The sequence below is a fragment of the Opisthocomus hoazin genome, chromosome 4, assembly GCF_030867145.1.
Source record: "Opisthocomus hoazin isolate bOpiHoa1 chromosome 4, bOpiHoa1.hap1, whole genome shotgun sequence".
NCBI classification, from domain to species: domain Eukaryota; kingdom Metazoa; phylum Chordata; class Aves; order Opisthocomiformes; family Opisthocomidae; genus Opisthocomus; species Opisthocomus hoazin.
In genome coordinates, this window is record NC_134417.1 from 6,211,917 (window position 1) to 6,337,904 (window position 125,988).

The window sequence follows — 125,988 nt, forward strand, 5'->3', positions numbered from 1 at the left end:
TTTAGTCAAGGACATCAGACTTGTGTAATGACGGCGGGGTCCAGGGAGCTGGACCTACCAACCTGTGTCTCCTTTCTTGTCTACCACAAGGGATGCTAGCACAGATTTTAAGAGCATAGAAGCAAACGGCTTCTCAGGGGAGCATTTTACACCAAAAGAGCAATTAACTTTTTACTCATTAGCATAATATTTCTATTAGTAACACTTGCAGGCTCTGTCTGTGACAGAGGACTTAATAAATTGGAGAAGCCAAAAGATGGGACCATCTTGCTCTGTTTTAGCCCTCCAAAAGTTAAACCTGGGCTGCCTCTATCGTTCCAGAGGGCAGACATCCCCAGAGGCCAATTCCGCCCACTATAGCAGAGGTAGCATGAAGTATCCCATGAACGTGGTAGAGGACACAGATGGTGGCCCAGACAGGGCACCCGCTTGCCTGGTGGCTAGGAGAAATTATTCCCACCTTCCCACCTTCAGCAACTGAAGCTGAGTTAAAGAATTCACTGATTGCAAGTCAAGCTGTCCTGATTTTAAGGAGAGACACAGGCATCTGGAGCAGTCCAGGGTTAAAGCTACTGTACTCACAAATGCCAAAGTACAGGTTGCTCATTTATCCAGCAGCCACAGTGCAATTTCTTCTGGTCACAGGTGACCGCTTAAAAATAAAAGACGTGGGAAAGGCAGGGGAGGGAAACACAGAGGATGTGCCATGGCCAGACTCCTGTGGCAGGGACGTTCCCCCCAGTGGGGCACCTTGATGGAGAGCTCGGGGCTGTGACCAGCTCCTGCCCCAGCACACGCACTGTGAGCACGCAGGGTCTCGGCTTGAGGGGACAAGCCAGGGAGTGTATTCCAATCCAAATCTTGGGCATAATCATCTCCTGAAGGTTTTCAGTAGGGTGTTGAGTCTGCTAAACTCACTTTCCTGCATCTGCGAGCTTCAGCAGAAGGGTGCTGAGCCAAGATGCAAACTCTAGCATCTTGGGCACAAGACACAGCCCTCCTTTCCAGGAACAGCAGCTCTTTCTGCTCATACAGCTTGACCTGGGACTGCTTTTTGAGCTCTAACATGTGGCACCTCAGCCCTTACCCAGTTCATAGTTGTCAGACTCTCACGTTCATGCATCTCTTACTCAGAGACGCTGATTGTGAAAGGAAAAGCAGGGAAGATCTATGAGATCATGATCTCTAAGATTAGCTAAGGTTAAGGAGCAATGTAAAGATGGAGAAAGGCCTTCTGCACTATCTCCTGGTGTTGGTATGTTCAAAGGAAAATAATGCTCCCAGACTGGCTGAGGAACATCTGGAGAGAGACACATCCTGCACCAATAAAAGGACAATGGCCCAAAGGTCTCTGAATGCTAATATCTATTTCTTGGGGCACAAGGACTGTTGTGGAGGGGCATCATGCCAACCTGCCCCCTGGAGCTGCCACGCATGGGAGCACACAGACCACCCTCCAGAGATGGTCTTCAGACTCTCCAAGGCTGGTGGAAACCACTGCAGCTATATAGACACCAGCAGAGCTCTTCCATTCCTTGTGATGTGACCTTATGTCTGTAATTTGTCCTAGGCCACTTTAAGCCATACGTATATCTATGGCTTCCCCCTTCTCTCCTTTCTATGCCTAACAGCCTGAACTGCTCTAGTCTCTCTCTCCTGGGGCTCAGTTCCTCATCTCTTAACTTCTTCCCAACCCGGACCTGCACTCTTCTTATTCAGAAATTGCCTTTTCAAAGATGGGGTCAACAGATGTGAAGAGGGGTAGCTCCTGCCAGGATGTGGTATCCCACTAGACTGTTGGCATCAGTTTCTATTCCATTCTTCCCTGCTTCCCAGGCGGTTGAACTGCTGAGCCTCACTGGCTGAGTGCCTGCCTTGGGCTACCTTCAACATAGACCTCTCCAACAGGGCAAAGATGTCTAAAGCCCGCTCTGCTGCACAGGCAGTGCCAACAGTGGTAATATATGCCTATGCCTGCATGCTTCTTGCTTCAATCGACTCTGCATGGCATCTGCATTTTGCTCATCCTTGTTTCACAGAGAATTAGTTGTTTTCCTAAATATCGGCTCTGGCCTTCTTGCAGCATCCCAGGGAAAGGCACCAAAGAATGTGTTGACTCTACCCAGCTTCATGTCTGGTGGGACAGGAGTCCCTCCAAGGTGTCCTGCCAGCTGCCCTTGGGCAGTGTATTGCAGAAGATACAGAGGATAAACATGAGAAAGAAGGATAAAGCAGCCAAGATAGAAATAAATGGCCCAGAGGAAGGTCATTCCCTTGGCCCATGGCAGAGAAAGGGATCCAAAGCCAAGGCAGCGGAGGTGAGGGGGGACACAAGTTGTAATACGTGATCCCCGGAACAAAGTTCAACCAAACTGTAGCCTAATGAATCCCCTTTGTGCAAACAGCAGCTGCTTGCTCAGCAAACACACCTAACCCAGCCCCAGCTGCCGCAGCCTCAGCCAGGATTTTTGGAGGAGGGCACGTTTTAACATCTGTGAAGAACTGGTATCTGGACCACTTATGCAACTGTTGCGTGTTGGGGGAGCGTACCTTCACATGCAACCACAGTGCACCCCATTCCTCTCACTGAACCACTATCATCAGTCTTCAGAGGTGCAACCAGGAATGCCCTTGCTCTGCTAGATACAGGAGAGTCCAGCAATGGGACTTGGTAAAAAACCCATGTCCAAACCCACAGCACATGAGGGACTCCATTCCCACCTTCTTCAGCTCTTTGGCTTTCTGTAGGACTATGTTTGTGTAGCAATTGTGCACTTTGTCCCTCTGTGACAAACGTACCCTCAGACCCCATGGGGAGATAGAGAGCTCTCCAGGCTGAGAAGCAAGGTGAGAAAGGACATCAGAGACGTCAGGGCAGGAGGAAGGAATGAAGGTAACCAAGGAGATGGTGCAGTGGCAGAGTGCCCGTGCTCAAGTGTGCAGGAGGGAAACAAGCTGATTGTGCTCCTCTTCACCACCACATCCTCAGGGCTGCTGCATCCACCTCAATCTTCTCTTCTTCTCCTGCCCTACAGGTCTACACAGAGCACCCACTCTGGCCCTTGAGACCACTGCACAGTGCTCTCAGTCCCCAGAACCTATCATGTCTCTGGTGAGTCACAGCTCTCCTCACGGATAGACTCTGGACCCAAACCTGTCCCTCTGAACCTCTGACCCGCCGCTTCTAACGAGAAATGGCAACAGCAGCCTTGGCCCGGCACGTAATGCTGTTTGCACAGCCCTTGCTCAAACACAATGGCCGGAGCTGGCTCTGCACAGGACACAGCTCCCCACCAGCAATGCCGTGACCTCCCTCCCACCCTGACCTGCTGCCTTAGCAGGATTACAACGCCGCGTTGTGTGCCTCCATCTCTGCTTCAGCACCTGCGGGAGCTTGCAGGCAGGTGTCCGCGGTTCAGCTGAGTAGGATGAAGGTTCACATTCCCTCCTCAACTCGCCTTGTCGCTGCTTAACTAACCCACAGTGTCTCAGAGGGCACCGACATCTGAATCAGGTTAATTATTGTGGTTATTTATGGTAATCAAGCATAAACCTCAGACAGTATTATACAGTGGGGCTTTGTTGGTCTTGGAGAAGACAACAGTGACTTGGCCAGTGTTCAAGCCCTGGATACCTTCTGTGTCAACACTCTCCTGAAGGCAAGAAGTGATGTGAATGCGGTTTACCTCCAGCCTTGATGCCAGCTGAGCTATGGCAGAACCACGCAGAGAGCTTGGGAGCCCCAGCAGGAGCCTGACCTACAGTTGTTGCTCAAAGAAAATGCTCCCCATTTACACCTTGAGCCATGAAACCCGCCAAAGCAGCACCATTGCATACCAAAGCAGCAAAAATCAATCAATCAATCAATCAATCAATCAATCATTCAGGTCTCCAAAAGGAGCAACTCCCCTTATAGGAAAGCTTCAAGTCCAGAGTCCTTCTGGCCAAAGGGAGAAGCGGCAGACCCCTACCTTTTGTGTACATTATGCATGCAGCGGAGTAGGTTGTAGGAGCAGAGCATCAGCTTTTCATCTGTAGCCGAATGTGGCACACACTCACTCGTGGAAACTCCAAGGACCAGACCAAGAAGCTGATGGGAGCAGCACAACTCATACCTGAATACCTTTCTGTGGGCATTTCACTTCAAAACACCTTCCTTCTTGGGGTGAAGAGGCTGGTGGCAAAGGAGCCAGAGGCCAGAACAGATGAGCACATGCTGGTGGAATAGCAGAGGGGCAAAGTGAGGCTTCCTGTGAACTTCTTCAGCAGCTTTGCAGGCTTCTAAGGCCTGCAAATTATTTTTCTTGCCCTGAAAACATTTTGGATGTGTCAACAGATTCCTCCATTGCAACCGGGGATAGAAAATGCAGATCTCAGGGGCTTTTTTCCCTATAAAAAGTAGCTCTGATCAGGAAATATTGTGCCTGTTCTCCGGGCAGCTACCTGTGATTTCCATGCTGCTTTGATGACCCCTGCAGGGACAAGCAGTAAAAAGTCCTGAGATTTTAATCTCTTCCTCACCTAGAAGAGCTGTGGTTTGGACATGGGCATTGTAGTTTTTGTAGGGGCCAGCTATCATGGGTGGCAAGTCTCTCCTCCTGGGGGAAGCAAAGATTTAACACTCGCAGGAAGCTCCCAGAGTCTGAGGTCCTTGTGCAGGGAAGGATGACTGCTCTCAGTAGCATCCAGCTGTGGTTGGGTATGAATGGAGGAACCAGCTATAGCTTCTGACGCATGGAAATTGCTGAAAGAGCCAAAATATAAGTGCATGCACATTGCTGACTGCATGGAGTGGTGCTGGCCATGTCCAAGGAGATCTCCTGATGTTTTCCATCTTTCCCTTGCCTTTGACATACAGAGGTCCTCCATCCTACCCAGAACTCCCAGATCTCTAGATAGTTCTTTTCAAGCTCATCCTTCTACACAGCCACATAGCCACTACTTTTTCACTTTCCCTGGTGGGCACTCTTTCTTCTCCAGGTCCTTCAAGGACACTAGCGCTAGTCCTCTTATTGTCCTTGTTGGTGGGACTCCCTGATCAAATTCCCAACAGATCCGACACAGCCATTCATGAGGACTAACACCCTTGGTATATGAGGAGGAGGCCACTCTACTGTCATGATCTACAGGAAAATACTCTGCAACTGCAAACAATGCAATACAACTGCATACCCATGACTTCAGCATCCTTCCTCTTACAGAACTGAGGCTCGCTTGTGTGCAGCTGGGACTTGGAGAGAGCAGAGCAAACTCTCACGTCCCACCCCCAGACATGAACAGAAAATGGAAAGATCTGATTTAACTGTGGACACCCCCTTCAATGCTAGCTGACCATGACCCATGCAGTAATTCCATTTAATCATGGCTGCAAGTATCCCTAATATGAACTGAACCAAAGTTTTAGATTATAGAATCATAGAATGGTTTGGGTTGGAAGAGACCTTAAAGATCATCTAATTCCAACCCCCCCTGCCACCAGCAGGGACATCTTCCACTAGGCAAGGTTGCTCAGAGATCCATCCAACCTGGCCTTGAACACTGCCAGGGAGGGGGCAGCCACAACTTCTCTGGTCAACCTGTTCCAGTGTTTCACCACCCTCATGGTGAAGAATTTCTTCCTAATATCTGCCCTCTTTTAATTTAAAGCCATTCCCCCCCTGTCCTATCACTACACGCCCTTGTGAAAAGCCCCTCTCGATCCTTCCTGTAGGCCCCTTCAGTTACTGGAAGGGTGCTATAACATCACCCCAGAGCCTTCTCTTCTCCAGGCTGAACAGCCCCAACTCTCTTAGCCTGTCCTCATAGGAGAGGTACTCCAGCCCTCTGATCATCTTTGTGGCCCTCCTCTGGACCCGCTCCAACACATCAATGTCCTTCCTATTTTGGGGGCCTCAGAGCTGGATGCAGTACTCCAGGTGGGGTCTCACAAAAGCTGAGTAAAGAGGCAGAATCACCTCCCTCGACCTGCTGGCCACGCTTCTCTTGATGCAGCACAGGACACGGTTGGCTTTCTAGGTGATATAGTTGGCTTTCTGGGCTATACGGTTGGCTTTCTGGGCTCAAACAAAAGGCTGTTAAATGCATATCAAAGGGCACACACCCTGCTGTGACACCCTCCTTGCAGGGTGCTCAAGGGCATGCTCTGCAGTGTCTTTCCATGCACCCTCCACTACTGCCAACGCTTTCCTTCTGATTTCATTGTCAGAGGCAGAAGGCAGGACACTGGCTGCAAAGACATGTCAGTCAGCAGGGCAGGCATGCAAGGGATACTGCCCTTGGACACCCAGCAGAGCAGCCCATCTCGGCCATCACCTTCAGATGACGACCCTCAGCTTCCCTCCATGACCCAGGGAATACCCCTCGGTGAGAGGTGAGGCCAGGGTAATTCACACATCTCTTGCAAGAGATGGGACCTTTGGGGCCACTGTTTAGTACTCACATGTCAATGCCGTAGCTTTACCTAGAAACCATAAAATCTCCCCTAGATTTCACTCTGTTTTGTTTGTTGTTTTTTTTTCTTGTCAGATGAGGTATCAACATTTATCTGGGGATCTGTCATGCTTTTCATAAATAGGAGGTGGCATCAGACCATGAGGTCCCCACCCTGTTTGCCTGCTGATTTCTTTCAAAAGGTATTTGCTCTGTAAACGCCTACTGCACCTGGTTTCCCTCAGTCAACATGGCTTTTCTAGACAGGCTTCATCTGAAAACTTTTTTCGCTATTTTTGTTGTGGGCAGCAGGCACTGGCCGGGGCAGAGCAGGGGGCTGGACCCAGCACTTACCCACTCCTCCAGGTCAGATGCAGCTGCACAGGCCTTCCACTGTCCTATAGACATCTTCAGCCATCCCCAGGACAAACACAGCTTCCCAAACTCAGCAGCAGCCTCCTTTCCCACTCTGCTCAGCACTGGTGAGGCCACATCTGCAGTACTAGGTCCAGCTCTGAGCTCCCCAGTGCAGGAAAGAGATGCACTTACTGGAGCAAGTCCAGTGCAAGGCCACAAAGATGATGAAGGGTCTGAAGCATCTTTCATATGAGGAGAGGCTGTGAGAGCCGGGGCTGTTCAGCCCAAAGAAGAGTAGTCTCAGGGGGACCTCACAGATGTGTATAAGCATCTGACAGGAGGGAATGAAGACAAGGGAGCCAGGCTCTTCTCAGTGGTGTCTAGTGACAGGACAAGAGGCAACAGGAGCAAACTAAGATGCATGCAGTTCACCCACAGGAGCTGCCTCTCTCCACCTCTGCTGAGGAGAGTCCATGGCATCTTGCAGTTGGAATTCCCACTTCTTTTTCTGCTTCCAGACACCTACAGGTGGACCAGCAAGTCCTCCCAGTAACAAGTAACCTGGTGTCTTTGGAGAAAAAGACGTGGACAGTCGCCAGGAATTGTTCAGAAGATCCTGGGTCCTACAAGGCCCTGAGAGATCTGGTCTAATATTGCAGCCACCCTAAAATATACAGGTCTTTCAGTTCCCAAGTGCTGCCGGTGCTGCAGGCTTCAGAGGCTTCAAGACAAAGCCCAGGTTTATGAGTGATCACTCTGATCTCTTGGAGGTCTCTGGTAACAAAACAAAACCAACCAAAAAGAAATGGGAAAGCCTGTTCCCAAGGTGAGTGGAGATGTATTTGGTTGTTCAAAGGCTCCTGATAAGGTGACTGAGATTAAGGAACAAATAAGTGTACATCTAGGGCGAAAGTCCCAATGCAAGCTGAAAAGCACACAGCCAGAAGCAACAATCTGCTTCTCACCTAAACCTGAACACATCCAGCTGTTCTTCAGCCTTCACGCCTAAGAGGAGCTCTGCCTGGTGCTGGCACAGGCTCTGCCCCATCCCCTCTGGGACAAGGTCCCCACGCCAGCGGGGGTCCCATGCAGCCCAGCAGCCGCAGCACATCAGCACTAGTCCTACGCTCGGCTCTCTCCACGCATTGCTCCAGACTTCCCAGCCGGATTCATTTACTCCCATTGGCCCTGAGCATCCTTTCAGAGGGAGCTGGTATCAACGGGCACGTCACTGTAGAACGGGCTGACTTCAATGTCCCAGGAGAACTGTTGAAGTTAATTGGAAATGGGCATGCCTCACTTGCTCTGCAAAGTGTAAAATTAAATAAATATCAATTCAGGTAGGCACTAATGGACTGGCAGTTGTCCAGCAGCGGAAGGGGAGGCTCGGTGTGTGATAGATTTCAAAACGACTTGGAAAGCAAACTTGCATGTTGCTGATATTGCAGTACGCTGGATTCCCCAGAGAAAGTAAACTAGAAGTTATTGTGGCTCATTTCATGAATAGGTCCGTCTGGAAACTGGTCTGAAAAGCAAACAGAAAAGCTGCACAAAGAGGTTTCTGGGGGTGGGGGGGAAGCTCATCGCTCTCTGAAGTTTCTCTCCATCAGGGGTTTTGCAGGAAGGACTGCAGACCTAGGAAATAGGGATGTCCCAGACCCTGATTTCACCACGGTAGACACACACAAACCTCTTGTCTTTCCAGTCCCTCTGAGATTCAGCAAGCTCCAGGCTTCCAGGGTACAAATGACATGGCCAAACGTGTAGGCAGCAAACAATGAACGCAAGTCCTTGCTTGAGCAAAGTGAACACACATCAAAAAAAAAGAAGCAGAGAAATAAAGAAGAGGGGGAAAAAAATGATAAAACGATGTGAGCAGGGACAGCCCCACCAGCCTCGGCAGCGTGCAGAACTTGGCCGTGCTGCTCTGTCTTGCCGGGATCAGGACAACAAGTTGTGGCATTGCTCAAAGGTATGGTTTTATGAGCCAGCTCAGGTTGTACTTTTGTGCCTGCAAAAGGCAAATCCCCTCAGCCACAGCTCGGCCACTTCTTGCAGGCTGGGAGGAGGCAGCAGCACCAGGCAATTGGAAATCTTAGGACGAAGGACCCAAACCAAGAGGCAGAGGTGAGTTTAGGGGTTTCCTGATGGGATGCTGTGAGCGTGCAACAAGAGACGGGACAGCGGAGCCTGGGCAGGTGGCATGGGCAGCACAAGCAGAGCGGGGACCCACAGTGGGAAACAGGAACTCGTGATCATCCTGGGTGAGGCACAGGACCCAGTCCAACAATGGACATGACTTACCAGACTTATCCCAGTAGGAACAACCTCCCTCCAGGTCCTCAAAGTCTAGCTGCCTGCATAAGGCAAAGGGATGACAGCCTCCAGCCAGGCAACTCCAGCTTCAGGTACCAGGACTCCCACCGCAGCTGCAGGCAGTGCCACCAGTCCTTCCTCATGGAGGGCTCCTCAGCCCCTCTCACCAGCCGCCTTCTTTGGAGGTCTGCCCCACCATCGCAGCACTGCCAAGAGGTCTTCCAGGCTCCTCTAATATGACATCAGTAGGTTTTTAATTCTTTGCCCTTCCCAGGAGAACTTCAACCCTGGGTATGGCTCCTATAGCACTCTGGTTTTCCCCCTCCAGCTAATGCTTTCTACGGGAATTTAAGGAGCATTGACTACTTCTTTTAGACACAAAAACATTTTCATTTATTTTGCAGATGTTCTATTTTGACTTTAAAGTAAGGAGCCATTTCCAGCAGGAGCTCCATCACTCTCCATTCCCTGCTAAGGAAACTTCTACCGGTCACTCCCACCCTGGGAAATCTCCAGGGGTTGCCCCAACCTCCATTGCAAAAGCCCCAGAAGCAGTTTCCTCATCTGGCCCGGGACCCCAGTCTTCCCTCGCTGCAAAGAAATCTTCCTGGCTGCCTGTAACCTCCAGGCTACAGCTGCCTCCCTTTTGCCAACACACCCAAGGACATCAGTCCCCTCCTTGTAAGCCAAGGAAAATATTGTCCTGGAGAGCAGCGGTGGCCTTTCTCCTGCGCCTCACTTTCGCAGCACTGTCTTGGCATCCCAGCTCTCTCAGGAGAATAAATCTTCGCTGCTCCTGCCTGGAAAGCCCTTGCTGGCTCATCACCTTTGCAAGGAGATCTGTCACGCTGCCCGCCTGAAGGCAGCTGTTCTTGCCTTGGGGCTCAGCAAGGAGCGCTGTTAAGGCAAACATATCTGCCTTTAGCAAGACCAAACAAAAACCCATGTGCAGCTTTCTGCTGTGTTATTTTTATGCTGGAGTAGTCCACACCCAGCAGGAAAAGGAATAAGGCACAGATGAAAGGAGGCAGAAAGCTACTCGGTATTACAGCCAGGCTCAAGCCATTGCAAACCCCAGTGATGGCCCTCACCCCACCCATTGCTCCAGCAATTGGTCTAGCCCCCAGGGTTGGAAATCTGGGTCCTAGGACTCCTCTCCCCCTCACCAGAGAGGTGGGCACCTTCCCACACATTCATCTCAATCCAGGTGCAGGCTTGCAAAGGGACCAGAGATGCCTGCTTTCCATGTGCATCTTGCCCCACAACCCTAAGGAAAACCCACCAGCAGTCCCACCAGGCCATGGACAGGCCAAGCAGGAAAGCCTTTGCATGGGGGTGGCAAGGTCCTGGGTGTCTTGAGGCAAGCCGAGATCTCCTTGCTCATCATATTAAGCAGGGGTGAGAATACAGGGACACAGGATGAGAAGGTACTGGAGGCTTCTGCCATTAGCTGTCTTTGGGGCTCCAGCCTTCCGCTGAGACCAGGCTGAGATCAGCCCACCCCAGGTAGTGAATGAGCACACCATGTGGGAGGGGGCACATACCCTCGTAGTATGACCCTATGAGGGTCATACTCAGCAGCGGGCACCTGGGGCAGTTCTGCACCACCAGGACACTCTTCACATGTACGCAAAAGTTATGAGCCTGTTAGGTCACCCCAGCAGGACCTGGCTGCGTGGTGAGCAGAGACAGAGCCAAATCCCTCCTACAAGAGCACCTTTTCCTTCTCAAGAGATGCAGCTGCAAAAGATGCATTTACCTGCCCATATCCTGAGCCCTGCTCCAGCATGTGCGGGAAGGAAGAGACCACCAGGTGTAATCTCAGAGGACTGCCATCTCCACCAAGGCCCTCAGACACTGGTCCACAAGTAGAGCCACATTCCATGCAGGTCACGCTCAGAAACAGCCTCTCTGGCATGCAGTTGCAAGGTAGCAGAAGCAGCCCAAGAGATCTGCTGAAGTACTGCAGATGTGGCCTCCGACACAAGAAGCAGGCAGGTAGATGACGGCATGTGCTGTGCTTCACGTTACCAGATCCAAGCGAGACAAGACAAGGGCTACAAAGATGATGAGGGGGCTGGAGCATCTCTCCTACGAGGAGAGGCTGAGGGAGCTGGGCTTGTTCAGCCTGAAGAAGAGAAGGCTGAGAGGGGGCCTAATAAATGTTTATAAATATCTCAAGGGTGGGCGTCAAGAGGATGGGGCCAAACTCTGTTCAGTGTTGCCCAGCGACACGACAAGGGGCAATGGGCACAAACTGAAGCACAGGAAGTTCCAGCTGAACATGAGGAAGAACTTCTTCCCTCTGAGGGTGACAGAGCACTGGCACAGGCTGCCCAGGGAGGTTGTGGAGTCTCTTTCTCTGGAGATATTCAAGACCCACCTGGACAAGGTCCTGTGCAGCCTGCTGTAGGTGACCCTGCTTCTGCAGGGGGGTTGGACTAGATGACCCACAGAGGTCCCTTCCAACCCCTACCATTCTGTGATTCTGTGATTCTGTGATTCTGTGAAGACAACTCTGCCTTTTGAGTTTCTCTTCCACAGATGCATCAAGTCATGCCCAAGAAAGAGGCTGCCAGGCAGCAAACCCGAACACACGCAATACTCAGCAGGATTACATACTGAAATGGGACCTCCTGTGAGATCCCCACAGACAGACAGGCTTGACCTTAGGGAAATAATTAGGCAAATCCCACAAGTGACACTCCACCAACAAGCAAAGAGGAGCAGGATCACGCCACTCTGGGCACCCTCATGTTGATGAGCCTCTAGGTGCTCCCAGGCAAGGGTGCCCCATGCCCTGAAGCAACAGGTTGTCTCCCAAGGTCCTGCCTGGGGGGTGCTCGCACACCCCTCAGCCACCTACCCATATCACTGTAGCCCCCCCAAGCAGGCTTATCCATTGCAGATTGCATGAGGCATGGTTGTGCAGAGGGATGGAGAGCAGAGAAGCACCAACCCTCAGTCCCAACAGCAGAAAGCGGTTTGATCCCTGCAAACAGTGAGCTAGCCCGTGGCTCTCACCCAGCCCCAGACTCCCAGATAAGCTGCCAGCCTAGGCAGATAGCCAGAGCACAGGATGGGTGGAGAACACGACAGCCCCACAGTAAACTTGTGGTTTTGATGAGGTGGATGGGGAGAGGCAGCTCCCACCTGTGCCACGGTGAGGGGAATGGCAACCTTCCTGCCTGCGAGGGGGGAGGGAGGAAGCTGCACCCTTTTGTCCCTCTAGAAAGCCAAGGTTTGGGCTGGAAGTGACTTATCTGCCTGGTGTGTGTTTTCTGAGACCCATGGGCATGGGTGAAGGGAAAGCGCACATCACCAGGGTGCTCTTCACCAGTGACAGGAGGCACTTGGGGAGCCTGGTCCTGCAGAATAGGTGTTGCACAGCCTGAGCCACTGGTCCTCGTGGCACACATCGCAGCCACGCGTCCTCCATCTCCACCACCGCCCCAGGTGTCTGGTGCCCAAATATGAGAAGCACGTGGTCCTGCTACCTGGACTTAGGGCCCCTGGTCACACAAAGCCATGGCTATCTTGTTGATGCTGTGCAGGATGCTGGGATGAGCCTCAAAGGGGAAGGATGTAGAGGAAAAGCCACTGAAGAGGGAGGAGACACTGGTCAAAGGACTGGCTGTGGACGTCCGTCATGGAGGAAAGCCTCCCAGTCCTCCTTTGAGCTGTCTGTGTTGTCCGCCAGCCAGCAAGAAGCAGACCCAGTGACTATTTTTCTGCTGCTACTGGAAAGCAGTTGGCTTCCTAGCAGGGCTGTCCTGTTGCTGGTCACCTGGCACAGCTCAGCCCCAGCACGGGGGGTGAGGACTTTGCTGGCTTGGGGGAACATGGGAGGCCAGTCTGAAGATGGCAAGTGCAAGACATCAACATGTGCCAGCGGTGCCTGGAGCTGCAAGTGGTTAAGTGCTGTGCCTGGAGCAGTGAGTACGGTGAAGCGAAGCAAAGGAGGGAGCTGGGGATTGCCGTAACTCCAGCCCAGGGTGGATGGAGTCAGGCCACGTTGGAGAGGATTAGCTCCATGCCATGCAGGTGTGACCCAGCCTGCACAGGGTCTCAGCAGCACACCCCAAAAGGCTGTATCAACACAAGGACTATCAAGAGCTAAGCACTCATGACCAAACCGTCTTTGTCCTCAGCTTTGTCAAGAAGTAAAAGCAGGACACAGGAAAGGAAAAGAAGGGACAGACACAAACTGCAGAGCAGGAGGACATAAGGGCCATGGGTGACACCAAGGAGTAAGGCAGGGGCGCAGGTGAGGGTGGCACGGCCACCCGCCGCAGCGTCCACAAGTAGCCTGGCCACCACTCTAGGTGACGTGGCAATGGTTTGCGGAAGGCAGCTTGCTGCCAGCAGCCCTTGAGGCTGTGGCCGTGCAAACGTGCCACTCACCGGAGCGGAGGCTGGTCACTCCCTGGGTGGGAAGGTCTCCTGGGCTTGTTGTCCAGGGCGCTCCCCCTGGGGAGGGGCCACTGGCCGCAGGCACACAAGCCGGTCTCCAGGTGTTTGCTTTCCATTCTCCCAGTCTGACGATAACCACCCACTCCCCAGCCAAGGCTCCAGCTCACCATGCTGAAATTCAGAAGATATTTGACCACGTAAGTGGATTTTAAATTTATTTCTTTAAGTAAAATACTATTTCCTTAAGGAAAATTCTACTTACATCCTACCCAGAGGTCATGTCCTTGTAGGTCCCTCTGCACTGAGAAATGGTTGGAAATTGAAGTGATGATGGGAATGGGCAGAGGAGTGCTTCTTCTCCTCATAAATGCAGGGAGGTGTGGGTTGACGGAGCTCTCTTCTAGTGAAACTCCAAGGGCAGCACTGCTCCCCTGCATGCTAGGCAGGAAAATAACATCTTTTGTAAGGCCTGATACCGCAAAGGAAAAAGAATGGCAAAGGCCTTGTTGGGGCAAGTAGGATGCTGATCCCTCCTGTCTTGTCCCAGACAAGGGCTCACCACTCTCAGCTCCGCACGCTCACCTATGGAGTAGATATGGAGCAGAAACTTGTCTCTGTGCCACTCTTTCACATGACCAACCCAATGAATGCATCTAGGATGAGGTGCGCTCTTCCACAGCCTCTGTTTTGGAGAGGATGTACGAGGAGCAGAGAAGGGCAAGGCTTGACTTCACGGCAGTGCCCTTTTGCTGGGGAAGAGTGTTTTGGGGCAGAACAGCATTTCCACACACGCCTGCAGCGTTTGGGGCACTGCTAGCTGCAGTGCGAAGGGGCTCGGGGTCTTTCCTAACCCAGCTGGGCACTGATACAGGCAGGCAGTGCTGTTGTGCCCTCACTGCGCTACCTTATCTTCTCCTGGGCGTCCTGCAGATTGTTGTCCTTGTTTTCTCACTTATTGCAATGCAAGTGAAGAAAAATGTCTCCAACTGGTGGTCAGAGGAAGCAGGCTATCGCTGGTGTACACATCGTGTACATTAATTCCCCATGCAACATCGCTTGCTGCCTGGAGCACATCTAGCTACAGCAAATCAATAAAGCCATTTTCTGCCACCTGCCTGCCCGATTAACTCAGCCTCGGCACCTCCCTCAGCACCCAGCCGTTGGCTGCGACCCTGCACGGTCTGCACCTGGCAGTCGACCACAGAACGGTGCATTTAGTTTTGTGTTGAACAGGGAAGGGGCACAGGTCAGAGGGAAGCAGGTCAAAAAATGGAGGGGAAATCTGCAGTACCGCTGCAATCAAGGAGTCCCCAGGCATCCCCTCCCCTGCCAGGAGGAGGCAGTGAGACACGGCCAGGGGCATCATCCCTTGCAAACAGATGACCAACAGATAGGGTTTTGATTAAATCCACTGAGCCCGCACAGGAGGATTCAGCTTCTGTGGCTCTGCTGCTAAGCCCTCGCAACCAACAGTGTCTTTGCGGTGCTGCATCCATCATCACGCCCTGCTTTGTCACTTTTGGAGGTGACAGCACACAGGCTCTGATCCACAGGGGCTCTTCAGCTGTAGCCTGCCCACAGCCGGAGGCATTTCCAAAGACTCTGCAGGTTGCTCTCGCAGCCCAGCCCACCCTACGGGACAGCATTGACTCCCTCAAGCTCCGACTGCATCTTAGACATCTTCCTGGTGCTTCAATCTCAAGTATTTAACCCTGCCCCAAGACACCCATGCCCATGATCTCATCCTGGCATGTTAAACTGAGAGAAGGCTGTGAAGGAGTTACCCAAGGAAAGCACCTGAGCCTTTTGAAGGCTCATTGCCCAGCTACAAACCATCCAGCTATCCCAGCCTCCAAGACAAAGGCTTCTCATGCTACATGTGCCATTTCATCCTGGTTTTGCTACCTTCAGTGCAACTTCTTGGCATCTTCAGCGCAAAGTTCGGTGCTGCCTCAGCTCTCCCTTTCTCAGCACACCCTCCTTGATGCATGTGTTCCCCACCAGAGCCAGCCTGGAGGAAGGGCTCTGGCTTTATGCTAGCCTGATCAGACACAAGGAGCCAGCAATGCGTTGCATGTCCTCAACCAGTTGTTCAACCAACACATCAGCCATCTCAAAAGAGGAAGCAGGCTAGCAGCAAAAGGACTTGCATCTTTCACAAGTCCTCTTCAGGCTGAAAATTTAATATTGACCAGGGACCTCTGTGGAAGCAAGTCCAGAATTATATCTTAACAAAATATAGATACCGGAGTAGCAGAGGGTGCTGCCTACTGCAGCACCACTTGCCAGGGAAGCGTTGCATCATTCTGCCTTCGCTACTGGATGCTCGTGGAGAACTCCCCAAAGAGACAATTTGGGTATATCAATAAATATCACAGTTAGTTAGCTCTTCATTCCGTTCCTGCTGCTTTTCTTAGGCTGGCCAGGCAGACAAACTTATCACCAGTGGTGCCTTGAGTTGGAAAGAGTTGGATCAGGTCTCCAAAAAGATCTGCCCAGCAGCATCACTTCATACTGGAGCAACTTCTCCTTCACTGCTTTCTCCCTCTTTTGTCTCTCTAGCCATTAGTGATCTTCCACATGGATATTTCAACAAGCCTTGCCTTGCAGCAGCTCTGGGGCAGCCCTGAGTCTCCACTTCAGCCTTCTCCCTTTAGTGTGTCTTGGTATTTTAAGTGCTGTTTAAGCATTTGGCATTTTCTTGATCCGTTGTTCATCATACCCATTTATCCTGGGCAGCACGAGGCTCTCCTTGTGCTGCTTGCATGGCCAGGCAGTGAGCCATGCGCATATTCACCAGCTGCCTGTGTCTCATCCGAGCGTGGCAGTCTGCTCCTCAAGTGGAGGTATCTGTGCTCATTTTCCAGGTTGCCAGCAGGTTTTGGGGATGCTGTGCTGCTGATGACTAGTTTGTTCACCGTGCTAGTAACTATGAGCCTTTTGAATCCTCAGTAGCACTGTCATGACCTAAGATCTCCCAGCCTTTACAGTCCCAAGTACTTTAGACATTAAAGATCTCCTGGGAGGAGCTTAGCATTTCAACTCTGTAAGTGACATGATTGAGAGCAAGGCAGAACCGAATCCATGAGTGTCCAAACTGATGTGCAACCACTGGAAGCAGTGCTGTGGAAAGCAAACTACAGTTAGTCACAACAGTTGATGATTTTTCTGGAATAAACCCAGTTTTTCAATAGCAAACCCAAATTTCTGACCAGTACCAATGGGATGCATGTGACCACTTCAGACAGCCCACGTTTGCATCATTGCTAGCTCATCGAGCTAGTACATCTCCCACATCTCACAAGACTGCTCAGAGTGGAAGATAAAGCAACATGGAAATGAAAAAGCTCTGGGACGAGCAGGTCTGTACAGTCCCAGGCCCACTCTCTTGGTCCAAAACTGACCACTGAAGGAAGCAGGCAACATCAGCAAGCACAGATTAGCTGTTGGAACTTGGATTCCAAGCAGACTCTGCCCAGATCTCTGCTTTCATTAAGTCCTCCTAGTTAGATCCCTCCGTTTCATGCTCAGCAAAGCAGTCTCTGCCTGCTCCCTCCCTCTGAGCGGGGGAGGGAGAGCAGACATCTGGGTCTTGCAGGCTGGACTCCCACCCAAGGAGGAGCCCGCAACAGAGGATTTAACCAGATTCTAAGCACAAATCATCTCCTGTTAAGCAACAATATGTTCCCTGGGTAGAAAACAGCAGAAATGAAGTGCAAACTAATCCTTTTTTTCCAGGAAGCTTAGTCCCTCAACTGCTCGACTGAAGTCTAAGATTAAGACTACGATCAAGCTCCACCAGGGTTTGCAGCAAGCCCTACAAACAGTAGAAGCCCTGTGGCGATGTTTTTCATGGCCTGAACATCCCCACATACAAGCTAAAATCCCATAGGATAGTGCTGATCACTTGAAGAATTCATGCTACCATTGTGGACTTGGCTAAAACCAGACTAAAACCGTGCCAGGTCACACACCAGAGAGGCAGAGCTGGGGCCCCCGCAGTAGCATCACGTCTGGAGCTGCGCAGGTGGCAATCAGCTCCAATGGCAGGCATCGAGAGAAGGGGAGAGCGGGGAAAACCAAGTTTTACTGTCTTTGTTTATAGCGACAGGGTCCCGATATTTCTAGGCCAGGCAGGGCAGGGCAAACGCAAGCAGTGCCTGCTCCTGCTGCCAAAACGGGGGCTCAGGCTGTGCGGGTGAGGCATTCCTGAGCAGCCAAGGGACTTTGTGGTTATCACTATTTACCTTTCGGTGCGATATTTGTGTCGCGGCTGGAAATTTCCACTAGGCTACACTGCTTGTGCACAGCCTCTGAAGTTCATTGGTTATCGCTGGCTCTGCACCTCTTCTACCTGTGAAAATGTGACCTTACCCTAAAAAAAAAAAAAAAAAAATACATATATGTAAAATTTAAAGAAGTCCCAAGGCTCTTTCCCCTCTGGCTCATACACACATTTCTTCTACCTACTAATGGTCTGAAATATCTGTTTCCTTGCAGGAAATTGAAAGCGATATACAGGTGCCAGCCAGGTCGGCTCTGGGTCTTCTTCAGCCTCCTCGTCCTCCTGTTGGTCACGCTTCAAGTCGTGGAGAAGCTGCAGCCTTCCAGGTAGGTCTCAAGCAGGACTGCAGACCTGCACCTCATGCTCCAGCCTTTCACTGACCACTGAGGTGGGCTCAAAACCGCACTCGTGAAAACCACCCAGCAGTGTCTTCTTTAGATATGTAGGAAAGTCCAGGTGAGAGAGGACCTCTGTGGGGGTCTCGCATCCAACCCCTATGCCCTGACCAAAGCTGACCCCACTCTGGGTTCAGACCAGGCTGCTCCGGGCTTTGTTCTGGCTGGCCTCAAAACCCTACAGCCCCTGACCATCCTCCCAGGCCTCCCAATCTGGGGTCATTTGCAAAGTTTCCTCCAGCTTCTCCAGGTCACCTGCTCTTCTTTCTCCTTGCCTTCTCTTGCTTTGCCCCTTTTGACCAGCCCACGGTGCTCCAGGGGGACAGGGGCATTAGCACGCCCCTGCTGACACATCCTTCTCCTCTCGCACGCACCCTGACCTCCCAGGTCCTACAACCACTAGCAATGCCACCCACCCCAACAAAGACAGGGGAACGTGCTTTGGGGAGTCTGCAGGGGGGGTTCATTAAGCTGGAGAGGAGTTGCCCTCTTTGCATGCTCCTTCCATCCTCTGCATGTTTGCCGCTGAGCTTCACGTCCCCCGTGTTACAGAAACTGCCAATGTGAGCTGGAGCGTGCCCTGCAGCAGACCACAGGCCATGGCCAGAAGAGGCTGAGCTATGCCCTTCAGACCCCCGACCCGCTGTTGGAGGACAATCCCCTGCAGTGGCAGAGGAAAGCCATGCCGGACTCCACTTCGACAGAGAGCATGCAGGACGTTTTTCAGACGCACCTGTACTTCAGTCAGGAGACCCCGCTGGAAAGCAGCCCAGGCAGCCAAGAGGAGCACCGGGTGTGGCAGCCTGTGGAGGAGAGCAGCAAGCAGATGAAAGCCCATCCTTCATCCACAAGGCTGAAATCCCAGCTTCCTGGCCCGAGTAAAGCAACCAGAGAGGGTCCTTACCTAAGTCTTCCTAAGAGGATCTCTGCAGTTTTGGGAGATGCTAATGCTGTCACCACCAAGTTCATAATCTTTGCAAACAGGATGACTGCAGAGGAGCACAGGAGAACATCACCACCAGGAACAAGGCAGGTGGTGGCACAGAGCCAGTCTCAGCCTCAAGACACGGGTCCTCCCCACCATCAGTGGGGCAGCTTGCTTAGACATTCCTTGCCAAATTCAGCTCCACCTCCACAAGCAGAGGGCTTTTACAAGGCAAACTTAGAGAGAAGATTTTTCCCGAGCTGGACAGAAGTCTCTAAGAGTGACAAGGTGACTCTTGGAGAAGGCCAGCAGGCCAGAGGGGTCTCCTCTCAAAGGGAGACGTGTGAGCCCAAGACTGACATTGTTTTCCTCAAAGTCCACAAGAGCGCCAGCAGCACCGTCATGAACATCCTCTTCCGCTTTGGTGAGACGCACAACCTCACCTTTGCCTTCCCCATCGGGGGTGGCAACCAGCTCTTCTACCCGCACCCCTTCTTGGCGAGGTTCGTGCAGGGCTTCTCCCCCAGGAGCCCTCAGCGGTTCAACATCCTCTGCCACCACATGCGATTCCTGCAGCCGGAGGTACAGGCAAAGCCGCGATGCCTTGGGAGGGATGAACATGGGAGGGAGAGGGGGTCTCGTGGGGAACAAGGTGGGGCACCCATAGAGCACATAAACTTTTCAGGGATGAAGCTAAAGAGAGACGGGATTGTCCCCAGGTACCTTGCATGTCATGGGCATCTCCTGAGAGCTTCTGTAACAGGTTTGATGAATCACTGTGCTGTGACCTGAGACAAGTCAGGGGACAGAGTCTGTAGCAGTCAGTAACTATCATCTTGTTCTTCTCTGGTTGGCTCTTGGAGATGCTTTGCTCCTTGGACAGGCCCAGAGGGTACTAGCTGCAAGAGCAGAATGCCTTAAGCACATCAGCTCAGGTCAGCCAGGCCCAGAATCCACCCTTCTGGATGTCACTTGAGGACATGCACAGCTGGGGAACAGCAAGGAGATAGGACATCTCTCAAGCCCGGACAGGCCACCCAGCTGTGGCAGCATGTAGCAGGGAGCTTTGGTCACTGCTCTCCCATGTACCTCTTCTGGAGCTCCCTACAACTGACACAAATGCTCCTCTGATGACCTGCACCCTCAAACCCTCTCCAGCACCCACCACCTCCAACACCAGCAAGCGTTTCTGCTTTCCAGCTGAGCACAGCATTACTAGTGAGCAGGTCTCATCTCCCTACCCCACTTTTGAAACCTCCTTATTCTCCTCCGCAGGTAGAGAAAGTGGTGTCCACCTCAGCTGTCTACTTCTCCATCCTGAGGAACCCCGTGCAGCTCATGGAGTCCTCCTTCGCATACTACAAGGGCGCGTCAGCTTTCTCCCGTGCCCGCAGCCTGGAGGAGTTCCTCAGCCAGCCCTACCACTACTACAACTCCACACACCACGACAGCCACTATGCCAGGAACCTCATGGCCTTTGACTTTGGCTTCAACCCCAACGGACAGGTCTCAGCCAAGCGGGTGCAACTCATGCTGAAGGCCATCGAGGCATCCTTCGATTTGCTCCTCATCTCCGAGTACTTCGATGAGTCCATGGTGCTGCTGAAGGAGATGCTGTGCTGGGACCTGGACAGTATCGTCTCCTTCCCACTCAACATCAGGGACAGCAGCACCAAGTACCCCCTCTCAGACACCATCATGGAGAAGATAAAGGACTGGAACAGGTTGGACTGGGAAATTTACATCTACTTCAACAGGACCTTCTGGCAAAGGATCGACCGCGACATCGGCAGGGAGCGCATGCAGCGGGAAGTAAAGGCACTTCGGGAGAGGCGGGCAGAGCTGGCGAGGACCTGCCTGCAAGGCATGGGCAGCGTGGCCCCGAAGGACATCAAGGACTCTTCCCTGAAGCCACTGCAGCACGGCAGTGCAAAGATCTTGGGCTACAACCTCAAGCAGGGCTTGGATAAGGAGACGGAGCACATGTGCCGGCGGCTGGTGACCCCGGAGCTGCAGTACAGCAGCGCTCTCTACAAGAAGCAGTTTCCTCAGAAGCCCCCCCAGCCCACTCACCCTCGACAGGGCAATGCCCTGCGGCACAGGCTGGAAGGCACCCAAAACTGAGCCTCGTGGTACCCTCCAGGCACCGTTCTCCAGCTGCCTTTGCTGAGGACAGCGAGGGGCTCGCCTCCCGGGCTCGGGGGCTGCTTCTGCCCCGGGTGGGCAGGCAGGCTTGGGAACCTGCCGCCCTCAAGAGCCCCCGGCTGCCCCTCTCTCTGTGCAGGACTGGGCACAAGCTCTTAGGTGCTACACGCTGCGTTACTGCGGAGCAGGACGGGCTGCAACGGGAGGTCCCAGGGGCTCGACACAACACGACTCTTCAAGTGCAGGTCCTCAGCAAATGGGGCAAAACTCCTGACTGGAAGCTGAAGCCTTGGAGGAGGCGATCCGAGGCTTTGGGCTGCATAGCACCAACTCCAGCAGCGAGGAGCAGAACCAGGAGGGCAGCCCAAGCCCTCAGCCCCGTGCCAGAGACCGCAACAGTGCAGGGCCAAGCTGTAAATCAGAGCTGCAGAGCTTGATTTACAGTTTGGGAACAAGTCTGTCCGTCTAGCTGTGGCTCTCCTCCACTATGCCTGAATGCTACTGTGCTGGAAAAGCAGCCCCTTAATTAAAAATAACAATATTCCCTGTTGCTCCTATTAAGTTCCCCTTAATTACATCAGTCTGCCCAGAAGATGATCACCCCAGCAGCCCAAGAAACAGACCTCAAACATTCGAAAATGTCTGGGGGGGGAGGAGGGGGAAGAGTAAAAGAAAAAAAGAAATCAGTATTTTTTTGCCCTGACTGTGTGGTTACAGACTGCCTTCAGATGCCGCACTCATACACTGCATTTACAGGATCAGCATCCTACCCTGGAGCTGATGCTGACACCGTGGTGTCAGACTGCAAGTTAAATACCCATGAGTCCGGGAGATGTCTCATGAGCAGCCAGACATCCTGACCCACCACTTGGAGCGGCTGTAGGAATCTTCTGCGCTCTGCCTGGGGAAAAATACCGCAAGAATGGGTTGCAGTGGGCTAGCCAACCTTACTTTTCACATCCTACACTTAAACTCAAATCAAAAGCAGAGCCAGCAAATCAGTTTAGATAAACAGATGCCCAGCTCAGGATTTTCAGCACAATTTCCAAACCAAAAGAGGTTCGGAAAAAATTGTTGGGGGGATCTGAGCATCCTAGGCTCTCCCTCGGCCAGCCGTGAGAAGCCTCAAAGGTTTTGGTTCCCATCTGAAGGTGCCCCATCTCCTGCTCACAGTCTAGCCGGGATAAAAACCAGACTGCATTCCCATCACCCTTCCCCACGAGGGACCGGGCAGCACCAAGCATCCAGCCAGGCATGATATGGGGCCATCGTTTTTGAATTGTTTGCTGCACGGTTTTGGGGGCGTTGTTTATTCCATAAAGTTTCATCTCTGAGGCCTGTTCACGTATCGCTGCGTTGGTTCCTTCCCTCTTTATTTTCCTGTTGGGACGTGGCATGGTCTCGTGGTTTGCAGAGGTCCAGCTCCCCTCTGGGCTCCTGGGCAGTCTCCAGTTCACCCCTGAGGGCAATCCCACAGGCGACGAAGGCAGATGGGCAGCCGACGGGCAGCGTAGCCAGGGCGGGCCCCCCAAACCCACAGGGGACATAGCAGGGGTGCAGGGAGGAGCAGGGCTGGGGGCACCGTGTGCCTGGGTACCAAACCTTGCATCTGACGCCTTCCTGGGCTCTCGGTTCACTCTGGATTTTAATCAGGTGCCGCTTCCTTATTCACCGTTTGGAACTCGGTAAGCAGATCACCCCTGCTCCAGCTCCTGCCAAGGTGACCCAGGGCAGAGGCACTCGTACAACCAGAGCATTGCCTGAGAAGCACAGCCTGCCCCGGAGCATGCGCCCTGTGATTGCTCTGAAAAGCTGTAGTGCAACAAGAATACATTCAGTTCCGGAATTTTCTGTCCAGAGAGTTCCTGCAAAGTTGACTATTTTCTGCAAAACTCAGGAACTAGCTGTTTTTGGCAGGGACAGGTGAGACCTCTGGGCAGCAGCTCAGCATCCAGCCATGCCCTGCAGCCCTGCTCCAGGGATGCTGCACGTGGGATTGCCCCAGCCCCTGCTCTTCCCTGTGGAGAGACCCCCAGGGTGCAGCACCCATGGGGTGCCCTGGCTTTACCTGGGGGGAGCCCCATTTACTTAAGCAGGTGCTTCCACCAAATTACTCCCGTTCCAGAGCAAGCAGCAGAAGGGGCAGAGTCGGTTTGGATAAGTCCATGGCATCTCCCATTTTCAGGGATCAGACAGGCTGATCTCCCCCCACAGAGCTCACAGGAATGACATCACTCACCTAAATGCCAGTCACAACATTTATTTTTATTATTATTTCCACAAACCCTAACTTTATCTTTAGGAATATTTCACAGAGACACGGCGAAGAGCCCGGGGATGCACGTGCTCACCCACACCGGCTGCGTATCAGCTGCCTGAGTCTCATTTTTTAACCAGAGAACACTTCGTGCACCATCTCTTGATGCCTTACGGCACCCGAAACCCAGGCTAAGCACCACGTCTGCAGAAGAGCAGGGTTTCCTGTGGCCAGTGAACTCCCTTGCCCTGCAGCATTTTTAACTCCTCTACAACAGCCAGGTTCAGCCTGTGCAATTCAAGGACCTCAATTTAACTCAAACACCACCAATTTTTAACCAATATCCATTTAGTAACTTGAAAGATCAAAGCCTTCTTCCTCCTTGTCCCAAGGCGGTTACTGGTTTATGCTTTGGTTTTATGGCTGCAAGAGATCCAGTCAGATTAGTTCAAGTGTTGCACGATGCAATAACCTGGGAGCTGCTCAAGCCTACCCACGTAATGGTCCTGACTTTCTGTAAGCTTTCTGGCAATACAAGATAACCAGCAATTTATGCAAAAGTATTAGGTTTTTTTTTCCCCACTGAGCTAGCGATGCAGGCTTGAAACATTTCAGGCTCTCCAGGGAGACTTTCAAAGCTATTCCCAAAGGAGCTCAGGGATTCAGACATCCTGCAAGGCCAGCTTGGCCGATTCTTTGCGAGGCTTTAAAAAAAAAAAAATCTCACCCTGCCGTAGGGACCAAATGGGCAGGACGGATGCTGGACAGGACGAGCAGCAAAATCCTCTGCGCTGGGAAAGCCGCTCCTAGGAGAGGGGCTGCAGGAACCTCCTCAGCCCCTGTCTGCGGCTCAGACACGAGGCTTGGAGTTGCTCGTCTCCCCTTTCCTCTTCCGCTGTGGTTCGTCACCCTCCACGTGTGCCGCCGCCCTTGCCTTAGGTATCTTGTATTTGTTCTTCTGTCTGTAAAGGAGGTTTTTCTGGAAGAGTCGTGGGATGTTGCCTTGGTACAGCAGGAGGGCAGCGAGCATCCCTGAAACGAGAGCACGGAGCCCTTCCGTGTGCTGTATCGAGCATCTCCACGGCTGAGCAGTGATTTTCATGCCCTTGGCACAACCTTCATGATAACCAAAATGTAGCTCAGCACCACTGAAGTCACCTCTGACAGTATCTAAAAGACCCTTACTATGTTACTGTAAGCAGAATTTAACCATTGTGTCCTTAATATAATAACGAGGCTTGTTTTGACCCAATAGGGCCATAAACCACACCAGCGGTCTTCTGTCGCTGCTCCCTGCATCCTAGGCAGCATGTATCCAGCTCCCCATGGTCATCCTGAAGCTGTGGACAACCTCAACAGCCTAGTTCAGCCCTCATTGCCCTAAAACATCTTTTCTTCATCTCCCCGAAACTCTGGCCTCAGGCAGAGTTTTTGCCTGTGTCCCATCTAGAAATTGGATTTTAAAAATTGGATAGCAAAGGGACGACTCGAGTGACAGGGAAAGGGGACAGAAAAGGACGCTTGCCGCTGGCAAGACCCAAGTTCAGCCCTTTGCCAGGAACGGTTTGTGTTACACCCAGCATTTCTGCCTTGCCCACTGCCCCCCCTGCCAGCCCCTGTCCCCTGGTACCTCCCAGGCAGATCTCACCTGCAAGGGGCCCCAGCCAGTAAACCTGGACGTAGTCCCAAAGGCTGCTCCCCGAGCAGTGGAAGGTGATGGCTGTGGCCAGGGCAGGGTTGAAGAAGGCCCCTGTGAACGGTCCGGCTGTGTGGGGAGAGAAGCACGGCCTTCAGTCTCGCTTGTCGGCCTTTCAAAGGATGTGAAGATCTGGGCCAGGAGACCCATGACCCCTCCTGCCTGCCAGGAACATCCCTGCTGCTGCCCGGCTCTGGCAGCCGCATCTCTCTGACTGTGCAATAGCAGCACACGGGGAAATCCCACCCTTGTCGCCCTGAGCTTTGTGAGAAGCAGAAGAACTCAGACCGAGGGGTTGTGTTAGGGGATGCTCAAGCAAAGTGCTCCCAGTCTTGGGGCAAGCTGTGGCTTCTCATGTGCTGACATTTCACCTACTGCAGTCTTCTTCCCCCAGGGAGCATCCCCCCCCCCAGGGAGCAGAAAACAAGCATCTTAGTAATTGTTACCTCTCAAGTCCTGAAAGATGAAAAAGAGACCATTCTTCCCCCACGAGTTAGGTAGTTTTCTGAATGACTTAGAAAAAGAAAAGCAAGTATTGCTCACCTGTGTAGGTCAGGAAGGTGACAGTCGCTGCCAGCGCAGGGACCCGGTACATAGGGTGACTCTGTTGCAACTTGAGAAGGACGAGGTGGAAAAGGAAAGAGCAGGTGCCTTCCACAAAGGCAGCGTGGTGCAGAGAGGTGTGGATGGAGGAGCTGCACTCCGACGCTATCAGGTTCTGGATGAGGTGGAAATGCGTCAGCTCCCAGGACCAGTAGAGCTTGGTGACAGCCCAGCCTGTCCCCATGCCTGCACCCTGGGCCAGGAGCTTGGCAGCAGTTGCAGCAAGGTTGCAGTCGAGGAGCAGGAACTCCTGGAGAGAGACTGTTGGGTTGGCAGATGCTCCATCAAAAGAGGCACCATGAACAGCAAAGAGGAGGAAGAGCAGAGTGAGGACCACGTCTGGGCCAAAGCCACCACCCCACAGGCCGATCTCCAATAGCATCCTCAGCTCAAGGCAGCTCATGCACAACTGTAACGAGCCAGCAAATTCTCTGGAAAGGCAGCCATATGCTCCAGAAGACAGAAGCTTCTTGGAAAGCCACCTGAGCACCTGGCACACCCCGAAAACCAGGAAAAAAAAGGCAATGGAGACATTCAGGCCAGCCATAGCAAAGGTTAGGGGGAGAGGCTGGACCAAACCCCAGGAAGGAGCAGAGAGCTGCTGCACCTCTGCTTTATAAAGCCGCATGTAAGCAAACGTGGCACAGCCCGACAGGCTTGGGAAATGCCGCACATGCCACCCTCTCCTTTGCAGGGCAACGCCTGCTGCCACGGGGAGCTGATGGACTCGGCCGCAGCTGGATCAGCCGACAAGCTGCAGGTCCTGGTGTTATCTCCACCGCACGGTCACTGAGCCTCCAACCCCCAGCACTCATATCTGAGAGCCTGCAGCAGCTCCTCGGAGCTGCTCCGGCCTTCCAGAAGGAGCAAGTACCTTCATTTTGTTTCTGCTTGACCCCGTAAAACTTCACTTACTCTCCCAGTCCCAAAGCCTGGGATGCGAGAAGACTCTTAGAAAGCCAATAACCCATGCGAGGAGTTCACATTTTTCCAGGGCAGAGCCACTCTAAGCCACAGCAAAGCCCAACTTTGGCCAGTTTGAAAGCCTGGCTTGCTTACTGCTTCCTAACCTTATCTGAGTAAGACCTCACTTCATTTGTTGGTGGCACTAATTGCACGTGCCATTGGTCTGCAGGTGGCACTTCAGCGACAGCGACATTTCAACTCCTCCTGCTGGTAACACATGTACTGGGGACAAGATCTTCTGCAGCTCCACCAAAACCAACCCATGGTGTCGTCATTACCTGACTCCTGAAACCCACACCATCTAGGTGTCTAAACACATTTGGGTTTGACCTTTGACTACACGATGGAGTCAACAGCAATCATAGGTGACAGAATACACTGTGTTTGCTCCAGTGGTTGCATCCTCTGCCCCAGTTCCCACCAGGCCACTGGGGACCCCTGGCCTCCCACCATTGGGGTCCGTGGGAAGAGAGGGGACCGTGAGCGATGGAAAGCGCAGGAATGGCACAAGCCACAGCAGGAAGGGTGAGATGGGCTTCAGAATGCCATATTATCAGGGACTTCTGATTAACAGAGCATAAACAACGCATTGTGTGTCTTCTGGGTCATTTCCCTGCTCTGCAGCAGAAATTACACCACCCTGAGCTTGCGCTTCCCATCCCTACAGCGGGAACAGCACCTCCTTCATCGCCAGCACGCTGCAGGGATAAACATGCCCAGGGCGCGCTCTGCTATCACGGGAACAAGTGGTGGGATGTACTGTAAAACAGCTGCTGGGCATCAGGGCTGCTGTGCTTGATACCCCATGCCCAGGGCAAAGCCCAGCGGTCCTGCACCCTCACACAGGCAGCACCAGTGGGCAACGCAGGCTCCTCTCACCACCCCACCAGCAGCTGAACGCACGCAGGGAGCCAACAGCTTGTGCTAATGCCATTTTACTTCCCCTCCCTCCAGTCAATTATAACAGAAATTGCCAGGAGACACAGGTTTGGAGCATGCTTGAGCTGGGGATGAGGCACTAACAGCGTTCAAGCCGGCTACAGCAACAGACCAACCCATGAAAACCAGGAGCATGCCCTTCAAAGGGGTCAGAGCTGCTCGGCCTCCCTCCCTTGCAGCCCTTGCCGCAGCAGGAGAGACATCTTGGTAGGGCATTTTAGAGATGTTTGTGAAGGTCACGGCCAGCCTCAGCATCTCCTCCAGCAGCACTCTCCCTCCTTTCATTCCCGCAGTCAGTGCTATCACCAAGTGCCCACCCAAGGCCGGTTTTGGGAAGCTACCTGGTCCCAGGTGATCATGGCACGCAGCATTTGCTTTCGAAGCCTTGGCAAGCCTGAGGGGAGGCTGCAAAGGGGATCACGCTGCAAACAGGCCATCGTCCAAGCCCTGCCCTCCTCCCCACCAGAACTGGCCTCTTTTGGTTGGCCTGCCTCAAAACTTACCACAATTTTACCATTTTTAACCCATTCCTCTCTCCAGAAGAGGAGTGTTTCCCCCTTCTCCTTTTCAAGCATTTTAAGAGTTGGGCCTTAGGAAGTAAATGTTCAGAGGTCTTTAAAAACTATTTCCCATCCATCACCTGTAATTATGGCCACAGCATATCCTGCAATGGTGGGACACTTAACCCAGGCTGGAGAGAGGAGCTGGAAGCTGCTGCTTAGGAGGGTAACTACGGGACTAAGTAACAGCAGTGACAGACAGGCAAGCGGCTCGTTGTTTCCTGTCTCGCTTTGGTGCCGACAGCAGAAGGGGACACGTTGCAAGCTCTGTACTGGAGCACGTCTTCAGGCGACCGCAAAGGCAAAAACCCCTTCAAAAGCCCAAGCGGCTTTGCACAGCTGCTCATCTAGAAACAAGACAGTCTAAAAATCCAGATACTCCCACTGAATATTTCTCTGTGGCTTGAACATCAGTGTCTTTTCTAAACCAAATTTGCTTTCAGGGCTGCCGAGAACCACAACAGCTTCAAATGCATGTATTTGAAACAGTGTTTTTTTAGCCATGGGATAGGAACAAGGTGACATTTCCACCGTTAAGTAAACTAAATACTCTCCAAAAGCACTGAAGGGTAACGAGCTGAACAGAACCACGCTGGCTCCCCTCCACCACACTATTTGCACCCACAAAGAGGTAACAGCTACAGCTGAATACAGCTGTAAGGTTATTTAAGGAGAGTTTTACTGGGCAGGGGAGCGGATAAGAGCTTTCCAAGAGCAGCCACCTGTTATCAGCTGCTGTGACAAGGCATCAGAAGCACGGCAGCAGGTTTCCTCCCACAGGCAGCCAGATGAAAACGGCTCAGGGAGAGCCACAAGTTAATTGGGCTGCATGAAAAGACCCAAATCCTTAGAACAGGCATTCACTGGGAGGAAAAAATAACAAAGATGGATCGTCCTTGGCTCTAGAAACCTTGAATTCAAGGGAGACGTCTGTCCTGATGAACGTCACCCCTGTTCCCCCTCCAGGACATCCCACAGAGGTGCCCTGAGTCACATCAGCATCCTCTCCGTTGATCTGCAGTTACAGCAAGCCAGATTCATTATTCACAAGCCCTCCAAAAAACACCAGAAACTTGAGTCTGTGCATTGAGACATATCTGTGCATTGAGAAATACTGTCTGCTGTTCCAGTCTCATCCTCCTCTCTACTGACTCAATACATCTCCAAAGCAGAAGTCTGGTGGTCTTTTAGTGTTCCTAAAGAGAATTAGCAATCATTAACTTCTCCGTAGGCAAATCCCATAAAACATAAAATGAAAAAAGAAATAATCATCAGGCCCTACAGGCTGTTCCAGTAACCAGGTCAACAGGCAAATGGGTTTTGAAATGCAGTTACGATGTGCCGAAGATATTCCCCCTGCAGACACCAGCTGGCGGACAGGAACGGGAACAAGAAGTACCACCACCGCAATAACGGAAGGACGGCATGAGAAGCTGCATCAGCACCGGCCCTCCTCCCTTGTTACAGACGGCAGATGGAGAAATAACAGTCAGAAATTCACTGTGCTCACTTGTTCGTATTTTGTTCCCCTCAAGAAATAAACCAATCCTTCCTTAGGCTGGAGTTCAAAGTAGGGAAAAAAGCTCTTGGAAAAACCTGCTTCCTCCACAACTCTGGAGAGCAACCTCAAGAATTCAGCTGAGCTCAGCAGTTTCACATACCTTTCTTATATGACGGAGGATGGCTATTTTGATTAAAAACAATCTTCAGAGCAAAAGGCAAGTTATAAAAATAGGAAAAAATCCCCGGGAGCAGGCATTTGCAGACAACTGCTGTGCTCATACGAGCCACGTGAATTGCACTGAAGCCCAACACTTTGCTTCAGGCACCACTGCGAAAACGCTTATTAGAAATTAAGATCCTCAGTTTGTAGCCATGCTGTTTTTAACCAGTGTGTTGCTGGCGCAGTTTGAATAATGTGCTCAGCTTTGCAGTAAACTCCCTGCAACCAAAGAGCAGCCCTGAAAGGGAGAAATCGTTGCCCCCAATTTTACCATCTCGAACAACAGTATTTTAAATACCCCATCTTCAGTAAAGGGAACCAAAAAAATGCGGCTGCTCTTGGTTTTAGTCTAGACCAGGTATATGCAAGGGATAAGCAAGTTCACACAAGACTTAATAGCATCTATCAAGCAAGGACTACCAACTTTCAACTTGCGCAAACCACACTCAGCCAAAACCCTGCTCTCCTTCAAGCAGCACAAGTACCAACACCCAGATAATTAGCCAGTTCCCCTAAGCACCTTCTCCCTCCTCTGGTCAGCTTTCCCCCCCATAAATTAAATGCAAAATCACTTAGATGCAGAGTTAGAGAACATCAGTTTAAATGCATAAATGGTCAATTATATATATAAAGACAAAGATGCTACAACAAATTAATTAACCTGAAGAGACAGTGCTTTGTGCAAAACAACATTCTCACGTCTGGTTGAAAAGGCTTCTGAAGATGAGCGGTTTCTTCATTTCCCTTTGTCAGTGGTATGAGCAAAGCTTGTACAACATGCAAGAAAGGGGAAGAGATGATTTCCCAATAACACATGGGAAACACAGGACACGATGAGTCCTTGACATTCACAACCAAGACAGAAACTTCAGCTGGATTTCAACCGAACTGGTCTCAGCCCCAAAGTAAATTCGCTTAGATGTCCTTTTCTTTAGCTAGACTGCCACGCCAACACACCACGTAATTTTTTGTAGTTTCGATGAAAAACATGAGCAAGTCTCTGCAGCCTACCAACAGGCACCATCAATGCCATCCCAAGTCCCAGGCCAGCTGTTGACACCCAGCGTCCTGGCCCCGTTTGGCTCTGCCGGTCAAACGCTGATCAGCAGGGACGGTGCAGCAGCATCTTCCAAGCAGGCACCGGGACAGCTCGTTCCCCGCGTCTCCTGTGCCATAATGTTTATACGCAGGATACTGGATGATATCCACGGTGCAAAACAAAGCAGTCTTGTTCAGAATAGTCACTGCAACATCACTGATATCGCCACGATTGCAGTTTAGTGGCCCATCAGTCCCAACCCAGACACTACCAAAAGGCTACCTTACAGCAAACGAATGGCGGAAGACACAACTGTGACAAACTAGGCTGGTCCCTGCTTCGCTCCCTTCGCAAGAAGAGCAAGGGATCTCTCTTCCACGGTGGGTGAAAAGGGCGTTTCAGAGCTGTTCTCCTCCTGTCCGTGACCTGGAGCAGTCTGCGGGAGGCATAACCATCTGCCAGCAGCGCGTGGTGGCAACGACAGCCTGCGGTTATCACGAGGTTGGTACCGACGCTGATGAAGCTTAATCACAAACAAATACATTCTGTTAATCTCATTAAGACATCTAAACATGTACTCTTTCCAGCTACTCTTGTCTTAGAAAGTATAAACTCATGACGGGGAAGGGGGAAAAACCAAATGTTTTTTAAAAGTTTATTTCTAGCCCTGAAAGAACAGTTATTAAACAAAGTCAACAAATACAGTAGTTAATATTGCAGTAACAATTAAATAACATAATGGGATTAAATTACACAAAAGGCAACATTAAAATCTGAAGATAGTTAAAAAAATAAAAAGAAAGCTTGCACCTACTTCCATTTCCATTGACAGCGTGAGGAACACAGGGAAAAACAGACCAGAGACATTTATCTATTCAGCTCCAGCTGGAGAGACCCTTACAGCCTCCTTGCTCCCTCCCCAACCCACCCACCATCCCCTCTGAGAAAGGGACCCAGCCTCTCCCATCTGCTCTAGCCACACCTTTTACACCTCCCTGCCCTGGAGAGCCAGGGGGAAGCCTACAATTCGTCTCATTAACACCTAAGGCAGATCAAAGTGCACGTTCCCAGTGCCATGGAAGGAAAAGTCTGGTTTATTCTACGATAACAAGAAAATCTCAGGAGTCATACATTCCCTGCACACTTGCATCTCAGCCTTAAGCTGCCCAGCTCCATACATCCAACTAACTACACCACTGTACGTTACACTTCGTATGCATCATGCACATACTTGACCCTGACTCAGGATCTCATGCTGGCACCCAAAAGAGTGAGACGTACAGGAATTCCAGCACTTTCAGATGCAATCCTTCCCTCATCATCCATCTACTCGACCTCTGGCTGGTCTCCGTCTGCCACAGCGGTACAGCAGAGCTGAACAGCCCTGCAGCAAGTCTTAGGGATGCTAATCTGCTCCCTTCAGGGGGAAAAAACCCACAGCTTGCATTTTTCAATCTTGCAGACACATCCAGCTGGCATCATTAGAAAAGCGATGCCTGACCCACTAAAACACAAAAGGACAGTACAGCAACCTTCTGGCTCTCCTCTTCTGCCAGCTCCATCTCTGGCCCAGATTCCTGGAAGCAGGGGGTGAGAAGCCTCACCCCCTAACAACGAAACTGCTGCCTGGGGAAGGGGAGATGCGGACACTTTCCGACTGCAGAGCTAAACACCTTCCCAGGTCACACAGCAAGCACCGAGATGTGTTTTGATAACTTCTGGATTGGGCCAAAGTTTGTGTGCTAGGATGGCTGAAAGTTTGGAAATCGTCTCTCAAGTAGACTAAACTGGACAATTTTTGTAATACATGTTTTAAACAATTCTCATTCATCAATAAAAGTGAAATAATAAGTTAAAATTACTTATGATTTCTTGGTTTTCTATTTTAAAAAAACTAAATCTATCGCAAGTTATCTTAATGTCTAGATTGTGCCATCAAAAAAAAAAAGAAAAAAAAAAAGAAAGCAGAAAGAAAGAAAAGCTCCCAGTTTAACTCTGGCACAAGGAGTTTCACAAAGTCCATTGCCAGCAATGGACAAAGAGGGAATCATCGGTACGACAGGTTTTTTTTTTTCCAGCCAAGCCTCCTCACTACTTCGTTTGATCAGGGAGCCAGATGCACTCAAACTGGGGGCATCGCCATTACAGTGCTTCCAGTGTCCATGGCTTGCAACACATTTTGCCTGGGAAATGCATCTAGATTTACTTGCCTGGAATGAGACACTTCCTTGAATTTAAAACCATAACTATTCTTACACTTAGAGCTAGAGGGATTTATTCCTTTGATGGAGGAGTTAACATAATTTATCCAATGTAAATTTTGACTACCACACAACAGCAGAATGCAAGCTGAACCACAGTACTGCAGCGCCCTGCACAAGGCATCTCTTGTTGGTACTGCACCATTCTCTAGATGCTGGTGAGTCACAGCAGATGCTACAAGACCCTGGCCCCACCTCCCTCCATCATCAACACAAATAGCCTCCACTGTTCTGGCCGGCCACTCGCAGATGGAAGTTGGTTTTGTCATACCTTGGCGATCAGTCCCCAAAATATACTTATCTCTATCGCTATACAAATACCGAAATTATCTGAAAATTACTTCTACCTTCTGCCAACAATGTTTGTAAAAGTGTGCAAAAAATCTTTATTCAGGGTCCTCTGTCCATACCCAGCCATAAGCCTATCCGTCCCAGGTCCTGCCCCACTGGGAATGCAATAAAATCCCACTAAAGTCATGGTTATTGTTTCACAGAATCGTTTGGCACATTGTAACTACAGTTCACTCTTCGTTAAACTGTTGGGGAAGTTGAAATGCATAGACTGTAGAGCTAGAAGAAGCCGGGGCACAGGCTCTTCTACGCTTGCCCCTGGTAATACCCCAAGAACTCAACCGCTCAAGTTGCTCTGTCCTTCAGAGGGAGGCACTTTTCTTGCATTGAATGTTTGACTTCAGCCATTCTAGCTGGTACAACGTCTTTAGTGAGAAAGGATCAGTGTGACACATCACGTCTCCTCAGCCCCGAACCAGCCGGTCAAACGGGCCCCATAGATGTCTGATGGCACTGTTCTTCCCTCTCAGATTTTGTCTTCTCAGAACAGCGCTTTGGCATTTCCAGGTGTTCATAATCTTCTGTTTGAGTCCTATTATAAAAATCCTGTATCTTCAGTGTCCTCAGATCTGATTATTTGTTCTTCTGATTTCATTAGTACAAATGGAGCACGTACAAAATTGGACAAAATAGCTCTAATACTTAAACTCTGACAACTCCATAGGTTGATGCATTATTTGCTTGGGGAAAAAAAATTACAACATATACAAAAATGTATTTGATACAAAGAAAGGAAATGTAAAATAAAAAAGTCAAAGGCACCAGCAAAACTTCCAAAGCCCAAGTCAGAGCACAGATACAATACATGTTTTTGAACCATCCACCACACCAAGCACGTTATCCCTTATGCTTCTGGCCAGTAAGGCTAATGGGAAAAAAAGAGCAGACAGGAAGACAGCTGGCATTTTTTTCTTGCCCTGACTACAGCTGATCATTTGATCATAAATAAAGTATCTGACCCCTACCTACATATCCATAAACCGACATCCAAAGACTTGACCACAATCATTAAGTTTCTACAAAGAGGCCACATCTTTGATTAAAAGTCCAAAGAGCACAGGCATATGAGAAACAGCTGAATACTTCTCTTCCCCCTCTCTCCATATTCATCTTAAAAAGCAAACCACATCTCAATACATTACAACTTCTTAAGTAGCCAAGTTGTCAATTCTACAGTACAGTAACAGCTAATCCATAAAAGAAATGAGAGGCAAGATGTACCTTCACATTTGCCACACTTGCCGTGGATCTAGTCATACGAGAGTTTACTAGAGCGATTTAAAAGTAAACGGGTAGAGGGGAGGAAGAGGAGAGTGAAAGAGATCAGCAGGTAAAATTAGTACTGCTCTCTGAAAGCTTGAATCCGTCATTCAAGTATTGCAAGTACCCAGAAGGGCACAATGAATAGAAGCTGTTACAGCGAAAGTCGTTAAAAACCCTTAAAACCCCGGGCACAGTAAGTGGCATTTCTGGGCTGTCTGAAACACAAACGAACGAAAAAAAGGCCAGTAATTCAGTCCTCAATTCCTTCTGGACCCCAGACAGGGATCACTAGAGTCACCACAATTTATTTTGGGTGTCTTCTGGATGAGAGTTTTTTCCCTTTTGCAGACGTTTTTCCCCTAACAAAATCCCTTCCCTCCCCCCGGAAGTGTAACAATTTCATATATTATAAAGATTTGTAAAATACAAACAAACTAAAAAAGTATGAAGGCTGTGGCAGTAATGTTAGCGGTTACTCTTCATTGCTTCTTTGGCTGCCAAGATCAGTGGCGTCAAGCTAGACAGAGGTTTGGCCAGTTTCAAGAAGGGATGCTGCCAGGAAGAGAGAAACACAGTAAATTAGTGAAAGACAGTTTAAAAAGCCAGTAAAAGCCTTACATCTACACAGCCCTTTTCATCCTGAGGTATGAAAAGCAATGCAAATACTATCAATGCCCAGCTCCAGAAGGGACAGATCCAGGCACCTCAAGCCTGATAATTGTTCCTCCTCACCCCAAAAGAGCCTAGGCCCTTCCTTTTCCAATAATTCAGTACAAAGTGGTTTGCTGCTCAAACATCTCCTCTCAGTCCCATTCTGCTCATTTCAATAGCTTTGTTACAGTAAGTTTGTAAATTATTGGATGTTTTAGCAGTGGCAGAATGAAGGCACAGATTACTGATGGAAAGACTTCAGACTATGTATTACAACCTTTGATACTGTAGTTCCGACCACCTGCTCTCCACTAGTCCTCAGAAGAAAACACAAAAAAGCGAGTGCCAGTCTACAGTGCAGTTTATCACAGGCTGATCTTACTCATGGCTTTGGTATCTCAAGACTGTGAGCAGCAGCTGAGTCTCACCTGTAGCAGTTCTTTGGCTGATCCTCTTTTCTCTACATCCATCTCCAAACATCGGTTCAAGAAATCCCGGAATATTGGGGACAGTTTCTCGGGGTTCTGCAGCTCTGGTGTGCCATTAGTTGCTATCAAATATAAAGCCTGTAAAATGAGGAATATTGTATAGCCAAGCCAAAGCTTGACAAGATGCCAAACTGACCTGCCCAGCGGCAATCCCCATCTAGATGAGAAAGGGCTCTGCAGCCTACTTCTCTCCCTGATGAGATGAAAAACTAAGAACACCACGATTCTACGCAGTCGTGACCTATTCTTGCTAGCAGCAAAATAACATTCAAAATCTTTTGGCAACAGATACTTACCTTGGCAACGAAACAGCAGATTCTGACACAAGCAGCATTTTTCATAATCTAATGGATTTACTTTCCCTAAACTAGCACAGAAGACCGAGTTCGAAGTTCAGTGTTTTAGTTAAAAGCAGGTACTCATCTTCTAAACAGAAAAATTCAGGGTAGGGCTGACTGCAAATTCAAGACAGCTGTCTTCCTTTTGAAGGAATTTTCTTGCACTGCTGAAGCTTGTTGCCTTTTTTTTTTTTTTTTTAAATGTAAATACTATTAATGAACAATTACTGAAAAACGTTCATATGGTAAACACCCGCAAACAGTTCTAGCCACCTGGGCTTCTTACCCTCAGGGGGTTTTCATTGAGGTACGGGGGCTCTCCTTCCACCATCTCAATAGCCATGATGCCCAGAGACCAGATATCCACTTTAGGGCCGTATGCTTTCCGTGTGACCACTTCGGGGGCCATCCAGTAAGGAGTTCCAACCATAGTGCTGCGCTTGCTCTGCTCTGGGGTGATCTGAGCACAGAAACCAAAGTCGGCTGTAGGATAACAGAATTTTAAAAAGTTAAATTGGTGCATCCCAAGTAAACGGGCTTCCTAGAAGACTTCTCTATTACTACACATACATTCTACTCATCTGCACTTGAGGGGCTTGGGGAGTGTCTCCTTTTTTCTTCCCCCCCACTATATTCACCAAACTACAAAATACAACGTACAAGATAGATACAAAACCTGAAGGTGTTTAAGCAGGGCAGACTTCCATGGAATGAAGATCAGGCTTTTTGTCCTCTTGAAAAGCGACACAAGTATCACCCTGTAGAAGAATGGTATTTTGCCCAGTCTTCAAGCTTCCTAGACTGGTAACAGTCAAAAAAAGTAACCAAGCAGAACACAGAAGGCAAGTGTTCTCTGCATGGTATGTTATACAGCCCAATCTAGAAAACACGAATCTACAAACCACAAAATCTGCCCTGCTAAACAGATTTAATTTGTGCAGCTATTGAGTTCAACATTTCACAGCCGTTTGGCCATGAAATACAGGTACTATAGTTGACAGACATGGAAACAAGGCTTCAGATAACTGAAGTGCTGCTCCACTCAGCAGAAGGAACCTGGACAAACAAACCTTTCCACAAGGTAACTACCAAAGAGAACAACCACACTCAAGAAAACGAGAAAAGTCACCTATTCCTATAGCCTTCAGGTGCAGCAGCAATGCATGTTCCATCATGTTACTTTATCCAGCTGCAGCACTCCCACTTCCCAGGCATGTAAAGCATCAATAAGAACACAGTTAAGGCAGGAGACAGATTTTTACCTTATCATTGACACTAAGTTTGAGAGAGAAAGAGAGAGAGAGAAAGAGAGAGAATTTAAAATTTCGAGTCAATTTTGAAAGTGTTAGCCACGCAGTGCTGACAAGAGAGCCACAGTCGTAACAGTGCTAACTTGTACCAAGAGGACAATTTAACAAAGAACTGCCCCCACACCAATTGTCAAGATGCTGCCTTGGGGGACAAAAGAAGAAATTTAAAAAAAAAACAAAACCAAACCTACAGCTGCCACTGAGTTTCTTGCCAGCACTTCTTGGCCTTTATCAAGGTGTCACAATCAAGTCAAAGCATAGCTTATTTCAATGAACACACCAGAAAAGCAGAAGCAGTGTATGTCTCCTGACCTATCAATGCAGCCTTCAGCACTAGGCCACCAGCAAGGAGAGAAAAGACAGGCAAGACGTAGAACCCAGTTTCACCAACCAGTAGCGTGTGTAGGTATCTCTTACTCCTCCTGTCACCCGTCTCCCAGAAGCCAGACTCCCCCAGAGAAAGGGAAGAGCTTGAAAAGAAGGTGCAGCTTCTTCCACTCTCCACTCTAAACAGCTGCTAGAAGCTCCATAATCACACAGCTAAAGAAGGGCTAGTCTCAACACTGATGAAAATATCTCCCCTTCATATAGCACATTTTTACCGCCGACTCCTGTTTTCTCCTGTCTCTCCTTCTCCCAACCTTCTGGGGCCAATGCTACTTTACATAGGACGCTAACCCTGCTCTTTCGCCACTCTGCTTTGCTTTGACAGCTCTTGTATTTTTGAGCCTTCTCCAGCTAACTCTTCTCAGTCACATCCTCTGCTGTAACTAGTCACTAATCTTCAGCTTCTGAACCCAAACAGGCTGTGCACAAACACATCACACCCTTGGAAAAAAAAACAACAAACCAAAACCTCCTACACAAGCAAGCAGTGCATCCAATAATGCTGGTAAGAAAAATCAGGTTGCTTGCAATCTTTCTTCACACTCCAGTTCATAATCAACACGAGACTGCAAACCATCCAGAGTAAGGGATATGGCTAAGACACATTTTTATGACATTTCAAATTCCTACTAAACAGCAAAACTGCCATCCCTTAACTCTTTGGTCGCTTTATGCTTTGCACATTCCTACATACCAAGAAGTCAGATAATGCACCTCTCTCTCAACAGCTTCTTCACATGGTTTCGCACTTCTTTATTGCCACACACATTTACACACACCAGAAATTGACTTACTGTACACAAGTCCATGCATGTATAACAATTACCTGAAAAGCAAGTTTCTTTTGTCATTTCATGATTATAATAATGAAAGTGTGTTACACTTTCAGTCCAAGAAAAGGAGACCCAGCACAGGCGCAGCATAAGACTAGACTGCAATATAAATGGTAAATACTGTACAATTTTCTTGTGAGTGAACTTCTGATGAAAAGGGCGAAACATTAAAAGCAAGTCATAAACTGAAGAGACTAACAAAGCAACTGCAGTTAGCTGCAACTTCTCTCTTGCAATCATTCGTATCTTTGCTTCACTGTATGGTGCCAGTTACTTCATATTTACCAACGTATTCATGTGGCAACAGGTTTGCTTCAACATCCTTCCTGTCTAACATCCTTCCTGTCTAACAAGTTCACAGCCTTAGTCTCGGGGCCCTCAGAGCTTCAATACCTGCTACCTGCGAGTTCTACATTTTATAACATGGAATGAAATTCTACTACTCTTATCCAATAAAAATTAACCTCAAATTCCCCTGCCAACTCTCATTCTACAAATACACACTCTCCGAGTCAAAGTTTACTGGGAAAGAGAAACCAGAACATGGAAACAAATGTCTTGTACTCACTTAGTTTAACTGATCCATCCATTCCTAACAGCACGTTGTCACTCTTAATGTCTCTGTGGATGACCTGGTTGGCATGTAAGAACTCAAGCGCTTGCAAGCACTGGATGGGAGGAAAAAAAATATTCAGCATATGGAGACACAATTTGTGTGTGAACATGAATTCAAAAGCAATGCTTACACCCTCAGCCAAGGGTGACTGCAAAAAATACAATAGGTATTATTTAAAATAACCAGTAGAGGAAGCTCTTGTGCTAAAAAATGCTCTCCAGATCTCATGAGGTCAAAAATCATTTAACCGTGCAGTTTCTCTGCTGTCTCAACAAATCCATGAATTAAAGTTCTCATTGCTCAGTTGTCACCCCAGATGCTCTCAGAGATCCCAGATGTTAATTTTGCTACATCCCACAGATTCTACAGAGGAACCACAAAGGATTAAGTGAGAGCTTTTTAGCCTGAGGTCTCACCAAGAGTAATTGGTGAGACTTCATTCTCCGCATGCATGCAACTTCTCCTACAGTGAAGGCTGTAACACATCTTCGTCATTAAAGTCACTAACACTGGTTTTGCACTTTTTTAGGTTAAAACCTTCCACACTAAGTTTCTGCCTAAAAACATAATGAAATTTCATGTCGCCATTTGAGAATAAAAGGCCAAGAAAAATTGTAATATTTTTCCCTTAACACAAGCAGGACATTTACCATTTGCAGCTTGGCATGGATGTAGTCCCCAGTGAGTTTTTCGTCTTTATTTCCCCTAGCAAAGTGGCACTGATTTGCAGAATGAAGTGTATCTAACGTACTGGGCAGCAGAGTTTTGATGAAGTACAATAGTTCCATATTAGACTTTTTCCTCAGAAAAGTTAATTACTGTTACAGTAAATAGTTACTTTCTGTTCTCTGTTTCCAGCTCTGGTTTCTCCAGAAACCATTACCTGTCCATACACGTTGATGTGCAAGTTTGCTTTCCATCCCCTCCCCTCTGGGTGAGTCATCAAAAGCAGATGTCATGTTGATGTAGTCAAATGGGGTTTTTAAAAGCCTAAGTTTCTCCTGCACAGCAGATAATAGAATTACTTCTTCTGCCATAATAAATCATGCCCAGGCTGGATGCCAGCACTCTGACTCAGGGCAGAAACCACTGATAAGTTGTGACATCAGCTATTCCATTTGAAATCTTACTGCAATTTTAAAATTATTCCAACTACAATGTTCTGGAGAATTATTTTTCTGAGAAATGCATGAAGAAAGCTTAAATGTCACAGAACTACAGATCGTTCATATTATTAAAACAACTGAAATGAGAAAGAGATAGTCTGCATCAAGTTCATCTTCATTTTAGTACATGTTTCTTAAAGTTTTTCTGTTTCATCAGATCCATTTTCACACTCAAAGCAAACACAGTTCCCTTTCTTCCTTCTGGAAAATACTACGAAGCTTTTAGGCTTTATTTTTTTTTCTTTCAAATATGTTCACATCTCTACTTTCTGCATTACCTATATATACTCAGTTTTCTTTTTGGTGCCTTGGAATATTCTTCATTAGTCAAATGTTAAAAAAAGCATTTTTTCCAGCTGCTAAACTTCTTCATTGCTCTTCCTTGAACTTCAGTCCACACTGTCCGCACCTTTCTGTTAGCACTGTCACCAGCACTAGGTAACTCAGGTAACACAAACGGAATCTTTATTTGCTCCATCACCTAACATTCCCAAACACACAGCTCAAAACTGCCATAGCTCTTGCGTTACAACTTGCAAACCCCCAGTTTTCTCAGTTAAACTCATTTTGTTCTTTTCTGTAATTTTAATACTGATTTCTGCTCTCCTATCATTCATTCTTCCTAACTCAATGGCTCCAACAGCAATTGTTGCAATTGGTCCTAAGTGTACGATAAAACTTAGGGGAATAGAATGCATCTTCATTCCTCTACCCATCAACTATAAGACTCACCTCTCTGCAAACAGCAGCAATCTGCGCTTCATCCATACATGTTTCCGTGACCACATCTGTTAGTGACCCTCCAGCTAGATACTCCATCACGACAAACAATTCATCTCCTACGAGGTAACTACAAACAGAAAATGAAAAGCATGCCCGTTTGCCATCAAGAGATGGAGAACTGAAAAATGACTGGTAAAAGCTGGTCAACGAAATGCACTTCAAGACATACAGCAAAGAAAGTTAATCTCTGGAAGGTGGCCTGAAACGTAAATGCTGACAATAAAAGCTGCATGGGGAGGATAACACGCTACATATCTCCTGCTCAACACAAGCATTTCTCCAACTGTGCTCTTGTCCACCACTGATGCCCAGCTACATGCAGCAGTGCATTCATGATGGAAGAAGGCTTCTTACTGAATTATCAAGATCATTCCCTATAACAGATGATGGTTTGTTGTTGTTGTGTTTTTGTTGTTTTTTTTTTTTAAAATAACACTCTAAATACAATCTCATTTGTTTATAAGACCCTTCGGTACAGACAGTCCAAGTCTGTGGAAGTCTATCAAGTTAAAACCTCTTAAAACCCTTGGGGATGAAGGAATCAGCCAGCTGTCTGCATTTACCTGTCCAGGAAGTTGACTATGTTGGGGTTCTTTAGTTCCTTCATTACCAAGATCTCATTAATAATCAACTCCTTCTTGGGCTGTTTCTGCAGGTTTATCTGTTTAATAGCAACCTGAATAGGACAAAATAGAACAGCAATCACTCAAACTTGAGTATCAAAACCTTTTGGTCATTCTTAGAGTGAAAAGTTAGAAGAAATTCTCTAACAGGACTAAATGAGTTCAGCACAGCTTGCAGCTGGCAAATTACTTATTTATTAGCATACAACTTAAAAGAACGCAACTTCATGAGCATGCAAGTTGCACCCATAGCCAACATCATCTTCTTGCAGCTAAAACAATCCAGAAACAATAACAAAGGCCAGAACAGACAGCAAAGGGAACATTCAGGAGATAAAAAGACACTTACTTGCCTAATTTCGTATCAGCAGGCCTAAAGCAGAAGAGAACTGTGTAGCAACTAAGACAGACAGTATAAGCCTTCCAATGCAAAGCAAAGCAATTTGTTTCTTTACATTCTGATCAAATTAGCGTTTGGGTATAAGGAATGCTGGGAGGCAGAACGAATTGCTCTCAAAGCAATTAAGCCAATGAACTATCCCAGAGAGAGATGGGAAGATAAAGACCTATCTTGCCCAGGAAATAAGCTAACCAGGACTAGTATTCCAGACTTTAAAATGGAGAAGAATTGCCCCAGTTATGTTAGCTACAACACTTTGCGGAGGCAGTTCAGCGTTATACAAGATAACCTACCCATGAGTCCAAAACCAAACACAATGACCAGTATAAACCTGTAGAAACGATCAGTATCGTATTACCAAGGGCATTAAAAGAAGAGAACTTCTGGCACAGAATCACAAAATAACTAAGACTGGAGGTGACCTCTGGAGGTCATCCCATCCAATCCCTTGCACAAAGTACAGCCAACATGGAGCTGGTTGCTCAGGGTCTTGTGAAACTGAGTTTTGAACAGAGGTCTCAATGAGCTGATACTTCACAACCTCTCTGGGTTCCTGTCCCACGTTTGATCATCCTGACCGGGGGGGGGGGGGGGAATTCTAATATCTAACCAGAATTTCACTTATGGCAATTTTTGTCTGTTACCTCTTATCCTGTCGTGTAGCTCTAAGAGGAGTCTAGCTCCATATTCTCTACACCTTCCCATTAGGGAGTTGAAAATAGCAATAAAACCCTCCTTTGGCCTTCTGCTCTCACCGCCGCACAGACCCAATTCGATCTTAAGACATTAAGCACTGAAGAAGCCAGAGTACTGCATCCATTTAATGCACAAAGACTGCAAGCAATCAACTGTTAGTATGCCTGCCTGACAAGACACAGAGAAGGTCTAAGGAAGGAACTGGACTACAAAATTTACCCTGCAGTCACCAGAGAAGACATGAAGTACTGCAGTGTGTAGAAAGCAAATTAAGAGATGATTGAAAGGCTTGCATTTTATCAAGGTGTGGTGCTCCACTACAGTACTGATAAATGAAGTTACTGCTGAAAGGGCAATTGCTTATCAGTGACCTAAGGAGTGGTTACTTGCGGACATATACAGGAAAATTAAGGAAATCTGAATTCAAAGAGAAGCAAATAATTCCTAAAATTCTAGTCCCAGGAACCAGAGATGACAAGTATGCAGAGTACTGCTGATGTTATCAACCTCACCAGGTGGGTCTGGAGGCACCAAGGTGTAAAAGCAAAGAGCAGGATGTGGAGAAGGCGTTGTAACTACAACAAAGAATCATATGGGGAAAGCTGTTTCCATACAGATAGGCACATCCATCACCTCCAGTGACACAAGACTAGAGAACAAGTCTGTAAAGACTAAAAAAAGTTTTATTTCTGAAAATACAGGACACCACTGCCCACAATTCCTGAAGGATAAACTGTTTTCAAAACCCGTTTCTGGAACACCTCACTCCCTCTGCTTCTCACTAGGAAGACAAAACTCTATTTTTAGCTTTCATCATCTGATCACTACAGAACAAGGCAGCCACTGTTACAAACGACTATGACAAACATTCCTCTGGGAGGTAATAGCACAGATGGGAGCCACAGAAAGAAATCTAGTCAAATCATTTCAGCCACCTAGAGAAGAACATTTATACAGAAAAAGTATTTGCATTGCAATGAACACAGAAATCTTACCTCCTGCCCTGTTGCCACATCAATAGCTGTGAAAACTGTACCTGAAGCCCTGTGAAGAAAAAGAAGTGTTACAAGCCAGTTGCACTTCCCTGTGTAACAAACATGCACATGAACAGACAAATCACAAACACAAAATCGTGTCAGCTTTTGATATTGTAAGAGCTGTATCAAAAAGGCAGCTATTAAAAGTAAGCAGTATCATAGAAATGCCAGTCAGTTCACACAAAACAAACTATTCTCAAGTACGGTCTCTTCTGACACCAGCTATGCCTCCTGCATTCAGGATGGCTAAGCCCCCAGAGCTCGTGCTGCTTCCTATGATCAGAGAAGCTGGGCAGCCCATTCTGTAGTAGGTATTACTTTTCATTTTCCCCCCAGGGAAGCCCACCCACAAATGCACACAGACCTCTTTGGAAAGTATACAGTAGAAGTTAGGCATTTATATAATCAAAGCTGGAAAAGCTAGAACTTGCATTTATTTTTTTCTCAGAAGGATTCAGAGGACCACTAGTAGAATAACTTAGTCAAGGCAGTATTGTTACCTTAACACACAGAAAACCTTCCGATGTGCCCTCACGCTATTCAACAGTCATATTACAAAATGGATGAACACATCTTACCGGGAGAGGAGAGGACTAGATACACCCACAGAGAAGTTACAGAGCTATGCTTTTGCATTAAAAGACAGAATTCAAAATTTCCACCACTGTATAAAGCCTTCACGGTCTGTTTATCACTGCTTAATACAGCCAACATTTCTGCCTGTTTCAGTACGTGGTGGGTACATGACAGCATCAGAGAATAGTACATGGCGTGTAACACTGGCTCACTGGGAAGAGAAGTTGAGATGAACACTTACCCCTGCCCGATTTTTTCATATCTGGTGTATTTTTTCTTGGGATCTCCTATGCTCACAATAGTGCCTAAATAAAAAAAAAAAATAAAATAAAAAAAAATTCAATCCCGCTGTCTTCCTTTAGTACGGCTGACCTGGTCAAGACACCTCCAAGAGTGGGAGAGCTCAAGCAGTAAAGGCTGATGCATGAACAGCCAAAGCAGATAAATCAGCAAAACTGAATGCAGTTCCCTCAGCTACTGTCTGACACAAAACCAATCAAGCACAGTATTCACACAACCCTTACACAAAAATAAGGATGAGGGCAAAAGCTTAATATCCCTCCTCCAGTCCTAAAGCCCTTGTTTATCTGAAATAAAAAACACCTACGTAGTTTTTCCATGATCTCTTCATCCGACATTTTGGTCTTCTTTTTCTGCTTATCACCTGATTTCGTCGCACTGTCAACAGAAGTGTCACTGGCTGGTGCAGGGATGGGGTCAATCACAGACCGTGTATAAATCTGTTAGGACAGATCATTACCTGAGCATTTTCTCTGCAATCATTGACCTTCAGTTGAAAACAATTGCAGTTCTTCAAAGATCCCTAAGCACCATTTTACATAACAGGTTGGAGGCAGAAATTAGACCTGAGAAACATTCAAGCCCAGTAAGTCAAGATGCTGGCAACCTTACTGACCTCTGAAACAAAGACCCAGGCACTTCCTGAACAAAGCGGATGCTAGGAGATTAACTTTCACTGACTTTTTGTGGGGTTTCTACCTGCTTATTCTTTAGAACCCCTGCTAGCTAATGGGAGGGGCCCTTTCTTCTATTTACTTCATTTCTGCAATTTCTAAGTTTCACAGAACAGAAATCACTATTTAATTGCAAGATCAACTAAGATCTGAAGGCAAAAGATTCATGCTTCACCACGAAAGGAAGCATGACACTCCTGGAATTTCCCAGCTGCACCCAGCTTTGCGGATTTTCTTGGAGCTTTATTTAATTTCCCCCTGAGCTGTTCACAAACACAGCTACCCTAGAAATATAAAATGTGACAAGTCTACAGTTTGATACGTTTACATGCCCAGAGTGGACAATTATAAAGCAGTATCACTTGACAAACACACACAATTCACATTTGGGCTCCTGAAACAAAACTAAGTGGGCAGAGTGGCAAAATGTACACCTACCACGGCCAGAAGAATGAGCACAGGTAAGTGCGATCCCTGGGACATTATTAACAAGGTGTGTAGTTCAGGATGACTACACTAAAACTTAACAAACAACTTCTTAAGCATTTAACTATTCATGTAACACTGATGGCTTTGTGAATGAAATAAGCTTTCAAATTTTAAATTTTAACTGCTTGGGAGTTAGGTAGTTTAGTGAGACTATCACACCACAATCAAATAAAATAAAGAAAATCAAATGCACTACATTTGTACCATTACTTGCACTGTAAAGTTTATAGCTGCTCACCGATTTTGTGTGATCTGGCCGTGGAGCAATAACAGGAGGAGGAGCTTCTTCATCATCCTCATCATCATCTACCACAGCTGTTGATGGCTCTGAACCTTTGGCATTGGTCTACATTTTTTTGCAATAACAAAAAAGGAAATATGGAATAAACAAAATTTTCACCCCCGCAGTATTGAAGACTTACTTTTTTTCCTTTTTTTTTTCCCCACATTAAGATAAAAGAATTCTGATGTCACAAGAAAAGGATAGGCTGAGTGGTTTAAGTGCCCTATTACATTTTATTGCAAGACTAAAATACTATTGCTCCAGTGAAATATGCTCTGTTGACCCACCAATTCATCTTTTTATTCCACAAAAAAAAATTCTCATTTTGTTTTATACTGCAAGATTCAGTATATAACAAATACAGAAGGCCCGAAATTGTATGCGTCTAAGAAGATACAAAGAATAGTAAACACACTCACCGTTGGTGTTCCTGAAGGGAAACCATCTTTTTCTAAACAGGACAAATAGCAGAATACATAAAATCATCAGAAAAATAATAAAAAGCGAACTTTACAGAGTAAAGAACACAGACCGCTCTGGAGATTTTTTTTTTGCCTCTCCGAAAGCAAAATTTCATGGTCAAAAATGAGAGAAATCAGTATTGCGCTGTACGACCATGCAGAAGGAAGCTCTAGGCTTCTAAAATTCTCCTCTAAGGGTAGACAAACCCACTCATTTCCCAATTTGCTCTTCATGTCACTTCAGTACCCACACAGAGTTTTCCAAATTGAGCACTGCTTGTCACACGTATGTGCTTTGCATTACTGGGATGTGAAATCAGGATGAAATGGATATTTCTGTTCCCTTAGCGGTATCTTGAATCAAGGATGAGTATATCACAAAGCCTTACTACTAAGCTAATTTCAGAAATAATTTGGAAGAAACCCAGGTAAAACTGCATCTGTAGGACAGCCATTCTCTCAGCCCTCCCACATAGCTCCCAATCTAGAAGCCACAACTTATTTTCCATCTCTGATGTCATCACATGGTGACACGAAGTTCACAGATAGCTGTTTCAGCCACAGACAGGAGGAGCAAGGTCTCCAGCACGAAACCAATTAATCACAGTCTCGGAGCCCCAGCTTCATAAAAACAGCCCGCTAATTTTGGCTGCTATTTTGAATTACCCAGTTCCATTTCTTCCCTTCTCCACTTAAAACAGGAAATTAACTGGACAATGCAGTTTCCAGTAAGTTTTAAATCCATCTTCAAATATCTGTTCCTCATTGAAAAGTAGCCTGCTCTTTCAGCATTTGAATCTGATTTATTATTCTGAAAGAGAGGAAGACTGTGTTCCAAATACCCAACTTCTCTTCAGTGTGTCCTGCACAAACCTGGAGCACTCACCTGGAGCAGAAAAACTCAGATACTTCTGTTTTGCTGTGTCTTTGGAGTCGTAGAATTTCAGCACATCTAGTACCGCCTGGGGGTTTTTCTTCTGTTCTAGCTTTGTGATATTTGAGGTCTGAAGCAACCGAGCCCATTGCTCTGGCATTCCCTAAAAAAATAGGCTATTTTAAGCATCCTTCTAGTATTTTAAAATTTTTTTTTTTAAAGCACAACAAATTTCTTTCCTCTATAAAAAGAAGAACACATACAGCCCTAAACACATGAACAAGTAGAATGGGGTTTTAATATGGAGCCATATGTCCATAGGTGACAACACAAATCACTGTGCCAACATGACACCACCTCTTTCAAGTGTATTAAGCCAGATGTGAGTAATGGGAATACAAAAGCGCTCAGCAGAACCAGAACCATTACTGAAAGTAAACTGAAGCAGGTTTCTCAGGAAAGGCTCTCCCACCTGACACAAAGGATCAGATCTGACCTTTACAGCTCAGAAGTACTAACAGGTCACAGTCTCATTACTCTGCATGCTGTACAAATACACAGTAAAGTTATTTCTTTGATAAAAGCAGACTAAGTCGCCTGTTATTCTAAAACACCACCAGTGGCTTCACTACAGCACTGACCCACGGCTGTTTTCTGAGAAACTTCAAGGCAAGTATACTTACAGTGAACTCTCCAGTAACAGCATCAAAGCCAACATGGATGGTATGCTCAAAATCTGATGGTGGGGAGATTTCTGGCCTTTCCTTTTCCTTCTTCTTGCTTCCTGAAAGAGACATTCAAAGATCTGCTGAGCAAACATTTAAAGTCCTATTGTCTCCATTTAATATAATCAATCCAAGCATTACAATGGTTAGGATGAATGTAACCATTATTCTGTTTATTGGATGGAGGTGTTTGCATATGCAGCACAGTGACTTGATATTTGCAAGCTGGTATAGACTTCATGCAAGAATCAACAACTCGTTCCATTCAAATCATTCATACTATGGTAGCAACCAAAGAAGAGATTAAGAGCACCAGAGTGCAAGGAGCTCTGTCGAGTGTATGAAATCTAAACATATGAAATGTTTACAGTGCAAAAAAGGATATTTTAATATGGATTAAGAACAACCCCGAGGAAAACTTCAGCTCAACCTCAAGTTCACCCTAAAGACAGCTAAAACTCCGTTGCCTCACTGCTTCAATTCAAGGTAATTAATGCAAACTAGGACTTCCTGTGATGAAGATAAAAGTTTATAGCCTCAGAGCAATTACCTAATTTAAATTAAAAGGGGGGGGGGGGGGGGGGGGGGAGCAAGCATAATAAGTACCAGAAGCAGAAACAGATAATGAGAAGGACCATGTGCACAATCCAACTTAGATTCAGTTGGATTTATAAGACATTTTATAATACCTGGGGCTTGGGTTTTTTGGTTTATTTTTTTCTGACAAAGAGAAAATAAATAAAAGTGGAAGACAACTTGTAGTTAACTAAATGTAAAATACACCATTCTGTTCCCTTTACTCAGAAAAGGTTTGGAGTTAAGTTGGAAGGTTTCAGGAACCTCTTTTCTTGTTCTTGCAAAAAAGCCTGAGCCTTGCTGTCTTTCCTTGCCGAAGCAGAGGAGTGTACCTGCTGTTTGTTCTCCAGGTAGAAAGATGATGCTCAAGGCCTCATCTCATGGCCCTCTGCTGAAAGGCAGAGGCCTGGCAGTGAGCTGTAGAGCGTGTCTAACCTCGTACCAAGAAAATTGCATGTGTAATCCTGGGAACGCCTGTGGGCTCGCAGAGCATACAGCTGCATCAGCTGCAATTATTATGGCGTGCATGAAGCCAGCAAGAACGCCATAGTGTTCATAACCACAAAGGAAAGCAGCACACCGTGTTGCAGTCTAACTCAATTACTCTTTTATACTTGTATGTAAAAAAAAAGTTTTTTGCGTTGCTTTTAAATTCACCTTAAAAATAAAAGTCGTGTAGTTTCAGTACAAAAAAAGAGCAGCTAAAACAGCACCCTCTTCATTACTACATGGTAAAAAGTTGCTGAACACGGGGCGAGCATAGATCGTGCCAGCCAGAGCCAGAGAATCCGTCTGAAATCCCCTCACGTTGGTGGGAGAGGAAGGACGGGGAGCCGAGGACAATACTTACAAATGAAAAGCCATGTGGGCTGCCTCCAGCTGAACAATGAAGTGGAAAGACACAGCTATTATAAACAGGATATCTTTAATATGGCTGCGCAGGTCAGAGCCAAAAAGCAAACGGACTGTCAAATGTTCTCATTAACATTGTTCAGTCACAGGACAGGAGAAACGTCCTTATGTGAAAACCTTTAATGAAAGTACTGTTTCTTCCCAATCTTTTGCAGTTGTTTCCGTGAAACCAAGGGCAGGAGTGGAATTATATTCCTCGGGAAGGTTTCTGTTCAGGAGCAAGTGACTTCTAGGGAACAGGAGCTGGTGCTCAAACCCTCCAGCATGTGCTCCACAAATAAACTCACTCATTCTAAAAATACACACGTCTTATTAGCAGGCTAGGCAAGAAGACTAAAAATCACTCCTCTGCCCACAGGAACAGCAGATCAGAGCAGCACTTCAAACAAACACAAGCAGCAAGCTTCAGTCAAGAGGCGAGTGCCATGAGTCATGTGTTGGCAGGACACACTCAGGGCTCAGAGGCCACTGTGAGGCCACGCTGCTTTTCAACCTCTGATGATGTTTGCAGTACAGTTCTGTATTGAAATGGGAATCCCTTTAGTAAAGGGCAATGCTTGTTTCAAGCCGTGAGCGAATCTAAGATGTGCTCCCTTGGCCCTGCACAGACAGCAGCATACAGTCCCCCGGCTCCCAGGAGGAGGAAGATGCAGGTCCTTGAGAAGGATTCAGAGAACTGGAGAACTGCTCTGTCTGATTAAAACACTGCCTTAAACAGCTGGGCTCTCCTCTTCCCCAAATGAAGCCACAGACACTCAGCAAGGCGTCGCCCAAGGTACCTCACATACCCTCCTGTATTGCAAACCCAGCCTCGAGCATCCCTCGCTCCCCACCAGTGTGCGAGTCTACGGTGCGCTCTGGCCAACCTCTGTACACGAAGCAAGAAACACAGATGTTTCTCAACAGCCCGGTCATAGTAGGTAGCTGACTCCAGATGGTATGCTTTGAGTTACTGAGCCGCAGCTGAAACCACACTGAAATCTGCCCCGAGCCAGCAGTCTTGAGCATGTCACATGCATGATATCCTGAGCGATGCCCCACAGCACCTCCTTTAATAAGTTCTGCTCAAAGACAAACATCTCTTGTTTTAAAGGAGTATTTTAAAGCTTTCCAAAACCACACACAGGTTCATTTGATTTCAGAAGTCTAGCCAAGGAAATTCATGGCAATTAAGTACTCTAGTAAAAAGATGACTATCACTTCATTTATCCTAAACAATGGAACTAAGGGGGTAAAAAAAATCTCCATGACTAGGTCATTAAATAACCCTTCCAAACTATGATTATTTTAGTGCAGAACTAGCTCAGACTTGGGGCAGAAACTCTGCATTGACTAAACCTCACCATCTGCAGCGAGTCCCCCAGAGCACAGCACCTCCCCAGTGCCATCTCCTAAGCTAGAGAAACCTCCCATGAGAGGACCCGGCAGGCAGAGCTGTGGCAATAGATATGGTGAAGCTGGCCAGGCTTCCCAGCAGCAGAAATTAAAACAAACAAAAAAAAAATTAAATTCACATTTCTGGTGAGGGTGCGTCTCAGTCACACTAATGAATAAAACAATTAACATCTGACTATTCTTTAGTGCCAGAAAGTCACTGTGTCCATTTATATTCTGCTTATATTTGACAGCCAGTTTTGCCGTCTCGAGGGCCAAAAACATTTCATTGGATGTTTACATTATACTTGTTGTAGGTTAACCAATCAGCAAATTTTTTTCCAAATTAAAAAAGACAACTTGCAGATAGTTTCTTTAAGCTAGACAACTGAATTATCATTTTTCCTAATCGTGTTATCTTGCCATGCAGTAAAACCTTCTGCTGTTTTTCAGATGGACATTACTTTAAATATTTTTTAACGCCTAGAAAAGATCAACTGACACCATTTTCTCCAAAACGTACTTTTCTCAGCCGGAAATTATTTCTTTCATTTTACTTTGTATGACCAAGTATCAGTAGGGATACAGACACATGCTAAATAAGTATGCAGATTGATTTCCATAAATTTGGTATACATCAGTATTTACAGAGTGGTGTGAATAAGCTTAAGTAACGGGACTCAAAAGCAATTTCAGACGAGCCAATAAAACTTTGGACAAGTCTTCAACCACCTCCCCAGCCGTTTCAGCAATGAACAAACCCACCATCAAGACAGAAAGAGGAAACATCCAAGGAAAATTAAAGGCACTATAAAATGTCACAAAGCTCTCCAGCTGCACTGCACCCACTTGCATTCATAAATTGTTTCACCACACAAGCAAGTCTTATACAGTATTACTAATTCAGAGCAAGGAAAACCTGCTTTCATGTGGGGTTTACGCTTGACTTCATTATACCCCTGGCCTGCAAAAAAAGGGTCACAAATGCTCTGATGAAGGATCAATGCAACAGCATAATGACAAGTGCCATCCCAGCTCCTTAAGTGTTCTCCTAGTCTGAACATGGACAGATTTGATCCTTCCACCAGATTTTCTTGCAGCACTACCAAGACAATTTCTAGGTATTTCCGCCCATGACCAGCGACATAATGGTAAAACAGCAGTTTCTGCAGTATTGAAGGGCTAAGCTAGAACCTGCTCCAGACACATGGCACTACACCTAGCTGACAGTACCCAGATTCATCGCCTCCACCAACCTCAGAGGCCTGGAGTCTCTCTCTTGGGGTGCTGCCACCAACCTATAGTAGCTTCTCACACTCTCCTTACCTCTTTAAGGCTCTTACCCACGCCAGAAAAAAAGCCCACCACTACTACTGCTGTAATCCAGCCACAGACAGTTATTTCACAATAAGTGACCTTGTGAAATAACTATTCTGCTTCCAAAAGCTACACTGGCCAAATCTTTCTAACCTCCAAAAAGGAAAACACGCCCACTGTTGAGAGCAGGAACTCTGCCAGACCATAGAAAGTCAGATCTTCCAAGCACAGGGAAGCCTGCCTCTAGCGTTCATCTCCAGGGTGAGGCATGGCTGCAGAAGCACTGCTCACGCAGCTGAGTGAGAGTAAAAACCAGCCCTGGGGAAAACACTTAGCCAAGAGAATACATAACCAGAGGAGCAAAGTCTCCTGAAACAGTCAAATCTGTGTCAGCATGACTGAACCAGTCATGCCCAGCACATCAGCAATGAGGTGCAGAAAGCCAAGAGCAGAACTAGAAGACATTAAGAGCAGCAGGGTCTTCCCCTTGTGCATCTTAACAGTAATCACAGAAATGCTAACGGGTAGATATTAATGAAAGGCATAGCAGTTTCAGGTCAGGCTTGTAAGTCCCTGTGCAGTTTTACCATACCAGACGTTAGAAGATATTTCATCTATGCACTATTTTGTTATAAATGGATACAGACATCCTGGAGAACCAGGATCAGGGTTCCAGTGCTGTACATACATTCATCATACAGAAGAGGACAGAAACAAAGCACAAACACAGTCTAGTTTCATTACAGCAATTTTTTCACAGAAATAATCCTTGTTTGCAGTAATGCAGATTTTTTCCCCCACTAGTAATTAATCCTAACAGTGCAGTTACACAGACAGAAGGACTTAATTTTTCTCATTTCTCCTTCATGCCCGCTGCACACTCTCACTATATCTTTACTACCTTTTTTCCTCCTCAGGGTATCACATAAATGGCCATCAGTATGAACTTCCAAAACAGCTGGATGCTCAGTTTAAACTAGAAATCTGGATTTAGAGTAGCAAAATGCTAAGTAATATAATACCTAGGAATCACAAACTTTTATTAGGGTTGTTTGGAAATGCATTACTTTAAACTTGGCAGGAAACATGAGAAGCAGTAGGTGGTCGTTTTCCTCAGGGAGTTGTTTAATTTTTCTTACTCAGCATTTCATCTTCAGACACCCCAGTGCAAACAGAAAGAACATCTCGGCTCATTGACCACACATATCCAATTTTCAATGCTTCCTCCAATCCCCTACACTGGGCAGGCTGGATTCAAATGTCTGAAGTGCTACCAAAACTTAGAAGAAGAGTAAAGGAATACAAGTAGTAACCTTGGAAAACAGAGGCATCTTACCTTTTTCAGTGCTAGAGAATATGGAGATGATTTTATTCCTAGGTTTTCTCTCTTCTGGTACAGAGGGCAGGGGTTTCAAGCTGTGGTTGGCAGACAACTGGTCTTTGCCCCCTGAACTGAAGATAGTACTGCTCATCCGGACGGGAGGAGCTGGTGGCTTGTCTTCCAGTTCTCCGTTGTCAGACATGGTTATCAACAGCTAGGGAAAGCACTGAAATAGAAATATTTGTTTTAACATAGGAAGAGAGCATAGAATACATAAATGTAGCATTTCTTCTGTTGGCCAAAAGGGAACAGAGGTGTGAATTCAACTGAGGGACTCGGCAAACACCACACCGGCAGACTGACGTCTCCGCCAAAGGAAGCCGATCCCTTCCTCACGCCCGCTTCTGGGCCACCCGTTCATCTGTGCCAGCAGCAGCATTTGTGGGACGGAGTGACAAACTTTTCCAGTGGTAAAACTAACCCAGTCAAAAAGAACAGTCAGTTATAATATGGACCAATTCCCAGGTCTGGTTTGCTCTCTGTTCACACACAGGTTGCATGCCTGAAAAGGACAGAACATGTAAGGGCCCAAGTACATCTTTTAGGGGTAGCTTTAGCCCAAACAGATTAATGCTCTGGAGTCAAACGCCTTTAAAAGCCTTAGATTCTTTCCTTCTTGTCATCTATGAGACAAGATCTTGGGAAGAAAATAATAGCTTGTGCTCATAAGTCACAATTCAGCACACTGTCCACATTGTCATATCAAGAATATCTCTATCCAAATTATGCAGCCTACATTAAAGAGCATAGGACTAAGATCCACTGGATGCATTCTACTTCTGAACAAGAACTTGCATTGCTTCCCCACTTTGTGCCACACTTTCTCCATTTGTAAAAACAACATATACTATCACCACAATCCTCTGAGTCCTTAACAAAAACATGAGCAAGATCACAAACAAATCGCTGCTAAAGCTAAAAACACAGCACAATAAAGCATCTACATGGCACACTCCACATTCAAGAAAATCTGCATTGGCCTGTTCTCACTCCCCACAATATCCTGGAGACTTTTCTCTGATCACCAAGAAACAGGCAGCCCTCTCTGCTACAGAGTAAACAGCACAAAGATTTACAGGAATTACCTCTTGATGACAGCTGAATAACAAATATGCTCCTCATTGCTTCATACACTGAAATGATGAGCTACCTCTTTGGAACAGGAGCCAAGGCATCTCCTCTGTGTTGACCTCCTCTTCTCACAACAGTTTGGGAAATGAATGGCATACTGGTGTCCACCAGCAGCCCATCATAGTCCCAAAGCATGATTCAGTCCCAGCCACACTACTGTTGCAACCGTTACCGGTGCCATTCTAAAGAGTCAGGATAAGACAGTGCAATCCACTCTCAATTATCACAAAGTACAGATATTATGCTATACAACATCTCTGTACAACACATGCATCTTACACAACATGGTCTTAGCAGCAGAATTAAGAACACATGGACTGCCATTCCCTGTAGTTTCACTGGGTGAATACTGGCAGATCCCAATGAAGAAAAACAAATCAGCCTAGCAGCCGGAATTCAAGCAGCAAAAGAGCACGCCGGTTTATGGTGTGAAGCTCAAAAGAGATTAAAATTAATTATCACCATAAATGCCCAAGAAAGCAATATGATTTCTGTACAAATACCTTCAGAGGCACAAGCAGCACAAAGTAAAGTTCTGGCGGTGCAAGTAGAAAACCAGACGTGCTGGTTGCCCCATCTACTTAAAGACTGATGGGGAACAGCAGTCAAAGCTGTGCAGCACCCTCCTAGACAAACCTGCCTTTAAGCCCTTTGCCTGATGATGGACCGACAGACCTGCAACACTCAAACATGTCTGCCAGGATGCAGTTGTGAATCAGACAGCAATGCGCATCCTCCAGCAGCCTCCCAGACTCACTCACTGAATGCTCTTTCAGATGTTGCAAGTTACCTACAGGATCTTCAGTATTTTCCAGTCCCTACACTGCAATATGGGGAAACAATTAAGAACCCTGCAATCTCACAGCAGGTCTGAACAGCCTATCCACAGGGATTTTCATTTCAAACGTTTCCCTAGCAACACATGTTGTTTGCACAAAGTGCGTGCCACCAATTTAAGATGTACAAATTTCTGGTCTCAACCACCAAATCAGCTGTATGGTCTTCAACAGTCCTACAGAAGTTTGGCTTGGAATGATGGCAGTACAGGGGCCCATATTCCATTTCCCTTATGCTAATCAAATCTCAGGAAATAGTAGGATATAGGGTCCTTAGCTATCCAAATGGGAAGACACATTTAAAAAGCAAGCACTCCTTCTTTTGAATAAATACAATCAGACAACTAAATAATAGTAGCTAAATAAGCATCTCACAAAACCTTAACACCAAAATGATATACTATGTGAAGAAAGCAACACCATGAGTAGCTTTCTGTATTTTTTTAATATAAACTCTATTAATTCCTCCATCTGTGCAGTTTTTTGAGCAGTCTGATATTAGCAAGAACAGGATGTAAGGATAAACAGCTAACCTGCATCTGAAACTGGACAAGAACAGACCTGGCCCTACAAACCCACACTAATTCCCCAGTCCCCTGGAGAGCCCAGTCACCAAATTAACAATGTTGTAATGTGGTATTCAGGCTACAAATTTAAAAAAAAAAAAAAAAAAAAAAAAAAACACCCACATTTGCTGCACTTTTGTTTACATATTTTTAAAATTCTCACTGTAGTAAAAATTCTTACTTTTCAGTAACACAAGCAGCACAAGCCTGCTCACTGCATACTCAGTATTACAGCTTCTTCATCTGAAGTGAATTATTCCTTGGCACCTTGTATGCTAAAGAGAAGACACTGTTCAGTAAGAAGTTGGAAGCAATAACATGGAAACCCCAAATTTATCTATTCCACAAGAAAATGAGGCACTTCAAGAAACTGGCATAACAACATCCATGCAGAACCCTCACGGATGCGGCTCCCATCAGCTGTTCTGTGTTCTAAGTGTTCAGAAAGATCCTTGACCTCACTCAAAGTAGAGCCCAGAAGCTCTACAGGAGGAAAGCAAGCTGCAGGGCTAGCAGAGCAGACTGAGGTGGCAGAAAGAGCTCGTGCATCGGCTTCCCACCTGAGGGACTGGCTTCGTCCATCATTTGCAGTTAAACAAAATCCTTCCAGCTTGTTTACTAAAACCTCAGCTTTTAGGAAAAACTTGAGATGCAATTTATTAATAATGCAAACTAGCACAATTTCTGAGCAGTTTTTTCAAAGACCATTGTTAAAATACAACGCTAGATCCAAAACTATTTTGCACAAAGGACCATTTCAATGCGCAGCAGCTTTGAATTCATAGTTTAAAATAAATTACAACAGTTCCACTCGCAACAGATCATTTCAGGAAACAGAAGTCTGATTCTTCAGTCACCATCAGAAGTTAAAAATCAATCATTTTGTTCAGGTTCAAATCCAAACAGCTATAGTCTCTTTCTGACAGCTGAGTGCAGAAGAAAAGAGCAGTTCCCCTCTCCTTTATCCTTACCCTGTCTTCATTATGCAGGGCAAGTTTCCACAGCGTCAGGAAGTACTTTTGAAATTGCCGTAGAGGTTTGGCATTATAGGCAATGACTGGAGAATGGATTAAAAAAAAAAAAAAAAAAGGAGCACAAATACACCCTGAAGCTCCTTTTCTGCTCTCTCACTCCCCCAAAGAGGAAAAGAAGTCTGTTCATTTCACAGCAGCTAGGCGTAATCACTCTTGCACCATCACCCACGTGGCTGCCTTGCTGAATCACGGCTTGCACAAGGAACTGCAAGGACCAGGGGAATATTAATTTTTTCCAGTGCCTGCCAGGAGTCTGTACACTGGCAAAAGGGATGTCAGGTTCGTGTTTCTCTGACAGAATCAGACAACTAATGGTGGGGATTTTTTAGCTTAGTTGAAAGACATTTACTAAAAAGGTTAACCTAAGTTTGAGCAACCTCAGAAAAGTATGCTAAATCTGGAAGATGACAGAAGAAGCAAAGGTAATAAATGGAAGAGGATGTAATCAGGGGAAAAGGATTCACTTTCATCTTTGCCAGTTAAGGTAACATGAGTAATAATAATGTATTCAAGTACGTTGGCAACTCCCCCACAATCGCTAGTCGCACTACATTTAATTACAAGAACTAGGAAGCAAGGGAATGAACCACAGAGACAAGCTGTGAAGCTGCAAACAATACTTAACTACAGACTCCAGATAGATTCATTCCCACCACAGGACAGTGCTGCAACCCACTACACTCATTTAAAAAAAAAAAAAAAAAAAAAAAAAAAGGCACAGAGCTAAAAGCTTTTCTCCCAACAGTTCTGCTGCTTACTCCAACAAACATACTCACCGGGACCACCGCTGGTGACCATAAGGCTCTGATTCTCAGTCCTTATCTCCAGTGCAATGACACTACTCCCAATAGCTGTCCCCTCCTTTTGACAAAGGTTTCTTGTCCTGCACTGGGGCAGCAAAAACAGCAGTACTCTCTTCATCCTCGGCAGCCTTAGACACCATTGTAACACGAACTGCAGCAGCTGAAGAGAAAATGCGCTCTCTCCTCTGCCGCAGAGGCAGCAGGGTCTGTGCTGTCCTAAATCACTCACCACCAACAGTGGGAGACCTGAAGCCAAGTTCCTCAGAAGTGCAACTCTTCTCTTTCCACCTTTGCCCGGTGAGGCAAGGCAAGCACGTAGCTTAACCCACCTTCTTCCAGTCCCTGAAGAGACCTGCAGTGACCTACTTGCACGTGCGTTCAGTTTCATTTTTACAGTGATGTTCCAGGAGTCAGTTCTGCTGCTCGGTAGCTTTCTTCCTTTTGGGGAAGAAAAGGGCCCAATAACCTGAGGCATACCCAGGTCACAGACGAAAGACAGCAGTTCCTGTGGCTGCCACTGGTGGGAAAACGCCCAGAAACATAACCCTGACAGTGAGTAAAAGCTGGAAAGTAAAGTGAGAATTGAGCAGAGTTTTCAGAAAGCTGATGAACACACACTGCTGCAGCCCATTAGTCTGAATGCTCTGGCTTGGACTTGGTTTTTTGTTGGTTTTTCTTCTCCCCCTCCTCAAATCCCCCTCATGTGAGAATAAAGCAGGGCTGCTTCCTGAAAAACTTCCTAAGCACAGCTCTTGTGCTGGTCCTGGCTCCGCCGGCCTCCCTCGTGATCGCATCAAGGCTGACACGCACTCCCGTCCCAGCTGCAGCAGTGTGCTTGTGCAGCGGCAGGCTCTACCAGAGGCCCCTCTCCACCGCGGGGCTGCTCTTTAGCCCCTCTGACTTCTAGAAAAGGACAAACATTTTTCCTCTCAAACTTGTTTGCAGAATGACTAAAGGGAAATAAAATGAAATTGAAGATAATCATTTTCCTATCTGCTATACTGCACAGTCACATTTTTGTTGAAGCACTTGTACGTGAGCAGATTAAGTTTTAAATACGCGTTATGCGTGCACACATGTCAGTCTTACAGTATAGTACTGCAAGGCTCCACGCAGGGCTAGGAAGATGGTACCATGTGTCGGATAAAATAGCTGGCGTAGAAAGTTCTCATGTCATAATGAGCTGAATTTGTCCTCTTAAGATGTTCAAAATAGTGTACTTGAATAGTCTAGGCTGCATCTGTATTTCACTGCCTGGGATCTGACGCCAAAGAAAATTGGACTACTCCTTGGAAAAAAAAACAACCTAAACACATCAACCTCAGAGCTATTTGATAACACACACATAAATTCCTAGTGCTGGCACGCAGTATCCTGGCTTTACACTGCCACTTAAGCAACAGATCTCTGAGCAGCCAGAACTAAATCCACGAAATAAATCAAATCCTCTGTATATACGCTCCCTGAACAAAGGCTCACAGAGCTGTAAACTGAACTCAGTTCCGTTTCTTGCAGGTAAAAATTACTCCTTTACTATCGGCAATGTAACACAGAAGGAGCAACACAAACAGCAAATTCAAGTCTATTTTGCAGGGAAAAGCAGAAGTAAAGGATTTCAGGCTAACAATGCATTAAGAAACATAACCACTTTGCTGTTGAAATCATAATCCTCGATGTGCCACTAGAGCTGCAGGACTTTATTGGGACACCACCTGAACTGCTGGAAGGAGAACTGCAGAAAATTTGAGCTACAGACAGCAGGCACGGTGCTTGCAATGAACACAGCAAAACTATTTGTTGTCTGACAGAACGAATGCAAGAAGAAAAGAGAACCGATCAAAAGTGAAAAAAGCCCTGATGGTAAGCGCGTTTCCCTGTCCCTGCTCTAGCAGAAGGCAGGAAGGTTGAGAAAAGAAAGTTATCCTTACAGCGATCTGCATGGCGGCGGCTGTCATTTGCTGTCTTCCTGTAGAGCCTTATAGGGTGCTACTGGCAACATTTGTCATGCACAAAGAGTGGCATCCGGGACAGCCAGGTCCAGAGCAGAGGACAACAGCAAAACAGATGTCTCGCAAACATATCTCCAAGACAGAAGATGTCAAGTGAAAACAAGCAAAGAGTAATTAAAAAAACAATGCAATAAAAGAGCTAGTGTGTGATGCTCCAAGAAAAGACTGATGTAACAGGACAGATTTAAGACAGTCATGTCCCACTCCTGGTTTACATTATAAAAATCCTTGCTGAAAATGTCTGGAGACTCATTCCCGGTACGTTGACCCCAAGACTCCAGTGGTTTTGGCAGCTAGGCTTATCATCAGCCTCCCCACACCACCACCCTTTGACACCTGAAAAAACACCTTACTGGAGGAGATGAGACTTGATGCTTCATTATTCTGTAAAAGAGGACAAACATACACATTGTGCAGTTTCTAAGTGGAGATCGGAGGGCTGCTCATTTCATCAAATATTCCACTTTCTTGGACCAAATAGATTTTGGAGCACAAAAGCAGAACGAAATGTCTGAATAGGTATTTTTCTTTCCCTCTTTCTCCCCCTGCCTTTTTTTCTTTTAAAGGCTCCCGTTGAGCAATAGATTTCCTGTGATTAGCTCACTTAGTACTGATTATAGCTCACTTCCTCCCAGGGAGTAGCTGAAAGCAGCTTTCTGACAAGTTTTTATTCAGATGGTGCTACCTAGCCACAGCTCACTTCCTGCCCCATCTCTAACAGCATGTTAGTTCAGCAGCTCATCAATTTTAAAATATTTCAATGCCGCAGAAAAAAAATCACAGAACCAGCAAATCTCAGACCATCTTCTCCACAAAAAGCAAAACAAATGGTTTGGATGTTTTGCCTTCCAACTTGAAGCATTTGGATCCATAAGATTTATTTAATCAGATCCGAAAAGGACTTTTCTGGGACAGTATGAGACTAACTTCAGAGACTGAAAATACTTAATCTCTTCATTTCAAGTCAGAAAAGTTGCACAAAAATAACTAGCAGCAACAGACAAAGAATTACTTTCTCACAGACTTGGCAAATGCAGTCACAGATCTGTCTGCCAAAAGGGGACTTGTGCAAAAGCAAGAATAAGAGTAACCTTCATAATGGTCAGTAAGAGCCAGCAGAATAATCTGTCCCACCTTTGGTTATTAAAAACACGTGCAGATGCTCCAATGCAACACACAGCTCTCAAAGCCTTCCCACCTCTAAAAAGGCAAGCACCAGTCTCCACGGGACTTGCTCAAACATCTCTTTCCAGCTTTACAGGGTCTCAGACAAAAGTGTTTAGTCAATGCCAAACCACAAACCTGTGAAAACTAACAGTTATTTTTATTTAACTTTCCTTTACAGAGAGGGGAGAGGAAACTAGACTAACCTAAGACAGTCCCAACAAGCACAGATCTCCCTAATTTACACACACAAACAAGCAAGATATCCCCTTCAAATGCTGCACTGAGAAAAGAGCTAAAAAACAGAAATAAAAAATATCTGAGCCCGTTAAACATAAATCTTTCCTTAAGATTTACAAAGGGACACACATTAACCAAACTGACTGCTCAGCGAGGCTGATCCTCTAATGGAGCTGATAAATTGCCAGTGTCTTTTATTTTCCCCAAAATTAACAGCCACAAGCATGAATTCGCCTCCTTCAACCAGCAAGGCTACAACCATGAAGTTTATAAACAGGTTGTTTCTTGCTGTCTTTCCTTTACTGCTACTCATGACAGAGGCAACACATAATACTCCCACTCTAAAGACAGTATAGGAGAACCTTAGTCTTTTGCAAAATCAGGCTGGATGACACATATAACATACCCAGCTAAATTCTTTCCATTTGGTCTTTTTCCAACCCCTCCATTTCCTTATGATTTTTGCCGAGTCACACAAATAGAAGGGAAAACAGAAAACATAGCACAGAGAAAAATAACTGCTGCTTAATTGCCAAGTGAAGAAGAGAGTTGGAGAAAAAAGAAGGGAAAAAAAATAACATAGTCAAACAGAAAAAAAAAAACAAACACACAGAAAGGAAAAGGAAGCTATCTTTCGTTCAGAAGAAGGAACTCCAAAACTGTAATGAGATGTGCTTACCGTGAACCAAGCTACAGAAGACAAATATCTGATTCATATATCTGAATGGGTTACCAAAGCTTCTTAAAAAAAAAAATATTCTTCAAACCCACCGCCAAAGTACATTACAACCTAAAGCAATTCAGCTACTTACTCCTTAAGGCACTTAGCAGATGTGTGAAGTCTTGAACTGAAAACGAGCAACCAGTTGGTGAAAGTGTGATTTTATAAATAAAAATAGATCCCAGTCTTCTAAGGAGTGACCAGCAGTAGCCATCACCTTCTCATCCCCCAGACAGTCGACACACAAGAAGATGTTTTTCAGTTAGTACTTCTTCACTACTTAGTGCTTAGGGCTAAGCCATCCTCACCCGTCGGTGCAGGCACAATAAAGTACAACTTTCATATAATCATTCATAAAGATAAATCAAGCAGATTACACTTCTAAGATACTGGCATCCTTCCAAACTGCCAAATCAGGTTCAGAAAGTCTGTATATATAGCAAAAAACCTTACACAGCAATAGGAGAAATCTTGGTAAGGACAATTTTTTTCCCAAACTTTAATTTTTTGACCCTTTGAATTTGGAGGGTTAGGAGGTGTGTGTATAATTTCTTAATTATCAGCTATATTTTGTGATTGAAAAAGATATCAACAGGGAAAAATCAGAAGAGGCACAGACTAGAGACAAGATGTGCACGAGTCCTGGCAAAAGCCTGTTAGTGCATAGAAAATCTAAGCAAATTAATGATACTTGACTTCATCGCATACTGCAGCCACCTGTGACACTTGTGACACTTCTCCACTTTCTCCCTTTAAACCATGCCCAGCAATCAACTCCCACCTGAATCACCATTTCTGCTTCACAAAATTAATTTGGCACTATTGAACTGTGGTGGCATGTTTTACCGCCAGTGAGCTAGAAACCTCTTCTCTGGTTTATCGCCTCTGCAACAGCTCAAACACCACAGGCAACAGTACCAGACGAACCTCAGAAGTGACTTCCCAACTGCCTTTATTTCCCATTTTCCCTCAGTGCAGCAGGAAAACTCACTCGGCGAGGCTACGACACCGTTATTGCCAGCTGACAACAGCAGCGCAGAGAAACGAGGCAGACGTCTGACCCGACAGCTGGGGATGCCCATCCCCAAACTTGCTCCAAGCGCATTGGAGGAGGAATTCATTCAAGAGGGATCCATTTCCACCCTCTGCTGCAGGGCTGGGTAGTTACCGCCTACCAGCTGAATATAGGCCACACTTCATTTTATACAGCCCACAGCCACAGTTTGCCTTCAATGAACCATTGTGCAATGCTGCATAATGATAACATGTACTCAAAGGTGTTTGAAAAACCCTATTCAACCCTCAGCAAGGAAATTACTTACCCCTGCTCTACCTACTTAAAAACCTGAGTCAACTAAAGACAGACAAGACAGCCTGCAGCGTGCACATCGCATGCAAATCCATGATTCAAGGTGTTTGTGCTTACTCATTAACACTAACTAGACAACACTTTTCAGCCTTTATTTTCATGAGCTGAGGTTTTCTAAAGATCAAAGGAGAATGGGGAAAAGGGCAAGCAGGGAAAGTTTACAAGAAGAAAAAAAGAAAAATGAAGTCTGCATCTCATCATTGAGATTCACTCTTAATTAAACCTGGCATTTACAGGCAGGGAGGGATCACACATTCCACAGCAAAAGTTGTTTGAATCAAGGCTACCCCGCATGAGGTACCTATACAGCTCAGTGCACGTTTATATTTCTAACAGCATTCACAGCTGTTTAACCTAGACAATCACCACTCAACAGAGCAATGATATCGCTCTAAAAATGCCAGGCTATTGGTGTTGTGTGGAGAGATCATCAGTAGCTCTAACGGAAAGTAAAGGCTTTTTTTAACCTCTGGAAATATTATTGCGCAACAGTAAGACAAGGCTGTGGCTTACCCATCCAGATTAGAGGTCCAGGGCTAACTGGAAAGGGAAGAGGAAACACGCAGCGTGTACCACAATGGCAAAAAAAAAGAAAGAATCCAAGATTAAGGGATCTGCCACTCCCTCATCACACTGCTAGAGCTGTCAAATGTCAGCTATAGAAAAAAGGAATAATGAGGGAAAAGATAAAGGGAAAGAAGAGAGAAATAGCTCCCTGCAGAAAAGCTATCTTTTGCACTCACGCTCAGGTTAGAGCTCTTTGTTTCTCTCTAGTGGCTGGCCAAGCCTTGCTTCAACTGTGGTTACTGCTAGTGGATAGCGGGAACTTCAGCTCAGCTCACCAACCCTGGGGGCCAAACCCCCGGCTCTTCTTACAGCACTGTAAAACAGCCTGGCACAAAATGCCACAGTAGGAAATTCTGCCTCTCCCGAGTCGGTTTTCCCAGCCACAGTAGGCACCAGTGGACACCAGTACAGCCCTGCCGTCCAGATGATCACAACCACTTGGAATGGCTCACCAGTTTGCCAAAACCCCTACATGCACAGACCCAAGCTCAAGACGCTTACTTCTTCATACCCACACTGAACATAAATTCGGCCAGAAAGAGTAAAGTCTAGAGGAAATCAAGTGCAGGATCTGTAAAAACAAAAAGCATTTGAAAATGGCAACAGGTCTTAAAAAAAAACCCCAACCCAAAAAACAAAAACCAAAACAAACAGAGATGGCTTGGGTGGACATAACTCATTTCCTAAGCATATTCTAGCAGCACCGCTAGAGTTCATTTCTCCTGGGGGAATTATATTCCATTTGTGCCACGACAGACAAGTACAATGACTTCTTCAAACACTCAAGCTCCCACATGAGAAGAGTTCCACACAGCATCCCACTTCTGCACCAGGCAAATTCACTTGCCACTAGCTGGGAAAGCTATTTTTGGCTACTGTGCACCAATTGTCCAAGCCTTAAGCCCTCTTAGAAACAGACACAGCCTCTGGACTTCACTGTTGCCAGAATGACCTACAAACCTCCACCAGTGCAGTCGTGTCCAAGGCTGCAGATAGCACTGCTCCCACTAATGGTTTTGCTAAAGCCTGGCTCTCTCGTCCCTAACCAAGGTCCTTGCCCACATCAGCAAAACTGATAATGCCCCCACCACAGCCAGACTGCTGCTGGTAACAGGAAAAGTACAAAGCAGCGTTTATCGCTGCAGTTACTGAGAGGAAAACTGGGAACAGGGGACAACAGCAAAACAGTTGCAAAGAGTTAGCAATAGCCAGCCATAGATCTTGATGGGGAAGCAGGGTGTCCTATGAGTCTGGAAGTGAGGCTGTCAATTTAGCAAAACGAAACAAAAGAAAAAAAAAATCAACGTGAAAACAACACAAGGAAGTTTGTGACTGTCACAAGAAATGACCTAATATTTCTCTACCAACAGAAGCTCAGGACTGTAGGATGGCATCAGATCTTAGTAAAATACTCCCCAGACCTCACTGACAAAACCTCACTAACACTACTTCTGCCCGCAGCTAGCTCTTGTACAAATGTTTCAAGGCTGTCACATTTGGAGAGAACTTCATTACACCACTGAAGTTTAAAGTTTTACAAATTTTATACAAAGAGACAAGTGATTAGCCTATTTTTTCCCTGGCATATTTAACTCTGCTAGGAGAGGCAAAGATATCTAGGTGGGGCATACAACCAAATTCTGCAGTCATTGCACAACATCACAGGCAATCCTTCCCCATTATTTCAAGCAGCAATAAACAGTACAACATACACAAACTGTAGCTGTCACAACTCAAATCAACATGAATTTCTATGCTCTCTATGCACGCAGAATTTTGGACATTAAGATCTGCGTTCATCAACGGAAAAACAGCGAACTGTAATACCTAGAACACCATGGGGAAAAGTGAGCAAGGCAAATGGCTGTAAGTCATTCACCCGTGTCCACACTCCAGCACTCTTTGTGACACTGCCCTGGTTTGCCTTGCGTGCTGCTAGAGGTTTTCTACTTGAAAATTACTTGCAGACACACACGCAACATAATAACCTATGGTTTGAAGTAGCAAATCCCTGAAATTTGGGCAAATGTTCTTCTATGTCTTTCAGGGAGTCAAAGAACTCCTTTAGAACCCGGAAAGAATAATTTACATTCAAAAAACTGGGTGCCAGAATGAGGTTTTTTAATTATTTTTTTCTTTCTTATGTCATTCCTAGTAAAATTACTTCTCTCTTTTTTCTTACTCATAAACAGGTTTTTATCTAAAACACTGAAGAAACAAATCCAAACCAACTAGCACTGGGTGCACAAACTACAAATCAAAATATATTTTAAAAAATCAGCCAAAAAAGCTTAAAACTGTATCATAATACAAAAACAATGCATCTTTATTCCTCATATGCTGATGTGGAAACTAATTTTTGCCAAGCCTACAAGACCACTATCGGAGTCAGTAAGCAGAAAGAACTCCAACCTCTTCTGTGTATTATTACTACTACATATGCTTCTTACAGTTCACAAATCAAATGTATGATAAAAATATCATAAACACATCTATGTAAATAAGTGTACAATGGTTTAAACACCAGTTGTGAGTGGTCAAACAAATTTATGCAATTTTCAAAGCGATGTAATACATCCTACCGTTTTATGTTAGCATGCTTCACAGAAGTTACTATTTTATCCCTGGTTTACCAATAGAGAACTAGACACAAATTATCTCTAACAGATTGTTTACATAGGATGCTGCAGCACCAGGACCACAAAAATTGGTTTTACAGCTGAAGAACAAAATATCTTTTAAAAAAACAAAAATTGAAATGAAGAACACAGTTACGAACTAAACAGACAAAAGGACTGTGAAAATTACAACAACACAGGATAACCAGCATCCTGTGAAGCAGAAGAGCTTCCAAAGGAAGCAGCCAAGTTTAAATAATATCTAAACAGTTGACAAAACATAATATTGAACTAAGAAAGCTGCAAAATATTTTAAGAACCTACTTATATCCTCATACAAATTATGACAGGAGTTTAACACAGAAGCATATATAGCAGAGCAAACGTGTGAAAGGTCTCTGTCACTGGTGACAGGCTGTCTTTGGGCATCTATGCATCACGTTGCTCAACAATTTATACAAGATGTTTGGCAACTGTAAATGTGATCCTATTGAACTTCTTACTCAAAGTGTTTCCTTAGGGTGTTCTATACTATCAGTATTCCAGCTAGCACAGGTCTGGGCTGTCCAGGCAAGGATGCTGCAGTACTGCAGCACTTGGAGAAGTTTAAAATTAAGTAGCCCTTCCAGCACCACATATTATAATGATGCACCTGTTCAATGAATGGAATTTTTATGGGCAGAATGACAAGGTTTCAGTGAAATATTACAGAGTAAGAGTAAAGATTCAGGAAACACATTTTTGTGAGGCTCAGGCATTTACAAACAAAAAGGACGCAGTTCTCAAACCTAGCTCTACCTTATTATCTTGCCCCCGGTAACAGTTGTGCAATTATGAAGCAGCTGAAGATGTTTGTGAGGATGCGACTGAACTCACACAAAACAGACCTCAAAGGCTAATGTCTACCATCTACAAAACACAAAAACTGATCCACGAAATGGAGGCTTCCATCCACAAGGTCCTCAAATACATGCATACCACCCCAATAAAAAAAATAAAGCTACTTACTCTAATAGAAATAAGAGACACCCCACTTGTCTGAGGGGCTCTAATTCCATTGCAAGGGACGCATGATAATAATCTATGAAAAAGCAGAAGAAAGACATCGCTCACACTGTGGGATCGGGACAAGAATCAAAGATCTGCATCATAGCATTACCTTAATCTTCAGCACTACCTGAGCCCTAAATCACAGGAAGATGAAGGTTGTATCAGGGAGGCATCACCTGGAGGTACTGCGGACAGCAGCGGAAGCAAGTCCTGGGCCACATCCCAGCTCCAAAAAGCCATTTAAGAGTCCTTACACTGAAGCCGATACCCGTGAAGAGACTGCAGTCAGTACCTTGGGCGAGACAAATCGATGGCCTGACCCAGCACAACAATTTTATGCCTTCCAAGTCTTCCTCTTTTTAATTTACAATACTATTAGCTGCTACCAGTGAGTCTGAACACGTGAACGAGGGCATAAAACCTTTTCATTGCAACCAGTGAGCATGAAGACTTACAAATTCTGTGATTATGAAAATTCAAACACACATTTTTTTTAATACCAAATAAAAAAATTCTCCTCATAAAATTTATTGTAATTATGGAAAAAATTAACCCTAATATAATACCTTTAGAAGCTGTCAACTTTCCAAGAGCTTGTCATCTAAGGCAAAATTTTCTCAGGTCCTTTCAATTCTGTTAAGAAAACAGGAAGCAAATTTCAGTAAGCCATTTCAAAAGAATAAAATAAAGATCTCCATTAAACTTCGCAACAAAGAGACCCCAAAAAATACCAGTTTGCGCAGTCACTTGCCACCGGTCTGAGCAGGTATGTATAAGCACATAGGCAGTATGTATGAAGCAAAAAAGAAAGCGATGATGATACCCGTACCTTGCTTAGGAAGTTAAAAACACAAACAGGAGAAAGGGACAATTAAGACCCCAAATGTTCAGGATTACTGACAAGTTATTTGACCAAATGGAAAAACTGTTAAGGGTTAGTAAGAGAAAGCTGTTTCAGCAGCGCAGGAAACACAATCACTCTCACTAATCAGAGTGTCATGGAACAAGAGTTACATCTATTTTCAGTCTTGACCAAGATCCTTGAAACAAAGAGATTTCTCCAGTTTTAAATTTAGAAAGCTGGCATCTCCCTTTGGCCCGTGGTCTTTGGAAGGGCTAAGGAAGTAAAGTACAACCATCACCAGTCGCTTAGCCAAATAAGACCCAGTAGAAAAGTACTGCCAAAGACTAACTTCCAAAGATCTTCAATACTAGGGCAAGGAGGATCCCCAACGAGTCACGTTTGAAGTGTTACAGGATAAAAGTCAGTGCCAGCCATGCGTCTGACAAGTATCTCCTAGCAGCAATGAAGGAATGGGGGGGGGGGGGGGGGGGGAATCATTTAAATCCTGTTTGTGTAAATACACATTTTCTTTTGCTGGAGTAACAAAATCATCACTACCCTGAATTAAACCAAATTAAAAATAATTTCATCTTGGTATCTTCACTTGTCCTTCATTCTTTCAGTTTTATTCCCCAACCCTTCTTCCTAATTTATTTTTTTTAAGACACTAAACTTCATTACTTTCGATGTTCCAACCTCTAGGAATATTGCTGTGGATGTGCTATCATATAAGTTTACCAGGTGTCTTGACTTCTTCCACAAGTAATACTCAATCCAGTTTTACCAAGCATCACTACATTTGCTTGTGATGCAAAAAGACTGTTAGACTTTCTAGCGGACACACAACAAGCTAAGGAGAATGAGAATTATGCCTCTCAGAAGTAAAATGTTTTACAATGGCATAATTATTAATAAATAAGAAAATAAAAGACATCACAACCGCACACTAAAACACACAGCCCGGCTTGTGAAGAAAACATCCAAACCAGCTGTACAGAACTATTCTGAATTTTTATTTTCCATTTCCAACAGCTACCTGGAAAAATAATCTCCATCTAAAAATGACAACACCAATGCCCTCTAAAAAACAAACAACAACAAACCAAAACCAGTACTACACCACATATAGAAAATCCTTGCAAATAGGTCTAGAAGGGCTGGAAAGAAAAAGTAGCATTCACAAAAGCAATAGCCAGCAGGACTGCCAACACATACTTTGGTTACTGCAAAACAGCCCTCATCCCACTGCTCTGCCTATACTTTGCAGCATGCCTGTAACAAAAACCAGGAGGAGGTACTTGCATGAATTTCCTGGCTGGGGCAGTCAAGGCTTTCTTTACCACAAAGAATTGCTTCTTAAGCTTGGACATCAGTATCAAAGAGCCTTAGCATGTTAGCAGCAGATTAGTTGTTAAGTATCTTTGAAAATCCTGAACTTCACTGGCACCCCTGAGTGGAAAAACCAAGGAGACAAGTATTTCACACTTGGTGATACTGTCCCAACTCTGAAAAATCAAACATTTCACATAATTTATTTTTGCAACAGAGACAGCTAGCATTTCATCCACTGAAAGAGGCCTCTTTCAAAGTAATAAATCATTCAACATTAGAAACTTATTTTTTCTGTGCCATGGAAAAAGATGCTGATATTTTGTGACGAGCTCTACGAATAAACACCCATTTATTCATTGAAGGTTTGATCCATTGACTGAAGTAACATTCCCAAAAGCTCAGAAACACACGTGGAAAAAGGCAGGAAGAGCAGAAAGCCAGACACACAACACTCCAGCTATTACAAACTGAGCCATCAGTTTCAGATCACTGAGAAAAACTTTCAAGCCAAGCTGAACATCAGTGATTCCTTTTCCATAGATTTAGTTCCCTGATGCAGATCATGGCAGACTCGGGGATGCCACAGCGCTAGCTCATCGGAGTGGATAGAAACAACTGGTTTGAGGCCAGGGGACAGCAAGACCCTGTCCATTCCCCTTCCAACCCAAACGGCTGGTTCTCGTATTTACCTAGGTGTAAAATCTAGCAGCACACTTACAGTGGCATATTTCTGTTTTAAAACAGTCGCAGCAGGTGGACCTAACGGCCTGGTAAAAACCTCAAGCACTCAGCATATTTAACACTAGCATAAAACATCAAGTATTTCATAAACCGCAACCAACCTGTTGGCCCAAAGCAAGCAAACACGGTTAACAGCCATAGGAGACCATGTAGGAAGTCAGCCACGTTCAGAAAAAGATTCAACGAAGACCCAAATGCTTTGAAGCCGCCCAAGCTGACCACTAACCCCATCACTATGTTCTGTACTCCCAAACTAAATGAGCTGCAAAACTAAAATCACCCTTTTGATGCCACCAAGCAGCCGCTGTTGAACTAGGAAGCGTCTCTCTGCACGCTCGCAGCATGGCACCACAGCGATGGGAAAACTGCCTTGGCGTGTGTATGTAGAGCAACATTTCCCTCTGAATCAGCTAAAAGAGCTTAGGGACACGCAGCTGGGACTGTACGGATGACTGTTCTCACCCTTCAGTCCCTTCTCCTCCAGCACCTTCAGGGAGTGCTTGCTGCTGGCACCTGAGGCAGCCTCTGGGCTGTCGGACTGATGTAACCTGCCCATAGTAGGAGAGGGAGATCCTTTCCATGACCTCCCAAATTCCAAAAAGGCCTTTGGCAGCAGCACCTGGAATTGGGCCAGAAACTGGTTTTCCTCAATTCTGATATCCTGAATCCCGGCAAAAGGGTCAAAAATGTTTAACTCCTTGTCTTACGAATTCCTGACTGGTCAAACAGTTTAAAACATAAGAAGTTTAAAGACTCTCACAGCTTCTGTCTGACCTTCGGATAAGTGAAGCCCAAATCCCCAAAGACCCCTTTAAAAGAAGGTGACCTTTTGCAGCAGACAGGCTTAGGTGAAAGATATTTTTTTCTCTCCAGATTCTCACTTTATCGGAGACCTGTTCAGGAGAAAAGGGCTTAAACATTCAAAGGTGATTTTAAAAGGCATCTTCCAGAAACAGCCTTTTCTCTCTCTTGTCCAAGACATACCTCTGTTAGTTAAAACAGTTCTAGAAAGACTGTAAATGAAGAACAAATACAACTTAGAGTAGAAAGTATTGCATTTGTTTCCAAATAAACTCCACCTTATTGGACAAAATTCTAATTTCACTCATCAAAGAAGCTATGGGAAAGCCCACGCATGCTGACAGTTACAAACTCCTGTGGGTATGCACCGAGTCAAACATCCAGCACCTCAACAGGAAGTAGAAAACTTCAGAAAAAAAAAGTAGAAGTTGAATTGTAAAGGCTTTTTAGCGTATTTCCATCCCTTAATACATCTGCCAGCTGCCCTCATTCTGGTTCACATTATGTTAAATCCCCTTCTTCGCACAGTACACCACTTAAATCACACTCACCATTGCCCTAACATGTTGGTTCCTTCCCACAACTGCTTTTCTTTGAAATGAAACTACAGAATTAGAATGAATTAAACCTGTCTTATCAAAATAACTCCTTTAAAGATAGGAAACCATTTTTGCTAATTGGCGGAGAGAACAGCCCTGACCAAAGATTCAAATACAGTACAGTTGCTGGCAACAGGTATCTTCCAGGACAACACCCAGTATTTCAGTAACCAACACTTTCTGTTTAAGCATTCAACTTCGGGCAAACTTGTCATTGCCAGAGTTACATCAATGCTGGTCTTAGAACTTTTGGGAAACGATGACCTATCTGTTACACAAAGCACACAGCATTTTTAAGACTTCTGGAAAGTACTGTATCTCCTTAGTAAGGTGTGTTCATTAAAGCAATTCTAAACACCAGTACATCACTAGCAGCTGAAGCGAAGATTTTTAAAAGCATTTTGAAATTCATTAATAGAAGTTAGATATCTCAGTTTGAGAATTTCAAAATCCACTTGTCTTGCCTGAAGAAAAAAAAGAAGCCTCACCAATTTCTGAAGCGTTTCAATATGCCGTAACCTCAGCCTTTCGAAAGCATAAGGAATTCCTTTTGTGAATTCACAGGTAGTGCGTCTAATCACCCCAAATTTATCTGAACAGCAAAAATGAAACTCCTGTCAATTTTAAGGCAGGTTCCTAAAATTTACATGCCTGCTAGGTGAGACATTTTCAAAGCCTGATTAATCCCCATTCTCAGCTGGGAAAACAGAAAGAAGCTGAGAACATAGAAAGAATGATTGACTTAAACTGGCAAGTCAGATACACAATTGGGACCAAAATCAGTGCTTCCAGCTCTCGGTGACAGACACAGTTCACTACATCAGTCAAAATACAAGCACTAAAATATGTATTTTCCAATTGAAGTAAGGCACAGCTTCCAGTAAAATCATGCCCTCTCAAACCTTGAGTGGTGTAGCAAGGCTTGAATATAAACAGCGAGCTCAATCTACACCTTGCAATCCAGGCCCCAGTTAGGTAGGTTACTAGGAGATCTCTTATTCTGAAAACATCTACTACCTCTTACCACCTGCACTTCAATGCAAATAAGAGCTGTCTAAAATCTTACAAGACAGCAGCCTCAAGACACCCTAATTCCAAAGAGCAAAGCACAATAAGAATCCTTAGGCCTTCAGGGAACGCTGCAGTGTTTCCTTGCTAAAAGGAAACTGCTTTCAAAACCGGTCCTGCCTTCAAAACCATGCCTTGCCCAAGGGTTATTTGTCCTTTGCCACAAGGCGAGTACCCTGGACTCCTTTTCTCCACCTACTGCCTCCGGTCCCCACTGCACAAGCACGGCTGCCCTCACACTACGTCAAGAGTCCAGAGCTTCCCCTCTTGCCCACACACGCGTGTGCACCCCTTGCTCTATGGCCTCGCTATGCCAGAAGGCTGGAGAAAACGCTGATTTTTGTCTAACGTAGTCCTGCAAATACTGAAAGCTTGCAGGACATACAGTCTCCTCCACGGTACTTCCCCGGTCAAGCTGACCTTGCCGAGAGGCAGAATCAATACAACACCAGCCAAGCACTGCATTAAGAGGACTTTATTGTTTCTGAGAGTCAACCTGCTAGCTCCACCTGGCACCCAAGCGCTTGGAGCGATTAATTCTCTTCAGCAGCGCTGCACTTCACAGGGCAAGCGGTAACCTCAGCGTTTGCAATGTTAAACTTCACTGAAAAGGTACATACAGCTACTCTTATTGCCACAGCAGGTACAGAAACCTCTCCAAGATGACACTGCGCAATTACAAAGCGTTCTCAAAGTCTTGGGCCAGACAGTCAAATTTGATTTAGATTTAAGAAGGAGGTGACTCCTTGGAAAACTAAAAATTGAGCTTGCTGCAGCCTTTCTGACTCTCTCTCCTAGCCCAAGAAAGTGCCTTCAACAAAAACAGAGCAGAACTGATCGCAGGAAAAGCTCCAACAACCACCTTCTTTTGGCGACTCAGTTGTGCCTCTTCCCAGCTGCCAGCAGAAGTACAATTCGCTAGGATGCGCGCTAAATGCATGGTACCTGGCTGCTGAAGACCTCTCCTTCCCCTTGCTCTCCCTCATCACCACGCCTGCGCTACCTTTTTCTCCTGGATGCTTTGGAGAGTCAACTCGCCTTCAAAGCTTTCTTTCTGTGTCCCAGTTTCTGATCACAGCACTTGCATCTTTGCCTGTGTTATCACTGGGCCCAGCCGTCTAGAACAGTGTCTCTAACTAGGGGTTGTTTTCAGAACAAACAGCTTTTTCTTTGTTGTGGCTGCTGCACAGACATGTCAATAAATGTGTGTGTTGTAAGAAACCAGAATATACTGGCACAAAACTCGCAGGGAAGCTCTCAGTACCTCAGAAACCTCCTAATGCAGATCACAAACAGAAGGTAGAAGGAAAAAAAAAACCACCAAGACTGATGCAAGAACTCTGAAGCAGAAGTATCTTTTATCAGTATAACACACACAGACCTATATTCGGATCCCTATGGCTTTTTGTACCATCACAAAAACAAAATCTGCAGCATCAATACCCTTAATAGTTATCCTAAAGTTACTTAGAAACCAAAGGTGCTTGAATATCTTTTTTTTTTAAACACAACTGAAAGGCTGACTTCAACAACACAAGCACACATGAGTTTTTAAAAGGATACATTTTAAAATAAGCACAAGATTAGACCTGCCATACATGGTCAAAGCATTCTCCACTCCAGCATCCACCCCGGAGAGGAAACACGAGCAGGTGCCTCCGGAAAGACACTCCCCCAGTTGGCCAAACGCCCCAGTTGTAACTGGGTATGAATTTCATCCCAGTAAATCAGCCTCTGACAAGCTGCCGCACAGCAGCTCAGCGAGCACACACCTCGGATGCACTGAAACACGCTGCACCGTGTTTAAAAGTGCAATATATATAGGCAGAGGCACTATTCCCCACTTAATAGCCCAACGCTTTTGTTTTAACAATTATATCTGCACAAAGCCAAGTCAAATTCCACACACAACTTCAGAGTAACTTGGATCTTCTGTGTTGCCCTTCTCAAGCATTTTTGTTCTGGCCTCAAGAACTGAAATATCCAACCAGCGAACTTTAGGGTAAGGCTCTTCCTTCCTCTGAAACATTATTCAGTTAATTTTTTTTAAAGTGTTCCTATTATCTTAAAGATTGTACTCCAAAACTTGTAACACAAAGGCTTTGCATTTTTACGTTTCTACGCTGCATCTATTTCAGTCTATCAGTCTGCAATAATGAAATGACTAATTCATCAGTTCTCTGGTAACACAGAAGTGGAACAGCTCATTTAGTTACAAATGGGTATTTCTTAACCTGCCTCTACAGTATCTCTGTGTGTTGTTCCCTCCCTCTCCTCAGTGAAGAAACGGAATCACAAAGTAGCTAGTCCCTGTATTTTTAGAGGTGCCACTCCAGGGCTCACACTGTGAGGACACCCCATACTGCAAAGCAGATCCCGGACTTCCGCAAGAGCGGGCCTGCTTTTTCAAGTATAAAAAATACGAAAAAAAACCCCTCACCAAAACCAGAGAAAGACAGAAATAAGCAGATTAAAAAACCCACAATATGCCATGTTTGAATTGCACCTAAAATTGCTATTACTGCAAGCCCTCCAAAAGAATGATTATTAAAATGCTGGAATATCTGGACTGTCTTTGCTGACCATAGGGTAGTACGTGAACCGGCTTATTTTGGCGACAGGCAAAGTGCAACACTGCTCCTCGCTAGCCAGCTGATGAACCCTCTGCTCCCAAACAAACTTTTGTGCAGCTGCTCGCACGTACCACGCTAAAGCCAACTTTATTCTCCCTGCTCCCCGAACAGCTTACCATCAAACAACTAAGCCGTCCTCCGTGCCTTTGGCAGAATAAAAAGCAGTAAGAAAAATAAAGCAGAAAACACAGGGAGAAGCAAACACCAGCAGGTGAGGTACATAAAGAGCAACAGTTTTCAACCGGCGCCAAAAGCCGCGGGCTGATGGTAACCCAGGCATGGCAGGGGCCGCGGAGACAACCGATGCGCTGCACAGCCCGCCGCTGCACACATTTCTGTATTTAAACAGATTGTTTTTCTGTCAGAATTTCTAACATCAATATCCACACCCTTATTTCCTCCCCCCCCCGAGATTAATGAGGTTTTAACCAATTTCCCAAGGATTAAGATACGTCCAGGGCGGTGATGTCCCCTCGGGGGCGGGGGGGCCACGGCGGGGCCCACCGAGGCCCGCAGTAAAAGACCCACAGGGCGGCGATGTCCCCTCCGGGGGGGGTCCCGCGGACAGGGGGCCGAGGCGGGGCCCACCGAGGCCCGCAGGAAGCCGGGGCCGAGCCGCGGCCCCGCACCGCCGCCCTCCCGAGGCCGGAGCAGGCGAGGCGCCCGCGGCCCGTCAGCCCTCGGTACCTGACGCCGCGGGGACAGCGGGCCCGCGCTGCCGGAAGCTGCGTGCGGGGAGCCGCCGCCCGCCGCAGGCCCGGCCCGGCCCGGCGGGCTCCACAAAGGACGGCAGGCAGGTGGGAGCGGACTCACCGGGCCGGGGCGGCGCCTGCCGCCTCGGGGGACGGGCGGGCGGAGCGGGGCGCGGCCGCCACACGGCGCCTCTGCAATGGCGGCGGCGGGACCCACCGAGGCGGCGGCGGCGGCAGGAGCCGGAGGGGGAAGCGGAACCGCCGCGCGTGGCCACAGCCCGCGAGGGCGGGGCGCCGCCCACACGACTACAGCTCCCGGCGGGCAGCGCGCCTGCGCAGGAAGCGGCGGCGGCGCGCGCGGGGCGGCGGGAGGCGAGGCGCTCGCCTCGCTCTGGCTGAGGGGAGCGCAGGGCTGGCCGCGCCGAACCGTGCTGTCAGGCACCCGAGGCGTGACTCGGTGTCACGTACTCTGCGCTTGATCCTCCCAGGAGCGAGCTTTTGCCAGTTCATCTCTGCGTGTACCTCTCAGGAAACCGCAGCGGATTTCTGAGCTTCACGCGCCCCTCAGCTCTGCTTTCCTTCCTCACAAGGTGACCCTACTTCTTGCTGCTCCAGCCTTGAACCCCTACACCCACTCAGGTTCCGTTCCAAACCGCTTTCACAGTCCTTACTCTCCTCCCATTCTTCCGTCTCCCTCCCCAGGCACATCTTTTTAAACAAACTAGGAGGAGGTTTTCCGTTTGGGGTTTTTTTTTTTGTTATACCCATTCGCTTGTGATTCAGAAAGTCTTAACTCTGAACATGACGAAGAACTTCTTCCCTCTGAGGGTGACGGAGCACTGGAACAGGCTGCCCAGGGAGGTTGTGGAGTCTCCTTCTCTGGAGATATTCAAGACCCGCCTGGACAAGGTCCTGTGCAGCCTGCTGTAGGTGACCCTGCTTCGGCAGGGGGTTGGACTAGATGACCCACAGAGGTCTCTTCCAACCCCTACCATTCTGTGATTCTGTAACTCCTAACAAGGCCTTTAACACCCCTGTCCCTCCCTCTTTCATTTAATTCCTTGAATTCAGTCATTGCACACATTAACGATGGATATGTTTGTGTCAGACCCTGGTATCTAACCCTTATTATCTATGTAGAAGAGCAATGAGGCTGGTGAGGGGTCTGGAGAACAAGTGCTATGAGGAGTGGCTGAAGGAACTGGAGCTGTTTAGTCTGGAGAAGAGCAGGCTGAGGGGGGGACCTTATCGCTCTCTACAGCTACCTGAAAGGAGGTTGTAGTGAGGCAGGTGTTTGTCTCCTCTCTCAAGGTACTACCGATAGGATGAGACACAATGGCCTCAAGTTGGGTCAGGGAAGGTTTAGATTAGATATTAGAAAAAATTACTGAAAGAGTGGTCAGGCACTGGAACAGGCTGCCCAGGGAAGTGCTGGAGTCACCATCCCTGGAGGTGTTCAAAAAACATGTAGATGTGGCACTTCAGGACATAGTTTAGTAGGCATGGTGGTGTTGGGCGGATGGTTGGACTTGATGATCTTAGAGGTCTTTTCCAACCTTAATGATTCCATGATTCTATGATTCTCTTGCTAAGAACTTGTAGCCACCTCATTCCTGCCTCCAAAGCTGCCAGAATTTTTCCACAGGGGAACAACTGCCTTACAGCTCATCCTCCGTTATCTGCCAGTGATCCTGGCAGGGCTGGTGCCTGCATCCTCCTGCACCTGGCACACCATCAGCACATGCCTGCTAAACGCAGTGCTTCCTTAACGACAGGAGCCTCTGGTATGGGAGAGAAAGTTTTCACTGGCAAATTCCTTCATACATAACACTACAATAGTTATTAGACTAATTTACAGCTTTTAAAGAAAAAACTTGTCTACTATATTTATAATACAAACGCTGTGGATTTAAAAACTGCAAATGTTTGCTATTTGCCATAATAAAAAACATCCATTGAGAAGCTCTGCAATTTCTCTCATATTTTACATGAATCAGAATCAGCATTACTCAAACTGAAAAGCTTATCATGGGATCTTGAGGAATTCTAGATAAACTTAGTGAGCCACATGCCAACCAAACTGACTAGTGCACATTTAAACTGTTTTGAAGTCAACTGTTTAGTACTGACAGTGCTAAGCCCCCTGTAATTCAAGCCCCTCCTGCCTCAGTTTCTCCTACGGCATCTTACCACTGATGTGGGGTTCCATTGTCACGTCCTCACTCAGACACGTTTCCAAATCATCCACTTACATATTTTAGCCACTTGCAATATTTTTTCTTGTTTGTCTAAAGCACATTACCATTTCCTTTCACTAGGCTGTGATATCAGGCAGCTTGTTTTAGCTAACGAATTCAACACGTGAATTTCAACTGCTGTTAAAATAAACGTGGGCTTTCAGGTGATGAAGATCTGCCAGAGCCGAGTGTCAGTCTGGGATGTTGGATACCAAATGTCAGACTGCAACACAGAATTACTTACTGGCATAAGAGAGTGAGCACAAGAACAAACTCAACTCTGGGAATTAAAAATCACAGAGACAAGCATTACAATACTGGTCCACAGCCCTGCTGCGCTGATGTGGTTGAACAGGCTGCCAAATGTCCCTGCAATCATTCTCTTTGATTTCTCCCTTCCCCCAACCAGATGCAGTGCATGACTCCTCTGAGGCAGTGGATGAAGTACTGGCGCAGCCATCATCATTCAGTGCAGTCAAGGGAAAACAAGAGGCCAGTGTCAGAACACTTGCCAACCTGTCGTGGGCGAAGTCACAAGATGAGCTCTCTATTGAATTCCAGCAGAAGCAGGAAGATGCCCAAGGGATCCTGAAGCTACAGCTGGGAAGTGATGAAAGGACGATTCAGCTCATGAGAAGTCTCGGTTGCACACAGAGAGCACTCAAAAGCAGGACAGAATTTGAAAACTAGAATTTTCATTCATCCCCCTCACATACGCACTCCCCCAAATCACCTGCTTTTACTAACTTAGCCTCAGACATAGGGAATAAAATCTAGTTGCCCCACCAACAGTCCCCAGGAGTTACCATAAGCTCACAATGCCACCTACTGACAATTAGAAACAGCAGCCGAGCTCTCCTGTCATTCCAGAGCAACTCAGGTTTTCCATTAAGTAATTCCTCTCCATTTCTTTCTGTTTATCAACTGTTCTGATGGCTGAATGCAAGTCTTCTAAATATTTGCTTCATTTCACCAGCTTTTGTCTTCAAAAGGCTATTCTTTCAGCTTCTGGTATGGCAGAAATTTCCTTCGAATCTTCCAAACTCTTTCAACTCTGACCTAATTTGACCAAGAGCAGCTAATCCCTCCCAGTTACTAGAAGGGGAGAGATTATTTAAGCCTTCTCCTGTCCCAGGTAAGCACAGAATGTCTCTTCACAAATTCATACATAACCCATCTGGACAACAAGCTTAAAATTCAGAAACTTTAATGACTAGATAATGTTTTTCATACCCTTAATAACCAATCCCCAAGTCCATTGGCTTAAATTCAAGAAATACAAACACCTCTGCAAGAGGCAGCACTGTAGTCGAAGCAGGCTCTGGGCCAGGGGGAGGGAATGGGAGACCGAGACTGTGGCAGTCCTTCCAGCTTTTTGCAGCGCTATTCCTGCCCTCCATCTGCTTTGTCTATTCATAGCGCACCAAAACAGTCTTCTGGTGTGTGAAAGGTTTTGGTCAGACTTAGGCCAAGGGAACTCTAACACATTATGGGACACCCGCGCATCACCAAGATATAAAGAACAGCAGAGTAGGATTCATTTAGGAAGCTGATGGATTATTCAATGAGTTTTGCTGGATGGAGGTCTGTCGTTCCGTATGTCTTTACTCCGAGCCGGTCACCGGGGAGAAGTGTCCGTATTTGCATACAGCTGCAAGAATCAGGCTGGAACAGAGCACGGTGACAAGAAGAGTCACGACACACACTAAGGAACTATGTTGCCTGAGCCCCACTGGAATCTGCAGAATCAATTCCTCAGATGCCTACAAAGACAAATAAATGGATTACACGCATTTAAGAAGCTATTCCTTTTTGACTGCAATTTAGAAGATTAGTAACCAGACCACTATTTAACTGACCCTTTGCTAAGGCTTCTTCTGGGATTCAAAATCAAAGCCGAGATGGGACACCACCTTTCAATTTACGACAAACAGAGCACCAGCCGCTCTTGCAGTACAAAGCTCAATAAATGTATCTGCTACCATTTTGAATGGTAGCCATTTATATCCTCTGTGTCTTGTTCTTACAATAGGCTTGCCATTGAGGATATGTACGTAATACAGCATTGAAGGGAGAAGCTCTCAGAATGAGTGTTTCACAGAGCACCAAAAAGCCAGTTTTCTCCAAGGTGAACAACTATTTGGTTTCTCTGTGACGCAGAAGGCTCCAAAACGTTTTTGGACAAGAGCTGCAAACATGCCAGACGTCTGCAGGTATCTTAAATATAGGAAGGCATGCGTGTTACAAAAAACAACAGATTTGCTATGAGACAAATTAGCCTTATTTCTGAATCTCCACACTACCACAACACTTTCGACTATCAAAGGCAGTTGTTGACCACACTAAAGATCCATCTTTCCTAGGTTCTGAACACAGAATAAAGAAACTTCACCTTTTCCTAGATACTTAGCTACTCAGGTAGCAACGCAACAAACAGAACTGGCCTTTTATTAAGGTGTTATCTCTTCAATCTTTGGGCTTTTACCCCTCCTTTAGTTAGATCATTCAGCAGTTTTCCACTTTGCTGCTCCTCTGAAGCACCTATTTTGCAAAGACCTTTCTTAATTTGGCCACTGCAAATTATATCCTAGAATTCCAAGTAAACTGTTAAAAAAAGGTGAGGAGAGCAGGCACCATAAAGGACTACAAGAGCGCAGAGTGACTACAAGCATGTCAGAAGGGCAGGAGGACACCCATTAAAAGCCGCTCAGAAAGGAAGAAGGGAGCCTCCCTTAGGGGGAATCACACAACCAATCTTTTACTGAGTTCCTGTGCTATGGAAGTTGCTAATCACAGAAAAAAAGGCAGCAATTGTTAAACGAGAACCAAGAATTCCCACCAGAAATAAGGACTCACAGGTTTGTGCGTTACGCTGTACCACTGGCAAGGGACATTGTCTTTGCCTAAACAAGGAGCTTCCACTTCAACAGGCTTCCAACACTCTGCTGACAGGCGATCTACGGAAGATGTTAATGCATCAGCAGGATCCACACGAGATGAAGCAATACAGCCCGCCACACTTTTCCAAATGAGGTCTTTTTCCTCCACAAAAGCTAGACAGAATCTACTCCCGGAAAGCCAACAGGTGAAACACCGCTGACAGAAATGTGCCAGCTAACTCGCACGGTCAAAGCAGTGCTGGGCAGTCTTTTTCATGAACTTTGCAACTCTTCCCTTCCTGATCCAGCAGGAACCCAAGGAAGATTCTCACCTGTGTGGTATCTCGGCCCTTCTGTCCTTAAAAGGGCAAAGAATTCATTGTTGGCCTGTAGACCCCTCAACTTTAGCCATACAGTTACGATTTCTCTTCCCCCAAAACACAGAAGTCATTCTGCCATTTCTCCTTGTTGGCCTCCTGTTGGCACATGCAAGAACTCCCCTCCAATACTTTAAATGCTTTCATATTAATAATAAATATGTTTTCCTGCTCATAAGTAGTAAATGCGGCAGCAAAATAGGAAGATTTCACACCTCTTTTTTAATTGACCAGGCAGTCCTCCCTGCCCCTAAGTTTATCCCAGAAAATCATTGCTCAAATAATGCACAAGTGAAGATAAAGGAGCTGAGAATCGTTAGCACATTTGACTTGGCAGCTAGCAAGAATGATTTTGTGAAATGAAATACAATTGGTAGCAAAAATGGAGGATTTAATTGTTCATATAACTTAAAATATTCATTGTCAGTGGTTATCAGGTTCTCATTTCACAGGAGTCTGAGACTTCTGGAGTTCTGGCCTTCAGGCACACAGTTTTCTATGTTCCTCCCTTATATGTAAGGAATGCAGGAAGAAGGTGTTAGAAACCACTCGAATACTTTGATTACTCTAAATACCTGATAGTGAATATTAAATATGCCATGCGTGGCTTCAGCTGCCAAGAGAAACACTGTGAAAACACGGTCTGAGCAGCTGACCTTTAGTAAACCAGGGCCTGCAGGGACTGTGACAAACAGACCAACTGCCAAGGCTTTCGGTACAAGGCTACAACAGCGGCAGTGCAACACCAAGAAGCCTGTTGACAATTAATCTGCCTTGGTCAGGCAGCAGCAGCACTCAAAGAGGAAGACAACGTGGTCTTTATCAGGGCCACTATCATCCCCTCATGCTCACATGACTACTGAGAGCTCCATCTCTGGAAGACAAATACAGAACTGGATTCCAAGCTCTGGATTGCCCAGTTGTTCCTCTGTCCCCAAAAGAACACGTAATGAGAATCTCACTGTCACAGCAGCAGACCAGTACTTCTGGGCTCTTCAGAACAACCAACGCTTCCTCACGGTCTTCTGCCGGCCGGTGGTACCGCCCGTGCACAGGCAAGGCAGCTCTAAAACAGCGAGAACAGCGAGGGTCGGGTTCCAGGTACAGGAGAACAAGAAGATCCGTGGCTAAGTACTCGGGAGCCTCCACATCAATGACATCAGGAATTAATACCGCCTGCAAGTGGAGAAAGATACAGATGTGGCTGCGATCAGAATTGACACAAGGAAGGGATGCGGGAGGAAAAAATGTTTGAACATTTTGTGCATGATTCTGGGATTTAAGAGGGCGCTGTCTGCTGTGGTAACCTACTGCAGCATCAGAAGAGAAAACATTTTTCCTTGTTCTAACGCTGGGCCTGATTTCATGGTCAGGAAGATCAAGTTAGAGTTCTGTCCTTAAGCTGTTCCGAAATAACTTTCCAAGTCCCTCTCCAAGAAGTGATTCTTATGTGTGAAAAGTTTACCGTGCAACCATGCCTACAGCCAAACCTCAGAGGAATTAGCTTAATGATGCGTATGAGCAAGGCCATACCAAGCATCCCAACAGCAGAAGCTGCCCAGAGTCTTTCCATCCCGTGTTCTAAATGAATTAGGCACCTAAGGAGATCACCTTAAAGCCACAGCCCTAGCACATCCCTCTACCCAGAATGCGAAGCAAAGGCTGGAAAGCAACATGGAAAGCTGTGGTGAAAACAAAGCTGCGAAGCTACTCAGTCCAAACGCCCAGCATGTTACTCAGGGCTCACCACCACCTCTTTTGTGGGGATTAACCTTCTGTCTTTCCAACCTGAATAGCTTCTGCCATAGCTGCTCATCTGAGGCTGAGCAGAGTTGCAGTGGCTCCCCACTACGCATGCCTCTGTGTAGAAATATCAGCAGCACACGACAAAAAACACCGTGCACCAGCTGATGCTTATCAGGCTGAGAGATACAATGAGATGTCACAAAGATGATACCGTGCAGCATCTCCTTCCAGGAAAAGGAATTAATCACCTTGATTCAACGAGCCAGGTAATGACCAGAGATTACAACTTCCTGAGCACACTCATCCTTATCTGAGTAACTGCCAGATGTCTTAGCTTTGGGGTTGTCACCTTTGTCAAATTGTGCCGCTGCAGCGATGCCAGCTCGTAGGGATCCACGTAGATTCCTGGTGGAAGACGAGTTCTAGCTGCCACTGCACATCCTCCTGCATCCGCCTCCACTACACCGAGTTCTACCTTCACCAGCAGGTCCCTTCCAACAGGCAAGAGAAGCCAAATGTTTATACCTGCACTTCAAAAGATGGCGCAAGCCCCGCTGAGAGACACTCTCAAACACGCAGAGGTGAGACGCAGCCCTCACGTACCATGTGGAACAAACTCAGAAAACTGTTCCCCGCCGAGCCATGCTGTCCTTCTCCACTGAGGAAAATGTAGTTCACCCTGACTCCGCACCCATGACCAAAATGAAGTTTCACTTCTCTGTTAACTTCTCAGAACTACCAACGGCTTCCTAGATCTTTATCTTAGAAAAGGGCCTCCTGTTCTTCCTCTGCTAGAGCCAGTAACTGTTAAATACTTGATTGTGCTAATAAATTCCTGGTGCTTCCCATGCCAATGGATCACAGCTCAGTGAGCTGATACAACTGCGCACGAATTAGAGAGAAGCTTCTAATCCCGTAAAATTGTTGTTCTGCTGCAGCGCCAGTGTTGACAACTCACCTGTGAAACCCCTCTTTCAGAAGCTCCTGCGTGACAGTGGTGTCCTGACAAGCGGCCTGCACATCTAAGATAACACAGGACAAACGAGTGACGGTGTTTACGGAACAGTGCACGTGATCACCACACAGGCAGACAACCTCAGCAAGCGAAGTTGTGCAATCTACGAACGCATCATCTGCAAACGCACAGCAGAAGGGAAACGGTATTTCGATAATAATATAATCGAAATAAAATTTTGATAAGCTGTTTTGTCAGCAGAACACGAAGCTGCACCTAGCACGAAGGCTGAAATCTCTCTTTTTCCAGCAGAGCAATCTTCAAAAGCGTGTTTTTGTCTTTACTGAGCAGTCTGTAATAATCCCCCCCTTTTTCCCACTGCAACCCCCATTCCAGGTGTGATTCCTTATCTCCTCTTTCTGTAGCAATCCCTGTAAGACCCAGATTTTCACAGTGAACTTTTGTGTCGCAGCCACTGTTTTCTTCACTTTTCCTCTAAGTTTCCACACGATTTGAGATCTGGAACTCCAGTCACCTTCTGCACAACATGGCGACCTGCTGGAGCGGAGACCTGAGGCGCGGCCACGGCTTAACGTGACAGACGCTACCGCAGCTGCTTTTCGGTTACCGGATCTGGAGAACTGCTTGCTTCCGTTACAGATTTCGGTAACGGAACGGATTATTCCAGTCGGAAGGGGCCCGCAATGACCGCCGAGTCCAGCCGCCTGCCCGCCTCGGGGCTGACCAGAAGTTAAACCCTGCTGTTACGGGCACCGTCCAGGCGATCCCAGACGCTGCCGGGCTTGGGGCACCGACCGCCCCTCCAGGGAGCCCGCTCCGGCGGCTGCCCACCCCCCGGGCAGGGGAACGCCCCCTCCCGTCCAGCCCGGCCCGACCCTCCTCTGAGGGAGGCCCCGGATCCCGGCCCTGGATCCCCGCGAGGAGAGACCGCCACCGGGACGCCGCCACCGGCAGCTCACCGGCCGTGCTTCCCGGGCCCTACGAACCGTCGGACCGGCACTTACGGAGGGCGCAGAGCAGCGCGGCCAGCCCGCCGCCGAGCACCGCCATAGCGGGCCCGCTCCGCACGGCCTCGCTCCGGCGCCGGGCGACCTGGGCGACCGCCTGACCCCGCGGGGCTTCTCCGCCCGTCGCTCCGCGGCGCCGGCGGGATCCGCCGCTAAGCGCTGCCCCGACGCTGCAGCCGCGCCGCTGCCCCCGCTCGGTGCGCTCCGCGGCGCCAGGGGCCGGCCAGCCTCCGCCGCGTCCCGCAGGCGCCTGGCGCGGGCAGCCCGGAGGGGGCCTGAGGCGGGAGGACCCGGCGGCGCCGCCGTAGCCATGGCGACTGCGGAGGGGAGGCCTCGATGGAGCGGTTCGGGCCGCTTCTTGTCCTCGATGCTGGGAGGAGGCTGCTGCCGCTACCTGAGGTGAGGGGAAGGGGCGAGAGGCGGGGAGGACGAACCCAATTCTCCCGCTTCTCTCCCGCTTCTCTCGACCCCGGGGATTTGCTCGTCTGGCGGAAACAAGCGGTAGAAAAGCGGCTTTTTACCGGCAAAAGCAGTTCTGCTGCGGTACGGAAGTCGGCGGGGCAAAAACCCCGCTTGTTTGTGTTTCAGAGCTACTGAGACCACCGGTTTGGGCCTGGTGGCGAAGGTCTCCGCTTGAGTTACCTGTAGATACGAAACCTCTTCCCTGCAGCTCCGAATGGCTTCTTCTCGTGTTTGCTTTTCTCGTGGAAGGATTTCTTTGCCGTTTCAGCAGCTTTCGTGATTGTCAGTGACCCTTCAACAAGCTGTTTCAGTTCAGTTGGAAGCATCATTTCTCACTTGAAGACAGTGAAAGTGGCTCTTGAGAGACCTGCTTTACTCCCCGACTTGTAGAACTGTGTAAAAGCAACTGGTTTAGCAGCTGTAATTAATTTTCAGTGTTGAAAACATTACTGCAAATTTGAACTCATTCCTACGTGTTTTTTAACAAAGGAGGAAGTCTTTTCAACTCTGCTTCAGTGTAGCTTTTGAAGATTAATGCACTTTTTCTTGATGTGGAGGCCTGCATCATTTTTTGGTGAATAATTTCTTACTTTGCCTTGCTGCAGTCTGTAGGGTAGTGGGACAAGGAGTCAACCTTCACGTTTGGCATGTTTTCATTTGTTTAAAACCAAAAGAAAAGTAATACATGCATTCAGTGTTGTACACAGAGCTGGGATAGAGGATCTGCAGCAGATTTAGATCTTTAAGTCTCCTCTCATATTTCATCTGACTCGGAAAGGGGATGGGGCCAAGGGCAGGGCTGACACTGAGGAGCTCTCGGGCATTTTGGGTACGGACAAATACAATAAGGGAGGAAAAGAGAACTTGGTGCTGCCACTCAGACTGATGTTCCCCCTTCTCCTGTTCCAAGACAAAGTGCTTCAGAGAAGACTGAAAAGGATGATTATGGATTAACTTCCTAGCCTCATTTGTGTAGCAGCTGACCAACACAGCAATACATGAGAGTTTAGTAGTCCTTAGTTTAAAATGAAATTCTATTTTATACAGTATTTTTGTGCTATCTGTATAAATAAAGCCATATGTTTAGTGGGTCAGTCAGCGCTTCCCCCTCACTCACCACCTTTCTCCACCTTTTAAGTAAGGCAAAAGTTCCTGCTTCCTCCACGCATGCACGCAGCAGCTCAGCATTTTCAAATCTTACGACGTTCTTGACCTTCGTGAACGTTCTATAGCTTCAGCTGTACCAGTAGTAATGTGCTGTGTAAGAAATGTCACTTGTAAATTCTCAGCTTTTCAGTGTGTTTTAGTTTGAGGAGTAAACAGTTGAACATACCTCCTTTCTTTAAACTTAATTTGTATTTTCATTGTTGCTTAATAAGGAGTTTAGTTACTTTTGTCCTTCATTTCTGACTCTCTTCTCTGTCCTTATCCCATTGGTCATCAGTTACAGATCTGCTGCCATATTGAGGTCGCCTTGAGACTGCAAGAAAGCTTTACAAAAACTGACTAGGAATCCCTTCTCTTAAAATCTTTAAAAAAATAAAGGGGGGGAATGCCAGTGTTACATATGCCAACATAGTGGATGTGAGGTTCTCCCTTAGCATGTGAAATAAGGAGTACGATATCCCCAGGCTTGTGACAGAAACAGACAAATAAAGGAAATTTGGACATTTTGCATCTTTTCAAAGCAAATGTCTATAATAGACAAATATGTATAATAGAATTCTGTCTTTTCCTCATTGCATCTCTTGCAACATTCAGATTTAATTTTGTAGAAACTCTTTCAGTGGGATTCCAAGATGTTTCTAATTTTTGTTTTAGCTGCATTTTTCTGAAAAGTTTACAGCAGAAATACGTCATTATATCTTTACTGAAAAATTGTGTTCTCCCTGAAGTCACACCTTGAGCTTCCATATGAACTGTCAGGCGATACAAAGTGAAAAGCCCAGTGGTTAGAGCCAAAAAGGGTTTGGTAGGTAAGCAATTTCTGGCTTTCCAGAGTAATGGGCATGATATGTAGTAAGTGTTGTTTGTGAAGAAGCATTGATTTACAATTTCATGATATTTTTCACTTTAAACAAGGAATAAATGTTAACACCCCCCCATCTTTTAGGTATTATTTGACTGTGCAGTACTTAGCTTGTAGACCAAAACGTTAACTTGTGTGTGATACCTAATCCCAATTCAAAGTCCGAGCAGTGACCAAGGTGTAAACCAGGAGCCACTCTGCGCCCTGGCACCTGGGTCACCAGGCATGCGGGGACGTGTTCAGCTTCCACTGAAACTGGGGAGACTTACGCCACAGCTGTGTGGTTTTGCTGAACTTAGGGCACTCTAACCCCGATAAAAAGAACAGTACCAAGAGACACTCACACTTTCTTTCTCTTTTTTCTTTTCCTGTTTTTCAGTGAGCTTGGCCGTTGCTGAGGACACCTCTGATAAAGCTGACCACACTTGAGCCAGCTGCAAGAACCATAATGACTTACATTGCAAAGAAGTGTGGCGTCTGCTTTCAGCCTCCATCCATTATCCTGATCTACAAAGAAGACAGCCAGGATAAGACTCGCCAGCGCGTCATGCCTGTCAGGAACTTCTCCAAGTTCTCAGGTGTGGTGCATTACGTGTAGCATTCCCAAGTCCTCTCCAGACACAGCGAGAGGAATGGGTAGTTGGTAACCGTGCTTTTGGTAACCGCTGGGTAGCTTCTCACCAGCATGCAGTGAGTGCAAAGAGGGGTTGTTTTGGGGTAACTCTGTCTGCCCTGAGGAGCCCAAGGCTGCATCTTAACGTGAGTAGTGGCTCTGCTAAGTCTGGAAGTCTTGCTTGTGAGGGTTTGGGAGAAGAGGATCTGCTTATGGGAAGAGATTTGCTTGCAGCTGAAAGTCTTCACTGTGGCTTTCTCTTTAGACTGCAGCATGGCTGCTGAGCAGCTGAAGAATAACCCTCGGCACAAGGCTTACCTAGAAGGAGTCTCACTGCATCAGCTACGGAAGCTGTACAGTTTGCTGAAAGGTCATCTGGGAGGAGAGAGCCTGGCTGAGAGCTTGGAAAAGTTTCGGCAGGAGGAGACCATTGACCCAGAAGAGGATATGAACAAACTAGATGACAAGGAACTAGCCAAAAGGAAAAGCATCATGGATGAGCTGTTCGAAAAAAACCGGAAGACGAAGGACGACCCAGATTTCATCTATGACATTGAGGTTGAGTTTCCACAGGATGAGCAGCTGGAGTCCTGTGGCTGGGACATGGAGTCAGGTGAGGAAATCTGATTCTGGACAGGTGTCTTGGACAGGCAGCTGAGAGACAAGTCTCGCAGTCCTAACAGAGAGAACGATGTCAGCGTACGTATGCTACCGCGTCGTTTTCAGTTCACGCCGCTGACGCACGTTACATTGGCTACGGAGAACCCAAGGCCTAAGGTGCTACAGCAGTTCCAGGTTTAGCTGAACTTCGTTTAAGAAGCCAGACTTAATGAAATGGCAATGGGGCAGCTGAACTTATTTGGTGTTTTTAGTCTTTTTCTTTGTATGAGTGCCTAAAATAATGTTAAATTATTTAATCTTTTGTTTGTTTACATTTCAGCCAGCTTTGGCTGAAAACCTCACCAGCTTGCCTTGCTGTGATTTCTATTCAGCTTCATCGGAAAATGAAGTGTTAAATATTTACATCTTGAAAGCAGTGTTAAAGTTTTGTTATATACATATGATATTTATTATTACTTACTGGAATGTTAAATATCTATTAGTCTTTCTGGATGAATCAACATTGCATTGAGAATACTACTCTTGTGTTTCCTGAGCGGTGCTTAAATCTCCAGCTTCAGCTTACACAAATAGAAGTCCTTGTATTTGAGAAACAGAATATCTAGAAAGTAAATTAGTCTTGAAAGTACTTTTGAAAATAGTGATTTCAAACTGCCAAAGTGAGGCGTTTTGCTTCCCAGCACTACTAGACAATGCTTTCTGAGTAAGTAAGTGCTCAGTTCTGGGAACCTGTGCTTAGACTATCCAAAAAAAAAAGTAGTGTGGTAGAAACTCAAAAAAGCTGGGGGTGTGAAAGCAAACCCAGACGACGGTTCTCGGCTCACTCTAAGCAGTGCTAGGGGAGAACCTGATGTGACAAGTAAAGCTACAGCAAAAGGTCCTCCACCCAGTGTTTTGATGGTCCCCGAGAACTTCCTCCAAGACCAATTTATTTCCTGCCTTCCTTCTTGTAACCACAAATGAATTAAAACCTTCCAGTTTTATCAATAAGACATCGTATCATAGCGTGGAAGCTGGGGTTTGGAAGAGCTCTCCTCCTACACACTGGAGATAGAGCCAGTTCTGTGAAAAATCTGAAACGAGTGTCAGTTAAACCACTGCACTTTGTCATCACTGGAGAAGATGAGTGAGCTTACGTTTGTCCAAGGGAGTCTTCAATTCAAAAGAGAAATGGAAGCCAATGCCTCATTTGCCAAAATATTTTAAAAATAAAGCCTGACTCAGCTCTTCTACCCACAAAGGGGTGTGTAGATCTCCGGCACAGGCCCTTCTCTGTTTCCAGCTAAAAATTGCAACATAACAGCATATAAAGATCTCCCACTTGGGTGAGGGGACCCGTGGGGACCTCCTCCACACCTGCCCTGCCCTGGGGTCAGGCCAGCCTGCACCCGGCTTCATCCTGGCGGGGCTCGGGAGACGGAGCCTGCACCCCCTCCCCGGGCACGGCCATCCTTGCTGGATGAGGTGTATATGAGGTCTAATGAGTGCTGAATTGAGGGGGGTAATCACCTCCCTGGAGTGTGAGGTTCCTGCTGGCCTATTCCTCCCGCCCACCCCGGTCCTTCAGGATGGCAGTCCTACCCAGTGTCAACTGGTCCTCCCAATTTGGACTCATCTGTGTGCCCATGGCACTCCATGGCCTTCTCCAGATCATGGACAAAGACATCAAAGGGGACAGATCCTGATCAGACCCCTGGAGTTTTCTCACTAGCCTCCAGGTAGAGCGCAACCTACTGACTGCTACCCTTCTGTGCTTCATCATCCAACTGATTTTTACCTACTTAGTTGCCCACCCATCCAGACCATGACCTCCTCACTTGGATGTAAGAACGTGGGACACAGTATTGAAAGCCTTGCTGAAGTTGGGGTAACTGGTACCCACTGCTCTGCCCTTGCCTACAAATCCAGCCATTTCACTGTGAGAGGCAAGCAGGTTGGTCAGGCATGACTTACCCTTGGTTAATCCACGCTGACTGCTCCCAGCCACCTGCTTCTAGAAATGTGCTCCAAGAAAGCACACTCCATGGTTTTCCCGACATGAGGGTGACCGTCCCGTTGCTCCTCAGAATGTCCTTTTGGCCCTTGCTGAAGATGGGTGGGACATCTGCCTTTCCCCAGTCACTGAGGACCTCTCCTGATCTCCGTGATCTTGCAAGGATGATGAACAGCAGCTTTGTAAGGATGTCAGCCACTCTAACAGTGGAAGCTCGTCTTCTTGCCCTGGCATCCCTTGCAGGTCCCCGAGCCTCGGCTTCCCCGGCATTGTGCCCTGTGCCCAGCTAAAGCTGCTAACACCTGCGGTGATGGAGGAGCGCTGAGTGTCCCCCACACCGGCTCAATACGAGCAACAATGCCTACGATTTATCCATGTGCCAGGCACCGGGGTTCCTACCTGCGTGCGCGCCCACGGCTGCGCCCCACGTTCCCCTGCCAAAAGGAGAAGCGGCGGTGGAGGAAGCGCACACATCCACCCTCCGAGGCCGGCCCCGGCCCCCACTGCGGGGGGCACAGCCCCAGGGAGCGGGGTGCTCACAGGGGCACCCTGCCAGCGGGGAGACGCTGAAACGCGGCTGCCATTTCCACTGCTGGCACAGGCCCGCCGGAGGACAGCACAGGGACATATTTATAGGTCACTGTTGTCCCTCGGGCGTGCGGCTTACGGGCAAAGTAACGGCTGAAACAGGCTGAGGGATTCCCCAGCTGGGGCCTGATTTGGTTTTGGCTATTTTGGTCTGAAATAGGGCCAGAAAGCAGCCGTTTTCTGAGACAGATTGACAGCTGGGTTTCCAGAGCCTTGCCAGTGCTCGGTGCCCGCAGCACCACCAGCTGATCCAGCATGGTTTTTCCAGCCTGGCCCAGCAATCGGCCACGCAAGGCTCACGCATGACCCCGGTCCTCGTCCCCACGCCTGTGCCGGGGAGGATGCCGCCGCGCTGGCCCTGCTGCCAGCCTCGGCTCCCGCTGCCTGCACCTGCCTGCGCTGCCCCGCCGGCATCACTCCCAGCCCCACGCCATCCTCGGGCGTCTCCCTCCACCACCTCCCAGGACAACCCCGGTGTAAAGTGGAGTGACATGGGGCTGGCGGGGTGGGTCAAGCCCCCAGCGCACCCCACTCCACCCCACCAAGATCATCTGAGTCCAGCCCCCGTCACCCCCACACTGGCACTGCCGCTCGCTTCCCCGCACCCTGTGTTCCCGTTAAACTCAGACACGCGTTTCACTGGAGACATCCCGACAGCACCGCAGGAATAACACTGCTCCAGATCTCAGCAGGGCTTCTGAGGTAGCACAAACCACCACCACTTCTCGTTTCCACCCAACAGTCACCCTCTGAGGAACGCAGCCGCGCTTGCCCGGGTAGCGCGCTGCGGTGCGGGAGAGCCGGTACGTGCTGCGATCGGGGCTGGGTGGAGGAACCCCCCACGCTGCCAGAGCCAGCAGCCCACGAGAGCGGGGCTTGCGCAATGAGGAGGAAGGCTTTCTCTTATCTCCTTTGCATCTGTTTAAGCCAGCAGTTGCTGGAGAAAAAGAAAACAACGATGAAATATTACCAGTGGTATAATTTATTCTCCTGTCTTTCAGTCAGTATTTTACATTGTTGCAGCTTGGGCTATTTTTAATTGGCTCATCTAGCTGGGATCACGACTTAACCAAGCAGCGACACCCCAAAATGTGTTTTTCAGCCCTGCTGACCACGCCTGTCTCATCAGCACACGCACACGGGTGCCCGCCCAGGGCTGCCTGCCAGTTTGCCAGCACGGGAAGCTGTGGCCACAGAGACCCTTCTGAGCAGCACCCATGGGATGCTTGCTCCAGCCTGGGGCACTCTGTGGTGGTTGGTTGCAGACCCGGAAAATGTTTTGCATTGGAGAGTTGGCTATGTGGGTGAATAAATAAAAGGAACTGCCTGAAAGGGAGGAAAAAACAGTGCCAGGGGGCAACTGTCCATGCCCTTTGGCCAAGAGGTGTTTGGTTTCATGTCCGCTTGGCTCTCACCAACATCAGCTGAAGGTTTCTGTTGAAGACGTGTCCCTTGAGGATGGCCAGCGCGGCCCCAGGCTCCACCACCAGCCACAGCCCCACACTCTTCGGGTACCCTTAGGGCATCCAAAGCAGGAACAGCAGCTCTCCCAGCACGCCCTGGTCCTCCATCCATCAAGTCTCCATCTCGCCCACCTCGGAGGGGTTATCACCTGTAATCCTGACAACCCACTCGCATTCACCGTTCCCGAGCCCTTCCTCCTCCTTCTCCTCCTCAGCCATCAGTAAGGACTGGACAGCCCGCACCGGCTCTTCACCATTTTCAGCAGCTTTTGCTTGAGTGTGAGGAAGACGACAGCGAAGGCCACCAGGAGCGTGAGGCAGGTGGGCAGAGCCAGCACCAGGTAGAGGAGCGCGAGGTTGGCCGTCTGCCAGCGGCAGCTCTGCAGGACAGGCTCCGGCAGCGCCCTGGGGCTCAGCGTGCGGGCAGCATAGCTGCAGGTCACCTCCTGCGCATCGGGGACGAGTAGCCCCTCGGCCCGCTGCAGGGCGTCCCACCAGCCCAGCGTGCAGCAGTTGTAGGGGTTTCGGCTGAGGTAGACCTCCCGCAGGGTCTTCCCCAGTGGTGTCTGCGCAACGTCTGGCGGCAGAGCCGGGAGGCAGTTGTCCCGCACGTCCAGGCTGTGCAGTTTCAGGACTCCCAGCGAGGTGGGGAAGGCGGTCAAGGAGTTGCCTGACACATCCAAGCGCACGAGACTGTTGAAGGCAGAGAAGTCCACAGCAGTGGAGGAGAGGCTGGTGTTCCTCAGAGACAACACCTGCAGCGTCAGAGCAAGGTCCTGCAGCCATTCCAGGTCCCCAGACAGCGCCTGATGGTTGTCGGAGAGGTCCAAATGCATCAGTGACGTCCCCTGGAAAGGGTGGCCACCCAGTCCCCGCAGACCACAGCCGGCTAAGGAGAGATGAGTCAAGGTCTCGACACCCCTGATGTCCACGCAGGGGGGACTCTCCGCCTCGCCTGCAACAGCTGGCTGGGGACAGAGGTCGACCCGGTTGTGGCTGAGGTCCACGGTAGCGATCTTCCTGGTGTAGGTGAAAACCCCAGGAGGAAGTGCCCGCAGCCTGTTGGTGCTGAGGTTGAAGAGCTGCAGGTTGGGCAGGATATCCCCGGTGCCCACCTCCGCCCCCAGCTCTGCCAGCCGGTTCTGGCTGAGGTCCAGCTCCGTCAGCATGGCTAAGGGATCCCCCTCCGACAGGTCAAACGTCTCCAGGCAGTTCTGGTTGAGCTTCAGGTGGGTCAGGGAGGGCATCTGGGCCAGGAAGCCCTCTGGCAGGTACCAGACCTGGTTCTGGCTCATGTCCAGGAGGCGCAGGGAGGAGAGGTTGCTGTGGCAGATCTCATCCCAGAGGCTGACCGTTGTGATGTTGGTGGAATTGCCATCAATGAGCAGGAACTGCACCGTGACATCTGCCAGGGATGTGCCGTTGGGGAGGCGCTGGTAGAAGCTCATCTCGTTGTCCTTCAGCAGCAAGGAGTGCAGCTTGCTCTGCCGGGGCAACACGGGGAAGAAGAGGAGGCGGTTATGGGACAGGTCCAGCACCTCCAGCTCAAAGAGGTCATCAGTTTCCAGGGCCAGAAACCACTCGATGATGTTGTTGCTGACATTGAGCACCCTGAGCTGGGTCAGGCCAAATTCCACTACGCACGGGAGGTAGTTGTAAGCTATGTTGAGCCTCTGCAGCCTCTGCAGCCCTTCAAAAGCTTGGTCAATCTCAAAGATGTAGTTCCTCTCCAGGTTCAGCTCCAACAGCTGTGTCAGGTTTGTGAAGACAGACGAGTCCAGCCTCATGATGATGTTCCTGGCCACGGACAAGGACTCCAAGGAAGACAGGTTCCAGACCAAAACTGATACCATGTCCTCAGTGAGGCGGTTTCCAGCTAGATCCAGGGTCCTCAAGGCTGGCAGAGCAGAAAGAGCAGCTGCTGTCAGCGAGTAGTTAGTGCAGAGGACGTTGTCTGCCAAGGAGAGCACATGGAGGCCTTGGCTGCTGAGGAAGGTGCCGGGCTCGATGAGCTCCAGCCGGTTCTTGGTCAAGCTGAGACACCGCAGCTGGTGGTAGGAGAGCAGAGAGGCACTGCCCAGAACCTGGATAGTGTTGCCATCAAGCAAAAGCTCCTCGGTATCACCTCGAAGATTTCCTGGGATGGAGCTCAGCCATCTCCCAGTGCAGTCCGTGGTGCTCTGCACCTAAAGCAAGGACATGTAACGCCGCTCTGAGAGGCGGAAGATGGGGGGAGATGAGGAGGGACAAGTTTGGGGAGCAGAGCGAGGATGGAGGAGGTAGCTTTGTGGTTAGAGCCTCGGCACCCCAGTCCACTCCTTAGCTAAGCCAGTGGCTGGGAGGAGGAAGGTCTGGAGATGCTGAGGCACCTGGACATTGCAGGGCAGGACAAGCAGTCAGCAGGGTGAGGGTTTGCAAAAGAAGACTTACGAGCTCGCAGCCACCGGCAGACGTTGCCCAGGCCGCAAACGCCCCGATTCCCCACCGCACTGCCAGGAGGACCAGAAGCAGGGAGAGACCAGGGAGCGGGGCCTCCATCTCAGCGGTGGCACTCCTGCGGAGATGAAGACAGAGGTGAGAAAGTCAAAACCTGCAGACCACTCATCCCGAAAGCCCTAGGTTTTCCTGGGGAGCCGATCATGGCAGCAGTGATCCTGGTGCACGGCTGGCCTCCTGCCCACGGCTGCTGCCTGCACAGCTCCCATCGTTGCCTCCGGGAGCACTCAGAGGCCTTGGGCTCCCAACATGCCATACTGGTAGCCACCGTGCCCTATGAGACCTGAGCCACGGTGAGCTGCCCATGGAGAAACGACAAAGAGCCCCAGCACCGAGCCCGCCCACCCCAGCCGGAGCCCTCATGGGGTTCTACCAAGCAGAGCCTGGAGGGCAGGAGAAGAGAAGGGACGAGGAGGTGGCAGCCCAGTCCCCGCACAGGGCAGTGCGCATGGGAAAGGCACCATCGTCGCTGCACAGCTGCTCGCAGACGCCACTGAACTGCAACCCTCAAGCAGAGACTTCCCCCCCACTGCCAGGGCTCGCATCCCCCCTCTCTGGCACCAGATGCTCCCCTGGGGGACACCGACCCAGCCACCACCGAGTCCCCTCCAGCACCCCTCCTTGCCAGAGGTCCTCCCGAGGAATGGGAGGCTCTCCAGCACGAGGAGCCCCGTTACTAACTTGGTGGAACTAGAGCTGACAGCATTTGCATCGGGGGAAAAGCTCAACCTCAGGCAAATGAGCAGTGAGGGCTCGGCGAGGGCTCAGCAAGCAGCGTTCTCATAACTGCCAGCGCTTGAAGAAGAAACAGGGGGTTATTTCTGGCAGCCTGGGTGGCCAGAGCCTTGCAGCACAGAGGGAGCAGGGATGTCCCAGGTTGTCTCCTTCCTTGGGACAGCCAAAAGCGTTAAGCTGCTGCCTTACCAAAGCGGCATTTATTAATCTCGTGGGGATGGGAAGGAAGCCCTCCCAAGCCCTCGGTCTCCAGCAGTGCCTTGCACCCAGGCACGGTGGCAGGAGAGGGACCCTGCTGTGTCCTCGCTGCACTCCGGCTCGCCTTCAGCCCCTGAACCCCTCCGCAGAAGCTCACGCTTTCCTTCGCCCAGTTCAGCCTTTCTTTGCCGCCCAACGCTGCCCTTCCCCAACACCAGAAGAGCCTCCATCCTCCCCAGCTCCTCCCTGGGGCCGCGGGGACGGCGCATGCCCAGCCAGGAGAGCGGGCGGCAGCACTGGCAGCAAACCCCTGCCCGCAGCGGAGCACACATGCAAGAGTCTGGGAGCGCCCGGGGTGCTCCCCACGGTGCCCGCCAGCCCACGCAGCCGCAGCTCTTGTGAGCATGGGCATGAACGACGCACGGCCACCACGGATCTTCAAGCTGGCGAAGGGGGCTCCCCAAAACCCCCCCGGCGGAGTTTTCCCCCCGGCAAAGGTATCGGGGGGCCGTTACTCACCGCGTGGGGCGGCGCGCAGGGTTTGCCGCAACTCATCCTGCAGCCGGCGGCCCCTCCGGCTGCGCTCGGGGGGCTCCTGGGGCCAAGGGTAGGTGCGACCCGCTGGGTCTCTCTCCCACCCGCTTTCTCACTTAGCATTAATATAGCCTTTGCGGAAGGAGCTAACGGAAACTGCAGTCACATGGAGGCAGAGAGCGCGGCCAGGCACTTCGCTTACTGATCTCAGCACTTAGAACCCGGGTCATGCACTCGCAAACAGCTCCCCAGCAAGGAGGAACCGTGGGGGCCAGGCAGGCAAGGAGGGGGACGCAGGGGGAACTGGCCCCTGCCAAGGGTCACGCAGCTTCTGGCTCTCCCACTGCTCCTGGAGACAAGCCAGCTCTGGGGACAACCCTTGCACCGTGACTGCTCTGCGTAGCTCCTGCAGCAAAACCCCTGCAAGGTTTCAGGCAGCAGAGTCAGTGACCCGGGGGGTTTCTTGCCTGCGGAGCCGTGCCGCTGACCCTGATGGGGATGGAGAACAGCCACTGGCACTGCCCTGCATGGCACCCATTCCCATTGCGTGCCTCTAGGCCGCTGCTTGCCTCCAGCACCCAGCACAGGGGCTTCGACAGGAGCCAAGGGATGCACTTCCCGCGGGGGAAGGAGAAGGTGCCGTCATTTCCCGTTGTATCCCAAGCCAAAGTTGCACGGGTCCCCCCATGTTGAGTCACCCCGCTGTGGGACACCAGTGGCCAGCCCCTCGCGTTGTCTTGGTGAGATTCAGGATGCTCAGATCCCACCGCCCACAGAGCTTTGGGTCTCCTGGGGCTGCTCGGGATTCTGCCAAACACAGCACCCAGGGTGCAAGTCAGACCCATCTGGACACAGGGACCTCCCAAGTGCCAATCCCTGTGTGAAAGTCAGCATAAATGGCTTTTCCCACAACTGCCAAGGCAGAGAGAGAGAAAAATCCACATTTACAAGGCAATATAAACAGGGAGGCCCTCTGCCTCCTCACCCCCATCTACCCCTGCTCTCCATCTCCCCACCCCACGTCTCCCCTCTCCCAGGTTCTTCACACACCCCCAGATCAATCCAGCTGCTGAGGGGGAAAACAGTTTGCCTGGATTTACCTAGCTGGGAGAGGGTTCGAAACGACCAGGAAAGGATTCAGCCCTGCAACAGGGGCCTGTGCAGTGGCATCAGCAGGGACCACCCTGCGAGGTCCATGCACCACATCCCAGGCATCGGCGCCAACAGGACCTTCTGCAGCAGTCAAGAGATGAAACGTGTCACTGCAGCACACCAAGCCCCCACCGTGGGACTTCACGGCCTGGGTCACCCTCACCTGCCAGACCAAGCAGCCCCCAAACTCCTGCAGCCAGCACAAATGACTGGGGAGGTGTTTTTTCTGCCTTCACCCTAAATTTCATTTCTTCTCTGGAAGAAGACTCAACTCTCCCATGTCACTCACGAAAAAGCCCTGTGGTTTCATTTCCTCCATTTTCAAGGAAGTCTGAAGCATAAAAATCAAGAAGGAAAAGAGAGAAGCACTCTTCATCCAAGTGAACCAGAGCAGATGGCAGAAGCTCTGCAGTGGGGCAAAATTCTCATGGTGTTGCTCAAGGTCACATGAAGGGCTGAGACTGGTTGACAGTTACAAACCCACTCCTCAGAACCTTGCCATGAGCCCGACCCACCCCAAAACCTCTCATCTGATGCCTGGAGAGGCAGGAGCCGGCAGAGATTCACCCCAGACCTGGGAAGTCCTGAAGCCATAAAACTGGAGCATCCTCACCTGTGATGATTCCCAGCTCTTGGGTGATCCGGAAGCTCCTGGGAGACTTCCGATGAGGTTCCTTCATGTGGTGCCACCAAAGAAGGTGATGAGCAACGGGCCAAACCAGCTTCTTCCCTGTAGCCCAGGAGGAACTGGGAGAAAAACCAACGTGCTTCATCCCCATGCTTCATCCCCAGCCCACCACTTCAGCTGACCGAAGCCAAGCCAGCATAACCCCCTTTTCCCAGCAGCGAAGGTGCCTGCTGATGGGGCACCGGGGGATGGGAGAGCACCCACGCTGCCAGGCTGTGTTTCGCCCACCCTGTCGTCCCTGGAAAGCAGCCACAGCCCGGGGCTGCTCCCCACAGAGTGCCCGCTGGCTCTGCACTGGGGCAGCCGGCCGCAGCCTTGCGTTTCACGCTTTCCCCACATCCTGCAGCCAGATTGTTTTGAAAACATCTTGAAGCTGCTGCTTGCTCTCCTCTTCCTCTCAAGCAGCATCATGCCCACACCCAGCCCTCCCAGTAAGGACTGGATATGTGTTTTGAGGGTGTTTTGTTTTTTAATATCAGCACAGTAAAGGCATAGGGACTGAGCTGCCAGGAGCTGCTGGTCTGAACAGCTCTTCATGAAGCTCCAGTCCAGCTCAATAGCACAGGTGGATTAAACTGAAGGAGATTCAGCCACTTGGAGCGATGTCCACAGATGCAGCTGCAATTCCTGCAGCTGTAGGAGAGGACTGGGAATCCCCACATGGTTTCACACCCAGTAAGCCAGTGAGCTTCCTCCATTCCTCCCACCTCTTCTTCCCTCCAAGCCATCTTTTTTCCATAACAACCCTCAAATTGTCAAGTGCAAAGAGAAAAGTTGCAACGAGAGGACAACCTCCCGGTCACCCCTGGACTGCTGCACCCAGCACAGGACCCCATGGGAGAGGAGAAACTGCAACAGAAAATGGCAACCCCATCGCTGCGCCTCAGCGTGCCCCTTGTTTTCCTGCAGGAAATGTGATATTTTTCCAGAGTGGAAACACCAAGGAAAAGGTCACTCACGGTTCACACACCAGCAGGACCACAGCCTGGGATGAGTCGGGACAAAGTGAAACAGAAATGCTTCTCCATGGGCTTCCTCTACTCCCACTGCGATGGAGAAGTGGAGACAACTAAACAAGTCGCTCCACAAGGGATGAAGGCACAAAGCATTCCCGGAAAGCCTCTGGCTCTGCTTGGTCTCCAGCATTTTGCCTGACAAGGAGAGGATGCAGGAGCACCCCTGCAAAGGGAAAAAGAGACAGGGAGAAGACCCAGCTGCTCTGGGAAACGAGCCTGGGAAGGCTTCCATAAGTACCTACAGAAACATTATGATCTCCAGGCTCACAGGAAACTGCAAACAGCATTACAGAAAATACTAGGTAGACTCGAGCGACTGATTCTTTCGCAGCAGTTCCTCCCTCGTTGGACCTCACCAGAAAGGGAGGAGCGGCCACAGGTGAAGACCTCCAGCCGCTCATTCCCAGGCACCGTGGTCAGTGAAGACTCTGAAAATTAAAGAAAATGCAAATTTTATCTTTAAAACCCACATCAAATTCGCATTTGCTACTTGGCTCAAGCATGCACAGGAAGCGCAAACATATCAAGCAGACACAAGCGAAGAAGTTATTTAACATAATCACCTGCTCTGGATAAAACAAGGGAAGCTGAAGCTCTACCATATCTCAGAAGCTGCCAGTAGCAGTAGTTGCCTCTAATTTAAGATAACTATGAACGTAAAAAAAGGAGACAGATCATACATTACCTAGCTAAAATGTCTAGCTGGATGGCTTAACTTTAAACTGCAGCTCTGGAAGTTCACCTGGCTGAATTTCTCGACGGGAACCCACCCGGTTTATCCCCAGGGAATAATGAAGGACGTGCCCCGTCCCAGGGTGGTGCGGATGGATCGATGTACACAAGCACCTCTGCAGCCCCAGAGCTGCAGCCAAACTGGAGATCTGCAAGAAGCACAGCTTCCCTGCAGCGTATTTCTTGCAGGGGAAACCGAAAGACAAAAATTGGCAATTTATAATCAGCTTCAAAATCTTCTCCCCCACCACCCCCCCAAGCTGTAGCCAAACAACCTGCTTGCTTGTTTACCTAGCCACGCTCAGTCTTCTTCGAAGGAAAGAATTGCTAGCACTGACATTAGTCACTAAATTAAAGCTTCAGGCTCTGGTTTCGCAGCGGCTCGTGTACCTGGGAATCCCCCGTAGTGAGAGCATCCTCCTCCAGGCCGACTCCACCGCCCCGCTCCTGCTCCCTGCCCAGCAGCAGCCCACGCTCCTGCCTGGCTCTTGCTCTACAAGTCCCTGTTTATCCACAATCAGGCTCAACTTTGCTCCCCATTTTCAGCCGTCAGGAGTCTCCTAGCTCTTGCCAGGTTTTCTGATGGAAAGAGGGAAGAGAGAAGGCTTCTTTGAACCCAGAATTACTTCTGAGTTGCTCTGAGCAGAGAGTGGGGCTTGCTCGCTTGCCTTTGCAGCAACGTGCTGGTTGCTGACACCTGCAGACATTGGGGCTGCGTGAGTTTGAGGAGGAGGGGGAAGGAAATAACCCCACCAGACTGACAATGTGCAACATGCCTGCAGGGACCCCAGTGAGCATCCAGCACGAGGAGCTCGGAAAGTGACGCCTTTGGGCTTGGAGGACATTTGATCAGGGACCTAGATGCCTACCAGGAGACCCACAGCAGCAATTTTGAGCGAGGATCTCTCCTTTGACCATTTAGTCTCCAAAAAGTGCAAGTATCCTCTACAGGGCTCAGAAGAAAGGCAGAAATAGGCATTAGTAGAAAGCAAACCCCATGTTTCTGAGCGTGCGGCGCCATGCGGGAAGGGAAGGGGGGAGCTGGTCAGTGGCCTGGCCACAGCCCCTTCCCAGACCCCCATGCCGGGGGACGAGGCTGCGCCCCAGTTTCCCTCCCGCAGGCAGGTCCAGCCCAGGCAGCTCCGTCCCTGCAGCCACCGCTCTTCCTTCTCCCACATCTGACAGCGTGCGAGATGTAAATGAGGAGGAAGCGGGCCGCAGAAGGGAGAGCCGCAGAAGTGATCTCATTTCCTCCTCTGCTTGCCCGCACGAGCAGCCGAGCCCACCCTGCGGCCAGGCTCCTGCCGCCTCTCGTAGCCTTCACCCACCCGCCTTTCCCAGGCTGGGGGTTTGAGGTCTGCGCAAGGGATCCACCACTACGCTGAGGAGAACCTCCTCCTCAGAGAGCGGCAGAGCGTCCGGACCACAAGGTCTTCGGAGCAGAGCACACAGCAGGACGCATCGGATGTTGAAGCAGTAGAGCCTTGGATTTCTGTAGCAAGTGGAAACCAAGTGCATCCACTCCCCTACGACTCAAGATCCGAGACAGGCGCTACTGGAAGTCCACATGCTCTAGAGAACTGCTTGCAATGTGTCTGCAAGAGAAGCAAGTGCCCGGAGCCAGAGGAGACAACTGACCTTTCCTCCCAGATTTCCTCAAGAGCTGGAAAGCCCCACGATCATGTGACTTACATCTACAGTTTGGTCTTTGGTTGCACCTAGACCTGAAAGTGTTGTCCAAGTTTTTCCCACAGGGTTGCCAGATTGATCTCAGTTTTGTACTATACAATAAAATAAACCAATAAAAACAATAAAAACACCAAACCCGTCTACTCCAAGCGGATTTACCAAAGTTTTTAGCATAAAACTGTCAGGACTGGAGGCTCTAAGTCACCAGAAGGAGAAGGTATGGACAAATCACTGCCATGACACCATTCAGCAATGCAAATTGTGGCAAGAAAAACTACTCCCATCTGTAGTCACACACACTCCCTTCCTGCTGCCGTTCTGCTTAAGAGAAGTGAGAAATTGTGTCATTAATGCGACGGGAAGTGAAACTATCTCAGCTTCTCACAGGGTTCAGCATATCCCACCCAGCTTTCCCCTCTGGCCAGGAGAGCCAACATCCCTGCTACATGGCGTTACTTCACAAGCAGCCCTTCTCAAGGTGGATTTCAGTCAGGGCTGGAAGCAAGCTGGAGCGGTCACACTCCAAAGTCTCCCTTTCCCTGGTCTTCAGCCTTGGGGCTCAGCATCCCTCCTTTCTAGTGTGATACTTGGGGGACAAGCGGCAGAGAAAAGCCAGTCTCTGCAGGGTTTCACAACTGGAGCACCCTCTTGCACATAGGACATATTCCTTGCTCTTGCTTAAGAAAATAGCAAAAAACCTGCCAGGATATAAGTTTCTTTGTTTTTTTTAAACAAACTCTAACACAAAGGTGGCATCGTTGTTGTATCTGAAACCTCATGCATGCAGCTGTACCTGTGAGAAACTCAAGGCAGGCTTTTACCTTTCAATTTGAGATCTGAATTAACACAGGAATGCAAGAGGTGGGAAAGTTCAACCAGATGCATCAAATAATAAAGTAGATCTTCCCCTCCTGTACTCCATTCTCCTTCCGAGAAGAGCAGCTAACAGTCTGCCAGTAAAGACAAGCCGCCTCCCAGAGATGCACAGCACAGTAGGGTGAGAGCACCGGGCCACAGGTTGACACTTAAAACCAACTTATTTCCACATTGCACACCCTCCCGAGTCCTACTACTGTTTGGTCCAACTCTGCTCTAGTTCTGCGTGCGTCAATTATTTTTCCAGGAATAAGACAACATTGTACGCTAAAGCCGAGATAAAATCTCTTGGCTGTTTACAAAGCCTGAGATCCTACCCTTGAGCTCTGCTCCTACGCAAGCCTCTGCAGAAGGGCTCAGGTGCCCAATGTCAGATGGGAGCCGGAGTGAGGAAAGCATTCTCTGTCATGTGAACACAAAGAAACCAACCAACAGAAAAAAAAAAAAAAAAAAGCCAAGACAAAACCCAGGTGGTGATTCAGAAGTGGCAGACATAGAGGCTGAAAAGCTTTTAACTACTGCAGTATCCAGACTATCTCACAAAAAAGCGTTTTGGTCAACATCCACCTCCTTACTGGCAGGTTTGTCCAGCGCTTGGTAATTATTAAGTCACCTACTGAAGCTGCCCGAGTGTACTCTCTGAAATTACTTTTTAACAGCAGTTGGATGCGGCTTACTTCTCCTAAACATAGGCTGCCAAAGAAACAAAAGAATTTCATAACCTTGGTTTAATAACTCGCAGGCTTTTGGTCTCCAGTCACTGAAGTCTTTCTTGCAGCCGAAGCTGCGACCAGCAGTTTGTCACCTGTAAGCAGGTACCGTGGAGGTACTGTGGATGGAGCACAGCCCACATCCCGCTCGCTCGCAGATTTAACACATTATGGAGCTACGGAGAGTCTAGGGAGAGGTCACACACAGAGCACACCCACTTGGGTTGAAAATAGGTCTGTGCTTCCTGTTATTGATCAGGTTTTGGCTTGCTTCGATTTTCAACTCACCTGCTGCAAACCGAAGCTGACGCCCTGCTTTAAACCAAGGCACCAGGAGAGAAGGATGCCAGCATGCCTTGCTGCAGGTAGGTAACCAAGCTTGAATGTTTGTAAAAGAATGGCATTTTGTAGCTGCAGCACACACACTGTTGTAAACCAGCTGTTTTCACATCCGTCCCTGGCTTTGGAGCGTGCCTCTAAAGATGCGGAGACTGCGCTGTGCAAATGAGAGCAGGTTTGTAGCCTGAAATCAGAAGTTCAAGAAAGGACAATAAAATTAGAAAAAAAAAAACAAAAACACTTTGCAAAACGCACAGTAAAACACTTGGAGACACAGCACCCATCCTGAGCAGCACAACAGCGTAGAGATGTAAAGGTGATGTGTCCCAGGACGGTCACTCATTTACACGCCCAGCAACACGCCCGCTGTTTCTGGGTAAAATTCCTGAAGGTTCAAGCTCCAGAAACTGGGAGCTCAGAAGATCAGACACTACATAAAGGGCAAGAACAGGCAAGGTTATACCTCCCTACGCTTCCCCATTCAAACACTGCCTGCAGGTAAATATATAGCTTTTAACACAGGTAGAACAATATGAAATCAAGCAAACACAAAACAACCCCAGCTAGTTCACAACACATCTGCAAGCGCAAGCATGGAAGGAAAAATCCAATGCCCTTGTTTGTTGAGCTGGCAAAACTGCAGCAGAATAAACAACTTTTGCTATGCAACGAGTTTTATTTTAAAATCTCTTTTCAATGATTTTGGGGTGGGTTTTTTTTAACTGCACTGGAACTTTTTTTTTTAAATAATCTTTTGATGACATCGCTATTTCCTGATCACAAATGTCTGAGAGGAGGAAAAGCAAGTCCAGGTAAAAGCAGACTGGTAAGTGCCCAACTACAGGGACATCCTCCCGGTCAACAGCAGCGGTGACATTTTGTTTGAGCCTCTCAAATCCCTTTCTGTCTTTTAAGATGATCTCAGAGTCTCCGCTCAGTTCGCTGTCGCTGGAAACAATTTTCTGAACTGCAGAGATTCGCTCAGCCCAATTTCAGGATCGAGGGTTCAAATGAAGAAGTACACTTTAAAAATTCTATGTCCGTTATCCACTTCTCCATGATCACCTGCTGAGTTTTCCTAGTTTGCTGTGTTTCTCCGAAGAGGACAGGAAGCAAACGCTAACGGAGAAGTTTCCACATCAAACATTTATTTTGCACCCCGCTTAGGAAATTCGAAGTCGGGGCTCCCACTGCGCCGTTAACTTTGCCCTCTTGTGGGGAGGTGGGAGAATTCATTGGGAAGTCGCACAACATGTACAGCATCATACAGCGGTACGAAAAAAGCTGCTTGAAGTATAAATTAGCAGGTTCAGCATCACTGCAGGAAAAGCTTTCTGTATTCATTTACTGATTTATTAATTTTCCTTTCAACTAAGTTATACCTTGGGGCAAGGTGGACTCCTATCACTTACAGAAATCAAACACATCACACTCTGAACCATTTAAAAACCTGTTTTTTAAAATGCAAAAAGGATCCTAGAACAGATTTCAATAATGCCATTTTCTGGCTGCAGATTTCGCTGAATGATTTGTATTATGCAAGAACTGGCGCTGTTCTGAAGAACTGCAGCACATATAGCACTTATAGCTGCATTTCTGCCAGCGTCCAGAGCTATTTATAACGTGTAAAGATTTAGCTAGAACTGAAATCTCAGTCTTGAAATACCCAGGTTCAGGAATCACAGAGGGCTGGTTACCTCTCAAATATTTAGAGAAAGTAAGTTTTGTGCAATCAAACTATTATCAGGCCGAGCGTTCTTTTAATTCATCACTGCTGTCATCATCCCAGTGAAAATGGAAGAGGAAAAAAATAGAGGCAGCCGTCTGGAAAACACACCCGTGCGATAAGGAAATTTAAAAATGTAGATCGTCGGTAAGTGGAGAGAAAAGCTGTTCTCTTCCAGCTCGCTGTCGGGTTCAGCGGCAGGCAGAGAAGAACCCAGCCCCATCGGAGGCAGCAGAAGCTCTGCCCACAGGATCAAGGCCATCTGCTCCTGGCTAGTTTTGTCACCAGAAACGTGGCCAAGAAGAACAAAACCAAATGGTGTTGGTTAGTGGAAGGCACACACAGGACTCCCAAAAATGCATGCTCACCACTGCATTTTAAGTGGGAAGAAAACATTTTCAAGACAATATCCCTACCAGGGTGAGTTTCCCATGCCATTGTGATTTCTCAGTTCATTCCAGCAACGCCTCTGTCCTCTTACGGGAAAAGAAGTCACACGACGGCCTCCAGGCCAACACGGCAAGCCACCACCAAAGCTACCAACAGGCTCTGCTCCGAAACAAACGGCCCCATCAGGCTCAGATGTAGAAGTGTGACCAGAGCAGATGACCAACCGTTGAGCTCCCAACAGATTTCACAGCACACTTACAACCACGTGAAATTCTGAGTTTTATTCAAACAATAGCCAAAATGCTCACTTACCAAAAAATAACAGACATCCTGCAGGATTCTGAAGCCGAGACCCATGAATCTGACCAATTTCTGTTACGGGAGCTGTGAACAGTTGATGTTCCTCCTGACCAAAGCAGTTAAATCACTGGTCAGGGTAGGGAAAATACTACAGAGAACAGTTTAGCCGACTCTGACGTACCTCAGGCTACAAAAAGCGATTCTGTATTTTTGGCGAGCCAGCATCAAACCTCTTCGCTCCTGAGGAAGCTCACAGAGATGTCAGCCAAAAGCTCACCGCCTGAAAGCAAATCCTTGATGCAGAGAGTTTGGCAAGCGCGTCAGAGCCCCAACACGGTCTCCTAAAATCATCTAATTCTTCCTAAAAGCACCGAGAAATACTGAACTTCCACGCGGAAAGCTAAAGAAACAGAGAGGAGCCGAGAAGCTGACCAGGGAAGGAGGCCTCGCGGCGCAGCAGCAGGGCAGGGCAGCCGCAGCGGTGAGCACACCACCTCGACCGGAATCGAGAGACCCGCAGCGACCAGGAAGCCTTTCCCCCCGCTGTCACGCGCCAGCAGCCCTGCTGCGGAGGATGACGTTTCCCAGGCGCGGCTGTCAGACCACTGAGGAGTTTTCAAGTCCGCGTTAACCACTCCTCAGATTCTCTTTCCAAGCAGTCAAATCGCACGGTCCCAACACCTCCGTCTTCTTGGTGCACCGAACTGCTACGCCCTGTTTCCTCTGGCCACTCCACGGATGTCTTTACAACAATCCACACCAATATGTCCTTCTGAATTACAGCAGAGTTTATTGTAATATTTTGTACAGCCAGCATTGGTCTCCAGGAATAAGTTATAATCTTACATAAGTGAGTCCCCCCAAACCCACCCCTAAGGAACGCTCAACTTTCAGCATTTCTAATTTAGACGGAAATTATTTATAGGGTAAGACACGGTCTGAAGAATGGAAATCAATTTTAATTTGTGAATAAAACTCCTCGGAAGTTCTCAGGGTTTACTTGCATCTAATTGGATTCATGCACAGAACGCGCAGAGGCTGCATCTCTCAGGACTGCCCCGAGAATACATTCATCTCCGGGACAAGTTTATTTTCTGAAATCGGACGGGGTTTTGCTTCCTTGTCCCCATGGTTCTGCTATGCAGATACACACTTTGCACTCTAGTACAATCAATGCCTGTAACAGATTTTTCCAAAAGGTACTCGTATGCCCATCCCCCTTCATTTATTTGGTTGTTCTCAGCACCACTTCAAACACCTTAATTTCTCACTGTGTATTTTGTTTCTTTAACGCAGCCAAGAGGAACAGACCTCGATATTGCCTTTAAGCAATAAACAACACATAAATAAATACTTTAAAATCCTTTTAAATGGCAGTAACGTCCATACTCTGCTCCAGTGCAGTACTTGGTTATCGACCAGGTAACAATCACTCCAAGGACAGCTTGTCAGCAGCAGACCAGGAGCCTCACTCACCTGCTCTCACCGCTCTCTTCGCATTACTCGAGTGATGGCGGGGGGAAACAAGCAACTGCCCAAGAGGAATCCCCCTCTCTTCCGTGCTCAGAGAATTGCCCGTGTCCAGTATGAAGCAATTCACATCCTCTAGCGCAAATAAAGCAAAAAGAGGTTGTACAAACATTTCCTTCTCCCTCTCTGGAAAGCACGCCCAACTCCGAAACAGTTCAGACAGCTCTGGGAAACACCACCCAGCAAGAAAGGAGAGCCAAGAGCTAGCCACAGGCTCACAGATTTCAGTGCCCTGTTAAAAGGAGCCCTTCTGGGGCTCCCTGCAGACCGTTCGACCTCAGAGAAAGCCCCCCCTCACTACACCCCTCAGCTTCACAGCCGCCCCGGCCTGCGAATGCCGGCACGCCGACACACCAGGGGGATCTGCACATGGCTTTTAGAAAACCGGTGCAAATGAAAAGCCCAGGGACTGAACCTGATCCAGAATCCCCATCAAAGCGTTGGTGAGAGCTTTACTCATCCCAACTGAAAACGGGGCAGTGAGCACTTGGGTACCGGGGCATTTTATTTAACTAAAGAAAGGTTCAGCCAAGTCTGAAAGCCTCACTAAGCTGAAAACAAAGTCTGGGTTCAGAAACCGAATGCTCCTTCCTCACTATTTTGAAACATTTTGCAACGGTGATTAGAAAGTGTAAGAATGCTTTAAAAGTTACTGGTTTTGAGGTTGGAAGGAAGACAAGCTCACTGCTGTGTTGCACCCTCCTCTCCTAAGGGGGCCTGCAAATTTTGGCGAAAGGAAACGTGTGGGGAAAACGTTCTGCGTTTCCTACTGAGAACAAAACTGTTGCTAAAGCTATGGAAACTTTCACAGAAAATGACCCAATGTAGCACCGTACTCCACAAGAGCATCCCAAAATGCTTTACAATACAACAGAAGTACACTTACATGAATGTTATATACCTGTCCAAGGTATATTTTCTGATGCCACGTAGTGGGGGTTTTTTTCCCTTTAAGAAATTATGTCCCAGTTAGAATAAAGCAAACCCTTTCTTTTAACTGTTCTTTTCAATGTGTTCTGTATATACAACCCTTAAAATACACTTAAAAATAGCTGCACACATTTTGTATCGTTATACTAGAGAAGGGCAGTCCAGACAGACCATGCTTCTCAGTATGTTAAAAATTGTAAATAAAACCCAACCAGACTCGCTCTCCTCTGGGACCCGCGTCGGCCCAAAGGAGGGAAGGGAAGGAACAAGCAGTTTTAAAATGGGAGTCTTTCACAAAACACGCTACTTGCAAATCTCGGGTTAATTTCCTCAAGCAGTTTTATGTCAAATCCTTTCTTAAATATCTGAGGTCACGCACTGCCATCTCAGCAATGAAATCTGTTGCAACATGCATGTGTCAGCTTCCCACTCAACCAACTGCAACCCTGAGGATTTTTCTGGCCTGGTAGAAAGAGGAAATGTAACACAATTCCTGAAGTATGGCTGGTCCTCCGTTTCAACACTCCGTGTGATTCCCTCGATGGTTCTTGGACACACACCCACACTTTTTTTGCTTTTCCTGTAATACAAGTTTCCCTCTAACCAACATGCAGACTTCTCCTCCCAGTCATCCGCATCTCGACGTCCCAATGAAACAATCCACGTCATCCATCCAGAGGTTTTCCCAGGTAGACCAAAGTCACTTCCGTGTTACCATACACAGCAGACACTGCTGGATACAGGCAAACTTTTGGCAGTCCTCTGAAGGCAACTCCCAAGAACTCATAGCCCCTCTCAAACGCTAATGTTTTGTCTTCCATGTCCAGGATAACTCGAATCCTTTCACCTATCTGGAAACAGAGATGGGGTGGGGGGATAAAAAAAAATACATAGAAGGAATCAGCATATTCAAATGGAGACAGGAAAATAAAACATAGCCCATGTATAACACAGCAGGTAATCGTAAAGCAAGGCTTTCCTGTTTCTCATGACTGCATTACCTTCCCAACGGGAATTTCTCAATTTTGCTCAAATGCAGTCAGATCCCGAGTACCTCTGCTCCCGTTTCCAGTGGGCAGCCTGTACCTAACCACCTACACCATAATAAACGTAACCCTTCTCCTATGAACCTTGCGAGAGCACCAAGAGTGAGCGCACTACGTGCCACGTGCTTCAGAATACTGCAGAGTTTTGGAAACTTTGCAAGGGCCTCCAAGCTACCTGAATCTGTATTTAGCTGTTGCTATTGCTGAGCAGTAATCGATCTGGAAAGAGCAATTTTAAAGACAATGAATTTGTTTTAGAAAAGCAAGTGCCACGTACAAAATATACCAGAGCAGGCTACTGATTACGCAGGTGCTGTTGCTGACAGAGGTATTCCTTCACCAAGGCAGAAGGAAATTCTAGTGCAAAGCTTAGGAAAATAAGCATGCAAAACCTCATATATATATATACATATGTACATATACACACACATACATACACAGACATACATGAGTGAGACCAACACTAAACACAGCGAGAGACTGGGATCTGGGCACGCACAGTGCTCCCTGCATTTATCTAGTGCGCGTTATTTCAGACATAAATACAAGTCCCAGGCAGCAGCAGCAAGCACAGCAGGACACCGCACAAACTTCTGATTGTTCACCAGCCAGCCCAAACGCTGGGGATTTCTCCCAGCCAGCGCGTTTTTCTTCTCACCAACACGAACACACACGTGTGTTTCCTTGAAGCGTATTTTCTATGAGCAGATCAGTGTACGCACCTCACCAAACACAAAACACTCCATAGGATCACTGATTTCAGCTCTCACCAGTTTTTACAGAGAAAGCAGAGACTGCTTTCTCCCTCGAGTCCCCACGTGAGCTGGAGACTCTTGGCTTCAGAACCTTTCCTCACCCTGCTGCTGCAGAAAGGCCTAAACAAGGACAACAGAAAGCAACCACACAGGATCGAGCCTGGGAAGTGCCGACCCCATTTGCACGTTAGGAAATACGCAAATAGAGACAGAACTAAATCTCTTTAACCACACTAATTTTAGGGATTGTTTGCAAAAAATGGCAGGTATAACCTTCAGACAGAATTAAGTGCTTGGCGGTAAACTTTTACATGAAATTGAGAAATACCAGATACAAGTTCCTATGCAGATCTTCACCAACGACTGAAACATAAGCCAACACTTGTACAAAGCCATGGCACTACGAGACGGAAACTCTAATGCACACAGCTTAAGTGGTAACGCAAGGAAATCCAGCAGTCAAACTGCAGTTGTGTGAGCAGCCAGAAGAACGAGACAACCACTTCGATAGGGACAAAAAGGTGGAACGGCACTGGCTCTTTAATAACCTGAAATTATCTGAACATCGCATCCCAGCATCCCAGCCAAGGGATGTCGCCTACGGAGGGCTGCCAGCGAGCCAACAAGCAGCACTCAGCACCGCTGCAGTTTTTGCAGGAACACTCTTACCTAAGCACTAACCTCAGCTCACACTGCCACAGAACAAAAGGGTAAAACACCACAGACATTCACCTTGCTGTTGGGCAAGTCGTTACTTCAGAAGGCTACAACAGTCTTCCCAGATTTTATTGCAAAAAGCAACATGATGTCTAAACAGACACCCGTGGAACATGCTTCACACTCAGAATCTGAAATAAAACGGGGGAAACAACTGCGGGTCAGGTGCACTGAACACCACACACAGGTGTAGACTGAGGAACCAGAAAATGAAAGGGGAAAAGCCTCACAAGACAGAATCCTTTGCCTTCTGCAGGGAAGGCAGAGACACCCTTCGGTGGGCACTCGGGAGCAATTCAGCAGACAGCCAGGACACGCACAGGAAGAGGTTCCTGACGGCCAGCCACCGTCAGACACGATGGAGCTTCCAGCCCACGCCAAGCCCCTCTCACCTGGTATTTGGGTGCATTATTGCACTGGGGGAAACTGCCGTTCACCTCGCCGTTATGCAGCAAGTTATTGTCCACCAGGTTCCAGCCCCAACTCTGGTCGTCGCTCCCCAGCAGGGCCACGTAACCCTGGCACTGCATGGCCGCCCGCTTCGTGGCGATGCCGATGACGGCCACGGTGCCCAGCGGGCCCTCCCACCACACCTCCCAGGCGTGCCGGCCCTCGCTGAACCCGATCTTGGTCCGCGCCCCGTCCGTGCTCTGGGCGATGGGGTTACGGTGCAGCGTGAAGCCGTTCTTCTTGATGTAGACGTTCCGCGAGCAGTCATTGGTGCTGAAGGCGTGGTGGAAGGCACGGACCTGGGCGAGGAGGGGAAGAAGGAGGGTGGCGGGGAGATAAAATCCTGTCACGTTTTTCAGGCCCCCAACTTGGTTGCAAGTGGTGGGTGGGCCGAGCGGCTGGGGGGGTGTCCCTCAGGGGCTGGGGGGTGTCCCCGAGGAGCTGGGGGTGTCCCCGAGGGGCTGGGGGGTGTCCCTGAGGGGCTGGGGGGTGTCCCTGAGGGGCTTGGGGGGGTGCCCCTGAGGGGCTGGGGGGGTGTCCCTCAGGCGTTGGCGGGTGTCCCTGAGAAGCAGTGGGGGGTGTCCCCGAGGGGCTGGGGGATGTCCCTGAGAGGCTGGGGGGGGGGAAATGTTCCCGAGGGGCAGCGGGGAGGTGTCCCTGAGGGGCTGGGGGTGTCCCTGAGGGGCAGTGGGGGGGTCCCGGGCTCACCTTGCCCTTGTAGGTGGGCACGTTGCAGAGGATGTCGGTGCGCAGGGCCTCCTCCGCCAGGCAGCGGGCCGCCAAGCTGCGCCACACCTCGCTGTTCTCGTCGCCGTGCAGGACGTGGTGCCACAGCTTGCAGACCAGCGCGCAGCTCCTCAGCTCCCGCAGCTCCAGGTAGGAGAAGACCAGCTCCAGCACCCGCCCCGGCAGCCGCCAGCCCGGCCCGCCCGCCGCCCCCCCCCCTCCTACCCCGCCACCGGGGCCAGCCGCCATCGCCCCCCTGCCCCTCCCCGAGCGCCCGGCGGGCCGGGACGCGGGGGTCGCGCCGCCCCTCCCCTCGCCGGCGGCAGCGGTGGCGGCGGGCCCCGGGCCCAGCGCGCTCCCGCCCAAGGCGCCTCACGGCGAGGGGGCGCGCGCGCCCGGCGCCGCCATGCCAGCCACGGGCAGCCCGCCCCGCCCGGCGCGCATGCGCGGGAGCGGCCGGCAGAGGTGAGGCGAGGCGAGGCGGCGCCGGGGGTCTGGCGGGGGGGGGCCGGCGGGGAGGTCGCCCGCTTCCTGCCCTCCCCCGCCGCGGGGCTGCCCTCCGAGCGGCCGGGAGCTGGGCCTGCCGGGGCGAGGGGCGGCGGGAGCGGGCAGCCAGGAGAAGTCCGCTCGGTTGGCGGAGCGGCGGGCCGCGGGGTGAGGTGAGCGGCGCTTCCCGCGGGCCGGTGGAATCCGCGGGGCTGAAATGTTCCTGCTGGGGTGAAGGGGTTGCGGCTGCTCCTCAGGCCAGGCTCGGCAACAGCCACACGCGAAACGCAAGGTGGTAAAAAAAAAAAAACAACTCAAAAAGCAACCCTTTGTCGCCCACAATGCCCTTTATCGCCCATAAAACCATGGCGTGAAGGCAGCGAGGCGGCCGCCGGGGCCTGGCCCGGGACAGCCACCGCTCGGTCCCGCACGCCCCGCGCTGCCGTCCGCGCCCGTGCCCGGGCATTCGCGCTGCTTCTCCCCCGCAGCGTGCTGTCTCTCCAAGACCTGTTGTGCTTTTGTGTCACTCGGGTTTATCCCCCCCCCCCGCTTCGCTTTCTGCTGACTGGGTCCCCCCAACAGACCCGTCACGCGGGCTGCTGCGGGCCCGGAGCACGGGGAGCTGGGTGGGCGCGCTCTGAGCGGCACACACGCACAAGAGCTTAAAATTGATTCACCCAGATGGCTGCTTTTAAACCATACTTAAGGCAACCGCTTTCAGCGTTAACCGGTTTATCCCACTCTCACCAGCACGAGTTTCTCGCTCCAGGTGTTGCGGGAGTGCTTTACAAGCTGATGTTAGGTGCTGACCACCCAGCACCCGGGCAGCTGGAGGACAGACGGATGTCCGCGCGCGCTCTCACCCCAGTGGGAACAATGGGACTTCTCTGCAGACGGACTTTACCAGTTTGCCGTCTTCCCCTTGCTCCAAGTGTGTCCCACTGGGAACCATGCTGCTGCTTTGTCAGGCACGCTGTGTCCTTCCGTGCTGCAAGGAAGCAGCCCCGTCAGAGCAGCAGATCTGGTCCATGTGCTGCACAGGTACGCGTCCCAGCACGGTTGCCGTTCCTCGCTGTCGTGGCTGATGGTGATGTTATTTGAGCCAAAGCTTCATTTTGGTACTGTAGAGATGCCTCTTTTAATTGGACACTAGAGCAGTGTGCATTACAGTCAACGTGATAATCTTGTTGCTTTGATAAGCTTTCCACTGTAATGAGGACCAACACCAGCTCAATTCAAGTTTGGGGTGGTTTTTTTTGTTTCAGACGTGTCCCTGAAACATGGCAGTCAAATGGATCGGTGGGCATTCGTCCTCTATATTGTGCTTGAACGTAAACACCGAAGGGCTGGTGGCTTCAGGCGCGGAGAGAGGCGAGCTGACGCTCTGGGATGGGGGAGGCGCTCCGGCAGGACAGCTCCAGCTCCCGAAGGCAGATGATGTGACCTCCGTGGTGTTCTCTCCCTGCCGTCCCACCAGGCTGTACACGTCCCACGGGGAAACGATCAGTTTGCTGGATGTCCGTTCCCTCAGGGAGCCCGTCGAAAGCTTCCACGTGAATGAGGAGGAGATCAACTGCCTCTCGGTGAACGAGACCGAGAGTTTCTTGGCTGCGGCAGATGACTCAGGGGCAATAAAGGTTATGGACTTGGAAAACAAGAAAGTCAGCCGGTCCTTGAGACACTCAAACATCTGCTCTTCTGTTGTCTTTCGACCTCAGAGGCCTCAAAGCCTTGTTTCCTGTGGACTGGACATGCAGGTGATTTGCATACAAGTAGATGGTTATTAGAGAAGTGAAATGGTAATTACCCACCTGTGTAGCGAGGCGCCGGCAGACTTTCACTAAGACTGAGGGTGTGCAGCCTGCAGTCGCCAGAAAGCTAACTATTCTGAAGTAGTTTTGGTGGAGAAACCAAGCATCGAAGCTGTTCGTGCCATTTTCTGCTCAGCAGTTCCTTTTCCTGTCTTTATCTCCCTTAATATTTACAATCTAAAAGTGAGGGGGGTGGAGGGAATTCGCAGTATGGTGCAAAGCTCATGCTCATGCCACATTAGCTGCCTGTCAGCCCCAAACCTAGAAGTTGTCCCTGGTGATCAGTTATGGCTGCGGGCGAAACGCAGGTGATAGTTAGGAAAAGGCAAAATGCTTGAAGCGGACAGAATGCTAGCAAGAATACTTCACCACGGGTAGATAAATAAGGAGAAGTCATTGTTATAGTTTATCTTTTTTCCTGATCAACCTCCTGGATGCGTTGTGTCCTTTGCCTGTTACACTTCTCTGTCCTCATCAAGAGGAAACTTTGCCCTTTGTGTGCCGCTTGTGGAAGCGTTCCAAGAAAAACCGTGCTAGGAATTAATGGAGTCTTGAGTTGCGCTGGCAAAGTTGGCCACCCAGAACACACCTTTTTCAGTAATTTCTTTCCAGGGGTTGAGATCTGACCACATTCCTGGTTTTCCGTGGTTCTAGCAGTGTTAGGATGAAGTTTGCTTTGACAGTGTTGAGCAGTTTCACCCTGTGTTCTTAAAACCGAAGTGCATCTAACCATTAGAACAAACACATGCCGGTATTTCATGTAAGCGGTATTTTTCCATGTTAAAGCCATGGATCATGTGAATTCAGTAAGTATATCTGTCCAAATAGGGACTGACTGATAGAAGTCTGCCAGGTTTAAACTTTGTCAAATTTTCAGAAATTTTCCAAATTTTTTTTTAATAGGTTGACGAAAAGGTGGATGCAGGATTTTAAACGTACTGTGAGAAACTTCTTTTCAGAGGTACCAAAGTGTCAGTCAGGCATAAATGCCCAGCACCTTAGACGGCTGCCTTAATTTCAGGTTCCTAAATTGCAGATTCACAAGCCTGTGGCTGGAAATTTTGTTTATCAGAATTATAAGCATTTACATATGGCTTCTGTCCAAGTGAAATGGTTATTTTTTGTGACTTTGGTTTTAGTATGGTTTACTGTAGCTTGGCAAGTTGGTTTTTAGATGAAGGTTGGTATCCCAAAAGAGTAGGAACTCATTAGTGTGTTTTTGTGCAATGAAGATAACATTTTTCCGCATTTGAGGCTGGCTTCAAGATACATCATTTCACAAAAAGAAGCTGAGCTGCAATACTTTGGAATGCTGTGCTGCAGTACATCTTTGGACAAGTTATGGGCTCTATGAGTATCAAAACATGCTCTGAGCTCGCATGTCTAAGCCTCAGTGAAGCCAGTAGCTGACTAGAACTGAAATTTCGGTTGCTGGAGTTTTTTCAGACGCAGGGAAGCAGGAAAAATTCCATGAGGAAGAACATACTTAGTCTGCAGAAAACTTGTTAGCGCTTGATGAATTCATAAAGCTTTTGCAGTGCTGTCTGTGATGAAAATGGGAGTCTTTGCCTTAAGCATTAGGACCCAACCTCTGTGGTTTTCTCTGCTGTCACAACCCTTGTGGAAAGTTTTCCGTTTCATCGGTAGCAGAGTAGTTTTAATGTAGCAGCAACAGTAGTTGCTAAAACAGAGAAGTGACATGAAACAACATACTTTGGATATCTTAGTGTGACTTTTGTGGCCCGAATTTAAAGACTCCCATACTTCTACTGGAGATTACTAGTGGAGGAATATTTTTATTAATAATAAATTAAAGCTTTGATTAAAAAAGCAAACAGCACACCAGTACTGCGTCAGACTGACTTGTGCTTTCATATCTGTTGGTCTTGAAAATGCTTATTATCAATTCAGATTTGATGAAAGTATTGAGATAATTACTTTTAACTGGCACAGTATAAAACTCTAGTACTTGAATTGATGTATGGTAGATGCAGGATTCATTTGAAGGCACAGTTACTGCATCGTGAGGGACTTGGAGGTAGACTGGCTTTCTAAAAGCACAACGTCCCCCCAGATCTGTCAGGAAAAGCACACCCTACCTTGATATGGTAATAGCACAAACCAGATTATTCATTGGATATAAAAAAGAAAATACATATATGTCTGCTTAAAAATGAGGTCCTGAACTATTGTTTGCCTTTTGCTGTTCCATTTTTCAAACACATTCACAGAAGTGATTATTTTAGGACAAGCGTGTAGCAGAGACAGGACTAAAATTCAGAATGATAATGATCTGTATTCACTGCTCGCTTTTCTGTGTCCCTCCTTTTAAATAATTGATGTGCAATATACGATGATTACTACTGCTGAGATGAATGCAAAAGCATTTAGAACAGCTTTTTCATCCATTTCATGGTCTGAAGGTCTGAGTCATTGACTCTGCTGAGTAGGGCAGCATGAGGGTTTGGAAAGCGTGCTGAAAGATTTGCTGTACTTACCAGGTGAAGTTCAGCCACCCTTCACAACACATCTGCATCTCTTGCACTCATGCATAGTCTTTGCTCTGCTAGAGCAAGAAGTGTAGTTGTTTTTTTTTTTACTGTTAGTGAGAGATCTGATGTTACTTAAAAGCCGAAATGGACGATTTATTGATTCATAAATTTTTTTTAAAGGTTATGCTGTGGAACCTGCAGAAAGCTCGCCCCTTGTGGACCACAAACCTGCAGGAGTGTGAAATGGAGGGAGACAGTCCACAGTCAGCTGCCCAGTTCTTTAACCCGCCGCTTGCGCATTCCCTGTCTGTCGCATCGTGCGGCAACATCTTTGGCTGCGGAGCTCAAGACGGTAAAGTCAGAATATTCAGAGTCACCGGTGTCAAGTTTGAACCTGAGCTGGAGTTTCACGGTCACAGCTTGGGAGTATCGCAGGTCCTCTTTGTGCCAGAAACATACTGGTTGTTGACTGGAGGAAATGACGGGAAGGTCTTGCTCTGGGATGTCAGCAGTGACGTTGGAAAGCAGCAGAAAAGCCCAGCAAAATCTTTCCAGAAAAGGAAGGCCCAAGCATCTGCTTCCACCAGAAAAGATGGGAAGCTCAACAAAGTGGCTTCAGATGAATATGCTAGAGTTTTACCGAAGCTAACCATTGAGCACGGAGAGAAGGTGAACTGGATCTCATGTGCGGAGATCAAAGGCTCCAACAAAGTATTAGTTGCTGATCAAAGTAGTTCTGTATCTGTGTATCCGTTGCCAGAACCTTAGGTACTGAGATGTTTAAAGAAATTTGGGGGGGGAAATCCACTTCTCGGAGAGCTTGAAATGAGTCCAGTTACATCCGCTGACAGGGAGCTGAACAGTGAATCCTGCTGCGTCCTTCGGAAGGGGAAGGGATTTGCTGTGTACTCACACAATACTCATGATGTAACTGGCCTCATGGTCTGTTTTTCAGTGGCTGTTGGTATTCGCTGCAGCAGTTCCTTGCAGGGTTGGCAGTTCGCTTCTTGAATTTAAGTGAAACGGGTTTCAGTAGATTTAGGGGTAATAATAGTTCATGACTAAGCTGATATAATTAAGGTTGGAGGAAGACATGCACGCTAATGGGGACGCCCACGATGCTAAATGAGGATGCTGAGCAGTAATAGAGATGTCATTGGCTGAGCTCCTTGCATTTTGAACTATCGCAGTGCTCCGTTACTCTCCCCATTAAACTGCGTCACAGTTAGCTTAAATTGGCCGTAGTGGAAATATATTTGTCATTAGTTTGTCAGCAGCTGCATGTAAGACTAGAGAAACATCAACTAATGAGTAATCAAATTAGTTTAACTGTCATTGCGAATTGGATTTTTTCACACTGCCGTGAACGAAGGAGCAGGGGAAAATGTTAACATCTGTTTAATGGGTCAGCTGTCTTATGCATTTAGTTGTTTATCCCAGGGAAAAATAACTATTACACTTGTCTTAATAAATGCTTTCTCTCTCGCTGCTCCCTTGTGCTTGTACTCACTCTAATATTGTCAAACTTACCGAAAATTGTGTCAAGAAGTGTATTGCGTACCCCATCACGGGGGGAATACAGAGGGCCAAAGGCACAGCTCCTCCTTACCCAAATACTTTGACTACCTTCCCAAAGCTCTAGAAACACGAGCAGAACTCGGCTTGCTTTGCAGCAAATCTATTAATTTGCAAGTTGAAGTTGAGGAGAATCTAGCTAGGTGTAACTTAGAGAATACACACCAAGTGTAACACGAAGCGTAACTAAGTGAGGAGAATGTAATTAAGGGAATGCTGCAGCTCTTGACATATTCAATTCATGCCGGATATCCCATGGAAAGGACAAATAATTAAAAGAAAACAAGCTTTGTTTTCTCAGGCTGTCCTTAACCTTTCACACAACTGAATGCCTGGTATTGGCTGAAGACTTGCTTCATTGATGTGAGGTTTGTGCTGTCTTCTTTCACTTTTCTGTTACCAGACACACATTATCTATCTATATCTGCCTTCTTTTTTTCTTTTTGACGCAAAAATTTCCACCTCTTTTTTTTGCATACCCAGCTCCTGAAAATCATTAGCCAGTTGTGCTGGCTGTCCATCCTTTATGGGACAGATTCCAACCGTCTTGGTTTAGCTATCCTTCATCCTCAAAGCAGCTCCCTGCAACCAAATAGAACTCATTTTCCTCCAAATATGATTTTACCATCATGCCTTTTAAACAGGAAAAAAAAAAGGCAAAAAACCAACCTGCTTGTACAGCCTTTAACAGCAGGAGACTTTGGCTCAAGACACAAACTGGAGAGCACGATAGCAGAATGAAGCCAAAACGCAGCAAAAAAGTAGAATGGTGTAGGTACCCCCTTTTGTGTCACCTCTAAATTAGTTTTATGTGTGAAGACAGACAGGATCAGTGGGTCAGAGGAAGCGGCCCGGATGTGTAGTCCAGTATGTGATACGTTCATGAGCATGTGTCTGTGCATCTATGGACCTATATTTGGATATACTGTCTATAAAAAGCCTGGGTACAAACAGCAGCAGGAGCCAGATCCCCTGTCCCTGTTGCTGCTGCCTGCTTCAGGAGAGAGGATCAAGCCTGCTCCAGCTTTTATTTCGCCTCTTGGTGTTCTCCAGGAAGATGGCTAAAGCCAGCATCTCTCTGCGCTCCCTGAACGAGACGTTAAACAGGTCGTTGAGGGGTTGTGTTAGCACTGTGCTGTGGGACAGGGAAGGACCAGGGGCGTAGAGGACTGGGCAGGGGAGCGGCGACGAGACTATCTGTTAGCGCAACAAACCTGCGCTTCCCTGGAAATGTTCATGGGTAACAGGGTGTAAAATACCCATGGTGCGTATGTGGGAAGGGAGCGGTTCATGAGCAAACTTGTTTCTCCTTTACTCGCTGGGGAGGGAAGGGGGAGAGAGCCCCAAGCTGCGCCCTTTCCTGAACGCTGTTCTGGCCAGCCTACAAACTGCTGGTGCTGGCGGTTTGCTGCAGGATTTGCACAGTTGCTCCATCGGCAAAGGCCTGTCGCTGCATGAAGCGTTGCTGGGCAATTACGGGAAATTTGGGTTCACGCTCTGCTATGGTCCTGTGGTAAATGGGAGATCGGGAATGAACTTCTGAATTTGGGAAAATGCCTCAGAGTCTGAAGGGTTTAAAGATAAGAAGGAAGTGCTTATCATTAACAAACACCCCCCCCATGACGCTGATTCACCTTCCATTTTCAAAGCCTGTGCTCAGAAGAGAAAAGCTTGGCCAGCAGGTTGATTGGCTTCATGTAAAACAATCCGTCCCAAGCTGCTCCTGCTGGCACCCGTCCACATGTTCAGCTGCAGTGCGACAGCACAGTCACTGGTGGATGGTCTCTGTAACCAGCCGGGCAGACAGCAATTGAGGGATCAGATATAAGCCATGAGAACAGCTCTTCAGGAAAAAGAGTTGAAAAAGGGTCTGGCATTCTCCACAGCTAGAGACAGGCGAGACAGTGTTCCCTCTCAGTGGATTGTCACACGTAGAGTTTCGTATACTACCTTTAAAGGTACTGTGCAAATGGAATCAAGCAAGAAATTTTCAAGTCAGCTCAGGTGTCATACAAATAACTCTGGTTTCCCTGAAGTAAAAATGATCACTCTCTATCAAGAGTATCACACCTGGTGAAATGCAGTACTTCTGTTTGTGAAGTTAATGTTTACAGACTAACGCCAGCTGACAGACTCGGTAAGAAACTGCTCCTCTGGTCAAGATACTAACATTGTTCACCAGCGGCTTTTATGATTCACACAGCAGTAACCGCAAAAAAAGATACTACAGAGCTGACCAGAGAGAGAAACATAAACGCAGGAACCCCTCCTGAAAGAAAAAATGAAAATTAAGTCTGTGGGAAACTGAGTGAAGAAGTGTGCAGCTAACTGGTACCGTGAAGTGAGTGTACAGGGAGAGCTGTGGGGCTCTGCCTTGGCCTGGAAAATAAAGCCAATGTGACAGCTCTAAAGTAATGAAAGATGTCATTTTCTGTGAATGCCCGAAGAGCGGAAATAAGGTTACGCATACAACCATGCTTTCAGAAAAGTGGGAGTGCTGGATCTCTTCCTGCAAATCTTCCGAGCAGAGTTCTGTATGCTGACAAGAAAAGAAAACTTTAAAAGCTTTCTGGTAAAGAACGGGGATGTGGTTTGTGCGTGCACTAGACAGACGTTCGAGGTCACCGACTCAATGGTCCCTTCACTTACATTAAAGGAAAAAGTGTCTAGAGGTTGCGATTGAAGTGAAAGCAGGAGGTTTAATCCGTTCTTCCTCATTTCATTCAGAACTTGGATCCAGAGACAGCAGCACTGATTCTAGCAGAACTTTCAAAAAGCTGCAGATTAGTTACGGAGATCAGTCGTACCATGGTGTAACTGAACAGATATTTTTAGAACCAAAATTAGCAAATGCTGAAATATGTGCTACAGGTGCTTAAAAACAGACAAGCGTAATTTACAGACAGGCAAAATACTCCATAGCAAAAAAGTGCTGGAAAGATAAAACTGGTCAAATTCTAAAGCACTGGACTAAAGGCTGATGAAAAACATCCACAGCACTGACAGTAGCGTTAATGATGAGATATTTGATAAGTTTTACTATTATTTGTAAAAGAGAAAGCTCACAAGAATGTGCCATTTATTTACTTATTTACCCTGATAAAAAGCTGCCATCAGAGAGCAATACACAGCAAGTATCTCCCCCAGGACAGCGCTAGTTGTCCACCCAGCAACCCCTGAAGAATATACTCGTTTTCTGACAGTTCCCCCCTCTCTTAAAGAGTGCTTGCACTGCCGCGTTATTCCTAAAACCGTTACTACTGGGGTTTCGTGCTCTCACACTGTGTTATCCTATTGTTGTCCTCTGCTTGCACAGCTATGGATGCGAAGAGGAGCTGAAACTTATTCACAGCAAATACCGACCCACCTCACCTCAGCTTATAGGCTCGCTCGCTCTGTATTGGCAGGCTCGATCCCGTTACGATGTCTTAGCTTTTCCAATTCTTCTGTACTATCTGCATTTCTACATCACGCAAGCTCAATTTTCCAACTAAAGTTCTATTTTAGTCCTAAAAATCTGATGGCAAACATAAATACATTTGAATGGGTGAACGCCCCCACAAAAGTTAGTCCAGGAATGATGTGCGACATGAGGGACCACAATTATTTGAAATCCAGCACCCAGTAACAACTATGCCCCGTTTCGAAACCTCTGCCGTTGCTGTCCCAGCAGTCAGGGTTCTTTTGCCTGGTGTGCCAATCGAGACACAGAGATATTTGTTTATGCTGTGTCTGAGCAGAGATGGGTGCTAGGTGGGAACGCCACAATGCTAGCACCCTTTGGCTAACACGCAGCAAACATTTATACATTTTGAGAAACAGTTATCGGTGCTTATACAGTTACGCTTAATCCCCCTCTTTCCATTGGTCCTTACGTGTCTCACCTCCACTTACATCCTGCGCATGTTTGATGAGGAAGGGGATTTTCTTGGTAGGGAACTTTCACTACTCGAGGGCAGGGTTTTTACCATGCTAATTAAGATAGTTCACTCCTAGTTCAAGCAGTCTTCTTTTTATCAGCAATTCTGTTTCATTTTGGCTTGCCTTGTGTTAATTACAACTGTGGCTCTTCCAGGCTGCAGTGCTAGCCCTTATCAGTTCCTTGCGTTCTTTTGCTGTCCTCTGTCACCAGCACCTTCTCCCCCCTGTCCCAGCCACAGCAGCGATGGCAGGGGGCAAGCAGCAGTACAGCATACCCCGGGGGTTAAATCCTGTCCCTCTGGCTTCCAGAGATCCTCTGAGGCCTGCGTGCTCAGGCATCACTGCGACCCAGCAGGAGGCAGGAGGCTCTGAGAAATAAAAATCTTGCCGAAGCAAGGGAAGTCCTACCAAAGTAAGACCGGGATGTAAGCAGCTTTCACAGGAGCAGACAGGAAGTCTCATGGCCTCGGGAAGGAACAGAAAATCGAATAGGCATCTGCACGAGCAGCCAGACAGACAACAAGTGAAGGTCAGGGAGACTTCAAAAAATATGCCACTGCTGATGACTTTTTATTTTCTCCTTGTTCAGGTCGACTGCAGACAGTGCCCAGAGCAGGAGAAGAGGAAGGCATGTAGAGGGGGGAGAAATGGCATTCTTGGTCCTTCTCTTAAAGGAATTCCAGCTTTGGAATGCCATGGAGTGTGCGTGAAAGAAGGGAAAACTATTTGGTACATTATTTAATCTGCTGTTTATACAGTGTAAAGCTAACCTTTATTTGTTTGGAGGGTTCTTTTTGTGGATTTTTTATTTTTTTAATGTCATCGCCCAAAAGCTACTGTGTATTTTCTGCTTATAAAAAAGTTCAGCCAAAAATAAACAAAGTAGGGCCACACAAGCAAGGTGAAGACCTTAATACAGTGTTTAACACAGGCAGGTCACAGTTCAGGATCCAATTCCCTAAACATCAGAACAATGCAATAACAATAGTAACAGAAGCAGTGGAGTAACCTGGGGATGAAGAAAGAGAGGCTGAAGGAAAAAATGTAGGGTCTCGCCCTCAATAAATTTACCTATGGCATAGTGTTCGTTTAACTGGTACAGCCTGAAGTTCTGACAGTAAAATGCAAAGAAAAAGCACAAAAGTCTATGAGGAGTAGCTGATGTCCTGCTAGTAAATCGCTTGGCAAGTACATAGGACTGAGGTATTTGGTATTTAGGATGGAACTTTGAACAATTCATATTTTGATAGCTTTGCGTTCCTCAGGATTCTCAAGAACAGACCTCGATGTAAATCAGCTAACTGAGGCAGACCTGAAGAAAACTGTCTTTAGGAAAGCCACCCCTGGAAGGGCAGAAGCCCAGCACACCCTGCCCCTGGAGTAAAGAGCTGCAAATGTGTACAACGTGTAAACACTTGCACTCCCTCATACTTTGTCCCTAAACACAGCAAGTTCTTTTAACCCAGGCAGTTTTCTTAAGCAGAAGTGGAGCAGAGGAGCTCAAACTCAGAAACTCATCTTTAGGATTATAATTTAAGGGAGTACAAAGATGCACCTTGTGTTTTTTTTGCTTTGTTTTCTTTTTAAATAGGGAAAAACGCAACGAATACTAACTAATGAAAAGCAGCTAACAAATACCAGCTATGAAGCAGTTTTTTCTTATTGCTGTTTCACTAAGGTCTTCTTCTCAGTTGTTCTGTGGAAGGACAATCCTATGAAAGGGAAAACCACAGCAGGATGAGCTGACGGGAGGAGAGAAACACCGTGGGTGGCTTGTTTATTATTTGCAACATTTGTAATGTGGGGAGGAAGCAGTTCTGTTCAATGCCGAATGAAAATAGTTCAAAAGATCGTGACGCTACAAATAAAAACACAAATCACCTCAAAATGTATTAGAGAAAAAAACTGTGCCACTAACATTAATGCAAATGGTTGAGACCTGCAGACATACCTAAATACAAACCTT

The 125,988-nt window shown here is 47.7% G+C and overlaps 7 protein-coding genes across 16 annotated transcripts; 2 read left to right on the forward strand and 5 right to left on the reverse strand.

Moving 5' to 3' along the window:
* Positions 1-23,557: 23,557 nt before the first annotated feature.
* Positions 23,558-26,383, reverse strand: LOC104335100 (aquaporin-12-like). The gene is made up of 3 exons (XM_009940794.2): positions 25,762-26,383; positions 25,171-25,287; positions 23,558-24,554 (listed from the first exon to the last, which is right to left on the reverse strand). Exons 1-3 carry the CDS (start codon positions 26,366-26,368, stop codon positions 24,373-24,375), a joined length of 906 nt encoding a protein of 301 aa, XP_009939096.2. The 5' UTR covers positions 26,369-26,383; the 3' UTR covers positions 23,558-24,372.
* Positions 26,384-31,689: 5,306 nt separating this feature from the next.
* PAK2 (p21 (RAC1) activated kinase 2) lies at positions 31,690-77,242 on the reverse strand. 4 transcript variants are annotated; one of them, XM_075417718.1, is made up of 17 exons: positions 77,133-77,242; positions 68,868-68,934; positions 68,260-68,332; positions 54,149-54,359; positions 48,592-48,692; positions 47,921-48,071; positions 46,993-47,024; positions 46,529-46,636; positions 45,435-45,567; positions 45,069-45,132; positions 44,210-44,258; positions 42,059-42,171; positions 41,445-41,562; positions 39,499-39,598; positions 36,687-36,883; positions 36,003-36,140; positions 31,690-35,475 (listed from the first exon to the last, which is right to left on the reverse strand). In XM_075417718.1, the coding sequence occupies exons 4-17, from the start codon at positions 54,333-54,335 to the stop codon at positions 35,389-35,391; spliced, it is 1,578 nt and encodes a 525-aa protein (XP_075273833.1). In that variant the 5' UTR covers positions 54,336-54,359; positions 68,260-68,332; positions 68,868-68,934; positions 77,133-77,242; the 3' UTR covers positions 31,690-35,388. The 4 variants fall into 4 exon arrangements, with proteins under 4 accessions (XP_075273833.1, XP_075273832.1, XP_075273834.1 ...); XM_075417717.1 differs by lacking the exon at positions 68,260-68,332; XM_075417719.1 differs by lacking the exons at positions 68,260-68,332; positions 68,868-68,934.
* Positions 77,243-80,438: 3,196 nt separating this feature from the next.
* On the reverse strand, positions 80,439-86,330 carry PIGX (phosphatidylinositol glycan anchor biosynthesis class X). 2 transcript variants are annotated; one of them, XM_075417722.1, is made up of 6 exons: positions 86,231-86,330; positions 85,209-85,272; positions 84,600-84,741; positions 83,467-83,680; positions 82,105-82,205; positions 80,439-81,011 (listed from the first exon to the last, which is right to left on the reverse strand). In XM_075417722.1, the coding sequence occupies exons 1-6, from the start codon at positions 86,274-86,276 to the stop codon at positions 80,853-80,855; spliced, it is 726 nt and encodes a 241-aa protein (XP_075273837.1). In that variant the 5' UTR covers positions 86,277-86,330; the 3' UTR covers positions 80,439-80,852. The 2 variants fall into 2 exon arrangements, with proteins under 2 accessions (XP_075273837.1, XP_075273836.1); XM_075417721.1 differs by having other exon boundaries at positions 85,209-85,383; positions 86,231-86,326.
* A 204-nt stretch (positions 86,331-86,534) lies between these two features.
* Positions 86,535-91,171, forward strand: CEP19 (centrosomal protein 19). Of its 2 annotated transcripts, none has more exons than XM_075417289.1 (3): positions 86,535-86,632; positions 89,104-89,302; positions 89,603-91,171. In XM_075417289.1, the coding sequence occupies exons 2-3, from the start codon at positions 89,173-89,175 to the stop codon at positions 89,962-89,964; spliced, it is 492 nt and encodes a 163-aa protein (XP_075273404.1). In that variant the 5' UTR covers positions 86,535-86,632; positions 89,104-89,172; the 3' UTR covers positions 89,965-91,171. The 2 variants fall into 2 exon arrangements, with proteins under 2 accessions (XP_075273404.1, XP_075273405.1); XM_075417290.1 differs by lacking the exon at positions 86,535-86,632 and adding an exon at positions 86,642-87,269.
* A 2,344-nt stretch (positions 91,172-93,515) lies between these two features.
* Positions 93,516-98,067, reverse strand: NRROS (negative regulator of reactive oxygen species). Its single transcript, XM_075417723.1, has 3 exons — positions 97,951-98,067; positions 96,433-96,556; positions 93,516-96,188 (listed from the first exon to the last, which is right to left on the reverse strand). The coding sequence occupies exons 2-3, from the start codon at positions 96,538-96,540 to the stop codon at positions 94,221-94,223; spliced, it is 2,076 nt and encodes a 691-aa protein (XP_075273838.1). The 5' UTR covers positions 96,541-96,556; positions 97,951-98,067; the 3' UTR covers positions 93,516-94,220.
* Positions 98,068-108,348: 10,281 nt separating this feature from the next.
* On the reverse strand, positions 108,349-113,986 carry FBXO45 (F-box protein 45). The gene is made up of 3 exons (XM_075417724.1): positions 113,720-113,986; positions 112,954-113,310; positions 108,349-110,894 (listed from the first exon to the last, which is right to left on the reverse strand). Exons 1-3 carry the CDS (start codon positions 113,984-113,986, stop codon positions 110,709-110,711), a joined length of 810 nt encoding a protein of 269 aa, XP_075273839.1. The 3' UTR covers positions 108,349-110,708.
* Positions 113,987-114,180: 194 nt separating this feature from the next.
* Positions 114,181-120,015, forward strand: WDR53 (WD repeat domain 53). Of its 5 annotated transcripts, none has more exons than XM_075417726.1 (4): positions 114,220-114,396; positions 114,974-115,264; positions 115,489-115,980; positions 118,707-120,015. In XM_075417726.1, exons 3-4 carry the CDS (start codon positions 115,504-115,506, stop codon positions 119,292-119,294), a joined length of 1,065 nt encoding a protein of 354 aa, XP_075273841.1. In that variant the 5' UTR covers positions 114,220-114,396; positions 114,974-115,264; positions 115,489-115,503; the 3' UTR covers positions 119,295-120,015. The 5 variants fall into 5 exon arrangements, with proteins under 5 accessions (XP_075273844.1, XP_075273841.1, XP_075273840.1 ...); XM_075417725.1 differs by having other exon boundaries at positions 114,993-115,264; XM_075417729.1 differs by lacking the exons at positions 114,220-114,396; positions 114,974-115,264 and adding an exon at positions 114,181-114,202.
* Positions 120,016-125,988: the final 5,973 nt, after the last annotated feature.

Excerpts from the sequence above, each read along its gene's own strand:
- LOC104335100 (XM_009940794.2), bottom strand. The coding sequence starts at position 26,368 with ATGGCTGGCCTGAATGTCTCCATTGCCTTTTTTTTCCTGGTTTTCGGG. Across the intron at positions 25,288-25,761 it reads CACCTTCCTGACCTACACAG|CCGGACCGTTCACAGGGGCC; the intron begins GTGAGCAATACT and ends CTCCCCACACAG. Across the intron at positions 24,555-25,170 it reads CTGGCTGGGGCCCCTTGCAG|GGATGCTCGCTGCCCTCCTG; the intron begins GTGAGATCTGCC and ends CTCTCGTTTCAG.
- PAK2 (XM_075417719.1), bottom strand. The coding sequence starts at position 54,335 with ATGTCTGACAACGGAGAACTGGAAGACAAGCCACCAGCTCCTCCCGTC. Across the intron at positions 45,133-45,434 it reads AGAGATCATGGAAAAACTAC|GCACTATTGTGAGCATAGGA; the intron begins GTAGGTGTTTTT and ends TTTTTTATTTAG. Across the intron at positions 36,884-39,498 it reads GGATGGATCAGTTAAACTAA|CCGACTTTGGTTTCTGTGCT; the intron begins GTGAGTACAAGA and ends GTTATCCTACAG.
- PIGX (XM_075417721.1), bottom strand. The coding sequence starts at position 86,276 with ATGGCGGTGCTCGGCGGCGGGCTGGCCGCGCTGCTCTGCGCCCTCC. Across the intron at positions 83,681-84,599 it reads AGCGGCACAATTTGACAAAG|GCGGTATTAATTCCTGATGT; the intron begins GTGACAACCCCA and ends CTCCACTTGCAG. Across the intron at positions 82,206-83,466 it reads ACTGGTCTGCTGCTGTGACA|ATCGCCTGTCAGCAGAGTGT; the intron begins GTGAGATTCTCA and ends CATCTTCCGTAG.
- CEP19 (XM_075417289.1), top strand. The coding sequence starts at position 89,173 with ATGACTTACATTGCAAAGAAGTGTGGCGTCTGCTTTCAGCCTCCATCC. Across the intron at positions 89,303-89,602 it reads GAACTTCTCCAAGTTCTCAG|ACTGCAGCATGGCTGCTGAG; the intron begins GTGTGGTGCATT and ends CTTTCTCTTTAG.
- NRROS (XM_075417723.1), bottom strand. The coding sequence starts at position 96,540 with ATGGAGGCCCCGCTCCCTGGTCTCTCCCTGCTTCTGGTCCTCCTGGCA. Across the intron at positions 96,189-96,432 it reads CTGCCGGTGGCTGCGAGCTC|GTGCAGAGCACCACGGACTG; the intron begins GTAAGTCTTCTT and ends TCCTTGCTTTAG.
- FBXO45 (XM_075417724.1), bottom strand. The coding sequence starts at position 113,986 with ATGGCGGCTGGCCCCGGTGGCGGGGTAGGAGGGGGGGGGGCGGCGGGC. Across the intron at positions 113,311-113,719 it reads TGCCCACCTACAAGGGCAAG|GTCCGTGCCTTCCACCACGC; the intron begins GTGAGCCCGGGA and ends CTCCTCGCCCAG. Across the intron at positions 110,895-112,953 it reads ATAATGCACCCAAATACCAG|ATAGGTGAAAGGATTCGAGT; the intron begins GTGAGAGGGGCT and ends CTCTGTTTCCAG.
- WDR53 (XM_075417729.1), top strand. The coding sequence starts at position 115,504 with ATGGCAGTCAAATGGATCGGTGGGCATTCGTCCTCTATATTGTGCTTG. Across the intron at positions 115,981-118,706 it reads CCTGTGGACTGGACATGCAG|GTTATGCTGTGGAACCTGCA; the intron begins GTGATTTGCATA and ends TTTTTTTTAAAG.